We start from the raw sequence: 144,179 nt of genomic DNA on the forward strand, positions 1-144,179 counted from the left end.
AGTTTGGGATCAAGGTGCTAGAATGGCTGGGTTCTGATGAGGGCCCTCTTGTGGATTTCAGACTGATAACTTTCCCTTTATTATCAAGGATAGGCAGAAACACAGTGAGATAGCTCTCCTCTGGCCTCTTCTTAGAAGGGCACTAATCCCATTCAGGAGGGCTCCACTGTCATGATCTCATCACCCCCCAAAGGCCCCACCTCCTATGGCCATCATATTGGGGATTACATTTTAACATCTGGATTTTTGGGTGGGAGAAAACATTTGGTCCACAACACATACTGACGAGCATCTAAAACACGTGCACCATGTAAAGAATAAAAATAGGCCAAGTGCAGTGGCTCACACCTGTAATCGCAACACTTTGGAAGTCCAGGGTAGATACATCACTTGAGCCTAGGAGTTCAAGACCAGCCTGGGTAACATGGCCAGACCCTGTCTCCACAGAAAATAAAAATAGAAAATTAGCTGGACGTGGTGAGGCACACCTGTCATCCCAGCTACTTGGGAGGCTGAGGCAGGAGGATCACTTCTGCTCAGGAGGCCGAGGCTGCAGTGAGCCATAATCATACCACTGCACTCCAGTCTGGGCAACAGAGTGAAACGCTATCTCAAAAATGAATAAATAAATAAATAGTAAGTACCCATGCAACTACCACGCAGGCTAAGAGAAAACACTGTCAGTGCCTTCCTTAAAAGACCCCTGTGTGACTCTCCACAATCACATCTGACCCAGGGATAACCCCTATGCCAACTTTTATGATCATCATTTCCTTGTTTTTTCTTTATAGATTCCCACCCATGTTTATACCCCTAAGCAATAAATTTAATTTGGGTCGCTTTTAATTTGTATATAAATGGACTTATTGTGACTCATTTCTCTGCTCTAAAATATTCTGTCATATGAATTAATGGCTTTTGATAAACATTACGGTAGTTTTAGTTTTCCAACAATTTTTTTTTTTTTTTTCAGAAAAAATGCTGCAGTGAGCACCCTTAAATGTGTCACCTGGTTCCCACATGCAAGGGATCCTCTAGACCAAAGGTAAGCAAATTTTTTCTATAAGGAGCCAGATAGTAACTATTTTGGGATCTATGCACCAGTCATTCTCCCAACTGTTCAACTCTACCATTGGAGCCCAAAAGCAGTCATAGACTATAGTAAACAAATGAGCTGGACTACGTTTCGCTGAAACTTTACTTAACAAAACAAAACAAAAACAAGTGGTGGGCTACATTTGGGCTGCAGTCCACAGTGTGCCAACTCCTGCTCCAGTTGATTTGCTTAGGAGTGGAACTTCCAGGGCCACCCCACTGCACAAGCCCATGGCAGGCCCAAGTGGGGTCGTGCACGTGAACGTTCAACTTCGCTGGGCAATGCCAAGCTCTTCCCTGGAACGGTTTCAAAAGTTTGCATTCCCTCCAGCAGTGTAGATGTGTCCCCATCACTCACATCCTTAGCAGTACTTAGTGTCATGCATTTTTACCAAACACAAAGATGTGCAAAAGTTTTGCTTTGCGTGCATAGTTGTCTTGAGTTCCTATGTTTTTGACAGCTGTACTACCGCTCTGTAAATTGAAGATGAGTCAGTTCCCTTCGGGAACTTAAGTAGTGACAGAACCACGTGTTTCTGTATCCCCTCTTACCCCTTTTCCCAAAAATCATGCTAAACATCATTGAGGCAGTTATTTTGGTAAGTCAAACCATGCCTTAAGTTTTCCAAAAACCTTCCAATGAATGAAAGATGGGTAACCAAGACTGGTGGTTAAGGCTGAGGCCATTTTTTTTTTAAATGGAGACCGCTGACCATATAAAAATTCTGAAAAAAATGAAAGTCACCCTAGCAGTGATGAAAGCAAAGTGAGTGGTTATCTCACTGGTTTCTAGGGAATCCCTGGGTCTCTGTAAAACAGGCCTGGTGATGAGGAGGCAGGAAGTTAGGGGCAGGATGTGCCAAATACAGAGAAATCCTGGTTTCCACTCCTACCTCAACCACAGCTACTGGTGTGTGTGTGGAGGGGGCAATCTGTTTATAAATGTGGCCACTATTTCATATTTTATTTGAAGACCTTTACAAACTCTTCTAAATTCTAAACTTCACTGTTTAATATTAATCCATTTACTGAGGGCCAATACAAGAAAAGAAACTGGCTGGGCGTGGTGACTCACGCCTGCAATCCCAGCCACTCTGGAGGCTGAAGTGAGAGGATTGCTTAAGCCCAGGGGTTGAGGCTGCAGCAAGCTATGACGGTGCCACTGCATGCCAGCCTGGGTGACAGAGAGAGACCATGTGTCCTTAACAAAAAAAAAAAAAAGAAAAAAGGAAGAAAGAAAGAAAACAAAATGTCCTCCACGGAGGATATGCAAGTACAGCTAGTGGGTAAGAGCTGGGTGCCGGAGTCAGACAGCCTGGGTTCGAATCCTGGCTCTATCATCTGCTAGCTGGGGGAACTTGAGCTAATGCTGAACTTTGAACCTCAGCTACCTTGTGTGCAAAATGGGAGTAATGATTGAACCTCCTTCACTAGCTTAGTCTAAATGTTAACTGAGATAAACCATGGAAAAAGCTTGCTACATTTCAGGCATATAAGTATCCCATAAATGCTGGCTATTGCTATCTTAGCAGCTTTTAAAAGATGCAATGAGGAATAAAGTGGAGTGTCTCTAATAAAAATCTACAATAAACTCTTGTGGCTCAGAAATACTTAAAGTGGCAGACTTGGCTCAGCCAAGAATTTTCTCTCTTTGCACTAGCTGTCAGGAGGCTGGAGTTCTGTAGCCAGAGGGTTGAGTGTACGTATCAGGGAAGGGGAATACAAATGCAAGCCAGAAAATCTGCACATATTACATACAATCATCAAAACAGATGCAGCCAAAAACTATAGGAACAGAAGAGGTACATCAGGTAATTTTAATAAGGATATTGTTATTTTTATCGATTTTGTGTTATTGTGGTATTTATCAGCTTTTTAATATTTGTGTTTGCTGTGGTTTCTTTCTCATTCCAAATATGTTTTCACTTTTGCATTTCTAATTTTGCACCCGTAATTCCATATTATTTTTCCTTTTCATTTTTTTGAGACAGAGTCTCACCCTGTTACCCAGGCTATAGTGCAGTGGCACCATCTCGGCTCACTGCAACCCCCGCCTCCTGGGTTCAAGCAATTCTCCTGCCTCAGCCTCCCGAGTAGTTGGGATTACAGGCATGCACCACCACGCCTGGCTAATTTTTTGTATTTTAGTAGAGATAGGGTTTCACCATGTTGCCCGGGCTGGTCTCAAACTCCTGAGCTCAGGCAATCCACCTGCCTCGGCCTTGCAAAGTGCTGGGATTACAGGTGTGAGTCACTGCGCCCAGCCCTTATTATTTTTCTTAAAGAGGCCCCTCTTGGGTCTACCCCTGCAAGAGATGGAAAAGTGAGGATGGTGGCCTTAGTACTCCAAAACTTGCCCAGGGATCCATCAGCAGGGAAAGGTTTAAGCAGAGTCACAGAGGGTAGTGCCCAGATCAGCAGCATCAGTCCCACCTGGGAACTTGCCAGAAATGCAGATTGTCAGGCCCTACCTCAGGAACTCAGAGCTCCCAAGTCAAAAACTCTGGGCTGGAGCCCAGCAATCTGTGCTTTTACAAACATTCCAAGTGAACTGAGGCACTCTAAAGTCAGGGAACCACAGGATTTAAGGGAACTAATCTCTAGATCCTCGATACCCCTAAAATAGACTGACGTGAGTCCTGACCTGGGACCAAACCGCCCTGTCAATTCTCACTCCCAATCCCCTCTTCCACTTTAACAAAGAGGGCATCCCTCTCACAAACCCAGGACCTCACCACTCTGGGCGCACACCCCTAAGTGTGTAAAAATCTCTGGGACACCAAAGGGTTGACATGAAATCTTTTCCATGTAACAATCTTTCCTCTTCCCTTCTCCACCTTTGGCAAACAGGGCATGGCTCTGAAGGGTGAATTCCCACGGGAACACAGGAGACCAAGGCTGTAGTACCTCGTCCCATTCACGTGGCAAACTATGAAAGCTTCCTGCTGCTTCTCCCCATGTTGGAGTTCAGAAATGAGACGGATAGCACAGGACACATAGTTACAACACACGTATTAAGAGTGAGAAATGAAGCCAGACTTTTCTCTTCAACAAATAATGTTGATAGGGTTGATTGGAAAACAAGGACAGACTTAGCCAAGTAAGTTATACGATGGATACATTCTCTAAATTGAATGAGCTAGAGCTCCAGCTCTAAGGTTTTGATGCCAATATAGTTAAAGGAGTGACAAGATAAAGGCACTTTAAAAAACTGTATTCTCAGAGATGTGCTGAAGTTAATACTACAGTAGACCCTTGTGCGGCATGGGTTTCAACTGTGTGGGCCCACTTCATACACAGATTTTTTCAATAACTACATTGGAAAATTTGGCAGAGATTTTTGATAATTTGAAAAAGACAAATCACTTAGGCTAGAAATATTGAAAACATTTAAGAAGAAGATATGTCATAAATGCAGAAAATACATGTAGCTACTAGTCTATTTTATCATTTATTACCATAAAACACATGCAAATTTGTTATAAAAAAGTTATAATGTATTAAAACTTACATGAACACGCTGTATGTAATTAAATGTAAAGATGCAATATTAAACCATAACTGCATAAATTAACTGTAGCACACGCTGAACTACCGTAATAATTTTATAGCCACCTCCTGTTGCTAATATGGTGAGTTCAAGTGTTGCATATATCTGCTTAAAATACTGGTAGGCCAGGCGTGGTGGCTCACACCTGTAATTCCAGCGATTTTGGAAGCCAAGGCAGGAGGATCACTTAAGCCCAGGAGGCAGAGGTTACCACGAACCAAGATGGCACCACTGTACTCCAGCCTTGGGGATAGTGGGAGACCCTGGCTAAACACACACATGCACACACACACACACACACACACACAGTGTGATCCCTTCCACCTCTGCCACCTATGAGACAGCAAGACCAACCCCTCCTCTTCCTCCCTCCCCATCCTCCACGTGAAGATGAGGATGAAGACCTTTATGATGATCCATTTCCACTTATGAATAGTACATATTCTTTCTCTTCCTTATGATTTTTAAAGTAATACTTTCTTTTCTCTAGCTTACTTTATCATATAAATATAATATACAACATATATGGCATACAAAATATGTACTAGCTGACTGTTTTATTATTGGTAAGGCTTCCGGTCAACAATAGGCTTTTAGTGATCAAGTCAAAAGTTAACACGAATTTTCCACTGAGCAGGGGTTGGCATCCCTAATTGTTGCTCAAGGGTCAACTGTATTTTTAAACTTCCCAGCACTTTCTGAGTGTTTCAGGTTACGTGAGTCCCTCTAAATAAAACAATAGGTACAATGAATAATCATTTGATATGTTTTGGAGGGCCTTTCTGGAGTATGTTCCAGAAACTGCAAAAATGAATGACTCTAATAGCTGAATAACTACCTTTTTGCAAGTCAGTGTTTTCCAAGTCTGCTTACAACAAAATTGAAAGAGAGCCTAATTTATCAGCAAATAATTCTTAAAAATAAGTTCTTATGATAAAGTATTATGTAAATTTTGACATTATTCAGACATACAATTAAGATATTTATGTCTATAGATATCCATATGTAATATGGATAATAAAAACTCTATTTCTGTGCACTTATTTGTGTGAATACATTACATCCATAAAATAAAAAATAAGGGCCAGGCGCAGTGGCTTACGCCGGTAATCCCAGTAGTTTGGAGGGCTGAGGCAGGAGGATTGCTTGAGCCCAGGAGTTTGAGACCAGCCTGGGCAACATGGCAAGCCCCTACAAAAAAAATACAAATACAAAAAATAGCCCCTATCCCTACAAAAAAATACAAAAATTAGCCGGGCATGGTGGTGCGCACCTGTAGTCCCAGCTACTTGGGAGGCTGAGGCAGAAGGATTGCTTGAGCCCAGGAGTTCAAGGCTGCAGTGAGCTATGATTGCTCCATTGCACTCTAGCCTGGGCAACAAAGGAAGAGCCTGTCTCAAAAAAAAAAAAAAAAAAAAAAAAAAAAAAAAAAAAATCATACTGAAACCTATCTCATTCCGACAGTAAGCAGTATTCATCACAGCCATACAATTCAATTAAAGAGGTGGAACAACAACAACAAAAAAACCCTGTCATTTAACAAAAGGAAACTTTTCTAATAAATTTTCATTTTGTTAATAACTATCAAAATATATGTGTTGTTTATATAACTAATTGTAATGTTAGCTCAATTTTAAAGACTTTTTTAATACTTAGAAACTTAACACAGAAAATTGTTAAGGATTTTATAGAACTGAAGTATATTAAATCAGCATAAAATTCTGTGGGGAGAAAGAAATGTAAATACTAATTCAAGCAGAAAAAGAAACAATCTAAAATTCCCAATAAATAAATTGGAATATATTCTTTAATAGATGATGGTGGGTAACAAATTACAATGGTTTATAGATTTCAATGGATATATTTAAAAGGTTTAAAGTTTTATTTTAAAATATCAGTATTAACCCCCCAAAATCAGTTTAGGGTGGTCCAGATGGGTTTTCTAACGATGGCAACTGGCTCTCTTTCCTTTCTGGTGCCTTATAAAGCAGGCATTAAGTTTTTCAAATGATCAGGTCATTTTCTTTCTTTTTTTTTTTTTTTTAATTATTATTATACTTTAAGTTCTAGGGTACATGTGCACAACGTGCAGGTTTGTTACATATGTATACTTGTGCCATGTTGCTGTGCTGCACCCATCAACTCGTCATTTACATCAGGTATAACTCCCAATGCAATCCCTCCCCCCTCCCCCCTCCCCATGATAGGCCCCGGTGTGTGATGTTCCCCTTCCTGAGTCCAAGTGATCTCATTGTTCAGTTCCCACCTATGAGTGAGAACATGCGGTGGTTGGTTTTCTGTTCTTGTGATAGTTTGCTAAGAATGATGGTTTCCAGCTGCATCCATGTCCCTACAAAGGACACAAACTCATCCTTTTTTATGGCTGCATAGTATTTCATGGTGTATATGTGCCACATTTTCTTAATCCAGTCTGTCAGTGATGGACATTTGGGTTGATTCCAAGTCTTTGCTATTGTGAATAGTGCCGCAATAAACATACGTGTGCATGTGTCTTTATAGCAGCATGATTTATAATCCTTTGGCCATCAGAGAAATGCAAATCAAAACCACAATGAGATACCATCTCACACCAGTTAGAATGGCGATCATTAAGAAGTCAGGAAACAACAGGTGCTGGAAAGGATGTGGAGAAATAGGATCAGGTCATTTTCTTCGAGAATTTGACCAGCCCATCATTGAAGGGCACCCAGCCGTGGAGCAGAGCTTCTTCAAAGCACCCCACGATGAGAGACTCTACCTTGGAAAGGTGGATGTTTGAGAACCAAGCTCTTTAAAGAGGAGCTCTCTGTGGTATGGGGCAGTGTAGGTCCCCAAAAGTAGCCTTTTTTCCACTCCCCGACACAGGCAGAGAGAATATCCTGAATTGTGGAGAAGGGGCATTCACAGTGTGCCTTCTGAGGTCTTCATTGCTTGCAGCTGCAGAGAGCCCAGTGCTGGGCTCCTGGGAAGCCAGAAGCAGGTGGGCAGCCCAGTCCCAGCCTCTTCCCTCCAGCCCTGGGGAGGGGCTACTTGGGTCTCCGACCAAAGGTTGAGCTACTCCCTCTGGGAACAGACAGCGACATCCCTTCTCTTCATATGGAGGCTAGAACCAAACCATTCACAATGGCACCATGAAAATAAGTAATTCAAAATTCAAGCTGTTGGAACTTTTAAATATTTCGAGCCTGAAGAAAATGTGATTATGGGACCCGAGTTCAGGCAGCCATAACCTTTATTTTTCTGACTCTAGATTAGCCTTCTTCCTTACCTCCATTGTTTTGTGAAAAGTGACTAAAGGGCACCAGGGAGGACCCCTTCCCTCTTCACTGTTGATCTTCACTATAGATTAACTTCCCTCTTACCTTTCTCAAACAAAGCCTTCATGACTATCACACTGCCTTAATGTTAGGAATGGAAGGAATGTTAAATGGACTCTTAAATTGGAAAGGAAATCAAAACAGGCTGTACAGAAAAGAAACCAAACTGTAACAAATTAAACTGTTGTCACTCGTAAACCATCCTTGTGTGGAATATGTTTTAATCCTACCAGATAACTTTGTCTTCTACCTATGTAAGCAAGACCTTAACTTCTAACTTGGGAGCGCTGACCCCATTTTTCTAGAGTCTGTGTTCCCTGGACGGTTATTCCCAGCTTTGGGCTCTAATAGACTCTTAATCGTATATCTAATATACTTCATCATATTTTCTGAATTTCGTTATTTAAGGTTGCCAGCACCTAAAAGAGAGCCTGAGGCTGTTGCTTCCAGTTGGTTCAGCTGTGACGGGAAGCAAGATTGTTTACTTTCCAGTGTCCTCCGCTGGAGAAATGGAGTCACAGACTTCACTGCTCAGGACTTGGGTGAGGTCTGAACGTAACAGGCTTTTAAACCATACACACATGCCCATGAGTGCACATACACACACAGCCAGAGCGGGGAGGGACTATTCATTCTATAGGCCAGTGACTAGCAGACTGTGCCAGACACTTAAGCACAAAGACCGGGTGTACTGGGGCACAGGTACCACCACACCCAACCACTCTGCACCTCCTGGTCTGGGTTTCTGAGTTAGGGAGACATTAGCATACTTCCTTGATTAAACTTTAAGAAGGAAAAAAAAAAAAAAAAAAACCGTTAAGGGACAAAGAGATATAACCTGTAAACATTTTAGCAGCTGCCACCTCACACGCTGACAAATGTGGCTTCCAATTCCCTTTGCCATCACGGGAACCCTAGGAGTTTATGTGCGATCATCTCTGATTTTAAAAGCGAGGAAACTGGGTGAAGGTGAGTGCCTTGACTCAAGCCACACAACCAGGACAAAGCCAGACCAGCCCAGCCTCCCCATAGCCAGTCCATGTTCTTACTCTTCCTCCAGCATTCCTGTTTAAGTCCTAGGTCTGATCCTGGATGTCAAATCCAACTGGATCATAATTATAGGAAACACGTTAAATGCCTTACACATATTAATCCACCCAGTCCTCACAACTATCCTATGAGTATGGGCTATTATTATCAAACCATTTACTAGATAGGAAAACTGAGGCCAGCAAGTCTGTAATTTGCCCAAGGCACACAACTAAGTTAGGGGTAGAGGTGGGATTGTACCCAGCACAGTGTGGCCCAGAGTCCCCATACTCCACCTGACACTGACTGCACCGTTCACACAGGACTTCTTGCTCCACAGATGGCAAGGGCCTGGTGCTCGCACTACTGAGGCAGCCTGGAGCGGGAAGGCAGGAAGGCAAGAGCCCTGTGGCTCTTGATCTGGTCCCTTGGCCCACTGGGCTTGCTTGGTCTTGTCAAGATCACAAACCCACGAGACTTCACAAACACAACCCCACCACCCCTCACAATAGTAGAGCTCAATATGAGCAAGGTGCTTCCAGCCTTGAGTGTCTCTCCTTTGCCCTGTCATGCTTTGTGGCCTTTAAAAAGGCCCATCAGGCCTGGTGGCTCACGCCTATAACCCCAGCACTTTGGGAGGCCAAGACAGGAGGATCACCTGAGGTGAGGAGTTTGAGACCAGCCTGGCCAACATGGTCTCTACTAAAAATACAAAAATAAGCCTGGCGTCATGACATGTGCCTGTAGTCCCAGCTACTCAAGGAAGCTGAGGCAGGAGAATCAGTTGAACCCCAGGAGGCAGAGGTTGCCGTGAGCCAAGATCGCGCCACTGCACTCCAGCCTGGGTGACAGAGTGAAACTCCATCTCAAAAAAAAAAGCCCATCAGAATTGACTGTGACCAAAGCTGGGACACAGATGTCACAGAGCAGGAGCAGGTCTCTTCCTCAAGATCCCACCATGGTCTCTGGTGGCAACACAGGGATGGAGGCCAGCCCTCCAGAACCCTCCACCCACATGCTTCCTACACAGGCCGTGAAGTGCCACTGCTCTCAGAGGTGAGGAGAAATGAAGCACCTTGCTTACGATAACACAGAGAACTGGTTTTAGATCCCAGATATACTCAGCTAATTGGCAGTAAGAATAGACAATGACTCAGTGGCCAAGAGAAAAGAGGCTAATGCAGAGGGGAAGGCCAGGGCTGGGACAAAGGTCATGAAAAGCAGTTGTGACCCGCATGGGAAGGGCATTTAATGGAAGAGTGTGACATACAAAAATGTAGTGGAATTCCATCGGGGGAGGTATTACTTAGGGCTTAGCTATAAAAAGCAAGGTTTTATTCATCTAGATGGGCAGTTCCTTTACAGATTTTTCTCCCGTTTGTCTTGCATGTAATGTGTCTACATGAGAATGTAAAAGAGAAACAAGATGACAGCTCAAAAAAAGAAATCTTTTAATAAAAATTACTCATAAAAATCCCAATAAATTTTAAAGAGCAAGATATTCCTTATTACATTTATAAAAGAACATTTGGTCCTTTTACAAAAAGATCCCTTTTAATTTAAATACACTTCTTATTTACAGATTAAACATAAAATATCATCTAAGTTGCAAAGCATATTGCACATTACAGAGAGAGAAGCATTTGTGTATTTCAGTAAGTTTTCCCCGAGTTTCCAACTCTATACTTTTTTTGTAAAAAGATTTACCTTTCTTATGCAAAATAAATAAAAATGCAGCTTGTGTTCTGCTATTTAAAACTAAAACAAAATAACCTTTAAAAATACTATTCCTCTGCCTTGAAGAAAGAAGGAAGAGGGTATAGAATCAGGGATTTCCACAGGTACTTGACATTTTTACCAGATTCACGTCCAGATTCAAGCGGGAGCCTAACTCCGACCCCTGCGAAACCTGGGACACACGGCCCAACCCGCCCCACCTCCTCGCTTTCCCAAGGTGTCCCTGCCCTGCAGGGAAGAGGCACTAGAATAGGAGCTGGATGCTGAGAATGGACAGGAAAGCTCAGAAGTTTCTTCTAAAGTTCCTGCTCAGCCACCCTGTGGCTAAGGTAATCACTCAGCCCTACCTTTACACCAGCACTAAATTTGAAAAAAGATTTTTGTTTTTGTCAACAGACAAAAAAGAAATTTTTCAAAGAGAAAGGCCTCTGGTGCCCTCCAAAAGCAGAAAGGAATGTCTCATGGTGAGTCTACACAATCCAAAGAGGAATTACAGGTGGCAATCATTCAGTAAACCGAACTAAGAAATCATTAAGAGGGATATCTTCCTTTGGTGGGGAGAAGAGGGAAGAGGAGGAGGAAACAAGGCCCTCAGATTGCACAACTGCGCTGACCAAACCAGATGCTTCCTACAGACGCTCCTCTAATAGTCATGTGCACAGATAACATCCTGGTGCATTTTTCTTTAAATACGTAGAAAATTATTTAAGTGTCATGTGCACAGTCCATGATCTAAAACAAGAAAAGCCCTGAGGATTCAGTTACAATGAATAAGTTCTGGCACAAGAGCTGCAGAAAAAAAATTTTTTTAAATGAACGGAAGATTTGAATACAGAAGCTGGTTTTTCACAATGGCCAGTGCAAATGGAGAGCTAGCAAACCCTTCCTTGCCAACTGTTCTTCCAGAAGGGATTCCTCGGTCACATCAACTAAAGTAGCTAAGCCTCCCCTATAATGATTTGAAAGTTTGTTGTGAGAGAATTACGCTTCATCAAGCCAACTATAAGGCAGTTTTCTACAACAGTTCTGCAAAATGCTTCCACCACACTGAGCAAAGCTGACACTAGACACTAGCTACACGTGGTAACAGGAAGATGGGCCAGGCTCAGAGCTGCCACAAAGGATGAAGTCCACTCAGATTTGAGGCATTCCTGGGGCAAAGCACTAAGCAAAGCAACTTCTCTGGTAATCTCCTCCTCATCCATTCTCTACCCAGTATTTCAGAACATAGAACAGAAGAAACTGCAAAAGCCCGGCAGGATATATCACAGTTGTTAACATTCTGACTTTCAAAAAGAAAACAAGTAACCTTTGAAACTGGCTCAAAGAACCTTCTGGCATCCGGCCGCACAAACCACTGACTACATAGCATCAAACTTCAGACTGGGTAGTCTGGAAGCTCAACAACCAGGATGAATATGTACTAACTCACTCACCCTCAGTCTCACCTACTGGTATTAATTCCAGTACCCAAAAGTCAAGAGGGTTTGGGACTTAACATAAAACACGTTTCCTGACAGCCTGTGGCCCCCGAGAAGCACCTGCAGCACTCTGTACTCTGAAAGCATGAGATCCCTATTCCCTATTCCAGGAGCATGAGGAGGAAGCAACATCCGGGCTTGCTCGAGTGACAGGCAAAATGCCTCATTAAGATAACACTGGAGTGCTTACCCACCACTGCCACCATAGAAGCCAGAGTGGGAGAGGAGGGAAGCGCCAAGAGAAATCACAGGCACGAAGAACTCACCTCCTTCTCTGAGATGCTCTATATTCCCAAATGGGTCACTAACAGTCCTACCTCTGTTTGCCCAGAGACACAGGTACAAGTATGCTCGTGTATGTGCGTGCATGCATGCGTGCGTGTGTTTAACATTTTTAATGAGTCAGTGAAAACATTTAAAATATATATACTATTCTCAAAGTTTTCCATTCAGTAGATGGGACATTGTTGATAAACAGAATAATGCTTCTGAAATGAAAAAAGGTAAAATAGAAGCATTTTATTTTTTCTATTTTAAAACAATTGATGTAATAAATGTTTAAAAGATAGAGATGGCACGTTTATTACTGAAAATCCTCTTTTCAAAAATCTCAAAGAACTGAACTATATATTTTTAAAACCATAACGCTTAAAAATTTTAAGAAGGAATAAGATTTCTCCCTTTTGACTAAAAATGCAACATAGACAGTGTTTATTTCTAGCTTTGAAAAGATGCACATGAAATCCTTAGAGGTGGGCAAACAGTGACAGGTGAGAACCGTAGTATGTGAGGCTGGAAGTTTTAGGGATTTCCTACCCTTTTTAATAGAATGTGTTTCCACCCATGACGCTTCATGGAAGCCAGACTAAGAGTCAACCCTGCTGCACTGTGTAAGAGTAGCAGGTGTGTATCAGTGTGGGATCAAAGAGAGATGTTCTGGCTAAGAAAATAAAACAAAAAAAGAAGGCATTTTAGCACAACTTCCTCTGTCTACATGCTTACTTTTACAGGTTGAAAGGCAAAGACTGGCCAAGCAATTTCCATCCCCCTTTCACCATGGTCTCACCATGTGGCTAAACAGGCCTCCAGAAACCGTATCAGTAGCTGTGACATCCAGTGGCCCTAACCAAAACCAATATAAGGCACTAATCTAAAGCCTGTATTACACAGAGAAATGGCTCAAGGATGCTAGAAAGTCATGTGATCATTTCTTTCTCCCTGATTTAGCTAATTGGCACTAGACATAGGAAACAAAAACAAAACAGAACTTTAACCCAAATATGGTCAGAACTGAGAATCCTTGCTTAGGAAATATGAGAAAGATGGAAGCTCAGACAACCTTAGGTATTGTTCTCTTCCTAAAAAGCACCTGATTCTGGAACTATGGGATTTCCTCAGGTAAGTTCATACTCAAAATGCAAAATACCATCCAAAAGATCTGTCAGTTAACCTCTTAGACCATAACATAATAACTTAAGAGACTCTGTTAAGAATTCTGGCTAAGACCATTATTCTTAAGCAAATAATTTGTAACACTGTAAAGATTACTTGAGGCATACATGAAAAACTGGATGATTTTTTCTCCCATGTGATCCAAAATCATGGTTGGATATCAGGGGAAGAGTCCAATTATCCAATAACAGAAAGGATGACATTTTCAATGCAATTAAGTAGGGATACCAAATGAACCACAGACCCTTTTGCAGAAATTTCATTCTCAATCCTCTAATAAAGAAGTAGCTAGCCAGGTACAGAGGTGCTCACCTGTAATCCCAGCTACTCGGGAGGTTGAGGCAGAAGGATCACTTGAGCCCAGGTAACCCTGTCTCAAAAAAATATCAAGACCCTGTCTCAAAAAAATAAAAGTAATAAAAAAAAATTTTTTAAGACATAGCAATACTCCAGTATAGCAGGTGCCAGCAAAGTAAAGAGACTTAGGTTCTAAAGTATAAAGCTATGAACATCAATCCAAAGAATGCCCAATCTATTGTGCTCATAACATCAACATGTCATAAAAGGCCAATTTCCATGTACCTTCTCACTTCAAATTATATCCTTAATAGGGCATTTTATTGAACAAGAGAGAAACACTGAAGTGTGCAAGGATTAACCAGATGTGGTGAGGTGCTGCACAGAAATTCCTACACCATCACGGACAGCGAGACTTCTGTCCCCTTCCATTTCAGACTGGACTTTGGCATGGTCTGGGTTCGGTTGTTAAGGTCTGGTTCAAGATGAGGCCTCACAGAGAGCAGATCAAATCAAGCCAACCATCTGGTCAATCTGTCGCATGTAGATGCTCTTTAAGGGCAGGGAGTACCTCCTCTCATCAGGTACACGATTGCACTAGAAAGACAAAAACGAGGGAATATTAAAAACTCATACGTTGATCTCTCAGAAAATGTGACTGGATGACTTAATCCAGGGTTTCTCAGTCTGGGAACTACTGACGTTTGGAAGTAGGTAACTGTTGTGGAAGCCGCCTGTACACTGTAGGACGGTCAGCAGCACCCCTTGCCTCTCCCAGTAGGTGCCAGTGGCAACTCCTATGCCTCAGTTGTGAAAATCAAAAACGTCTCCAGACACTGTTCCAATGTCCCTTGAGCAGCAAAATCACCCTCAGGTGAAGACCACTGACATAATTTAATAGCCTCACTCACTTTATAGATAAAGAAATGGCAGATCCGGGGAGGCTAAAAGGCATCACAGCAACTACTTAGTGGCCAGGACTGAAAGCCACATCCCTGGGGTCCTTAGGACACCCAGAATTTCAGAAAACATTTCTGCTATTTGAAAACAATGTGTTTTTCTGAGCTATGTTTTTCTCATTCACAACTAAACTCTAAATGCTTAAGACTACTATTTTTTTTTTTAATTAAAGACCTCCGCACCACATTTTTTCCTCAAAGGAGATGCACATCTTGAGAACTAACCAACTGTGATATCCCTGGAAGCAGTTGTCTAAATACATCCATTATCTGCTTCATCTCCAAAGAAACATTTTCCCCATGCCCTGTAGTTGAACTAACTACACCCTGCTCCTCATCCCCGGCAAGATTAAGACTGGCAGGTCCTTCCATTGGTCCCGACTGCCCCCCAAGCCCACATCTCTGTGCTTTTGCAGGTGCTACAGCTTCTGCCTGAACATCCTTTCTGGGATACCCCTTCTCATCCTTCAAGGATCTCTAGCAAGTAACCTCCTCAGGGAATCCCACCTTGATTTTCTCTGGAGATTAGTCCCTGCCCTCTGTGTTTCAACAGCACTACGGACAAACACCTAGGATGGAACTGGATTCCCCACTAGGCCATGCCCCTATCCAGAACTGGGAGTCCTTCTGAGGGCCTGAATCCCTGGTGCCTGGAATCATGGGATCAGATCTATTAGCGAGTGTGGCAGGTCAGAGATGTCTCCTTCCTAAAAGAGAAGACACTGCCTGGGTCCAAATCCTGGCTCCACTGTGGGATCTGAACCTCTCTGTGCCTCCCTTTCTTCATCTGTAAAATGGAGACGTTAAAAGTACCCGCCCCTCACAGGGCTGTTGGAGAAGTAAACAGGTTAACGTACGTCAGCGTTTAGAGTGGTGCAAAGGTTAACCCTGGTACGTATTTGCAAGTGCTGGCTGTTATTAACTTTCCCCTCACTCTCCTTCCCCTTCCTCCCGATTATGCTTTGTCCACTCAATCAGCGCTCCATGACTGATGGAAATGGGGGCAGAGGTGGTTATCTACACTCTGGCCTATCGATTTACTTCACAGACTGATGGCGAAGACCTTTACTGGGGCATTAATGGAAAAGCACTGAAGCACAGTCTGCAATGAGAGGGTGCCCCAATGCCAAGGCAACCCATCTGCAGGGAGGCTGCTGAACTCCTGACCACTGAGGCCCTGGGGGATAACGAGATTTGAAATTTCGACTGATCTACATTTCCCTATCCTCACTTCCAAACCATCCTATTTGATTCAAATCAATATAACTACCTGATACTTTCACTAGGGATGCAAGGACTTCCATTTTCAAATTTTTTCTGCTGCTTCTCAGGACAATCTAGGCATGTGGAGTAAAGCCCTACTTCAAATGAATGTGGGTGTTTGCTGCACTTCGAAGAGCATCTTCATTAGGACCATCGTGACTATCACTGCTTTTTTCTCTTCTGCTGCTGGTAGATGATTTTGCTGAATGTCTTCCATCTGCCCCTCCAGGTCCACTGATGGATTATATCAACAGGCTCCCTCGGCCTCCAGCTTCTGCCCCAGGCAGCCAAGAAGATGCTCCAGCAGGCAACTGGGGGAGCAGGGAGGGGTCACATGTTGACTCTTCCGGCTCCCTCCAGGCAAGGCCACAAAAGTCAGATCTGAGTGGTGGCTCCTGCTGAGTGGCTGCTCCTCCCACAAGACTCCCCTCTTCCAGGAACCTGTGGCCACTCTCTCCACTGGCACCTGTAGCCAGCAGTGATGATGCCACCGCTGCTCCTGTGGTTTCCCTACACTCTGACAACATCTATGTAAATGGCGTCTTTAGGAGGTGTTTTCTTTTTTTTTTTTGAGACGGAGTCTCGCTCTGTCGCCCAAGCTGGACTGCAGTGGCCGGATCTCAGCTCACTGCAAGCTCCGCCTCCCGGGTTTACGCCATTCTTCTGCCTCAGCCTCCCGAGTAGCTGGGACTACAGGCGCTCGCCACCTTGCCCGGCTAGATTTTTTTGTATTTTCTAGTAGAGACGGGGTTTCACCGTGTTAGCCAGGATGGTCTCGATCTCCTGACCTCATGATCCGCCCGTCTCGGCCTCCCAAAGTGCTGGGATTACAGGCTTGAGCCACCGCGCCCGGCCAGGAGGTGTTTTCAAATCTCCCAATCTGCGTACACCATCAATTTTCCATCAGGAAGTCTGAACAACTAAGGAACTCATAGTATTTTCTCTTCCTATATACGCAAATCACCCCTGGAAAAAGCAACTCACGTTGGAGCTGGAGTTGATGACTTTTAACTCGTGAGGTTTAGGCCTGTGCACAGACTTTCCCCCTTGGTCCTGCCCTCCCTCTTCAGAGAAGAATTCCTTCCATGGCAATTCCCGAAGATGCTCATCCACAGATACAATGTGTCCCTCTGTTGTGAACATGTATCTGGTTCCAGACTTGTGTACTGGATTGTCTTCATCAAACAGCTAGAGGGAAGGGAAAAAAAGATACAACCAATAATTGTAGCACACTTGGAACTGAATCATGGGGGAGTGTCCCAGCTACTCAGGGAGTAGAATTTGCTTGGACCTCATGCTTCTCAGTGACAACTGGGTGAAAAGGAATTGACTGACAACTGTGGTGCCCAACCCAGGCTGCAAGGCAGAATCACCTGCTTCATCTAAACTCAGATACCTAGACCTGCCTCTTCCCTACACATATCCCGCCCCGACACAGAGACTCAGAAATTCCAAGGCTAAGGCCCAAGCACAGGTAGTCTATAAAAGTTTGCTGGATGATTGCCATGTGCTACCTAAGAGTTCTCCTGCTGGAATTCTAGAACTACACCCAGCCTCACAGACACCTAGTCCCTGAACTGTAAATGCTGGCAGGGAGGAACCAAGTTTTATCCATCACCATATCGCCTGGGCCTAGCACAGAGCCCAACACATCTGCCAACATTCAGTTCATTTCTTGCACAAGGGTTGGGCTCTGAAGACGCAATGGCCACAAGGCACAGTCCTTTCCCACAATGGTGCATGTGACATGGAACAAAAGAGCATCTAGAAAGAACATCTAACCCAATATGGGATGCAACAGTGCAGGAGAAGGCAAGTGTTCTGTGAATGTTGAATGAATGAATACCTAGAAATTCTTTGAAACTGTATGGGTCACCTAAACTATTTCAAGATGAGGAAAAATGAGATTCAGTGCAGCTTGTCAATGTTTACACAGTAACAAGAGAAGAACAGGGCAGACCACAGGTTTTCCTCTCCCTAGACTCTAGGTTCTTTCACCTAGCACACCCTACAGGGTCACCTTCCTTTTACTCTAAAACTTGCCCTGTTAACGTCCTTCTGACACTACTGGCTGCTGGATGGAAATACGCAGCTAGGCTCTGACCAGCCTGATTTAGCAGACCTGAGCCACCTGCATGGACAGCAAGAACCACTGCACACACAGGAATCGACAGCAGGACAGCTGTCTTCCCACTAGACAGACCACATGCGCTGCTGGTGGACATACCTCTGAAGTCATCTGTGAAAAGACACCAGACACAGAAGAGTATCATCTTAATGGATTAGACCAGCAGCTCCAAAATCTGGCTCACGTGAAACCACTGAAGGCACTTGTCAAAATGACAGATTTCTGAGAACACTTGTTCTAAAGATTCTGACTCAATATGGCTGTAATCTTAGCAAGGGCCCCAGGGTGATCTGGACCCAGCTAGCCCCAGGCCTAGGAACCACGGAACAAGATAAATACAATTTATCACAGCTGCTTCTATCTCTGACCCTCTGCCCAAGTTCTCAGTTGCCATCCTATCTTCTAACCTGGAAATCCTGCCCTCGTTTCTATGTGGCCATACTGAGGAAAGTGGCAGGAGGGCACGAGAGCGACTGTATGCAGGAGGAAGAGCGGTGAGGTGGAAAGATCACCAGACAGGGAGTCAGGACCACAGTTCACATTTCAGCTCTGCCACAGCCACCCCCATACTACGGACAAGTCGCCTGACCTCTGTGTAGGCTGTAGTTCTTGTGAGGGAAATAATGAACATATGAACATTAGGTAATACCAAAGGTTTCATCCAGGTCCAGAAATTCTCTCTCTACACACACACACACACACACACACACACACACACACACACACACAAAATATCAAGTGCCTGAGGATGTGTATATGGACAGAGACAAGGCTGAGCTGCAGGTCTTGGCCAAGATCAGACACATCAAGAAAAGTGAGAAGCCATTATGAACGCAGCTCTCTTCCTCAGAGGCATCTTCCCCCTACCACCACACTAACGCTGGTTCTGTATCAATCATTACCAGCATTTCCCACCTAGCACACCCTACAGGGTCACCTTCCTTTTACTCTAAAACTCACCCTGTTAACGTCATAAGTTTGTAATCATAAGTTCAATTCTTGGTTTACTTGACAAATGACTTTTCAACAAGGTTGGAAACCATGAAAGAAGATAGTAATATCCTTTGGTTCTGACAGCATTTGCATCCTGGGAATGCACAATGTCCAGCATGTAGCTGTGCCCAGTAAGCATCTGTCAGATAGAAGACTATGTGAATGCTCGCTCTAAGCAATACTAAATATTCCTGGGTTCATCTTGCAACACACATACCAGATACAAGTATTTACAGGTCTCACTGAGAAAGAAGCTCTCCATCCGGTCTTCTGTGGACTTGTCAATGACGTGATGCAGCGTGGCGTACCCACACCTACAAAACAATCGTCAGGTCAGTCCTGCCTCTCTTCCTTCCCACCTGCTGATTCACTTAAGAAGCAGAAACATTCTCTTATCAGAATAATCAACCAGTCATCCAGCACCATATGAAACTATGTTTACACTGTAGGGCTCTCCTTTTTTATAGTCTGGATTGTTTGCAAATTTACTTAGCAAGTGCTTTTGGCTGCTAAATTATCAGGTGAGTTACAGGGTGTGGGGGTGGTGGCAGGGGGCTGGCCAGAAGCGTAACACGGCACCAAGAAAATGATTGGCAACAAATTTAAAAGGACTAATTTAAATGTCTAGTCCTAATACTTGTAGAATTGACTTATTATTGAGAATTGACTTATTATTTAAGATAGCACTTTAAAAAAAAAAAATATGATATAGCGGGTTAAAAAAAAAAGCATGTCACAAAATTGAAACACAGTATGTTTCTTATATATACATATATACACACATCATATATAAAAATATATTTAAAAGATTATAAGTACATACATTTCAATACTGACTACAGTTTTCTCTGTATGTGGAGATTACAGTGATAATATTCTACTGCTTTATATTTTCTGTACTCCCTAAACATTTTAGTGTATGTGTTATTGTATAACTAGAGGAAAGAAGTTAGAATGAACACCCATAATCTGCTAGAACCTCACGGAAAAAAAAGGGCAGGTCTCACTACAATGGAAAGGTTCTACTACACCAAAAGGTAAGCAATTTCCCTGTAAATGTAACATTAATGACCTGGTTCTATAAATTAAAATGCAAACTAGGATAGTTCCCCAAGACAATTTGAAATAAAAGTGGCTAACAGAAAAAGGAAGGAACTTAGAAAACTGACTTGACTTTTGTGTACTTTTCCAGACTCTGCAGAATATCCATTCCTACATGGAGGTAGAAGGGATTCTTGGTTGCCTAGAGAGAACACGAGAGAATGTGATCCAGCATGGGCTTGGAAGACATGCCATCGACAAACATCACGGTGACTGCGGGGTGACTGCGGGGTTTCCCCATGGAGACGAGTCGCCAGCCAAAGGAAGAAACAGGGCCCAGGTCATTTACCTTGCAGGGTCACAACGGTTAGAGGACTAAGGTATTCCATCAGTTCACATCAAAGTGTACCTGTGACTTGTTTAACTTTAGCCAGGGGTAAGACCATCTGTTCCAGGGTAGAACAATACTCTACTTTGGTTCCCATCATGATTAGAAATAAAACAATGCCCACCCTGACAGCACCATATCTGAGAACAAATCCAATTTCTATCTTGCCTCTGAACTCTCCAGAAACTTAAGACACAGGCACAGGAAACAGGACCTTGCCACCATTCCAGTTATGGCACCATGAGGAAAGGCTGATGGGAACAAGACTTTCCAAAGTGTAAAAGGAGGCCGCCACTCTCTCCTCTCTAGTCACCCTGAGAAATCAGTCCTCAGTTGCCTACTCTTCTCACACATGCTCTTAGATGGTTTTACTAGAGAAAAAAACTTCTCTGGGAAGATAAGCCTTTATCCAACAAACAGTTTAAAAGGTGGGGATCTTTAATTCATGCCTAGCACCAGATTGAAGCAACAAAGAAAACAACAAAGTTAGCAGTCTCCAGATTAAAAGTGCACAGGGTGTGGCTTCAGAGGGTAAAGCTGTAGAGTGCAAGACATCTCTGTCAATGTGAAGGAGAAGCTGAAAACACGAAAGAAGCAGTGAAAGAAACAAAGAAGAGTAAGCTCACAGGCTACAGGACTAAGTTTAAGAGGAGAAATCAGCCAGTAATTGGCACACCATCCCCCATGTACAGCCTTGCTCTACTGGGCTCAGAAAGGCCAAACAGGTTTCTACCATCTTTTTCCTTTTTTGAGAGGTTATCTAAAACTCAGGAGGTCCCTTTTTAGGCATGAGGACTACTACCAGTTTCATAGGATTTCTTTCCCCTTTTTTCATCTGAAGCAAATGGCAAGGATTCGGTATAAAAAAAATTGTTGAATAAATAAATTCAAACCTTAGTGTTAGCCCCACTACCAGAGTTTCTAAAACTCAGGCTCTGCTTGCTAGGGCTGGTCCATGGTGGGCATCTGTTACAGGCCTACTGAATTTCACCAAGGCCAGTTTCTCGGTGAGTTAACCACTTGTGCTGCTGTGCATGTGAATGAAGGAGAACTCTCTGCGTGTACATATGTATGGCACGCACAGAAGTATAAATATCTGGCTTCAACTGTCAGGAAGAAGACATTTCACAGTTAAAGTCACATTCCCTCTGCCACTGAAGTAATTTCACAAAGGATGAACACTAGTTTATATACATATATAAACAAAAACAGGCATCCAGATGAATCCCAGATGATTTCCTTTACAACCAAGAAAATGAATTTTCTTTTTATCTGAATAGTTGTCACACAGACCAGGGCTCCACAGTACACTGGTGCAGAATTGTATCCTAAAAACGGGTCTTCTGGTCAAATACATTTGGAAAACACCTTAGTACAAAATCTTCCTCATGAATATTTAAGGATGTGAGATATAAGTCCTACGGTAAAAACACGATTCAGCTTTGTAGAATATGAGGTTAAAAACATATTTCACTGCAAATGCCTTCTCTGTCCTGTGAAGTCACGAATAACACTGAATACTAACAAGACTACAGATAGGGGGTAACTCGATCAGAGTCACTATGAAACAACATAACCCTAAATCATTCAGCAAATGTTCATTAACAACGAACTGCTGGGGTCAGGGGAGGCAGTGAAAGAGAGAAAAAAAAAACAAAACTCTAGTACCTGGTAGAGGAGATATGTGGATTCCACTAACTCTGGTCTCAGTGGGTAGAAGAGAACATCAGGGGCCTGCAGCTGCCAGTTATATCTCTCAGGAAGGGCACCATATCGTTTCCATATGGCATAGTAGAAGGCATGAAGGCAGATAGCATCTTCCACATCTCCTATCAGCACCTAAGGAGAGGACACAGGTCATCAGGCTGAGATACCATTCCTAGAGTGACAAGACATGCCACAAAGGGCCTGCCTGGGCTCTCCTCTACCCCCGAGTTCCTACTTGACCTACACATATGGTTAAAGACAAAACCAACCCAAAAGTGACAACCCAGACAAATAAATGCCCTCCCTATCTGGTCACTAATGCCAAATTGATGTGAACTGCAAACAGAAAAACAGATTACGTGTACTAATGAACAAGGAATAAACAACTGAGCGATAATTATCCAAAACTCACACACAGCCCAGCGCAGTGCCTCATGCCAGTAATCCCAGCAATTTGGGAGGCTGAGGCGGGCAGATCACCTAAGGCCTGGAGTTCGAGACCAGCCTGCACAACATGGTAAAACCCCATCTCTACTAAAACTACAAAAAACTAGTCGGGTGTGGTGGCGGGTGCCTGTAATCCCAGCTACTCTGGAGGCTGAGGCAGGAGAATCTCTTGAACCCGGGAGGCGGAGGTTGCAGTGAGCCGAGATTGTGCCACTGCACTCCAGCTTGGGCAACAGAGCAAGACTTCATCTCAAAACAAAAACAAAAATCATACACAGTCACTTCTCAAGCATGGTTTTGCAACTGTGTGGAATGGCTCTGTTCAATATTCTGGAGACTAATTTCACAAACAGAGAGATGAAGACATATAGTGTTAGTGACCTCCCAAATCCAAAGGAGACAGAGAATGCTCAGGGTATTAGAAAAGAAAGAAAGGAAGGGAGAAGCCCTTTCCGGTGATTGGTTATTCTTAGGAAATCTGACTGCAAAATACCTGCAGTCCAGGGAAAAAGGCCTGCAGAGAGTCAATCCAGGTGTTCATCAGCTGCCCACTGAACATGTTCACGTTGACATAGAGTGGGGGGTCTCCTTCTCCTTCATTGCAGGCTTCCCGCCTACAAACCCAAGCAGCACATTCACTGGTGAAAAGAAAGCTCACTGACAGATCTCTACCTCTCCAGCAGCCGCTGGTAGTTTCATTTAAATGGAATTAACATTAATTTTTTCTCCTAACTCATTCCTTAAACCTTTGGAAACAGACTGCCTTTAACTATCTACATTAGACTCTAGCAGAAGATAATATTTACCACAGGATCAAAGTTCCTAATGCAGCCATTATAATATGTCAGGATTTCACAGTATTCTGCAGAAAGCACTTTGAGCTTTGTGTTTAAGAGCCCTGCCACATAAGATAATTCAGTATATAGCATGGGCCTATGCTGGATTTCACCTGAGCAGAAAAACTTGGTTTTGGTACAAAGAGTCTCTTCTCTAGTGATGCCCTATAGCATGGGCCTGGAGAAATGCATCAGAGCAAGACCCTTGGGGATTACTGCTCAATTTAGTTTGTGGCTTTGAGAAGCAAAAATAAATAAATTCCACCCAAAAGGCCCCTTACTTAAACACAGCACATACAAGTGGTTCCTACAACAGCAATGTAGAAATGGACCCAAGAAAATCCTACCAAGCTGGAAGCTCAGTAGCTATCACTTGCACTAAAACTGGACACTTAACATAGAAATACATACAAAGAAAGATCTGGGGGCCAGGTGTGGTGGTTCACACCTGTAATCCCAGCACTTTGGGAGGCTGAGGCAGGCAGATCACGAGGTCATGAGTTTGAGACCAGCCTGACCAACATGGTGAAATCCCATCTCTACTAAAAATACAAAAATCAGCAAGGCATGGTGGCACGTGCCTATAGTCCCAGCTACCCAGGAGGCTGAGGCAGAAGAATCGCTTGAACCTAGGAGGCAGAGGTTGCAGTAAGCCAAGATCGTACCACTGCACTCCAGCCTGCGTGAGAGCAAGACTCTGACTCAAAAACAAAAAAAGACAGACCTGGGATAAGAGAGTGACACTAGGTAGAAGCCATTGTAGCTTCAAATGGCTCTCTCTCTCCTGTCATCCTGGATGCATAACAAAAAATAGTGAATAACATTGTTTTAAACAAACTCGGAGAGAAAAAAAAATGTGGTAATTGTCCTTTCTATCACCAAGTATAAAGACCAATCCTCACAATTCTTTGGAAAGTAATAGAACCAAAACATTGTCCTGCAAATAACTGTCCTGCATTGCAGATCTATCTGCAATTAAAGCCACAGTTAAACACTGGGATGTGTCAGCCCCTGTAGTAGCAACAAGTCTCTAAGACAGCCCCCGAGAACCTCTATTCCTGTGAGTCACACCCTTGCACAGCCCCCTCCCACACTGTATGTATCAGGGTTGATCTGGGTGACTAACGGTCTGGCAGAAGTATTGGTATATCATTCCCAGATTAGTCATGAAAGCACTGTGGCTGCCATTTTAGCTTCTTTCTCTCTTTTTCTCTCAATCACTCATTCTGGGGGAAGCCAGTGGCCATGAGCTACCTACAAAGAGGCCCCTTGGCAAAGAACTGAGCCCTCCAGCCAACAGTCAATGAGGAACTGAAGCCTGCCAGCAACCAAAGTGAGCCTGGAAGGGATCTCCCAGCACCATCAGGTCTTGGCATGGCTGTGGCCCTGGCCACCAGCTTGACAACAACCTCAGGAGAGATCCTGGGCCAGAGTGACTGCCTCAGCTGCTCCTGGATTACTGTCCCTAAGAAACTTCATGAGATGATGCTTGTTGTTTTAAGCCACTAGGTTCTGGGGTACTATGCTATGCAGCGACAGAAAGCTAACACAGCTCTTTGCCCCCAGATGACTGACAAACCAGGAGAGGTGGTAAGGTGAGGGCAGAGATAAAAGACCCTGTGATTGTATGTTAAAAAAATACAAACACTTCAGAATGCATTCTATTTGCTTTACAAGGCAACAGAGGAGGTGTTAGGGAGACATACCCTCTTCTTAAGTAGTTCTGAATACTCTGATATGCAGCATTAAACATTTCTAGGTCTTCTTTTTCACCAAAGAGAATGTAAGATTTCAAGAGGTATTCATAGAAGGAGTCCAGCCCGGCACCCAGGCCACTCTGCTTTCCAACCCAATGGCCAGTCTGAATGTTCACGACATTGCCTGCAAAAATAAACAAGGCACTTGAGGTCCCAACTGTCTCATCAGGGAGGACATGGATGGGGACACGCCTCCTACTCCAACCACACTGCTCCTCAGCACCTTTATCCTTGGCATACAGGAGGAGTGGCTGCTTGGACCTAACATTTTTGTCAGTCTTATCACTAAGTTAGCCCAGACATCTTTCTAAATATATAGCGTTTACTGACACAAACATGGGGATAAACATTTAATGCAAAATAAAAATAGGTTTGTCATTTTGCTTTTCCAGACTGATGATGCATTTCAAAACTCAAGAGTTTTTCACAGACTTTTTAACCCAGTACTGCCATTCCTGGGAATTTATCCAAAAAAAGATGATTTTAAAAAGAAAAAGTAGCCAGGCATGATGGTTTACACTTATAATCCCAGCACTCTGGGAGGTCGAGGCAGGTGGATCGCTTGAGTTCAGGAGTTCGAGACCAGTCTGGGCAACATGGTGAAACTCTGTCTCTACCAAAAATACAAAAAATTAGCTGGGTGCAATGGGGGGTGCCTGTAGTGCCAGCTACTCAGGAGGCTGAGATGGGGGGTTCACTTGAGCCTAAGAGGCAGAGGTTGCAGTGAGCAGAGATGGTGCCACTGCCATCCAGCCTGGGTGACAGAGGGAGACCCTGTCTCAAAAGGCAAAAAAAAAAGAAAAGGGAAAGGATAAATTTTTTTTAATAATAAAAACAACAACAAAAGTGGTAATTATGAAAGCAAGGCACCAACTTGGAAACAAATGATCTGCCATATTCAGACAGAATCAAAATATTTGTTTATATTATAATGAAAAATATACAAAAGTTACACATGCCAGGCTGAAAGGGTCTATGGAAACCTAAAAAAGTTGACAATCTGAAGCGACACTGGTCAACTATTGGTGATAGGTTGACAATTTGAGTGACTTCTTTATTTCTATTGCTATTGTTAAATACAACAAATGTATACATAAATTTCAGAACTTAAGACAGTTATATGAGTTAAAATAATACCCAGGCCGGGCACAGTGGCTTACACCTGTAATTCCAGTACTTTGTGAAGCCAAGGTGGGAGAAATCGCTTGAGCTCAGGAGTTTGAGACTACTCAGGCAACATAGTGAGACCCTATCTCTACATAAAACACACAAAATTAGCTGGGCATGGTGACACACACCAGTCATCTCAGCTACTTGGGAGGCTGAGGCAGGAGGATCACTGAACCCGGCAGGTGGAGGCCGCAGTGAGCCAAGATCGCACCAGTGAACTCCAGCCTGGGTGACACAGTGAGACCCTATCTCAAAATAAATAAATAAAATAACACCTTGAGTTTGTAAAACACTGATAATTAGTGAAGATAAATGATGCATACATAGGGGTTATTATTCATCATACTTTCTCTCTACTATACTCTGAAATTTTCCATAATAATTTTTAAGTAACATCTTGATCAAACATTCTCAAGGGAAAAAAACCCACCTCATACAGGTTTAATCTGGAGTTTCAGTCTACTACCACAGACCCAGATTTTTTAAAAGGAAAAAGCTGCTCCATCAGTAACTCTAAATTCCTTTATTTAGAACCTTATATTGAAGCAATAAAATCTGCCTCAGAGGCAGTTCTTTTTATGGCATTTCCATTAACAATAATTTTCAAGTGGAATATACCAGGGGATCCAAATCAGAAGGAAGCCCTCAAACACAAAAACTTTATTCTTTTCCATCAGACCATGTAGCCCCTCTGCAAACGGTCACATAAAGAAATTAGATACAGCTGACACAATTCTTTCTGAGTTGTCAGATGAGTTAAAGAGTGAAAAAGGGGCAGAGCCCAGAGAATATGAAAGGCAAGGGGACCAAGCAGTGTGCAGTCCCAATGGCAAGTAAAGGTGCCACACCTAGTAATCCCGTATCATTGCTCCGGAGGTTCCAAAGGGCTTTCACTGCTCGCCTGGCCACCCACTCAAATGTGGAGTCCCCCAGCAGTCGACTCAGAATCCCGAATTCCACCAGGAGGGAACCGGCTCCTGCTGTGCATGTCTCATTATTGGTGTCAGGAGGAACTCCTGTCTTTAGATTCACCTGGGGATGGGAAGAGACAAAGACTGTGACAAAACTCAAGGAATCCGCAGGGCTGAAAAGCCAGGTCTCAGAGACTATACTCAGCTAATAAAGCAAGCTTACCACGGCGAGTCAGCCCTCTGCCTTCCAAGATACATCTGAGGTGAATATGGGAATTAAATGTAAAAGACACAAACAAGAAAGTAAGAACAGCAGAGCCTTGCTTTATTAATAAGGGCCAGTCTTCAGGGAATGGCTATAACACTTCACTAAACCTTCTCTTTCCGGCGGTTTTCTTCATGGTAACACAAGCACCAGGCTTTAGAGTTAGAGATAAAGCAAACTACAGAGTTTCTTCTAAATTTTAAATAAGCCACTATGAACTCACTCCTGCTCAGCACCTAAACAAACCTCAAACCGGGAGAGAAAGGAGGCACTACCAGAATATGACAGCCAGTTTCATCATGAAGGCTCTGTCCTCTGGCAGTTCTCAGCCAGTTACCTAAAAGGCTAACTCAATTACCAGAGGAGTTCTGGGCTTGGCAAATCAGATGTCACAAATATATAATCTAATTCCAGATCCTGGCATTTAAATCAGCAGCTAACTTGCTGGTCTGTGCAGCCCTTATTTGACAGATCCACGTGAAGCAATGAAAAGCTCACTCACTGAGCTCCCACAATACCCACGTGAGGATCTCTGGGAAAATAGACCCAAATCAGAGATGAAGACAAACGCCCTACACTGCTTTGTGGCAGAGAATACAAATCACACATGTAAATGAACTTAAGAATACTGAACTTCACAGAACATCAACTCTTTAAGGGGAAGGACTAAGTCAGATACATCACTGTCTGCCTTTCATACAGTGGATGCTCAGTAAATGCTGAATGAATTTTAAAATATTTACATCATATTTAAGGCCAAATTCTTCTAAGGACACTGCTTTTCTCATCTACCTCCATCCCATTCCTTCTCCCAAATAAATTAATAAACAAAAAATTTTAATTCAGGAAGACAGTGAATTGTCAAACACAAAGGGTCAAACCAGTCTACCCACCCGAGGATACGGGATCCCTGTCTTGGTGTTTTCAAAAGCAGGGAGGAGCCGCACCGCCAGGTCATGGGCCATGTATAACAACTCATTATCATAGTCCTTAATTGTCATGTCACCAAAGGGCTGCTTGGAGTCAGTTATTATTCTGTGAGCAGAAAGGAGGCTTCCCAGGACCCTAATGACAGGAAGAACAAAAAGATAATACAATCATGTTGCTTGTAAATGCACATAATCCAATTCAGAAAGATAGAAGTATGTTCACATCCACAGACTCAGAACTGCCTGACATCAGAGAGACCTGACTTAATGGCCTCTTGAATTCCTTTCTAGCTCTAATAATACACGATTGATTTTTGTTAACCATATTACTAAAAGAGAGAAAGGGAATCATTTATCCGAGACTACCAAAAACAATACTATTTAAAATATTAACAATTTTGGTAATCTAAATCTTAGGGCATTAAGAAAAGGGAGTTGGCTAGGTGTGGTGGCTCACGCCTGTAGTCCCGGCACTTTGCCAAGGGAGATGCATCTCTTGAGGCCAGGAGTTCAAGAGTAGCCTGGGCAACAAAGCAAGACCCTATTTCTATTAAAAATAAAAAAAACTTAGCCAGGTGTAGTGGCACACACCAGTAGTCCCAGCTACTTGGGAGGCTGAGGCAGAACGATCTCATGAACCTAGAAGTTGAAGGCTGCTATGATCATACCACTACACTTTAGCCTGGTAACAAAGCAGGACCCTGTCTCTTTAAAAAAAAAAAAAAAAAAAAGAGTATACTAATTGTTCTCAGAATAAATATTACTTATTAGTATTATTACTCTTGATTTATTTCACTTGGGGAAAACACTCATAAAAAAACAGAAGCTGGGCATGGTGACATTTGCCTGTAGTCCCAGCTACTTGGGAGGCTGAGGTTAGAGGATCGCTTAAGCTCAGGAGTTCAAAGCTGCAGTGAGTCGTGACAGCACCACTGCACTCCAGCCTGGGCAACAGGGCAAGACCCTGCTCTAAAATGAAAAAAAAAAAAAATGTAATTTAATTCAATTAAAAAAAAACCAGAAAGGTAAGACAACAAATACTAAGTAATTTTTGTTGTTGTGGCTGCCAAGCAGCTTCCCTAACACCCTAACATCTGGTAAAGAGGCAAGGTGAAGAGGAGGAGGAAAAAATGACCTACTAGGAGGCAGCAGGCTACCAGCTTATACCTAAGTCCTTGTAGACCCATGAAGTCCCATTCTAAAGATCTGAAGTAGACTGTGACGTATGTCAGAACAAAGGTTTTCACAAATTTAATTTTAAATAAGTATTACATCTGTGAACTGGAATGTTATGCAGTTAATACAATTTTCAAAAAATGTAAACAGGAAAATAAGCACAATATATCAAAGAAAGCAATATACAATATACTAGGTATAGAGCATGATCCCAATCCATTAAACAAAGAGAGAGAGAAAAAGAGAGAGAGAGAAATAGAAGTGAGAAATATACCTAACAAGGAAATATACTAAAATGCTAAGCAGTGATTTTCTGTGGGTGGTAAGATGGGAAACTCTCATCTCCTTCAGAAATATGTAGGGGTTGTCCTAGGACACGGTGAAAGGAGGAAATGAAATCAGACTATAAAGGGAAACCATGCAATTCTGTACTAGACAGACACCTATTTTACACCCCCGTTAAAACATAAATGTGCCCAGACATGGTGGCTCACGCCTGTTATCCCAGCACTTTGGGAGGCCAAGGCAGACGGATCACTTGAGGTCAGGAGTTTGAGACCGGCCTGCTCAACATGGTGAAATCTAGTCTCTACTAAAAATACAAAACTTAGGTGTGGTGTGTGCCTGTAATCTCAGCTACTCGGGCGGCTAAGACACAAGAATACCTTGAACCTGGGAGGTGGAGATTGCAGTGAGCCAAGATTGCACCACTGCCCTCCAGCCTAGGCAGCAGACTCCCATTTCAAAAAAAAAAAACAAAACAAAACAAAATATAAATGTGTCTTTCCCTTCAGTCCGGGATGTGATTACTTTCAAATAATTGTTCCAGTTTTGGTAAATATGATATGAACATGAAAAATGCACACTGCACCCATAAAGCCCATATGGACTCCCTGCCTGGATCTTGGGGTGAAAAGAGCCTCACAGGTGTTTTTCTCTTTAAACACATAAAAAGAAGTCTCCAATTCATTTTATGAATATTCATTATTTTACCTTATTGTGGCCTCAAAGACTTGGACAGTGGAATCTTTGTCAAATGAAACTGTGTTGATCACTAACTTGACTGCTTTCTGGAACTCAGATGAATTTCCCATTACCTTTAAAAACAGGAACACAGGTTATTACAGCAACTTGAAATGAAACTGAGGCTGTATCATCACAGCAGCCTAGTCATGTCACCTAAACGTCTGTATGTGGTTTTGCTACCATAGAAGAAGAAACACAAGAGATAGAAAAGCAGTTATTTCTTAGAATATATTACCAGCACATGGCAGGCCCATTTCCTCCAACTCAAGAGCCCTATCTCCAAAGGACAAAACTGAAAATAATTCCTTGTAAAATCATTGGCACTCCTCATCTTCCCAACTCCACTCTCCAGCAAACTTCACTATGATCTTATTGAACATGCCAGGCACTGTGGTTTCTAAAACTTCTGGCAGGTACACAAATAAATCAGAAAACTGAAGAAACAAAAATATGTCTTTGTCTCTGCTCCTGAAATAAATCAGCGGCTTGAGTGCTTGGCTCCCAGGAGACCAAAACATCTGGAAAATTGAACGAACTTGTTTGTTATCCAGATGTCTAAACACTTTGAGAAACAGGGTAATATCTTTTGGAGCACAGGATAAAACCAGTGACTGATTTAAAGGAAACAAAATATATGAATACTCAGCTCTATGTCCTTTTTAAAAAGTGATTTAGAATTATGATTCTTATTTTGGGTGTGTAGACACGATGTCGCACTAAGCTACTCTCTCCTATATGAAGCACAGTTGGGCATCAAACTTTCTAGATTAACCTGAATCAAAATTATTTCATTCCACTCAAAATTTTATGAAATCCTGACACTATAATGACATCATAAAGACATACTGTGAAAGAAAAATAAATTGCTAGGACCTCAAAATCACTAAGCCAAAGGGAAAAGTCAAGCTGGGAACTGCATCAGGCAAACCTGACTCCCATTTTATTCCTAAATAAGATAGCTACATAGATTAAAAAAAAAAAAAAAAAAAAAAAAAAAAAAAGCTATATATATATCCCTTACAATTTATCTAGAAGGAAATTCTTTGTGGGCCTCAAGATCTTCACTCTAAAACAATTCTGCTGAATTTCACCCTGGCAATGTAAATTGACAGTTTATCTTCACAGGTAAGAACAAAGGACAGAACTCAGTCATCCCTCTGCTCACCTGAAAAAAATGCATATCTGATTGCTTCCTCTGCCCTACTGTTTATGTAAAACTGCAGATTCACTAAGCCAGGCAAAGGCATAAGTGACTATTCCTCTACCTTTGTCACAGGTAAATTCTGTATTCAGTGAAAGGCTAATCAGAGAATCAAAAGAAATGCAACCAGCTGGACACCGTGGCTCAGGTCTGTAAGCCCAGTACTCAGGGAGGCCAAGGCAAGTGGATCACTTGAGGTCAAGAGTTCAAAACCAGCCTGGCCAACATGGCAAAACCTCATCTCTACTAAAAATACAAAAAATTAGCCAGGTGTGGTGGCACACGCTTGTAATCCCAGCTACTCAGGAGGCTGAGGCACAAGAACTGCTTGAACCCCTGGGAAGGCGGAGGGTGCAGTGAGCGAGATCTCACCACTGCACTCCAGCCTGGGCAATAGAGCAAGCCTCTGTCTCAAAAAAAAGAAAAATTTATGAAAATGTAACCATTTGTCTTTTATCTGCCCATGACTTAGCAGTGCCCACTCACCCCACCTCGAGAACTTCAAGTTGTCCCACTTTTCTGGACTGAACCAATGTATATCTTACACATACTGACTGATGTCTCATGTCTCCCTAAAATGTATAAAACCAAGCTGTGCTCAACTACCGTGGGTGATGTCATCAGGACCTCCTGAGGTTGTGTCATGGGTGTGTCCTTAACCTTGGCAAAATAAACTTTCTAAATTAACTGAGACACTACTTCTTTCTTCATCAGACATTACTACTTTCAAGTATGTATTACTGTATATTATTATATATTATATAATAACAAATACTATTTCCTAATATTTATTGGTCTGCTACATTTTTTCCACCTCATCGTTATTTTGCTGTAACCTACAGAGTAAGTACAGACATTTCTAGCTTTCAGTTCTTTCTCTTTAGAAGATGATGCAATAATGCTGCAAGTTGCATCCAATGGTCAGGGGACTGCTATCTTCACAATGTTTCCCTAGCACATCTGTTAAAGCCTGTTTAAATGTTAGCAAAAGAAAAGGAAAACCTCAACAGAAGTAACACCTGAAAAATAAGCCTGAAGCACTAAAGGCCGGATATTCTACAATGAAAACCACAGAGATGGGTCTGTTTCCTTACAGACATTTACCAGCAACAATATCTGGTGAAGCTGCAGGTGCTGACATGAGCTCAAATCAAGTGAGGATGGTGAAGGAAGTCAACAACTCTTATTGTAGTTTACCATTATGGTCAGATAGCTACAGAACCCTGAGTAACTAGGGTCTGAACTCACTCACTCATGTTTGAAAAGGCTGAATGGGACAGAGGAGCTAAATGGGTTTGTTTATTTGACTGTAGGACTTCTCAGAGTCTTTAAAATGCTGATGGGCACTGTGGCTCTCTAACAGTGGGACCAGACATACAGAATTTCTCAAGTCCATTTGGAAACAGAACTCTTCTTTCAGGGAGTAAATATCTTTAGAATCTGTGTTGGGAAATGCTTCATTAGTTAGAATTCATTTTTTGAACAAACATTTGCACTGCTACTATGCACCAGACACCATTAAGTGTGGGGGAGACTATGGTGAACAACAGAATAGTAGGCATGGTAGGGGGATAAAAAAACAAAATGGGGCAAAAAAAAAAAAAGCCAGCAACTCAGGAGGCTGAGGCAGGCAAAACACTTGAACCCAGGAGGTGAAGGCTGCAGTGAGCCAAGATCACACCACTGCACTCCAGCCTGGCAACACAGCAAGACTCTGTCGCAAAAAAAAAAAAAAAAAAAAAAAAAAAAAAGAAGACGACGACAAAGCTCTCAGGGAGAAGGAGTAAGCTTTCATGAGTCTTAGGACGTTTCCTTTAAGCAACACTTGTAGGCTGAGTCAGCCTCAGGTATCATCAACAAATTAGCTCTAAGGTCGAACATACTTGTCTGGGCACATTTTGATCAGTGATGGTAAATGACCGAAACACAGCAGCAATAACTTCAGAAGGAGATATTGGGAAACTAAGTTGCTTTGCAAGTTAAATTATACTAAATCAGTACCCCAGATTTCCTATTAGACCAAGGGCCTAGTCCTATTTCTACTACTTAATTATAAAATGAGGATGTAGAATGATCTCTCAAGCTCTTTCCAAGTTCTGGTAATTCTACTACTAGCAAGATACTAGAAAATCATAATGCAAACTTGGCTAGCACATTACTCAATTCGTGTGTGTGTGTGTGTGTCTCCAGAGATGCAGTCTCACTCTGTTGCCCAGGCTGGAGTGCAGTGGCACAATCTCAGCTCACTGCAACCTCTGCCTCCTGGGTTCAAGCATTTCTCCTGCCTCAGCCTCCTGAAGAGCTGGGATTACAGGCACCCGCCACCACGCGCAGCTAATTTTTGTACTTTTAGTAGGGAAGGGGTTTCACCATTTTGGTCAGGCTGGTCTCAAACTCCTGACCTGAGGTGATCCTCCCACCTCAACCGCCCTAAGTGCTGGGATTACAGGCATGAGCCACTGTGCTGGGCCCCAATTCTAACTCCTAAGAGACAGCTTTAGACTCTTCTATGGAATGTTAAAAGAAACAGGAATAAATTATTAAGTACAAGATTTGGGCTAGACTGCAATAAGAAATTTCTCATGGTAAAGACTTGCTGGACAATGAAGGAAAGCAAAGAGGTTGTAAAATCACCTTTACTAAGAAGGTTTTAAAACAACACTATGCTGGAATACAGTCCCCTGGAAACTGCTTTAATGGCAAAAGGTGAAGCAGATGAAGCACACAGACATGGCACCACACACCAAGTGCCACACTGCTTTCAAGGTGCTTCTTCATATCTGCTCAGAGGTCTCCAGTTCTCCAGAGTCAATGAGCAAACCACAGGATAAGGAGGTAATGTCAGCACCCACGTTGGCAGCTCAGGCATGGAGTGTCCACAAAACAGGAAGTAGCAAATAAAAGAGAAGGGTTTCTAGGGAGCCCCACATAAGGACTGGCACTATGACTCCAACTTGCTCTTGGGGGAGCCAGTAGCTAGATGATATTTCAGGGTACCTGCCGACCCTGAGATCTTCTCTCTTTTACTCCTGGAATAGCAACTACTGTAATTATCAATATTAATGAGCTTCTCTATGGGTTCTTTTAGGGAATAAGATAGAAACTGGTTTAAAAAAAAATAGGTTCCCTAAAATCAATCATACATTTCTTCTCCTTTTTTCAATGGAATCACATTTCCCCTCATGTAACCTTCAACACATTTCTTGCCCTCCCCATTAAGGTCATTAAAATAAATAACAGTTATCAAAGCTAATGATACATTTTGAATTATCAGGCTCCCTGGAATTCCCATTGCTGAAGGGAACTAGGGATAATCCACTCTAAAACATCTTATCTTAATTAACTTTTTTTAAAAAGGTGAACACTTACTGCAAGTGTATCCAATGCATCAACAAGAGTCAATGAGTAGTTCCCTAGTACATCATTGATGTTCAGATTTGAACTGAAAAAGAAAATTAAAATTAAACAAAAAGACGTTATTTCAAAAGAGAAGACAATAAAACTAAACACCCATCAGAAACTATAATTGCCAGCGACTCTTATTTATTCAGGAACTAATTATGGGTGAATTAATACGGCAAAGGTCTTTCTACTCCAAAAGCAACACTTTCTATAGTGTCCATAAGTAGAATCGAGTTACAGAACTGCGGAGACACACTCGTACCAGAGTGGAAAGAATGTTCATGGGAAGTCAGGAGGTGAGTTATCTCCTCTCTGAGATTCAGGTTTATCACCATATACAATCTCTTTGGTCCTGTCCAACTTTCAAAAGCTCTCTTTTCATAATCATTAGGAACTAAAGGAGAGCCCTTGTCATACGACTCACCTGTAACACTTTAATAAAGACATTCGACACCACAGTCTATTACACACAAAGTAAATACGTTCATTGACAGTGTCAATATTACTCATCTGCCCTATGGTTGGGGGGTATAAATTAACTTCTTTACACCATTTCTTCATTAATAACTCATCCAAAGGGTCTTCATTATTTCCATTAATTCTGAGATATCATTTAACATGAACCAAAGCAGGAATTGAGGCCTTTCTCCCTTCTTAACTGGAGCTACAGAAACGTTTCTGCCACACAGCTCTCACCCCCATAATCTACAGCAATTTTCCATTCTGAAACAACCTTAAGAAACCAACTTCAGGATGACAACAAAGGTGAAGCTCCTCAGGTGCTGTATTTCCTTATAACATTAAAAAAAAAAAAAAAGTCAACAACAACAAAAAAACTAATACATCTGGGAGAACAGGGATGAAGAACTAGTAAAATAAAGGACAGTTTGAGAAATTCTGGGGACTTCATTTATTTATTTGTCCATTCCCAAAAACCCAGAAAATAAGTGCAGAAGCTTGGAAAAAATGATAGTAAGAGAAGACATAAGACAACCGTTTAAAGATTTTATTAGCAACCAAAGCAAAAAAGCTCCAGTTTTCTTTCCAGCAAGATTCATTGATATCTGCAGTCTTCCATCATATCCCAGAGTACTTTATCTGCTCCTTGGATCACCCTAATGGGTCCTTATCTCACTTTCCAGTGAGAGAAGCTTCTGGTGTACAGCACCTCTGTGTTGTGATGGCTTGCTGTGCTCTCTGAAAGGCCTATACCTCAGCTGCGGGGAAATGGGGCTTATGTGAAAGAGGCATAACAGCTCCAACGTCTGATTTTATTTGAACCCTCCAGTTGCCTTGTTTTATGCTGTTATGCCACCTAATCTAAAGCAAAGAATTTATAGTAAAATTTTAGATACTTTTTTTTGAAACAAGATATATATGGGGGCTATAGTCTAGGAACTAGGGTTATCTCATTTCCTACAAGCTGGAAAGTCAGAAAACTGCTTGGCTGGAAAATTGCACCTGTTTCTTCTATTTGTTGATTCTCTGGAAATAAACTTATGCAATAGCAAAAGGTCCCCTCAAAGCGAGAGCTGTGGATTCAAATACGCCTCTCAAGGGCAAGTGACAGCCAAAAAAGATACAAAAAGTGCAAGGGTTGCAGGAGGGGCTCAAAGGAGACAGGGAGATCCTCATGCCCAATTCTGCCAACTCAAGAATGTTCTGCTGCGTGTAAATATTTCACTATGTTGCTCTGCTGCTTAGAAACAGAGTGGGCTTTAATAGCCCGCCTCATCAGAAAGTAGCTCCCTCATCATGCAGCATCCAAGCTAGATGGTAATCAGGAGAACCACATGTAACTCCCCTCTCCTGACTCACACCCAGATCTGTGGCATGTGTCACTCTCTCCACTTGCACAGGCCCATGGAAGGAAGGTACTCACTGTGAGCACTGAACTCCTTTCCATGTTTTATCGTGCTTTGCCTTCTAATCTGTAACTAAAATAGACCCAGTTTTAAAATATTTCTTTTACAATTCCCAGTCACTAAAAATTGAGTTGCAACAGTAAAAAAAAAAAAAAAAAAAAATTATTTGCAGTAACTGTGGGGTTCCTTCTCTCCACTGAGTAGTCAGACAAATCCTCTCCAAGATCTGGGGTATTCATTAGAACGCTTTTAATTCTTTCTTACCAAATAATTGCTACATCCTCTTTCAAAATGTGCCAAAATAAGAGGGAAGTGGAAGTGAGGATGAAAGAAAAAAAAATAAACACCATAAAACTCTCCTAGCCTAACAGCACGGAATTATTATGACTCCATTTATGCCAGCCCACTATGCAGGTAAGACTCTGGATTTGTTCTTCGTAGATATTCTTGTCAATGTCCAACCTAAGCTGATATCTTTAAGTGCATCAAGCCAAGAACTCAATACCTTTCCCTGTAACCAGCTGGCTGAACCGCACAACTAAACGCTCCACTTACTTCACCAGGTACAAATGTTCATGGCATTCACCCCACTGTAAATTTTTAAAGTTCACCTCAAAACAGAAAAGATGGAGAAAACCATGGCCTTTGACAAAAAATTTCTGATTATGTTAGCTAACAAAATCAAACATATGTGTTTTTAAAAATTCCCACATATACTTAGCCTGTAACAGCTGTTCAGAAATCTACCTGGTGTGGTGTAGGCACAGAAATAACATAAGAAAGAGTCCCTGCGTTCAAGGGATTGATAATCGGGAGAGACAAGACAAAGGGAAATGAAGGTGAATGCACAACAGTACTCAATTCTCAAACAAGGTTAAAATGTGGAATCGCAGCTCAAAGGAAAGGAATCAAAAGGAGAACTGAGTAAATAAAGGAGAATCATCTTCAGTTAGATGGCGTCACGGAAACAAGACGAGCCTGACTCTGAAAGAGGGCAGGATTTTCCAAAGAAAGAGGAATGCAGAGGAGGCCATCTTAAGCTAGGAGTACCTAAGCATTTGAGGGGCCAATATTTGTTTGGCTTAATTTGAGATTTGCTTTGTTGTTTTAATAGCAATACAGTTGAGAAGAAACTGAGAATGGTCACATGCCCAAAAGCCAGAACTATAGTTTACCATTCACAGGATTACAAAAATATAATGTCCACATTTACTCAAAGAAACTTTAAGTTTGGATCCTCCGACCCAAATTGAGGATGTGAGAAGAACTGACTTTGTATAGCTTTCTGTAGACAGAAAGATTTGCTCTTTTTAGAGTGTTCAGGTTTTATTTACTTCATGTTAACCCCTTACCTGACACCTCCCCAAGAACAAGTCACATGTACTTGAGGCAAGAAAGCTTGGAGCACACATGACTACAGAGAAAAGGTAAGAGTGTTTAGCACCGATATTTTCTATGTGTACTTTTTACATAATACTCTAATGGCAAATTCACTCTTGTTAAATGAATCATTAGAATACATTTGATTTTTTTAAAATCTGGAAGATTTTTGGCTGGGCTTGGTGGCTGACACCTATAATCTCAGCACTTTGGGAGGCCAAGGTGGGAAGACTGCTTGAGGCCAGGCGTTCGAGACCATCCTGGGCAACAAAGTGGGACCCCATTTCTACAGAAAAATTTTTTTAAAAAATTAGCCAAGCATGGTGGGGCACAGCTGTAGTCCCAGCTACTCAGGAGGCTGAGGCAGAAGGACTGCTTGAGCCCAGGAGTTCAAGGGTGCAGTGAGCTATGATTGTGCCACTGCACTTCAGCTTGGGTGACAGAACAAGACCCTGTCAATTAAACAAACAAACAAAAAATATGAAAGATTTTTATCATAGATTATTTAGTTTGGGGATGTGAAGTACCCTCCTGTTTCAAAGCGGGCATGACAATATTCTGGTTCTAAACTTTCCTCAAGGCCTAGTATTCGATAGCATAACAGGAGGACTACGGTCAATAATCGTACATTTTAAAATAACTAAAAGAGTATAATTGGATTGTTTCTAACACAAAGGAAAAATGCTTGAGGGGTTGGATACCCAATTTTCCATGATGTGATTATTACGAATTGCATGCCTGTGCCAAAATCTCTCATGTACCCTATAAATATATACACCTATGTATCCACAAAAATTAAAAATAAAATTTTTTTAAATATTAAAACAAAAATAGCAAAGCCTGAGAGGAGTTAAAGGAAGGAGAGTACAAAAAATTAACTTTTCCATTCTCTGTAAGAGGCAAGTGTGAGGAGTCTGCGCAAGGTTTCTATGGCCTCCTCAAAGACAACAAAGGTTTACCAACCAACAGGTCTACCCAGCTCAGGGCACAACCCTTCCCTAATGCCATCCACACCTCCTCAATACTTCTAACACCCTCTTTACAATAACACATCTGTCTCAAAGCAACCTGACCTTAACTTACACATAACCAAACCAATGCATAACCAAACCAAAACACTCATCAGCAGCCTTTCATTCTGAAATAAAAGCCAACGGCACACATGATACCATGAAGACCAGCAAGTTAAATCAACCACCACCTCACTTGCTGGGAAGGGACTCTTAAGGTTCTCCAGAAGCACTCTTAAGGTTCATTAAGAAAAACATTAAAATGTCATCAACTCACTCTCCAAGCCATCATATTCTCAAATGAAAGTGTTATCACAATTCCCCGTTAAACTGTTTTCAACTTGACTCCACCCGATAAAAGGTAATCTGAGAAACAGTCTGTGAGCAAGAATAAAGGTACTTATTGAAAGTGCTCTCTCCCTTCTTGTAATACCAAAAGCACTAGTGGAAAACCACAAATTAAGATCCAAAATATGTACACATACTATGATTGCCTATGTACAACATGGGTAGACATATGGGCAGGAACTAGTGGCAAAGATAAATTTAAAATAACTGGTGGAATTTTATGATGTTTTTCAAAATTTAATGATGTTGATTTAAAAAGAAAAAACATTAAAGCATGATGTAGGCTGAAAAAAAAAACACAAAACCGCAATTTAGTGAAGTTTATTCCCCACCCCAAAAAAAACTGAGAAAGAAAATACATTTATAGGTATAAAGTCCCCTCTAGTTAAGTGAGCCAAATCACTCATTGCTTAAAATCTGGAAAGGTCATGGCCGGGCACGGTGGCTCAGGCTTGTAATTCCCGCAATTTGGGAGACCCAGGCGGGTGGATCACGAGGTCAGGAGGTCGAGACCATCCTGGCTAATACGGCGAAATCCCGTCTCTACTAAAAATACAAAAAATTAGCCGGGGCATGGTGGCACGGGCCTGTAGTCCCAGCTACTCGGGAGGCTGAGGTAGGAGAATCACTTTAACCCGGGAGGCGGAGGTTGCTGTGAGCGGAGATCACGCTACTGCACTCCTGCCTGGGCGACAGAGCGAGACTCCGTCTCAAAAAACAAAAAATCTGGAAAGACCAAATACTTTTTTTTCAAAATTTAATATTTTTTCTCAAAAAAAATTGAGATAGAATATACATTTATACATATAAACGCTATGGTTAAGCAAGAAAAACTCATCAGTTTCCTAGAATTATGAAAAGGCTCAGTCCTTTGCCTGGGATGTCCCCTTGCTTCGGTAGAAATCATGCTCTCAAACTGCAATTTAAAACATAAATGTGTAGATAACCACATCATTTTAAAAACCCAAGTCCGTTTAGTCTATTGGCTTCCTTATCAGAACCTAAGGACTGGACTCCACTGCTTTCCTCCAGGTGAAGGAAAACGCTTGCCCCAGACGGTGCCAAGACACTGAGCAAACCAACTCCTCCACTCCCATCCAGGGGAGGGGAGTCACCTATTTGGACTAACAGGGTCTATGGCAATGCACACTCCTTCCCTACAGGTAAGAGGTCCTTAGCTGGGTGTACTGCCCTCTTGGACTTTGATGTCAACAGCGGTGAACCTTGGAGCTCAGCCTTTGCAAACAAGGCTGGTGGACAGGGAGGGCTGGCTGACCTTCCCTGACAACCACGCCACCAGAGTGGGGGGGATTTATAGGACAGATCGCACAGGGTAATGACGTTGACAATTCAGCATCCAATAAATTTCACCTCAAGTATCTGGACCCCAAATGTGGGCCACATAGCTTCCCTCCCCACCACCTATCCTCAGCGTAAGCAGCAGCCCCTGTGAAGGAGAGACTGTAACCCCGTTCTGCCTCAAACTCAATGGACGGCTTTGGAGAAGTCAACTCTTGGCTTTTTACACAGAAAGGACGTGGGTGTGGCAATCTGATGGAGGTGGGGGTACGGGGTAAAGACTTGTTCTGAAGCTGCGTTTACACGGGGAGCATGGAGATTTCATCTAGAGTTTATGTTCAACCGGAGGAGGGGCTCGAGATGGAAGTGGAAAGCCCTCCAAGCCAGCCCTTGGCACTGCCACTGTCCCTTCTGGTCCTGGACCTCAGTTTCCTCATGTGTAAGACACTGAGCTGGACAGCAGTTCTGAAGTTTGGAGATTGCGGGAGAATCAGGAGAGGAAGGCCACCGGCCCACCCCGCACCCTCAAGCTCGGGTGTCTTCACAGGGACTCAGGCGGGACACGGCGCGGGGACGCTGCCCGGGACCCTAACGGCCCTGGCGCCCTCGGGGGCCCCGGAGGACAGACGACTGCACCCTGGAGCGGAGGGCGGAAGGAAGCGCTTGGGCGCGCGGCCCCGGGTGGCGGGGGCTACTCACGGGTCCCCGCGGTCGGGCCCACGGCCGCGGCAGTGGATGGGGTTGAGCTCGTCCTGAGGGAAGGCGTGCGCCATGTAGTTGTCATAGCCAAAGACGAACATCCCCCGTGCCAGGTCGCGCATCTGGGCGCGCAGCTGCGGAGGGAAGGCGCCGCTGTAGCGCTTCTCGTACTCGTCCGGGCCGTGGTCCCGGCCTCCCAGCACGTAGCCCCAGTGGGCTGGGCCGCACACACCCGGCTCAGGACGCCGCGGAACCTTGCGCGGGCTCTGCGTCGCCCCGGTCCCCGGCGGCTGCAGCCACGACGGTCCGGATAGCCCCCCAGGCCGGCCCACGGGCCCGGAGGCGGGCGACGCGGGGCCGTCGGGGTTCCTCAGACGCTGGAAGCCGAAGCTGAGCGGAAAGCGCTGATAGAAGCCCATGCTGGGCCCCAGCCCGAAGACGAGCCACAATACTCCATGGAGGCCAAGCCGGAGGAGCACCAGCCCCAGGACAAGCGCTCGCCATTGCATGGTCGCGCGGGCGCGGCGGGCATTATTTTAAAGCGCGGGGGCCTCCCCGCCGACCACCGCACCCCGCGCTCGCCTCGTAGCCCGGCTCACTTCCCCTTTAAGGAACTCCCCCGTGACGCACCAGGAACTAGCCCATTGTCCCCAACCCCCAGGCTCTCCGGCGGGCCGGCCAGGCCCAGCATTCGCCCGCCCGGTGGCCCGGGATTGGCCCGGCCAGGGCCCGGCCTCGCGGGGCGCGGCCCAGGACTCCCACCCACGCCGTAGGCCGCCGGGACGTCCGCGACGCCCCGAGGCCCCGCCCCTCACCCAGGCCCCGCCCCGTCCCTCCAAGCCCCGCCCCCCTGGGCGGTCGGTAGCCCGACGGGCTGGCGTGGCGAGCAGGAGCCTCGCCGGCCCAGGCGAGGGAACTTCCAGCCAATGGGAGAGCGGCACGGCAGCGCCCGCCGGACGCTAGACACAGACGTGGCCCTAGGCCGCCTGGCCTTGGGTAGATCGGGTCTCTCTCTGGGCAGAGCGTTTGTCTGGCAGAGCTGGGACCGGAAAAAACCACTCTAGGTCTAGGTTAGGAGTGATGACAGTTAAAAGATACATACTGAAAAGAAGGAAAGGATCATTTCTGTATAAAAGGAACTATTTTTGCATATCGAGGGCAGAAGTTTTATAACTTAGGTGTCTGTTTATGGAGGGGGTGGGATTACTACCTTTTAGCTCAAGGAGTGCACAAAACAGTTAACTGCAGGCCACATAAAGATCATAAATCTTTTGATTTAAACACCCAATTTTTAAGAATCGCTCATGATGCTTGTAAAACGCATATCCCCAGATCCCTCCCTAGACCTATCCAACAACTCCAGTGGTCTCGGGAATGTGCGTGTAAGTACTTTTGGGCAGTTCTTAGAAACCGGCAGTTTCAGGAAATACTAAATTATGTTATATTGCTTTAGTCTCGGCAATAGGATTTTTTTTTAAAAGGGGGGTGCGGGTTGGGGGTGGGAATCAAGGCTCCCACCACCACCAAATTATTAACCAGATATATCTAAACATGTCTTCTCTTGTCCCTCCCATCCCACCATCTCTCCTGTGCACCCGCAATTAACGACCTAACCTTTGAGGTGTGGGGTAGACTCCCAGTTAAATCACTTTACCCTTCTATATCTACTTCCTATAATTAAGAAGGTTGCAAATGTTAGCTCTAAAGGGCTATGGCTTTCACATAAAGATTCAACGGTTTAGACGTTTTATTTATTTTGCTTGCTGCACTTGGAGTTGGCTGTAAGGTTTGCTCTAAGTTTAGACCCTATGCCTGTTTCATCAGGGTTTCTGAAAAGCTTGGGAAGCAAGACCTGACCAGACCCCCAAATCAGATATTGGCTGAGTGGCCGACCAAGGGAGTGCATAAGAAGGTAAGTTGTCATGTGGCACTCTCAGCACATTTTCAGGGTAGAGGACTTTTTGAAATACAGAGCAGGTGTAAGGGGAACTAAGAAAACACTTGATTACAGCACATGGTAGCTGGCACATAGGAAGGTCCTTACTATTGGCTGAGCCTTGTTCTTTCCCAACATTGAGACATTGAGAGCAGCCCAAGCAGCAAAAAGATTACGAAGACAACTTGAGTCAGGATCTTAAGACTACATAGCTTCTGCTTTTTCCCCTCAGTAAAGGATGCCTGGGGACTGTGCTGGCAGCCCAGCTCCAGCCCTTGATCCTGAACTTATGCCTTCCCGGAACTTGCAAACTGAATGTGAATATTCAGTTGCGTGTTGTATGTTTCCTTCCAGGGCTACTTTATTGCAAATTTTAACTTAAACTTAATCTGGTTAACTGCAGGCCACATTGAGGGCAGCTCCTGTCTTGATGTTAGAGAAAAACTCTTATAAAAATAAATATTTTAATAACCAGAGAAAACCATCCAACTCCTGAAAGATGCTTTTCATGGTAAACCTGATGGTTTTCAAAACACTTTGACATGTGTGCTCATTTAATCTTCATAGAAAACATTCTAAGGCTTATTCCACAAGCCATAACGGAAGAAATCAGGTTGGGGGCTCAATTCTCAGAGCCTGTTGACTCTAGGCAGAAAGAGAGTTACTACACTTTAGGGCAATTTGCACTTCAAATAGCTGGCCCTTGAGCAGACAGGTCCCTCAGCTCTTTCCAAGCCATCCAAAGGCAACACATCCAAAGGCAACAGTTTTGACATTAGCGCCCTGCAAGGCATAGCCTAGGCATTAGGATCTAGGTTCAGAAAGTGTTTCCTTCTGGAATGAAACTGAAATGAAAGAAATGGGTTATTTTGTGCTAGTCCTTTCGATTAGGACTCCCCTTAAGGTAAATACAGCTGATATTGGGACAACACCCATACCTAATCAGAAAACTCCACCTTAAAAATCAACTCTTTAAGATACAGTTTGATTTGTGACAGGTTTTCCAGTAATCTCACAAGAGCATCAGGGACTGATAAGGAGGCACTTTTCCCTTTACTCTGGGGAATGCTAAAGAGATGACAACTAAGAACTCACATTCAGAAGTCAGGTGTTCAAATAGTAGCTCTGCCCTAAGAGTGACCTTGGGAAGTTACTTTTTTGGACTTGTTTCCTCATCCATAAAATGGGTGAGTGATGAGGACAATGTTTATCACAGTTGTGAATTACATCGTGTGTGTGTGTGTGTGTGTGTGTATAGTACTTACACCGTGCTATATAGTGAGCCCTATTGTTAATACTTTTCAACTCTGAACCTTTTAAAACTAGCACCTGACTGGGCACGGTGGCTCACGCCTGTAATCACAGAACTTTGGGAGGCCAAGTTAGGCAGATCACTTAAGGTCAGGAGTTTGAGACCAGCCTTGCTACAATGATGAAACCCCATCTCTACTAAAAATACAACAATTAGCCAGGTGTAGTAGTGGGCGCCTGTAATCCCAGATACTCAGGAGGCTGAGGCACGAGAATCACTTGAACCCAGGAGGCAGAGGCTGCAGTGAGCTCAGATAGCGCCACCACACTCCATCCTGGACAACAGAGTAAGACTGCATCTCAAAAAAAAAAAAAAAAAAGACATTTCAAAAGCAGGGGTTTTGCAAAGCTGATGGCCTAAAAAAAAAAAAGTGTATTATTATAGTTCAAACTTATTTGATGGGCAGAAATCCAAGTTTGTCAACATGCTCCGTGAACAAAATACAGGGTACTCCAGAGGCTGAGGCAGGAAGATCCCTTGAGCCAGTAGCTTGAAGTTGCCTTTGCTATGATCATGGCTGTAAATAGCCAATGCAATTAATTACCTGGGTAAACAGTGAGACTTCATCTCTTTTTAAAAAGGCATAGGGGACAGGGATTGGTAAAAACAAAAACTAGTACTTCTCCTGTGAAGGGCTATTTGGCAATTCCTAGTGTCAGAAAAAATTACAGCAAATTTACTTACAGATCTAACTGGCGTTTATTCATAACTTATGAATGGGCCAGCCTCCATTCTACAAAATAGAATGAAAGCTCCCAATGACAAACAGCAGAATAGTGGGTTTTGTGAGAGTAAGGAAACAAAACAATGAAAAATAACTGATTGGTTAACATTGGGTTACTTTTTTTTAAGGGTTTAAGCAGAAGGGACTTCCTTATTATTCCGATTCAGACAGAGTGGGATTTTCTGTTTTCAGGAAAAACTGATTTCTGTAAAGTTTCCATTTTACTGTGTGGCATTTAATATATGTAACTACTTTGATCTGCTAGAACCTAGTGCAGAAACTCAATTCACAAAAAACGACCCCCCATAATTTTTGTTTAACATTAGCACAAGTCGCCGGGCGCAGTGGCTCACACCTGTAATCCCAGCACTTTGGGAGGCCGAGCCGGGTGGATCACTTGAGGTCAGAGTTCAAGACCAGCCTGGCCAACATGGTGAAACCCCATCTCTCCTAAAAATACAAAAATCAGCTTGGCATGGTGGCTAGTGCCTGTAGTCCCAGCTACTTGGGAGGCTGAGGCAGGAGAATTGCTTGAACCCAGGAGGCGGAGGTTGCAGTGAGTCGAGATCGTGCCACTGAACTCCAGTCTGATGACACAGCGAGACTATCTCAAAAAAGAAAAAAATATACTGAGATTCCCTTCTAGCAATTCTAATACCAAACCACTGAAACAAATGTATCAACTATACATCAAAAATATTCATCATGCACATGCCCATACCATGCTCTAGCCTTTAGGTTACTGATGCTTCCAGAGAATGTCGGAATTCTATAAATCCTTAACCCTTCTTTGAATGAGAGGGCTAGCGCTTTCATAAATTAGCTAATAATGTAACAAATAACAGCAATTTGAATTTTTCTTACAGAATAAAATATACAAATGGAAGAGTTATCTAATTCATGTATTAGGTAGCAGTAGGTAGAAATGGTGAATTCTCTTAAGCCACAGAAACAAGATAGCACATTGTGTGATACACATTGTACAACACTGAGGGTAGGCCACAGTTGTAGATAAGAATTGGTTAAGGGAGATGCTATAATTAGCAAGTGGTTAATGTTCTACTTCCCATGTCCAAAAAGGGACACAATGGTTTTGTTGGTCCTCCAGCCCCTTTCCTTTGAAGAGTAGTTGTTTCTAACCATTCCAAGTTTCTCCAAAGCTCTAGATAAATTCTAGCAGAACTTAGCTGGCCGGGCATGGTGGCTCACGCCTGTAATCCCAGCACTCTGGGAGGCTGAGGCAGGCGGATCACAAGGTCAGGAGATCAAGACCATCCTGGCTAACATGGTGAAACCCCATCTCTACTAAAAATACAAAAAATTAGCCTGGCGTGGTGACGGGCGCCTGTAGTCCCAGCTACTCGGGAGGCTGAGGCAGGAGAATGGCATGAACCCAGGAGGCAGAGGTTGCAGTGAGCCGAGATTGTGCCACTGCACTCCAGCCTGGGCAACAGAGCGAGACTTCGTCTCAAAAAAACGAAAAACAAAAAAACCTAGCAACACAGCAGTTATAAAGGGTTAAACCTTAGCTCTAAACCACTTACCCTCAAATTTGTAGTAAGTACATAGTTTTCCAGAATGCATACCAAATATTTTCTGCAGTCTGGGGCAAATGTTCTAAAATTTGTAAATGCCCTTCAAAATATAAGCTATATATTTACAGAATTTCCTTTAAACAAAATAAATTTACTGTATCATTCTGTAAAATGTCTGCAATCTCCAGCTCTTGTGCTAAAATTTAAAGTTATAACATGTAAATATTTCTGTATTTTTGGATTACCTTCCATTGAAGGAACATGTAATATTAACATATTCACTAGGACAAATGGGTGTTTTTGTATCTCTTCTCTTTTTAGCCACCAAGCAAATCTCTAGGCTGCTAGAATCAGCCCATCAGTGGCAGAAGTTATGGTTAGAAATCCTCTCCTCTTCATTTTATAAATGGGAAAACTTAAGGAGCCACTAGGGAGTTCTGCAACTCACCAGTCACACAATCAGTTAATGGCCAAGAACCCATTCTCCCAAATGCCAACCCAGTACTCTCCACAGAATTAAGCTGTATTAGCATCGCAAGCTAAAAACTCTTTCCCTACATCCCTACTGTAAGCCCCAGTAAAATGAGGCTAAATTATCCACCCACCTCCCCAGCCCCGATTCCTATTGGGAAATCTGCATTACCTAAATGCCAGATGTCTTGGGATTTCAAAATAGAATTATCTTATTGAAAAGAGGCTGGTTAACAGAATGGAATAATAAATGACTACTGCTGTGGCTTAGATTTTTGATGACAATGACCTGCTTTGGTTTCCCTAAGAACACCCAAGAGGAGCAATGACAAAAGTACACATTTTTATTAATAGCTGAATTTTAAACAGCGAATGTGTGGAGGTTATTTACTAACCAACAGGAAACACCTGCAGCAGGCTGCATACTTGTAGAGCAGCAAACTTAAGGGAAGTCTGTACGGCTTTACTGTCTTCCTTTTCAAGTCTCTTCACTGCTATGCACATAGTTGAGGGCATAACCTTAAAAGTTTGTAACGTAACGAAAACATTTTAAACATCAAACATTGTGCTTTCCCTACTGTGGCACATTTTTAGAGTAAAGCATTTGGCCAACTGGATGTTACAGCACAATGCCTGCTACATTATGTTTAAGCTTCCACTCCAGTTCTGAACCCACCTGACCCCTGAACAGCTGGAATTACCAAATCAACAGGATATCAGTGTAACTCAATCTTACGTGGAGAGAATAGACAAAGCAATTAGTTCCTCAAACACCCAATTTACTTGACAGAATCAAAGACCAACTTTAGAAGTTTAGAAGTTTTTTAAAGCAGACACACATTTAGAATTAAGCTAAATGTGTACCCTCAGTGTTCCCCCATCCTCATCCCCAATTCTCACACACCCCTCCTTTGGTAGGAGAATGGTGAGAAGTGGATGAAACTTGATGCTTGACTACATGGCTCCACTAATTTAGTTAAACAAAAAAAACAACAAAACAAAACATAAACGTGGGTAGGGAAAGAAATGCTAAATCATACATCCAATTAGCCACTAAGGGTTGGCTATACAGAATTATAGTACGGATATGAAGAAAATGCTAATTGAACTTTTCTAAACAAATAAACATATACAAAATTATTTCTCCAATAGCTTTGATAAGTATTGACTTATTTTATGGGCAGATGATACCAAACTAGCAAAAAGCTTTATGCTAAAAATGTGCCTTTGTGGGAAAACCAGCATGTTTGGTACTTAAAATATTTTCATTCTGAACTGAAGTCAGTAAATAGGCATGTCTTGTAACTTCATTTGCTTAGCAGGGTCTTGGTTTGATTTTTTAAAACTGGATCATAAAATGTTTTACTAGCGCTTGCCACTTAAAAGTCCTAAATTTGGTGTGTATTGTAACCGTTGACAAGTAGTAGCATTTCCCCCACCCCCAAAAAATCACAATATCAATTCTGTGGATATTTTAAAAGTTTATTTCTATTTTAACTAGCCCACAGACCCAGTTCTTTGAGGGCTGAGCTGATTTCTGACAAATGGTCTATAGACCCTCCTCTTGGAAACTTACTTTCTATCACCTTCCAAAAAAGTCTGCACCTTCCATCATGATGCACATTTTAAGTTAAAATTGCCAATACAACCCTTAAAATGCAAGTTTATTGAATAAAGCTGAGAAGAGCAGTAAACAGACAAAAAATGCATCCACCTAAATAAAAAAATTCACATATTTACATAGTTCAGTAACTGTTAAAAGTTTTCACATGCAGAAGTTAATGCACAGGAAAATGTTGGTAATAGCGTCTGGATGTCTTGAAATGCTTAAAGCAATGTATAGACACACAAACACATTAAGGTTTAGCTATAGGTCAATTAATAAACCTATGCAGTCCCCACAAAGTCACACATTCTAGTTCCAATTCCTCCTTTTAGGCACAAGCAAGTTGCCACATTCTTTGTAATGGTTCAGACTGACCATGAATGGTGTTGAACAACAGTAGCAAGTTTAAATATCCCTTCATTTACAGAACCATCCATCTCACCAGGGAAGTTTGCAACATGCTTCAAAGGATAAGAAGAGAAATTTAAAAGCCCAGATTCTACTCATAAAAATATGAATGGAGAAAAGCAAGTAGTGTCTGTGCAACACAGTGCAGTATATTGTACAGAATATATTTAAGGCCATGGCAGTCTATAAATTAAAACTGGTATTCATTAAAAGAACGTACTGTTGACTACACTCTGAGTGCTCAACACATTTGGAAATGCAGTCTACATAAGTGCTGCTTAACAAAAGAAACAAAATCACACACAGTGTGAGGCAACACATAAGCAGGTGTACCATAGAGTTTTATCTACTACAGTGGTCTATATGAATAATAATTTACAAATGAACCAGTATTAATATGTCCCTTTATGTATACGGAAGTTGCTAAACTACAAAACATATCCATTTGAAGTTTTTAGACATCTCTGTATCATAGAAGCAAACAAACAGCATCAGTTCCTCAGTTCTCTGTGTGACTGATTATTAAACAACCTGCAGACGCCGAGCATGATTACATTAGATAGAGCAGGCAGGTCTAGAGTTGTCACAATAATCAAGATGTCTAATGGCACCAGTCAAAAGAGTGCCAAACCTTACATCGATAAGAGAGAAAAATAAAAAGTTTTTATTTGTTTATAAGTATCTGTTGTGCTGAAAGTCAACTTTATGACTGGATATAAAAAGTCAGGAGTTAGAGTGTCATGCAGCAGCACTGATTTAATGACTGGAGATAGAACAAACAGATGTTTGAACAAAGTCTGACATTCTTAACAGGTTTTATTATATTGGGTGGAATGCTCTAAATTCATGAAAGCTTTTGGAAAATCTTCAATTCTCAATCCCTTAAAAAAGTATCCTGAACCGGGAAGAAAAAACAAGCGACAGAAATAATGATCTGGACAGATACAAAACAGGATGCTTTAGTTCCTCCCATATCCCAACTGCCATCTGGTGATAAAGAGTTCTCAGAAAGTAGAATATCTTTAATATTCATCAGGTAGAATCTCACCAGTGTAAAGAACCAACATTGATCTGGTGCCTCCGCTCACTCTCTGCAGACCATTTTGGATTCCTAGGATGTAATTATACATTTCACATGCATTTGTGAGATAAAATAAACATTATGTTTATATATATCCCACATAAGTCATTCACGCTTAAAGGTTTTCTAAATACTGTGTGTGGCACTAGAAACTTCATGCTGTATCAAGTCAGTGTCAGTACTAAGCTACTGGACTCTATAATGAAATATTATAGATAGACATTTACTGAAAACCAATATAAAAATCTGGCCCAGAAAGACCAGAATGGAAATATGCAATTTTCTTGATTTAAGATGGTCAAAAGTGTATGGGGGTTTGTTTTGTTTTGTTTTGTTTTGTTTTAAAAAGCTCTACACATGGTTTAAGACAGGTATGTGTAAGAAGCCTTTTTGTGTGTGCTGACTTTATCATGACAACTCTAGCTGATTCTTTATGAAGGATTAGGGATACTCATCTTCAGCAGTGCACATGAGAAATAAACTCTGAAAAAGGCAATTTCTTGGGTTTAGGAAGGACCGTATTCTGGGAATTACTTCAGAGGAACGGACAATAATTCTAGGATTATAGCCAAGAAAGACTGGAAGACTTCAGGAGATGCTTCAGCTTCTTCTAGATTTTGAATGCTGAATAAGCCACTGAAGTGTGATATCTAAAGATAGAGGGGAAAAGCGAAGACATTAAAGTTAAAAAACTAAACATCAAACAAGACAATATTTAAAATGCTGCTAATTCAAGGCACATACTATGCCTGACCTCTTCTGCTTTTCTGCCATCTGTATTCCCATACTCCATTACCTGAACTTAAAGAGAATACGAGGAATTATCAGAGACTGAAGGGTCTTCTGATTTAAAAATTAAGTTGTGTATAGGATGGCTGGTGCCATCTTTTATGCGTTGCCCATACGATTGCAAATTGCCAGGAAGGCAAAAAAAAAAAAAAAAAAAAAAAAAAAAAAGGAAGAACCCCTGTCTGGCCTCAAGGAGCTTTTAAGTATAATACACAGAAAAGATGCAGTAATTATTGGGGCTTGGGGGCCACCCCACAAAATTCCAGGTTAAAAAAAAAAAAACGGCACAATTTTAAAAGGCATGAAACATTGTGGAGCTCTGGATGGATTCTGAGTGATACAACGTGACTAAAGCAGAGGGATGGGAGAGAAGGCTGTCACTGCCAAGGCTAGTGCAGGATTCACATCATGCCCTTTCAACATCTGGGGCTGGATAATTCTTGTCCTCACTTCTTCAAAAGGGTACATGAGAGTCTATTAGAAGCACCACTCAATTCTCCAAGCCTGAAAGATGAGAGTAAATTCACTACCAGTTTCCCAGCTAATATCCATTAACGAAACAACACAGGGCTGAGCTATGAACAAACGTGACCTGTTCACCACTATGGAAACAATGATTTCACTCAACTACTGAAGAAGCACCTCTGCACCTTAAAATGGGGACAACAGTGCACAATAAGAGCAAAGTCACACTCATTGGAACTGAATGGGAGAAAGGTAAATCTGAAGTGAAATAACCAAATTTAAATATTTAAGAAATTCACGGCTGGGCACGGTGGCTCACACCTGTAATCCCAGCACTTTGGGAGGCCAAGGTGGGTGGATCACCTGAGGTCAGCAGTTCAAGACCAGCCTGGCCAACATGGTGAAACCTCGTCTCTACTAAAAATACAAAAATTAGCCGAGCATGGTGGCGGGTGCCTGTAATCCAAGCTACTCGGGAGGCTGAGGCAGGAGAATCACTTGAACCCAGGAGGCGGAGGCTGCAGTGAGCCAAGATCGTACCATTGCACTCCAGCTGGGTCACAAGAGTGAAACTCCATCTCAAAAAAAAAAAAAAAAACAAAAAACAGAAATTCACTAAAGAACTATACAAAGCCTCTGTGGATACTGATAGAAGTTCATATCCTAAAGACAAATGGATCTTTATGAATAGGGAAAAAGACAAAAGAAATAAGATAATCAGATGAACCGATTTATAAAATACTTATTTCGAATCTTACTAGACTGGATCTTATTAGACTGGATCGGTTTCCTTGGGCTTGATAACATTTTAAGTGAGTCAGGAGTTCTAAAATTACTACTGAGCTATTTAGCAAACTACTAAGATCAGCCTCAAATAGCGAAAGAAGTCCTCACAGCTCTACTGCACTTCCATACATGAGCCCATATATTTTTTTTTTCAGGAAAGTATCCAACTAGTTTGTAACAATGGAAAAACAGAAAACATATAGGGAGTAATGGATTTACAAAACAGCACAATGGACTAAAAATTACGGTTAGTGTGACAGGATTTCTCAACCTTGCCACTACTGACATTTTATGTTGGATAATTCTTTGCTGTGGACGCTATAGTATGTTTACCTACATCTCTGGTCTCTACCCACTACAAGCCAGCATCACCCTCCTAGTTATGACAACCAAAAATGTCTCCAGATATTGTCAAAAGTATCCTGGGGGAAAAGCTCCCCATTGAGAACCACTGACGTAGAAATAAATGCTCTCATGGAGCACATCTTAAATTTTAAAAAGGGTTTTCCCCGCCACTTAGAGAAAAAACTTTTAAAAGTAACCACAAGTGCTTGACAAGTCTGTTCTCAAATAAACGCTCCCAATGTAACAAGTGAATTATTCTGTCCATTTATAAAGGAAAATTTGTGTATATCAGCTGTTACTAGGGCTGAGACCACCCTGGATGGTCTTTAAAGGAAGCCCAAAATCAGTCAGAACAACTATCCACACTTTAAGCTGAATAAAGCATGTTTGTGGCTGGGCATGGTGGCTCATGCCTGTAATCCAGGCACTCTGGGAGGCCAAGGCAGGTGCATCACGTGAGGTCAGGAGTTCAAGACTAGCCTGGTCAACATGGTGAAACCCTGTGTCTACTAAAAATACAAAAATTAGCCAGGTGTGGTAGTGGGCACCTGTAATCCCAGCTACTCAGGAGGCTGAGGCACAAGAATCACTTGAACCCAGGAAGTGGAGGTTGCTGTCAGCTAAAATCTTGCCACTACACTCCGGCCACAGCAACAGAGTGAGACTACATCTTAAAAAAAATAAAAAAAAAATAAAGCCATGTTTGCAGGAGGGGTGGAAGGTGAGTTAGGGAAGGACAGACTGGAATACAAAAGCTAAGGAAAAAATATCGGCATAAACTTTGTAAATATACTATTTTGGTACTATTTATTACATTTTATTCCAATACATTCATGTATCAAATCATCTCACACCAAATTAGTTAAGAAACTGAAGTTGAGCCATAAATACCTATTCTGTAAGGATACTATGCTAGAATGTTTAGTGTCCCCCTAAAAAGTCATGTCCATCCAAAACCTCGGAATGTGACTTTTACTAGAAATAGGGTCTCTGCAAGTTATTAGTTAAGATAATGTCATACTGAATTAAGGTAGGCCGTAATCCAGTGACTTCTGTCCTTAGGAAAAGATAATACACTGACACAGAGACAACTACAGGGGAGAAGCATGAATGTGAGGCAGAGGCTGGAGTGGTACATCTACAAGTGAAGGAATGCAAGGATTGCTAGCAACCACCACAAGTTAGAGAGAGGCAAGGGGGGATCTTCTACAGTTTTCAGAGAGAACACGACCCTGCTGACAACTTGATTTTGGACTTCCAGCCTCCAGAATTTTGAATGACTTAAGTTTCTGCTGTTCCAAGCCATCTCGTTTGTGGTACTTTGTTATGGCAGTTCTAAGAAATTAATATGGGCACTGAGTAAATGAAAGGTATTTTGGGCTTATAATTCCAATAGAGTGCTAACATACTGCAGTAATATACTGGTTCAATAACTGAAAAATTGTTGTAGTGGCTGTAAACTGATTTTTGTAAAGTCTTATTCCATAAATGCCATTTTGTTATAAAGCACAGCTGGATACTAGCTCTGCAAAAATTAATACAATAAATTGGTATCACATAATCTTAGCCTCAAGACTTTATTGCATTTTCTTCTTTAAATAGCACAAAGAAGATTCAGGATGTTATACATTAAGTCCTCACTTAACATCATTGACAGGTTCTTGGAAACTGCCACTTTAAGTGAAACAGTGTATAACAAAACTATTTTTTTTTCTCATTAACATTGTAACACTGAACAAAATGAGGGCCTACTGTATGTCATTTCACTTAAAAGTACAATTTCCTCTTTTTAAAAAATGTTTTGCTGTTCAACAGTTTGACAACATATAGGCCGGGCTCACACCTGTAATCCCAACACTTTGGGAGGCTGAGGCAGGTGGATCATTTGAGGTCAGGAGTTCAAGACCAGCCTGGGCAACATGGTGAAACCCTGCTGCTATTGAAAAATACAAAAATTAGCTGGGCGTGGTGGTGCACGTCTGTACTCCCAGCTACTCAGGAGGCTGAGGCACAAGAATCACTTGAACCCGGGAGGCAGAGGTTGCAGTAAGCCGAGATCACACCACTGTACTCCAGCCTGGGTGAAGGAGTGAGACTGTCTCAAAAAATATATATATATAAAATATATGTTATATATAGTATATTTTATATATAAATATATATAACATAGTACATATATTATATATTATATATTACATATATTTTATATATATTTATATGAGAGAGACAGAGAGATAAAACTGCAATTTCCAAGAAGCCATCAATAATGTAAAGTGAAGATTCACTATATTTGTTGTCAAAAGGTACAACATCTATTCTTTTTTCTCAAGCAAAAGCAACAGTATTCTGTTAAGTCACTTAATGAGAAATCGAGATAATAACCTGTAAGAAGCATAGACATTCCTTCCAATTATACCCATTTCTTCCAAAATTACCAGTCATTTCTTACCTATATTATCCTTTTCTTTGCAAGAAATTGAATAGCAGCAAATTTCTCTATCCTGAATAGCAGACAGATTCCTATGAGAAGAGGAGGATAAGTTTGTGCTTAGAACAGCTGTCATACTTATCACTTTGTTCAATTTTACTCATTAGTTTTATTACTATACTGAAGAAATCATTGTAGCAATCCTAAAATGTTAGGATTCACTTCTCTGATAGGCTAAAATTTATCTATCTAAAAAATATGGCTATGATCATTAGGAATAACATAACAAGTGGGCAAAATATGGTAATTTAGAAGCAAATTATTAAAATAGCATATTCAAGACATACATTTTTTCAATTAGCTGTTTCTCATCCAAGGCATTAGGAAGATCTCTCTTGTTTCCAAGCACTAGCACCTTTAAAAAGAAAAGATATTAAGAGCACACTTTTATGTAAGAAAAAGTCACAGAAGTTTATCATCTTGATATGTGAAGACATAAAATGAAGATGTTAACACATTCCACAATATTAAGGCATTTTGTGGTGGCCTATCTCATTCATTTCATTGCTCATACTGGTATTCGCTTAACTCCTACAATGTAAGTGCCCTTAACTTAGTATGTGGCTGCCAACTTCTATTTAAAATATTCTGAGTCTATGCTATGCATTCTGCTATTCTTTTTATTATTATTATTATTTTGAGACGGAGTCTCGCTCTGTCATCCAGGCCAGAGTGCAGTGGCATGATCTCGGCTCACTACAAGCTCCACCCACCAGGTTCATGTCATTCTCCTGCCTCAGCCTCCCGAGTAGCTGAGACTATAGGCACCCACCACGCCTGGCTAATTTTTTGTGGTACAGACGGGGTTTCACCGTTGTTAGCCAGGATGGTCTCGATCTCCTGACCTCATGATCCACCCATCTCGGCCTCCCAAAGTGCTGGGATTAAAAGTGTGAGCCACCGCGCCCAGCCACATTCTGCTATTCTTAATACAGGTTTAGTATGCCTTATCCAAAATACCTGGGAAGTGTTTCGAATTTTGGAAATTTTTTTGGATTTGTATTATATACTTACTGGTTGAGCATTCCTAATCCAAATGTAAATTCCTAAATGTATTCTAGAGACTGGCCTCTTCTCAGTTTCCCACTTCCTCCCACCCAAAGGCCTTTGCCTGGAACTCTCTTCTCCTCCAACTGTCATATACCTCACATTCGTATGTATCCCTCAGATCACAGCTCAAGCATTACTTCCTCGTGAATCCCTCCTTCTTCCTGCAAACTAGATCAAATCTCCCCTCTAAATTACAACTCTCATAGCCCCTTGCACCTTTCTTCCTAGCACTTAAAGCTGCATTATTCAACTGTTTTCAGAGTATCTACCTTTCCCACTAAACCATAAGGTCCATGACATCAGGGAGAATGTTTCTATTGATTTCTGTTCATCACTCTATCTCTGGGCCTAAGCACTGCTCCTGCTGCACAGTAGTTTAGTAGATATCTGGTTACGAGATTCATATTTACCACAATGCCCAGTATATGGCAGATACACGGTAAACAAGTCTTCCAGATTTTAAAAAAGAAGATGTTACTGATTTCAAACATAATTAATATCATTGTATAATTACCATAATTAATATCATTATATAATTACAATGTAAAATAACAAGTATTCCGTACTTACTGGAATTCCTTGTAACTGTGGTTTATCTAGAAGATTATGTAGCTCATTTCGGGAAGCTTCTATCTTTTCACGATCTGCAGCATCTATCATGTAACTTAAAAAAATGAAGTGATCTCAACATACCTTCTCCATATGACTTGATGACAACAACTAGTATTACTGATTTTTAATGTTCGTAAGATTTACATTATTGAAATTGTTAACCAAAATAAACTATGTCCTAAAGAAAGGCTCAGCACTCTTTAATACTTTTTAACTAGACTGTTTTTAGAGACTAATACATGACAGTAAAACATGTATACCCCTTAGCTCTTAGCTCCATAAACAAAAAACATAAAGATCTTATTCTATGATTAATTTTTTTAAATCCCATGTTAATGGACTTGCACTAGGATATTAGCTAAGAAAGACTTTCATTTTCAAGATAAAAATTGAGCCTCCAGAAATACTAAAATAAACTTTCTTCTTTGATGCCTAAATTGATTTAAAAGCAAACAAACAAACAAAAAAACCACTTACACAATAGCATTGACTCCTCTGCAATACCGCTCCCACATGCTTCGAAATCGGGGTTGTCCTCCTATGTCCCAGATCTTTAAACCAAAACAAGGCAATTCTTAATAAAGATATGTTAAATAAATGATTGAAAGAAGAAGTAACAGAAAATGAAAAAGATCAGGAAGATACACTTATTTCTACAACGTTAGAGGCAAAGTGCTCCTGAAAAACTTGACTTCAAACAAGCTCTTAATATGGGAATTCTTGGGGCCACTTCTAAACTTGAAGTCCATATTTAATACATTTACAATACATCTAAAATTTTGCTTGAGCAAAGATTTGGTTTATGTGCAACAGTTTGCCTGTTAACTAATATACTTCTATTACTGAAAACATGTCTTTACAACAATTTAAAAGTTACAGGACCATGCACCATCCAGATTTGAATGCCAAGACAGAAAACAGAAATTCAGAATCTATTAAAGCTTAATTGTCTGATTTGTTCTACATTAATGCCTAACCTTTTAAAATTATCCTGTAAATAAGTAGCCAACATTTCCACATAGGTGTTTTTCTTATATAAAATTATTTTGGTTGGGTGTGGTGGCTCACGCCTGTAATTCCAGCACTTTGGGAGGCCAAGGCAGGTGGATCACTTGAGGTCAGGGTTCGAGACCAGCCCACCCAACATGGTGAAACCTCATCTCTACTAAAAATACAAAAAATTAGCCAGGTGTGGTGGCAGGTGCCTGTAATCCCAGCTACTCGGCGGCTGAGGCAAGAGAACCACTTAAACCCAGGAAGTGAAGATTGCAGTGAGCTGAAATCACACCATTGTACTCCAGCCTGGGCAACAAGAGTGAAACTCCATCTCAAAAAAATAACAATTATTTTATCCATATGAAAACCACCATCCATAATCATTTTATTATTGTGTCTACTCCATAGGGCATCACACTAGACACTGGGCTACATCAAAGTCTCAAATCATGGCATTTATCTTCAAGAGGTTTCCAATTTAACTACAGAACTGGTAACGAGCATAAAGAAACATGCACATGACTAAATCTGGAACTTCATTAGATGAGCCACAGAGAAAGTGAACAGCTTCTGTGAACCACAATAATTGGGCAAAATGGACATTAAGCCTCCAGGCCATAGATTTTATTTTTGAAAAACAAAATAGATTAAAAATCTATTCTTGGCCAGGCATGGTGGCTCACGACTGTAATCCCAGCACTTTGGAGAGGCTGTGGCAGGCAGACCATTTGAGGTTAGGAGTTGAGACGAGCCTAATAGACATGGTAAAACCCTGTCTCTACTAAAAATACAAAAAATTAGCTGGGTGTGGTGGCACAAGTCTGTAATCTTAGCTATTCTGCAGGCTGAGGCAGGAGAATCACTTGAACCCGGGAGGCAGAGGTTGCAGTGAGTGAAGATTGTACCACTGCACTCCAGCCTGGGTGAAAGAGCAAAACTCTGCTTCAAAAAAACAACAACAACAACAACAACAACAACAACAACTATTCTTTTGAAACATGCACATTCATTACTGAAAAACTGCAAATTTTCAGTAAAAACACAGAAATTAAACAGAATAATTTCTAGGTGTCTATGCTAACAATTTAAATTGCATATGGCAAGAAATAACATACCTTTATTGTGACGTTACCTTTAGTTACCTTCCTCATGTTGAAGCCCACTGTGGGTATCATATCTTCACTGAATTGACCTGACTGAACAAAATAAAACATATGAAGTTAGACTAATCAACATTTATAATGACACTGCATAAACTTCTAATATCAACATTGCATTTGTACCCATTTTAGTAAATATTTTTTTACCATTGGTAACAATCCACTTTAAGAATATGTTCCTTATGGCCGTAATTCTTGAAGAGATGCATTATTTTTGTCCCAACAAAGATAAATTCTCCCATCTAAAAAAGATATTTTTGAAACTAATGTAATTTTTCACATATTTCCTTATGCTAAAAAATTTTTTATATTACACATATGAAAATTTATAAATGTGTTCACCTGATGTACATTTTCACACACAAAGTAGATGAAATCAGATATCAAACTTTCAGCATTTAAATTATTCTGACAATAACTATTAAAATTCATTGCTAAATAGCATTTCCAAGTCGGTCTTTTAATAAGGCTTATAATATATTTTGCCATACAGAAGTTTTTCCTTTTATGTAATCAATTTTGTTCTCTTTTTGGTTTCTAATCTCAATGTCATAAGATCAAAATTAAATTCTTCTAATACTATGTGATTTTTTCCAATTTAAAACATGTATCCAACTGGAGTATGACGATACACAGTACTAAAGGAAAGTCTCTTTTTCCATATAGATAACCAACAATCATCCCACCACTAATTAAAAAATCTGTCTTTGGCTGGGCGTGGCTCATGCCTGTACCTCCAGCACTTTGGGAGGCCAAGGTGGGTGGATCACCTGAGGTCAGAAGTTCAAGACTGGCCTGGCCAACATGGTGAAACCCGTCTCTACTAAAATACAAAAATCAGCCAGGCATGATGGCAGGTGCATGTAATCCCAGCTACTCGGGAGGCTGAGGCAGGAGAATCGCCTGAACCCAGGAGGCAGAGGTTGTAGTAAGCTGAGATCACACCAGTGCACTCCAGCCTGGGTGACAGTATGACATTCCAGCTTAAAAAAAAAAAAAAAAAAAAAAAAAAGGTCTGTCCTTTACCAACTAATTAAAAATTATATATCAGGCCGGGTGTGATGGCGCACACCTGTAATCCCAGTACTTTGGGGGACCAAGGCAGGTGATCACTTGAGGTCAGGAGTTCAAGGCCAGCCTGGCCAACATGCTGAAACCTTGCCTCTACCAAAAATGCAAAAAAAATTAGCCAGGTGTAGTGACATGCACCTGTAATCCCAGCTACTTGGGAGGCTGTGGCAGGAGAATCACTTGAACCTGAGAGGTAGATGTTGCAGTGAGCCGAGATTGTGCCACTGCCAGCCTGGGCAACAGAGTGAGACTCTATCTCCAAATAAATAGATAATAAGTGATATGTCAAACACCATAGACAGACAGTTCTGTATCTGGGTCCTCAATTCTTTTCCATTACTCTGTTTATTCCTGAATAAACACTGGATTTATTACTATAATTTATACTAGGTATTATTCTATATAGCTGATTAAAAATTTGAGATATTTTGGTATTATCTTTATTCATCACCCACATTCCAAATAAACTTCAGAGATTAATAATTTTGTTAAAATACTGACTGGAAGTACACTAAATATATTAATTTGAGAAAAATCACACTTAACTCAATATGTAACTACTATCAGGTCTTTTCATTCAGGCACATATTTGACCAGTTAGTCATCCCAATCTTTTATATTCTTCAGTAAAGTATCACAATTCTCTTATGCCTTACCATATTCTTGCCATATTCTCTATTTTGACTGCTCTTGTGAAGTACATCTTAATGAGTCACAATTAATACTGATTTTATGCATTTATATTTTAGTTACGTTAGCAAATTTCTCAGTTTATTTCTCAGTTGAGTTTACTATTAAATTTTAGGCTAACAACCCAGGATTAACAAACACCTCAACAACGGACTGGTTAAACAAACAGGACTATTTTCATGGCCTTAACACCAGGCAATTGTTTGCTGTGGCCTCATGCTAGCCACATACACATGTATTCCAAAATTGTCTTAAGTCTTGAGCATAATGAATTCCAACTGTACAAACAACTTCCTCTATAGAACTCGAATTCTGCCTCTTTTAACCGTTCAGTGCAGTTTTATTAATATCAGAAAAAATGTTAACACAACTGTAATCACTAATTTCACTTATATAAGACATTATAATTCTCTGGACTTTCATGTATGTGATTATACGTGAAAATCTAGTCATTATATCAAAACTCGTTGTACCAAAACTAAGCCATGATAAAAGATAAACGGCCAATAAAGTCATGAAAAGATGTTCAACTCACTAATCATTAGGGAAATGCAAATCAAACCCACAAAGAGATACCACGTAACATCCAGTAGGATGGCTACTATTAAGAAAAAAAAAAAAAACACAGAAAGTAAGCACTGGAAAGAATGCAGAGAAATAGGAACTCTTGTATACTGCTGGCAAGAAGATAAAATGGTACAGCTAATATGAAAAATGGTACAGCAGTTCCTCAAAACCTAAAAATAGAATTATCATATGATCCAGCAATTCAACTTCTGAATATACACTCAAAAGAAATGAAGACATTTTGCTAAGTGAAATGAGCCAGAAGTCTCTCTCTCTCTCTCTCTCTCTCACACACACACACACAGACACACACACTGTATTTCACTTTATGAGGTACCTAAAATACTCAAGTTCATAAAGACAGAAGATACTCATTTGCTTAATGGGTATCGAATTTCAGTTTGAAAAGATAAAAAATTTCTAGAAGTAGACAGTGGGATGGTTACACAATGTGAATGTACTTAACACTACTGAATTGCACACTTGAAAATGATTAAGATGATACATTGTGCTTTGCATATTTTACCAAAATTTTTTAAAAACTAGTCATGATATAGGGAAGGACAATTATCATTACCATTTTATAGAACAGGTAGTAGAGTCCCAAGGTCACATGGCTAAATCATGATTATATTTTTCTTAAATATTTTCATTGTAATTATATTTATTGTGATAGGCTTTAATCTCTGAGGAGAGATCTACGTGAGATAATGCTCATTTATTTCACATCTTTAGGTGTTTTACTTAATGAAAATGCAGGAAATAGTAGCTAAACTTTTTAGGTACCAAACTTTATAATTAGCTTGCATAGAAAGCTTTCTAAAAGGCAATACACACCTGGCTAACTTCCCACAAACAATCTATAGAACATGATTTCATGTGTTCTCAATGTTTCAGGGTCATTTTATCTATTGCAAAACAAGAAAACTAAATTAGACAACACTCAAGGGCCCTCCCTATTGGAAGTAAAATTTTATGATTATGAACATCAACTACAGCACCCCTTTGTAATGAAACAATGTAGGGGCTGCCGTTACACTGGAGTACCCCTGAGCTTTCTCAGGGGTTCATTTATCTCTTTTCTTTACCTCGGCCGACGCTAACAACTTTCCTGTAATTCAGCTGCTACTGCTAACATGCAAAAACTGAAAATCAGCTAATCAAGTCCTTGTTGACCCCAAAAAATCTTGAGTACAGCAAGATATTCAATAACTATTTGTTGAACAAAGTAAGAGTTATTAGGGCCGGGCATAGTGGCTCAAGCTTCTAATTCCAGCACTTTGGGAGGCTGAGACAGGCAGGTTGCTGCGGCCCAGGAGTTCAAGACTAGCCTGGGTGACATGGCAAAACCTTCTCTCTACAAAAAAACACAAAAATTAGCTGGGCATGGTTATATGTACCTGTAGTCCCAGCTACTAGGGAAGCTGAGGTGGGAGGATTGCTTGAGCCTGGGAGGTGGAGGTTGAGATCTTAAGAACAATATGACTTTAAGCCAAGATTGTGCCACTGTACTATGGCCTAGACAACAGAGTGAGAGCATGTCTCAAAAAAACAAACAAAAAACCATAGGCCATGAAGGAGGAAAATGATGGAACTCTTCTGCCAATAAAGTGCTTAACTTTGATGAATGAATTTTGTGCAATAATTACTTTATGAACCTGGAAATATTTTCTACTTCTTTCCTAGTGTCCAATCTTAATCATCACTTTTCGAAGCTTGCGTTGAACAACTATAACCACTCAGTTGGCAGTTGGGCAATAAATACCTGAGAATTTATGTCTGAGCTGTCAAGAAGCTGCTTAATTAAGACTATAGGTTTGGGAAACAGATGTTTAGAAAATACTACTTAGTGGTGTATCATTCTATTTATTTTAACAAATTTAACAAACACATAATACTAAGCACTTAATACTCATCAGCATAGTTTACTCCTTATGACAACCCAGTGAAATGAGTAGCATTATCTTCATATCTCAGATGAGAAAAACAAGGCAATGTCAGATTAAGTCACTTGCCTAAAGTCATATTGTTCTTAAGATCTGGATAGTTATGAGTTAATCTGACTTGGGGGGAAGAGTAGAGAAATAAAAATAGTAGTCCCTCCTTATCCTTGGGGGATACATTCCAAGAACCCCAGTGGATGCCTGACATCACAGATAGAACCTAACCCTATGTACACTATGTTTTTTCCAATACATACATACCTATGATAAAGCTTAATTTATAAATTAGGCACAGTACTCTTCTGCTTTGGAGTCATTATTATTTCAGAGGTTGATCATATGTACTGAAACTGGAAAGCAAAACCACGGATAAGAGGGACCAGTGCATGCTTTCATGCCTGCCTTCTTAAATGCCATGATCACACGTGGCACTCGCTGTGATTTTGTGATGGTAGATGGAGCTGTCACTGTCACAATGCTTACCCTCCTATAAGACAAACTTGCAAGGTAGTGTACCTGGAATTTGGTTGAACAAAATGAATCTGAAGCAAAATAAGATGGTGAAAAGAAGACTATTCTCAAAGTCAGGGCATCTTATTACCAATTATGCTACTTACTAACCAGATGCAAGTCATGTGACGTTGGGATTCAGCTTCCTTATCTAGAAAAAGGACATTGGAAGAGTATCTCCAAAGTCACTTCCAGACCTAACATTTATGGTTTTATGTTCTATTCATAGGCCGTTCATTTAAAATACAGGTTAGCAAGGAGATGAATGTTACAACAGCAGAAAAATGTGGCTCTTCCCAAATTCATTAGCATACCAAAGGCTAAAGCAGACCTTGTCCCAGAAAGTTCTATCAGTGCCAACTCCACTTTGCAGCACTCACCTAAATTTTCTACTAGAGATCTCAGAAATGAGACAAATGGAAAATGGTGAAAAACGTACAGAGAGCAACCAAAATTAACAGCAGGAAGACTGAAGACATGAGGTGGTGAACCTCTAATAGTGAAAAGACACTTTACTAAAGATACCTTAAGACAGCGGGCGTAGTGTCTCACGCCTGTAATCCCAGCACTTTGGGAGGCCAAGGCAGGTGGACTGCCTGAGCTCAGGAGTTCAAGACCAGCCTGGGCAACGTGGTGAAACCTCACCTGTACTAAAATATAAAAAGTTAGCTGAGCATGATGGAGCATGCCTGTAGTCCCAGCTACTCTGGAAGCTGAGGCAATCGCTTGAACCCAGGAGGGGGAGGTTGCAGCGAGCTGAGATCGCACCACTGCACTCCAGCCTGGGCCACAGAGCATTACCAAAAAAAAAAACAAAAGATACCAGCCAGGCGTGGTAGCTCACGCCTGTAATCCCAGCACTTTGGGAGGCCAAGGCGGGTGGATCATGAGGTCAAGAGATCAAGACCATTTGGGCCAACATGGTGAAACCCTGTCTGTACAAAAAAATACAGAAATTAGCTGGGCGTGGTGGCGCGTGCCTGTAGTCCCAGCTACTCGGGAGGCTGAGGCAGGAGAATTGCTTGAATACAGGAAGTGGAGGTTGCAGTGAGCCGAGATGACGCCACTGCACTCCAGCTTGGTGACAGAGTGAGACTCCGTCTCAAAAAAAAAAAAAAGGATACCTTAAGACAATAGAAATGGGTGAGGGGTGGATGCAACCATTCTTTGTAAACAGGTTAATATACCAGAGATGTACTGTGCACTGACTGCTTGTAAACAGTGATATCTGACACTGGAAAGAACACAGTGAAATCCTCTTCATATGTTTTAATGCTTTCAAAGTAGAGTAGTACTAAATGGATTAGGTTAGATTTTACAATTGCTCTTTTAAATGAAGACATGCAGAAAGCAAGCTGTTAACAACAACATGGGAAATGAAGTTTCTCTTTGCTTGACCTGTCCATCTATAGCAGCGGTTCAATCCAATACAATAAACTTAAAAAGACAAATAGAAAAACACCTACTTTAACAAACATCTCACAGTTTTTTTTCTCTAAGAATCATTTTTTTAAGGGTGTGGTTATCAAGCCACTTTATGAAGACAGAATGAAATATGGAACATGACAAAGCCTCATAATTTTTTTCTTTTGGTACAGTACAGAAGAAGCTACTATTCACATGCTAAGCAGAGTGGTCTTTTCTTTTTAAAACAAAACACACCAGGACTCAATTGTTTAATTCCAAAATTCACACACTGGGCAAGCGAGAGGATATGACCAACTAAATACCCCAATTAGTCGTTTTTCCTTCTAAGAACTTTTAATTCATACATGAAGTCACTATAATTACCAATACTCATTTTTCAAATTATTATGCTTTCTATATTTCTGTAGTAAGTAGAATTTTGTATTTCAATTTAGTAAGAAAAAGACTTACAACCAATTTTTCTTTCTTTTTTTTTTTTTTTTTGGCTGGGAAAACACTTAAAAGGAAGTTAATAAGATATTCATCTAGAGGGAAATTTTGATGAAGAGCAAGAAGTTTCACAGTCTGAAAGTATATCCCCCACAAACTGATCATTAGTTGCAAGATGGGAAAAACTAGTAATTATACAATGGAGAAATCAGGCAACACTTTGTGTGATCACAATTAACATCTCAATGCTCAGATTAACATCATGTGCCTATAGACACGATACCATTAGAAGGACACAATATCCCCTATGTAGTATTTCAGCTGAGTATATATAACAGAATCTAATCATCAGACAAACCCAAAAAGAGGAACACTCTATTTAAAAGAAGGGTCACGTGTGAATTTTTCAAAAATGTCAATGCCAGAAAAAGAAAAGCTGTAGAAATGTTTCAGATTAATAGAGGCTAAAGAAACATGACAATTAAAAGCGGTACATGATCCTAGACTGCATCCAAAAGGTACATGATCCTAGTTGGATCCTGTACTGAAGGACAAAAATGGCTACAAATGATATTATTATTGGGTCAACTGACAAAAATGGAATAGATAAAATCTATGAAGTATCAACTTTTAAATGTACTAAAGTTGGTAACTTAACTATACTCATGTAAAAGAATATCCCTAATCTTACAAACTACATACTTAGAGAACAAGAGTCTCACCCTCCAATGTTTAAAAAAATTGAAGGCTGTAAGGTGATAATCAGAAAGCAAATGAAGTAAAATGTTAACCACAGTTTGATTCTGGAAAGGGGTATGAGTGCTGTTTGCAATGCATTTATTTCTGCAACTTTTCTATAAATTTTAAATGGTTTCCAAATAAAACAAATTTTAAATAGAAATAATCAAATACTACCTTACTCTTTATTGTATCAAGTGCATCTGGAAATAGAAGATAAATTAGTCATGCCGCTACCACCTATTACTTACTACAATAATAAATAATAGTAAAATTCATGAACAGAATCAATCATAAAGAATTCTCACAATTAGTTCAGGAAAAAGTAGAAGAGTTATAACTAAAGTTAACCCTTGAACTACATAGGTTTGAAGTGCATATAGGTCCACTTACACATGGATTTTTTCCAACCACATGCAGATCAAAAATACAGTATTCATGGATTCAAACACCTAATATATGGGGGATGTGGAGCAACTTTTCATATGTGCAGGGCCGACTGCAGGACTTGAATACATACAGATTTTGGTAAACAGAGGGGGTCCTAGAACCAACCCCTCTCATATACTGAGGGACAAAGTATAATCATATTCTGTTTTTTATCTTCCTCTTCTTTACAGTAGTTATTGCAAACACATACATCATATTCAAACATGAGATTCCCTTTACAGCACTCTCTTTTTTTCCTCCCAAGACGGAGTTTTGCTCCTGTCACCCAGGCTGGAGTGCAATGGCACAATCTCAGCTCACTGCAACCTCTGCCTCCTGGGTTCAAGCAATTCTCCTGCCTCAGCCTCCCGAGTTGCTGGGATTACACGCGCGTGCCACCATGCCCAACTAATTTTGTATTTTTAGTACAGACGGGGTTTTGCCCTGTTGGCCAGGCTGGTCTCGAACTCCTGACCTCAGGTAATCCACCCACCTCGGCCTCCCAAAATGCTGGGGTTACCGGCATGAGCCATGGCACCCAGCAGCACTGTCTTTTTAAGGTGCTAGAAAACATGTTTATAATCATTCACTACAGTAACATTTCAAGAATCATATATACAATGTTCATTTTCTCCCAATTTCAGAACACTGTGGACAATCTTTCCTTAAATAATTTCCCAAAGATCAATAATTTGATTTGTTTTATATGCAAATTTGGATTTACTTCCAACCACAGACATAACTCCTTCTCAAAGGATTTTAGTTAAAAAGTACAGGTTAAAAGATTCAGCGATACTAATACAGAAGCAGAAAACCAAAAACTGCATGTTCTTAACTTGTAACCGGGAGCTGATCAGGTGTGGTGGCTCAAACCTGTAATCACAGCACTTTCTGAGGCTGAGGCGGGTGGATCACCTGAGGTCAGGAGTTCGAGACCAGTCTGGCCAACATGGCGAAACCCTGTCTCTACTAAAAATCAAAAATTAGCTGGGTGTGGTGGCACACACCTGTAGTCCCAGCTACTTCGGAGGCTGAGGCAGGAGAATCACTTCAACCAGGGAGACGGAGGTTGCAGGTGAGCTGCTATCATGCCACTGCACTCCACCCTGGGCAACACAGCATGACTCCGTCTCAAAAAAAAAAAAAAAAAAAAAAAAAAAACAGGAAAAAAGTGAGCGCTAAACACTGAGTACACACAGACATAACGATAGGCCCAACATGGGAGACTCTGAAAAGTGGGGAGAGGGCAAGGACTGAAAAACTATCTATTGGGTACTATGCTTACTATTTGGGTGACAAGATCAGTAGAAGCCCAAACCTCAGCATCACACAATATACCCATGGAACAGACCTGCCCCTGTTCCTCTGAATCTACAATAAATATAAAAGATTCATTTGAGCAGTTAAGTTTTATTACTAAAGAATAAAGTTTCTCAAAACTTCAATGGGTTTATTTTTGTTTGTTTCTAAAGAAAGTGCTCTTCTGTAATCATCACAGTGAATTAAGAAGTAGCATGCAAAAATTTTAAACTCATACTTCAAAATTCCTTAGGGATATAATTAATTAAGGCTTCCTTTACCTGATGGCCCAAATTCTCCCCATGGGCCAACATCCCAGATAAACCAAACTCAGAAATTATTTCTCTGAAGCAAATCAAATAAAACCTTCTGCAAAGTCATAACATTCCAAGATTATCATTTCAAAACTGACAATGTACAACAATACAGACTCAAACAAATCTTCTAACTCTTCCAAAAACACTAGCCAGAAAGATAAAGGCAACCTTAGATTCCTGCTAAGAACAGGCACCCTGTGTAGACTGTGGCCTGGATGCCAACGTTTCATCTAGTTTACTAATCCAAATGGACTCCAACCTGCGTTCATTGAGTGACATTCTTTTTAATCTGTGGCATCTGTATAGATGAAGAAGTGGCTATAGCTTTCATACTATGCATTTATGAACTCTGGCTCTCCTCGTTCTAAGGTAGGCAGGCCAATTGTAAAAGACTGCTACACAAATGATCCAGTCCAGTAGCAGCCTATTCACACAGCTACGTTCTGTGTACCTTGACAGCACACAGATAACAAATCTATGCTATACTGATTTATAAACACCTATTGCTGTTCACTTTTTCCTGTGGTCTTATAAAAACTCTTAAAGCTACTTTGTCTCTGCCTCTATGTACTCACTTAGTCATCAGTCAGTAATTCAACAATAAAAAGAAGAGAAACTAGGAAACGAATATACAAATATCACCTAATAAATATATGCCATGCAAAACAGAGGAAACTGTATGAGGTGACTGAGTATCCAAGAAGGCCTTTCTTGAAGTAGTGACATTTTAAGCCCCTAAATGTCTAGGGGCTTAAAAGGACTAACTTAAATTAACACATAACAATAGGAATGTTTCTGTAGAGTGCCTACCCACTTTGTTACTTGAAAACGAGTTAAGAAATCTAAATTTCAGTCCTATCTATGTCACTTTTGATTATATTAGATACAGAGAACTCTAAACCCTCTTAATCAGAATGCAAAGGTATTGTCTCCTTTCTCCCTACTGCCACTTCTCCTAAGTGCCTATATTAGCTCAAACCTCAAGTGTTTACTGCTGGCTTTGCTTCTTTGCTTCTTTCCTGCTCCCGAACAGCTGGCCTTTAGATGAGGCCTTTGCCTCACCTATAAGGCAAACAGACCCACTCAAACCCTTAAGATGAAATATTTAACTCTTAACTGCTATACTGTTTTTTGCAAACCACGCAAACATTGCCTCTCTGATGTCAGTGGGGCTCTTGATACGCTTTGGACTGAGGACCACACCTGAAGGCAAGACTCCAAGTTTCAGTGTTAATATTGCTGGGTTTTTGTTTTGTCTTTTTTTGACGTTGTTGAGTTTATGGTAATTTGGCAAGCAATCAGATTTGCCTTAGGGGACAGGGGCTGAATTATTTTTTCAAGATAACTAGTGGTAAAGGCCAGTGCAGTGCCTCAAGCCTGTAACCCCAGCACTTTGGGAGGCCAAAGTGGGTGGATCGCTTGAAACTAGTCCGGGCAACAAAGCAAGACCCCGTCTCTACAAAAAATACAAAACTTTGCCAGGTGTGGTGGGGTGTGCCTGCAGTCCCAGCTACTTGGAAGGCTGAAGTGGGAGGATGGTTTGAGCCTGGAAGGCAGAGGTTGGAGTGTGCTGAGATGGTGCCACTGCACTCTACAGATACCGGGGACAAAGCCAGATCCTGTTCCAAAAAAAACACAAAAAACAAAAAACTAATGGCAAGTTTTATTTATCCTGTCAGGATACATAACATCCCAAATAGTAGCAACACGGAATTTTTTTTTTTTTTTTTTTTTGGTTACCTCTGTGCCATAGAATGATTTTATGTAACAATTAAAATTATTAATAACATACACTAAAGTCATATCAGAATTACAGCAGTTTCCCATAATTTTGGAACATATACCAATAACACATTTATACAAATACACCTGAGCAACATGGATTTTTAAATAGTTCTTTTTGAATGGGAACAACGAAACTTAGTGAAAAACTCATTACATTTTCTTCAGCATTATGCTATGAAAATCGAATATAGCGGACAAAAATTCTCTAGAAAATGTTTTAATTGTTTTTATTACAGGGGATCAACTGGTCATATCACATCTAGATAACTTTCTATAAAGCATAATGGCATAGGAACTCTCCAACCACTAACTACATGCTGTCGTTCCAATTCTAACTCACTTGAAACAACTAACTCTACTGCCTGCAATAATAGAAAGGGAGCTACTATGCAGCAACTTTCTTTACAAAAACAACTCTTGAGGATTAAAATGTTCTCCAAACCACAATTTTATTTAGGAGCCTGAAAACTCATTCTTGCTAACCTCTATTCCCGAAAAATAGTCATTTTAAAAGGTCTCTAAAGATTATTTCATATGATCACTATACCTTTAACAGCATTCTAATAATGGTGCCACTAAATTTATATCCAAAAAACTGCTGAATAGAAATTCAACTTGCTTGTCTGTGATTAGTTTGCTAGTGAGTATCCATTGTCAACCACCCAGCAGTTCCACTCAAATATTCAGAAACATTGATGAGCCAACAGCAAAATAAAAATAGACACTAAAAGAAATCTTAGTGCTAGAGAGCTCAAGCAAATAACATTATTTTTCAACTTGTGAAGTCACTAAAGTTATCTGGATATATTTCCCGTGAAAATCAAAGGTCCACCATAATCCTTAATAAACACCTGCATCTTTTTATAAAAAGATTACCGTTTGCATGCAGGCTGTGTAGGGTTCTAAAGTAGGAAGCACGAGTGTTGAGGTTATTAGTATACCAGTCACATTTTCAGGCCTTGATACTATTGTACTGGTTGGTCTCTAAACATTTGCACTACTTTTTGAATGTTTGCATTTCTAACATAAAAACTTTTTAAAATTTAGAAAATAACTTTATTTAGAAGTTCCTTTTCTTCTTTCTGGGGAAAACTGTATATTTGGGGAACTAAAACGAGAAAAAGACTTGTCACTATATGCCCTTCTATGGGTACAAATGCTGCTTGTTCAAAAAAAAAAAATTGTAAAACAGTTTATATTTCTAGGTTTCTTAATGGAGATTTCTAGATTTCTAACTTAGTAAGATATGCATGTAACAAAAGTCCTTCAGTCTTTTCTCCTTTTTTTTTTTTTTTTTTTTTTTTTTTTGAGACAGAGTTTTGCTCTTCTTGCCCAGGCTGGAGTACGATGGCATGATCTCAGCTCACCCCAAACTCCGCCTCCCAGGTTCAAGCGATTCTCCTGCCTCAATCTCCCAAGTAGCTGGGATTACAGGCATGCATCACCACACCGGGCTAATTTTTTATTTTTAGTAGAGATGGGGTTTCTCCATATTGCTCAGGCTTGTCTCGAACTTCCGACCTCAGGTGATCCACCCGCCTCAGCCTCCCAAAGTGCTGGGATTACAGGTGTGATCCCAGCCTGTAATCCCACCGCACCTAGCATTTTTTTTTTTTTTTGGAGACAGAGTCACTCTGTCACCCAGGCTGGAGTACACTAATGTGATCATGGCTCACTGTATCCTCAACCGCCTGTGTTCGGGTGATCCTCCCTCCTCACTCTCCCATGTAACTGGGACTACAGGCACACACCACCACACCTGGCTCAAATTTTGTATTTTTGGTACAAAATACAAAATTCAAAAATGAGCCAGGCGTGGTGGTGCATGCCTCCAGGCAGGGTTTCGCCATGTTGCCCAAGCTGGTCTCGAATTTCTGCGCTCAAATGATCTTCCAGCCTTGGCCTCCCAAAGTGCTGGGCTTACAGGCATAAGACACCACGCCTTGCTGTCCTTCAGTTTTAGAAAAACAAATCCCTTACGGAGGAAGACTTCAGCATATACTACAAATTTATAAGCCATAAACAACAGAATGAATTTCATATTCATTAAAATTTTTAAAGCCTAATCTTTATCAAGACCTATTAAAGTAAGACAGAACCCAAGGACTAAAATTTTAAATGTCATTTATAAAGCCTACTAAAATAGTAATGCTAAAATAGTAATCACATAGCTGATAAATAACTATTTCAGTATAACATAAAGAGTTTCAGTGGCTCTAGAATTACCCTAAGAGACTCTGTTCATTTTTTCAGGTAATAAATGTTAAAACACAATGATACACACGCAGTGTTATTCTGGTGGTTATAATTGGGACTCTGGTAACAGTCACATTAGGTAACAACTCTGACATTACCTCTTGCCTACCGATGTGCCCTTCTTACACATTCCTTAACTTTGTAATGCCTTTCTTTGCCCAAATATAAAATGGAGACAACCATAGTCTCTACCTCACAGAGCTATTTACAAGTAAAATGAATTAAAACACATACAGCATTTTGAACAATGCTTGGTACAGGAAAAGCATTCAATGTTTGCTACCATCATGCAGGGTCCATGAGACGTGACATTACCTATTCCTTCCACGGAAAACCATTACCTGCTCCTTCCACTGAATACAACTAAAACCCTGGACAGAATGCATGCCCCAGGCTGGGCATGGTGGCTCACACCTGCAATCCCAGCACTTTGGGAGGCCGAGGTGGGAAGATTACCTGAGGTCGTAAGTTTGAGACCAGCTCTGGCCAACATAGTGAAACCCCATCTCTACTAAAAATATAGAAATGAGCCAGGGGTGGTGGCGAAGTGGTAAGCACCTGTGATCCTAGCTATTTAGGAGGCTGAGGCAGGAGAATCATTTGAACCCGGGAGGCAGAGGTTGCAGTGAGCTGAGATTGCTCCACTGCACTCCAGCCTGGGCGACGGAGCAAGATTCCATCTCAAAATACATTTAAAAAAAAAAGCTATATGAGGACTCTGAAAAGTAAATGGTAGCAGACAGATTTGAGAATGGAACTAGAACTTGAAGCACAATCAATCTGGTGCTCTTTCCTACTTTTGTCTGTTTTCTCCCAATCTTCCAGTCTGGATACAAAGGCAGCCCAATTGCTAGAAATGTGTACCAGTCATGAAGAGATAAAAGCTCCAAGAGGAGACTTCTCTTTCTGGTGTAAGGTGTGTGTGTGTATATGGGGGGCAAGAAGGTTGGGAGTGTGAGGAATACAGTACAGTGAGAGAAATCCGTTATTTCCACCCTCTCTCTTGCCATTGCACCCAGACAAAACCAAGCCCGGAAGCTGTGGCACACCTAAAGCAGCTATGGACCAGCTGTACCCACGAAGAAGAAAATCCTCTCTGACCAGAAAACTATGGTCTAAATAAAGTGCTTTGGGGAGCGGAGGGAGTAGAGTGCTATGGAGAAAGAACTTGTGTTGCTTTGGGTTTTTTGTTTTGTTTTGTTTTGTGATTTCCTTCTCCTACCTCGTGGCCCCTGATACAAATTCAACTGAGGGAAAGGCATGAGCCTCAAGCTTTCCAGGCAGAGGACCAGGAAGTGGAGATGGGAGAGAAAGACAGTATCAAGGACACTCAGAAGGGAAGGAACTAGAGTAACACATCTGACAAAAGTTGTGTATGAACTCCTGGGCTCATCCCCAAGCTGTGACATATGGATCTCATCCCAAACAGTACATCAAAGGCTTTGAGAACTAAACTATAAGGTAGACCGTCACCCAAGTTCCTGGTTGACCCCTGGGTAGCACATAGACAGAAATGACCCAAATAGCACCAGCAAGGCTTTGAAAACTAACATCATATTAGAACCAAAGCCCATAGAAGGTGGGTTGGATCTTGTGGCCTAAACTGAGTTAACTGCCTGCTGTAACAAAACAAAATAACAAATCAATACTCTCCACAGGATTTAAACAAAATCTAGAGTCTCGCAATACTCAAAGTATACAAAACAACTGAAAAATGAAGAAGAATAAAAGAAGAATACAAAAGTATCCAAAGTAACTGAACATATGAAGAATCATGGCTGGGCACAGTAGCTGGCTCATGCCTGTAATCCTAGCATTTTGGGAGGCTGGGGGCGGGGAGGGGGGACAGGGATCACTTGAGGTCAGGATTTCAAGACCAGCTGGCCAAATTGGTGAAACCCCATCTCCATTAAAAACACAAAAATTAGCTGGGCATGGTGGTGAATGCTTGAATTCCTATTTGAGGCCAGGCAGTGGTGGCTCAGGCCTATAATAACAGCACTTTGGGAGGCCAAGGTGGGTGGATCACTTGAGGTCAGGAGTTGGAGACCAGCACGGCCAACACGGCAAAACCCCATCTCTACTGAAAATACAAAAATTCACTGGGCATGGTGGCGTGTGCCTGTAATCCCACCTACTTGGAGGATGAGGTAAGAGAATCGCTTGAACTTGGGAGGCAGAGGTTGCAGTCAGACGAGATCGTGCCACTGCACTCCAACCTGGGTGACAGAGTGAGATGCCATCTCAACAAAAACCAAACAAACAAACAAACAATGAAAAAAAAAAAGGCAGTAAACTCTGGGGAAGGGGGAAGAGTCTGATTTCCAGGGTTACCACATTATTAGATTCAAATTTCCAGTTTTCAACAAAAAAAATCACAAAGCGTAAAAGAGACAGGGAAGTATGGTCCATTCAAAGGAAAAAATATTAACCAACAGAAACTGACTCTGAAGAAGACCAGTAAACAATTATCTTAGGCCAAGTGCAGTGGCTGACACCTATAATCCCAGCACTTTGGGAGGCCGAGGCAGGCAGATCACTTGAGGTCAGAAGTTTGAGACCAGCCTGGCTAACATAGTGAAAACCCCATCTCTAACAAAAATACAAAAATTAGATGGACATGGTGGTGTGCACCTGTAGTCTCAGCTACTCGGGGTGCTGAGGCTCAAGAATCGCTTGAACCTAGGAGGCAGAGGTTACAGTGAGCTGACATCGCGCCACTGCACTCCAGCCTAGGTGACAGAGCAAGACCCTGTCTCAAAAACAAGAACAAAACACACACACAAAGAAAACAATTATCAACAAAACAACAAAAACAGAGAAAAATGCAAGAAAACTATGTACAAACAAAATAGAAATACCAATAAAGGAGTAGAAAACTGAAAAAGAAGCCAAAGAGAAAGTGTTTAAAGAGTACAATAACTCAAATGAAAAATTCACTAGAGGAACATAAAGGCTGATTTGACCAGGTGGGGGTGGGGGGCATGGGAAATCAACAGACGTGAGGATAGGACAAATGGAATTATTCAGTCTGAGTCAGAGAAAGGGAAAAAAAATGAAGAAAAGTGAAGAAAGCCCAAGGGACCTATGGGATACCATCAAGAAAGCCAACATGCATACTGTGGAAATCCTAAAAGAAGACAGATAATAGGAGGCAGAGACATAATTTGAAGAAATAATGATCCAAAACTTCCCAAATTTGGTGAAAGACATGAACATAAACATCCAAGAAGCTCATCAAACTCCAAGTAGGATGAACTTGAAGAGATCTATACCAAGACAAATTATAAACAAGCTACTAAAAGATAAAGACAGATATAATCTTGAAAGCAACAAGACAGAGGCAACTCATCAAATATAAATAATCAAGAGTAGTAGCAGATTTCTTATCAGGAACTTCAGAATTCAGAAGGCAATGAGCTAATATATTCAAAGTGCTAAATGAAAAAGCCAAAACTGTTAACCAAGAATCCTATTTTCAGCTAAAATGTCCTTCAAAAGTTGGAGAAAAATTAAGATATTCCCAGATAAAAGCTGAGGAAATTACTACCAGACCTGATCTGTAAGATACGATAAGGGGAATTCTGCAAGTTGAAATGAAAGGATAGTAACTTGGGCTAAGCACAGTAGCCCATGCCTGTAATCCCAGCACTTTGGGAGGCTGAAGTGGGTGGATCACTTGAGGTCAGGAGTTTGAGACCAGCCTGGCCAACATGGTGAAAACACGCGTCTACTTAAACACACACACACACACACACACACACACAAATCCACTGGGCATGGTGGCATGTCCCTGTAATCCCAGCTACTCAGAAGGCTGGGACAGGAGAATCACATGAATCACATGAATCCGGGAGGCAGAGAGCCAAGACTGCGCCACTGCACTCCAGCCTGGGAAAAACAGCAAGACTAATCACAGACAGAATGTAGAACAGTGGTTGCTAGGATGGTGCTGGGGTGAGTGAGGAGTTACTGTTTAATGGGTACAGAGTTTCAGTTCTACAAGATAAAAAGAGTTCCTGGAGACGGATAGCAGTAATAGTTGCATTCAATGTGAAGGTACTTAACATCACTGAACACTTAAAAATGTTGAAGACACAACCTGGCCAACATAGTGAAACCCCATCTCTACCAAAAAAACACAAAAATTAGCTGGGCATGGTAGCGGCTGCCTATAGTCCCAGCTACTCGGGAGGCTGAGGCACGAGAATCACTTGAACCTGGAAGGCAGAGGTTGCATTGAGCCAAGACTGCACCACTGCACTCCAGCCCGGGCAATACAGTGAGACCCTGTCTCAAAAAAAAAAAAAAGTTATTTTACCACAATAAAATTAAAAAAAAAAAAAAAAATGAACAAAACTGTGAAATGAATAGGATCTGTGGGACAATATAAAAAGGACTAACAATCATGTCAAAGTCCTGGAATAAGAGAGTAACTCAGGAATAAATACTTGAAAAAAATGACTGAAATTTTCCAAAATTTCCAAAGACAAAATTACAGTCAAGAAGAACAACAAACACTAAGCAGAGTAAGCAGAAAGAAATCCATATCCAGATATATCACAATTAAACTGCTGTAACCAAAGACAAGAAAATATCTTGAAAGCAGCCAAAGAAAAATGATGCATGACATTAGAGAATAACAATTTAAATGACTACAACTTTCCCATCAGAAACAATCAAAGCCTCCTCTGAAGTGCTGGAGAAAAAAAAAAAAAAGACTACCAGTCTGAAATTCTATATTCAGCAAAAATATCTTTTAGGAATTAAGGTCATAAAGACATTCTCAGATGAAGGAAAACTAGAAGATTCTGTAGCCAGCAGATGTGCTCCACAAGAAATGTTAAAGGAAGTTCTCCAGGCATAAGAGAAACTACCAGAGGGAAAGCTGGGACTTTAAAAATAAAGAGAAATCAAAAGAAATGGTAAATACCTGGGTAAATATAATAAACTCTTCCCCCCTTAAATACTTCAAAATGTTTGATGGCTGAAAGGAAAAAAATTTTTTTCAAAGAAAAGGTAAAATTCCACATTGGTGTGGTTTTCAATTTATGTAGGTGTACGTATTAGTACATTTTCGCACTGCTGATAAAAACATATCCAAGACTGGGTAATTTACAAAAGAAAGAGGTTTAATGGACTTAACAGTTCCACATGGCTAGGGAAGCCTCACAATCATGGTGGAAGGCAAGCAGGAGCAAGTCACATCATATATGGATGGGAGCAGGCAAAGAGAGAGCTTCTGTAGAGAAACTCCCATTTTTAAAACCATCAGATACTATCAGGAGAACAGCATGGGAAAGATCCGCCCCATAATTTAATCACCTCCCACCGGGTTCCTCCCATGACACATGGATCAAAAAATTAGCCCCCATGTTCCCTCTCAAAGAAGAAGAAAAAGAACCTAATAAAAAGCCCTCACCCAGTGAAAGGCCCTGGGACCCCCTATCATGCACGCCCCCTCCATACATCTCACAAAATAGTGGACAGCAAGATCAAGGGACAGCAGGAGGGTTAGAGGAAGACAGACCTGGAGACCACAGGAGCGCCAAACCAACTCCTCCTTTAAATCCTTATCCAAATTTAAGAAAATAATTAGAACAGTGTCAGAGGGATACTGAGAACTTCCCTATCCCTTCCACACAGCAGGAATCTAGCAATGTTCCCTCTTAGGGAAGTTCCCATGGGACTGGGAGACATTGACTTTGTAAATGCTCCTCTTACAAGTACTGAAGTTAGGAATTTCAAGAAGGAAATGAAATCACTCCAACAAGATCCCCTCAGTTTAGTAGACCAGCTGGACCAATTCGTAGGACCCAGCTTTTATACCTGGGCTGAAATGATGTCTATCATGAATAGCCTATTCACAGGAGAAGAAAGGGGAATGATTAGGAGAGTGGCCATGACCATCTGGGAGAGGCAATATCCTCCTGGGCAAGAAGTCTTGCCAGCTGAACAAAAATTTCCAAATGTGGATCCCAAATGGGATAATAATAATCCCAGGGACCAAGCCCAAATGCAGGACCTCAGAGAATAATTAAAGGGATCAGAGAGTCCACTCCTAGGACACAAAATGTCTCAAAGGCACTCGAGATTCAACAAGAAAAAGAGAAAACTCCCTCCACATTCCTGCAGAGGCTCAAAAATCACATGAGAAAATTAGATCTGGAGAACCCGGCAGGGCAAGGCCTTTTGAAGGTTAACTTTGTAACATAGAGCTGGCCTGACATTACAAAAAAATTAGACAAGATTGATGGATAGAATAAAAAACTGATTAAGGAATTATTCAGGGAAGCTCAGAAGGTCTTTGTAAGGACAGAGGAAAAGAAGCAGAAACAAAAAGCAAAAATCATGGTTTCCACTGTGGAAGAGGTAGTCAGAAAAACATTAAATCAAAATACCCCTCGAAGGAGAGAAGGGAATGATACGTTCTGACACAGAGAAAGAAGGGAAATGCAGGAAAAAATTCCTAAGACTATGAGTGGATGTTACAAGTGTAGAAAGCCAGGGCATTTTAAGAGAGAATGTCCTGAATAGAAAAAAAACCACAACAGCAAAGACTTGGCACCAATCCAAATGTCCATCAATGATAGACTGGATTAAGGAAATGTGGCATATATACACCATGGAATACTATGCAGCCATAAAAAAGGATGAGTTCATGTCCTTTGTAGGGACGTGGATGAAGCTGGAAACCATCATTTTGAGCAAACTATCGCAAGGACAGAAAACTAAACACCGTGTGTTCTCACTCATAGGTGGGAACTGAACAATGACAGCACCTGGACACAGGGTGGGGAACATCGGGGCCTGTCGTGGGGTTGGGGGAGGCATAGCATTAGGAGATATACCTAATGTAAATGACGAGTTAATGCTGACACCAACATGGCACATATATACCTATGTAACAAACCTGCATGTTGTGCACATGTACCCTAGAACTTAAAGTATAAATTAAAAAAAAAAGAAGAAGAAAAGGTAATCCCCCTCATGACCATTAATGAAGACTAGTGGGGTCAGGGGTTCCTTCTGAGTAGGTCCCACTAGGAACCCTTGATAAATTTGAAGGTGGGACCTGAGGAAAAAGAAGGGACATTTTTGGTTGATACTAGGGTGGCCTGCTCCTCCCTAATTCACCAACCAAGGGGTACAGAACTAAGGAAAAATTGACAGTATCAGGGATTAAAGGGTAGAGATCTCAGGTTCTAGCATTCAAGAAAATGTTAATTAGATTGGGACCAGAACAAATTGAGGGGTCACTCTTATATGTTCCCAAAGCAGGAACTAATCTCCTGGGTGGAGACCTGATTGTGAGATTGGGTTTAGAATTAGGAATACAGGCAGGACAAATAAAAGTAATAATGGGCCTCCTAACAGAGGAGGAAGAAAGACAAAATAATCCCCATGTGTCAGTTAGAAAAAGGCAACAGGGGAGGCTTAAAAATCACACCCTTACAGACTGAACTAAAACAACCAGGAGAAGTAGTTTGCAGAAAACAATATCCCATTTCTACTGAAGAGAGAAAAAGGCTCCAACCAGTAATAGAGGGATTAATTAAAGATGGACTATTAGAACCCTGCATGTCACCATACAATATTTCAATTCTCCCAATCAAAAAGCCTCTTGGGTCGTACAGATTGGTGCAAAATCTAAGGACTATAAATCAAATTGTCCAGACCTGCCACCCTGTGGTACCTACACCCTCCTTCGTAAGATGCCCTATGAACAAAAGTGGTTCAGTGTGGTGGATCTAAAAGATGCATTCTGGGCATGTCCCCTAGACCTTAGGAGTAGGGACCTCTTTGCCTTTGAACAGGAAAACCCTGTAACTGGGAGAAAACAACAATACCACTGTACTGTGCTGCAAGAAGGCTTCAAGGAAGCCCCAAACTTATTTGGTCAAGTCTTAGAAAAAGTCCTGGAGGAATTCCAACCTTTCAGGGGAACCCAGTTGTTACAATATGTTCATGATCTTTTAATTTCTGGGGAGAGGAGGGCCAAGGTATCAGAAATCACTATAATAATTTCCTAGGAGACAGGGGATTACAAGTCTCTAAAAACAAATTGCATTCTGTAGAAAAAGAAATTAAATATTTAGGACACCTGATTAGTGAAGGAAAGAGCAGAATAAACCCAGAGAGAATATCAGGAATAGAGGGTCTACCTTTTCCTAAGACAGAGAGAACTCTGAAAATTTTTAGGTTTAACTGGCTACTGTAGGTTATGGATTAACTCATAGGCTCAAAAGACAAAGATTCTGTATCTGAAACTACTAGAGGAGGAACCTGATTCCTTGCAATGGTCCCCAGAAGAAATTCAGGCAGTGAAAGAGCTAAAGCAGGCCCTCATTACAGCCCTGGCCCTAGTCCTCCCATCTTTAGAGAAATCATTCCATCTGTTTGTAACAGTAGACCAGGGCATGCCCCTAGCGGTGCTCACTCAAACCTGGGGAGGGAAGAGGCAACATGTTGCTTTTGTCTCCAAGCTTCTTGATCCTGTCTCTCTTGGGGGTGGCCCAAATGTGTGCAAGCAGTAGCTGCCACAGCCCTGCTGGTTGAGGAGAGTCGAAAGCTATCCTTTGGTGGGGCCCTAATAGTAAGCCAGGTCAGGAATATATTAAATCAAAAAGATGGCTACTGGATTCTCGGATTCTAAAATATGAAGCCATACTACTAGAAAAAAAAGATTTGGTCATAACAACAAATACTTGCCTGAATCCAGCCAGTTTCTTGTACAAAGGAGAGGAGAACAAAGAGTCATCAGATCATAACTGCTTAGATATTACTGAATATCAAACCAAAGCTAAATCTGCCCTTAGCAAAGCTCCACAACATGATGGGACAAGGCTGTTTGTGGATGGGTCTTCCCGAGTGATAGATGGCAAGAGACATAATGGTTATGCTGTCACTGATAGAAATAAACACTCCTTATCTGAGAAAGGTAGATTACCTAATGGTTGGCCCAAACCTGTGAATTATATGCTTTTAACCAGGCTCTAAAGCTCCTTGAAGGCCAAGAAAGTACTATATTTACTAATTCTAAATATGCCTATGAGGTGGTACACACTTTTGGAAAAATCTGGACAGTGCAGGGCCTAATAAATAGTAGGGGGAAAGAATTGGCACATGCGGAACTGGTCAAACAGGTTTTAGAAAGCCTCCGGCTTCCAGCAGAGGTTGCCACAGTTCACATAAATGGTCATCAGAAAGGTAACACCATAGAAGCCGTAGGAAACAGGCTTGAAGATAAAGCTGCTATGCAAGCCTCCCTGAAGGAAGAAATTAGACTATTTAGCCTGATCCCAGACATCCCTAAGGTAGTATTAAGGCCCCAATTTACCAGAGAGGAGAAGGAAGAATTAGGATAGGGGTCACACAAACTGAAAATGGGAAATGGGTACTTCCTGATGGGAGAGAAATAAGTAAACCCCTGATGAGAGAACTAATGTCTATATTACACAAAGGGAGTCATTGGGGACCCCAGGCTCTGTTTAATACAATACATAAGAATGATGAGTGTATAGGGAGTTATACTTTCGATAAACAAGTACATGGAAGCTGTGTAACTTGTCAAAGGATACACAAAAAGGTGATTAGTAAACAGGCTACAGGAGGAAGACCTCCCAGACTAAGACCATTTCAAAGCATTCAAGTAAATTTCACAGAAATGCCCAAAGTAGGAAAACTAAAAGTATTTACTGGTGATCATAGATCACCTTTCTGGCTAGGTCCTGGAAGTCTCTCCACTCCCAACAGCCACTGCCGGGAATGTAGTCACAATAAAATTAGAACAGAATGTACCTAGATTTGGCCTAGTGGAAAATATTAATTCAGACAATGGGAACCACTTTACCTCAAGGGTGTTAAGGGGAATTATGGAAGGTTTACAAATTAGATGGGATTATCACACTCCTTGGTATCCCCCTTCCTCTGGAAAGGTAGAAAAAATGAATCAAACTCTCAAAAAGCATTATCACCAAACTAATATTAGAAACCAAAATGCCTTGAACGAAATGTCTCCCAACAGCACTCCTCAGAATTAGGACAGCCCCAAGAAAAGACTTGGGACTATCCCCCTACAAGTTATTATATGGGCTCCCATATTTGGGCAGAGCTACAGATCTTCCTACTTTGGAAACCAAGGATCAATTCTTAAGAAATTACATACTGGTCATATCCTCTACCCTGTCATCCCTTAGGTTAAAAGGACTTCTGACTCAAACTCTGCCTCTTGAGTTCACAGTTCACCACTTCCACCCTGGTGACTTGGTGCTGATTAAGACTTGGAAAGAAGACAAGCTCCACCCAAGCGGAGAAGGTCCCTATGAAGAAGTGCTCTTAACCACTGAGATGGCCGTGCGAACAGCTGAACAGGGGTGGACCCACTGTACTCAAGTCAAAGGACTGGTAAAAGAGACCTCGGAAGGGAGGGAAAAAGACCAGTGGAAAGTGCACAGGTCACCGGAGGAACCCTTAAAGTTAACTCTGAGAAAAATCTAAAAAGAAAACATGGGCTGGCCCCATTTCTGGAAATGAATATAGCTGAGATGGCCTACCACACAAAGAGCAGAAGGTCAAAATGGAAACTGGCAGGGGATTCCTCCCTACCCAATCAGGTTTGTAATCTATGTAACCAAGATGGTAGCACCACAGATTATAAGATTTGATGCCTGCCAGGTCTCACCTTGTGGGAATTTTGAAAATCAGAGCTCTCTCTTGCAGGTGAATAAATATCTTTGCCCTGAACCAGATACAGATTACAGTAGGGCGTTACCACGCCCCAGCTGGGATGATGTATGGTGAACCACACAATTCAGGGTTGGACAGTAAACACGGGGTAGGTAACTCCAAGCTGAAGACACTTAAAGAATAAACTACATCTGTCCAACGGTCCCTTGCCAAATGACTGCCAAAATTTAGAATGCAATCCTATACTCATCATCATTAGCAATCCAGCCGTTCTAGGCCAAGAACCAAAAGTAGCGTCTCAGGTATATACGTTAGGGGCAGACATCACAGGGAAAGACCCCGTAGGGTGATTAGTTCTCAAACTAATCAAAAACTCAATCTCCCATTTGCCTGGAACTACTCCAACTCCAGACCCTAATAAACACTTTAGTCTGCCAAATAATAACCCTAAAAGGGTAAAAATAAATTGAAGTAAAGGATTTAAGGCAAACTTTAGAAATTGAGACAGGGTACAGGAATGTAAATGCCTGGGTCAGACATATCAAACTTTCGGTACAAGCCCTCAACAAGAGTGACTGCTATGCGTGTGCTGCGGGAGGACCTCAGGCACAGGTGGTTCCATTTCCCCTAGGATGAGATACCAATCCTGAAGAAATGGATTACATGCTGGCTCCATACCAGGACAAGGATGCATGGGAAAATAAGGTTTGTAAGAGTCTGTCACTGCTCTGTCCCACGTTGCAGAGGCCAGATCCCAAAGCAATCCCCTCATTCTCTCCAGGGAATATGAACCACTCCTCTTGCCTCTCTAGATAGGGGGCAGAGTTCAATAAGCCCATGGGAAAACTCTCAATTTGTACCCACATCCTAAATATCACTGGTAAGTCAGGCAATGGCAATCACTCAGCTCTCCATATACCCCAGGCTAACCTCTGGTGGTATTGTGGGAAAAGGAACCTCCACAACTTGTTACCATCCAACTGGACCGGGACTTGTGCTGTAGTCCAAGTGGCCATTCCCTTCTCCCTGGCATTCCATAAGACACCCGAAAACACACATGGCCACTGACAGCAGAGAGATATGACAAACTCTCTTAATCCCAATATATGTGTTGACTCAATAGGAGTCACTGGGGGGTGCCGAATAAATTTAAGGCCCAAAACCAAATAGTTGCTGGGTTTCAGTCAGCACTCTTCTGTGGTCAACTATTAATAACAATGTGAACTGAATTAACTACATCTATTATAATCAATAGAGATTCATCAATTATACTCAGGATGCCCTCAAAGGGGTGGCTAGCCAGTTAGACGCCACCAGCCGAATGGCCTGGATAAACAGGCTTGCACTGGACATAATACCAGAAAAAGGGGGTGTATGTGTTACGCTGGGTGGGAAACGTTATACTTTCATTCCCAACAATACTGCCCCAGATGGGACCATCACAAAAGCTTTACAAGGACTGACAACTCTAGCCAATGAACAGGCAGAAAATGCTGGAATGAATAACCCATTTACGGGTTGGCTAAAAGGTTGGTTTGGAAAACGGAAAGGCATGGTGGCTTCAGTCCTTACATCTCGCATAATTGTAGCAGGAGTTTTAGCAGTGGGATGTAGTATTATCTTGTGTGTAAGGGGACTAGCACAGAGATTAATTAAAACAGCTATTAATAAGCAAATGCCAGTAAGTTACCAGCAAAATAACCTGCTACTATTAGAAACCAAAATAAACTCACTCTCATATAAGGAAGAAAGTAAACGACTTCTAAAGCAATTTGAGGACCAAAATGGTTTAAATGAAAATGAGACCAAAGGAAGTAAATAGAAAAGGAAGGAAAAGAAAGAAATTTGCGAGAAAACATTTTAAGTGGTCCATTTTCAAGGCATAATAAATCTAAGTACTGTAAGTCAGCCTGTGGATGTAACAAACCACACAGCTCATGCACCTAGAAGGTTATGATAAGCGAACAGAATGTAGGGGAGGGGTCAGCCCCTAAAACGGGAGAAAGTTTCATTATTGGGAAATCGAAACTGAAGTGGGGAAAGGGACCAGGGTATAACCTTATAAGGGGGATAATAAAACTTTAGGCAATGTCCAGGAAGACTGTAACCCCACAGTACTCAACCAGTGAGGAACAGGGGGAGGGACTTGCGTGCTAGGAAATAAATTAAATGTTGTAACTGTCCCCAGTGTGACCGCCTACCAAACACCAGATCTTGCAAGACCGCCATCAAAAGTCTCGCTTCCGCTGTTCTTCATGTCTCCGAGTCCAGTCTTTGGGTTTGGATGGGTAAATGTGTGTTTCTCACAGGCATGAACCAACATCCCACCAGAATGTTATTGGTGGTAACCCGTCACGGTTTCTTTGAGCCCCAGGAACCATTATTATAGCCTAGAATTTTCAGATTACAACAAATCACAGCTCCACACATACGGCTGCACACATAGGTCCCTCAGGGCATATTTTCCCTATGGACTGTACCCCCAGTTCAGTTTTAAGCAATCTGGAAACCTGCTCCAACATTCACTAGAGAATTAAAGACTAATGTGTTGAAATTTTGCCAAAAAAAAAAAAAAAAAAAAAAAAAAAACAAGAAGGTGTATTAGTCTATTCTCATGCTGCTAATAAAGACATACCCGAGACTGGTAATTTATAAAGGAAAGAGGTTTAATTGACTCACAGTTCCACAGGGCTGGGGAGGCCTCACAATCATGGCACAAGATGAAGAAAGAGTAAAGGGGCTTCTTAATGGTGATGGGCCAGAGAGAAATGAGAGCCAAGCGAAAGGGGTTTCCCCTTACCACGAAACCATCAGATCTTGTGAGACTTATTCACTACCTCAAAAACAGTATGGGGAAAATTATCCCCATGATTCAGCTCTCTCCCACCGGGCCCCTCCCACAACATGTGGGAATTATGGGAGCTATAATTCAAGATGAGATTTGGGTGAGGACACAGCCAAACCTTATCACAAGGCTTTGTTCCCTATGAACCAACAGGAGAGCATTATTTTTAAACACTGCCACACATGCTCCCCAAAGTGAGGAACAAAAACGAATCACATCCTGTGTAGTGAGAAGCTATCCTGACCACTGCTAGCTCTGAAAGAATATAACAGAAAGACCTAGGAGCCCTGCAAGCCTTGCACTGCATACCACCCTAATTTCTTTCAGACAGGACACCCTGCAGGAATTGAACTGAATCATTGAGAATTCCCAGATCCAATATCATCCATTAACTGCTTCTGCTTCCCGTTCAGCTCCATTTCTCTAAGGGAAATTACATAGAGTTCTTCTGGGTCATGAAGAAATACAGCTGATGACAACCACTCTACAATATTCTGGATCTGCATCATTCTACTTCCAGGGAAATAAACTTCACTGCTTACTGAAACTGCAGCGTCCATCAGTGGCCATTTAGGTCTGCAACTAAACAAATGTCAAAGATGTTACTGAGAAATTACCCAGAAACACTTGTCTGCAAGGCTCCTAATGACAATCAGATCCTTTGGATTAAGAGTAAAAAAACTTATAAATGTGACCAAGGATTATAGCGTATAATGCCAGGTGACAACATCTCCATAACCCCTTATCAGCTCTTTTCTACCTGGAAGATAAACGAAGCCCCTAAAATTCTATTCCACAGGTATATCATAAGATAAATAGGTAATCCTCCCTTTAAAGACTATCTTTAAAGACTGCTAGCCAAAGCATAGCAGAGGCAAGAAAATGTTTACACACACTGTTTTGCCTGTTAGACTCTGGAGGAAGCAAACCATGGCACCTGTCATTGGATACATTAAAGCCAAGATTTTACCTTCTTAGTCCTTTAGTGCCTACTTTTAACATTCTGCCTCACAATTTTGCAACTTCACCTCCCGAACTAATAGTATCATATGGATTGTCTTGTGTTCCCCTCCACTGTAAAAAATTCAGTAACACTTTACTTTTTAAAATATTATTAATAATACCCTAAAATCATTTTAAACTACAGTGTATGGAATCTTTTAGCTGTTTGCTTATTTATCAGTAGAGACATCTCTGCTTCCACCCTTCTCAGGTGATCCTGGCAGTACAGTGGAGTGGCTGCCGAGAATGCCATGGGCTGAATACATTCCTTCAATGGCTCTTCCACACTGCAGCTCTCTGTGGGTATTACTGAAGAAACAGTAAGCACTGTAAAGCCATTCCATTAGCCCAGTCAGTGCTTTCGACATTGTTTCACAGTGAAACTCAACTCTTAAAATGATGGACAGTCATAAAATACTGAGTCACTGTGCACTTCTCAGGTTCCAAACTGCAGTGCCTTCTAGATAGTAAACTCATTATTTATTCAGCAGCTGCCTAAAATTCCACTTACTATCATCAGGGTGGGGAGTTTGGCAGGTGCAGTAAGCGCAGTAAGAAGCTGGAGTGACAAGAATGTTTTTCAATCACATGTGATGACTGCATCAATAATACGTCCTTATTATTTGCTAGGCTATATGTAATTGGCTTACACTATTTAAAAATAATAATGATAATGGCTCAACATTACTCATTTTACTCTGGCCTCGTATTACAGAAAAGAAAACTTGACGTCAAGGCCACAAGGTCACATACACACAGCTAACTAGTGGCAAAACTGGAATTTGAACCTAAGTTTAAACTTAAAAGCCCTAAAAGTGATTTTCCACTTTAGTGTAATGCCTCAGGCATTTGGCAGTTATTTGCTGGCAAAAGAATGAGAGTCATTAAGCTTGAAGCCAATGTTAGACTGCTGAACAACAAAATACAAACTCCATGATAAATTGAGAGGTTGTAAACAGATGCTCTGCTAGTCTTCTACTCCAGTAAAAAAAAAAAAAAAAAAAAAAACTTAGAGCAATCACCATCTCTTCCACCAAGCCAAAACTATTAACTACAACCAAACTTATCAGCAGAAGAAAAACCCAAATAAACCAGCAAAATTTTCACCAAGTGCCCCTAACATCCTAGCACATCTAGGATGGGTTATGGCAAAACAACAACAACAACAAACTGTCATTTTAGTTTCTCTCTCAGAATGACACAAAACCTTCAAGAATTAGAAACCATTAAAAAATCACAAAAATAAGCAAAGAAAGGAGATTTAAAATGAAGAAGAATCAGAATCAGAAACCAGGCTAGGCACAGTGGTTCATGCCTGTAATCCCAGCACTTTGAGAGGTTGAGGTGGGAGGATCACTTGAGGCCAGGAGTTTGAACCAGCCTGAGCAACATAGTGACATCCTGTCACCACAAAAAATAAAAAGTTTTTAAAAATTAAAAAAAGGGCTGGGCATGGTGGCTCACGCCTGTAATTCCAGCCCTTTGTGAGAGGCCAAGGCGGGTGGATCATTTGAGATCAGGAGTTGGAGACCAGCCTGACCGACATGGTGAAAACCTGTCTCTACTAAAAATATAAAAATTACCCAGGTATGGTGGTGCATGCCTGTAGTCCCAGCTAGTTGGGAAGTTGAGGCAGGAGAATTGCTTGAACCCAAGAAGCAGAGGTTGCAGTGCGCCAAGATCGCACCACTGCACTCCAGCCTGGGTGACAGAGTGAGAGTCTATCTCAAAAAAAAAAAAAAAAAAAGAGAGAGAGAATTAAAAACTGGTCCCTTGTGCCCAGTATACTTCTACTCTGAAACTCAGGAACCTTTCATTACCTTCTGAAATTGAACTCCTACTCAGTGCTCACCTGAAAGGTGAGGGGGTTCCACTTCATCTAGCATCCAGTAGAGCACATGATCCCGCCCTAACCCCCGAACATCACATCAACCTACCACCTACCACCTACCACCATCACATCAACCTAGTACACCTAAGGAGTACTCATTCTATGCTAGTCACTGTGCCGACTGTCTTACTTCACCCTGAGCTCATGAGGAAACTGAAGCTTTGAGGAGGTCATAGAATCCTGGCATACCCAGAATTTAAATTTAGGCCTGCCTGATCCCACATACTTAAACATTACCCTATACTACTTTACTCTATTTAAGTCAACAATGACAGAGTAGTAGGCACACTGCTTCATTTAAAGGCCATAAATACTGAAAGGGAGGTTGTAGTCTGAAGGTAGAGACCAATGAACAGATTATTTGCACAAATAAATATAATTGTGATCAAGTGCTGTAAGAAGAGTTAGGGCAAAGTTATACGGACCTGGGACCTGAACGATGAGTAAGACAGTGCCATCTAGGGGGAAAGGAGTAGCAATGGACAGGTATCATAGGCAAAGAAAATCAATTGGTATCTTGAGCATCTCGTTCTCCAACATTACCACAGTCTAATATTTACTTCAAAGGCCTACTTCCTCTATCCTTCTGCCCACAGTCATTCTGCTGTAATTTTCACTAGCTAATTTAAATCCTGTTTCCAAACCCTGCCAGAAAAAATACTACAATTTATAAATATTCCTAGGAAAGAAAACATAGGGTAGTACTAAACAGCCAGTACAGCAGACTTAAAACATCTGGCACAAAGAGCCAAAGAAAGCAAAAAAAAATGCACATGGAACACCACAAAGTCATGCCCAATTTCCAAACTAATTTCAGTTACAGGAGGCAGAAGAATTAGATTTATCAGGAGTCAAAGCAAGATCCTAAAGGATTTGTAAAAATGGAACCCAGATTCCTCATAACTCATCTATTTTATGGAATAGGACACTTCAGGCTGAATTGGAAATGAATTTCAGACCCAAATGACAATTAACTGTGTCACTTAATCTTTATCTTATATAAATCAATAAATATCTACTTAAAACAAGGGGGTCAAAAGAATAATATAATGCCTTAAGTGAAAACATTGTATAAAATAATCAAGTTCACTTGAACCCAGGAGGCAGAGGTCGCAGTGAGCCAAGATCATGCCACTGCACTCCAGTCTGTGCAACAGAACAAGACCCCATCTCAAAAATATATATAATAATAATAATAATAGGCCAGATGTGATGGCTCACGCCTGTAATCCCAGCACTTTGGGAGGCCAAGGCGGGTGAATTGCCTGAGCTCAGGAGTTCGAGACAAGCCTGGGCAACACGGTGAAACCCTGTCTCTACTAAACTACAAAAAAATTAGCCACGCAGGGCAGCATGTGCCTGTAATCCCAGCTAATCCACAGGCTGAGACAGGAGAATCGCCTGAACCTGGGAGGCAGAGGATGCAGTGAGCCAAGATCGCGCCACTGCACTCCAGCCTGGGCAACAAAGCAAGACCCCGTCTCAAAATAATAATAATAATAGGCCAGGCACAGTGGCTCATGCCTGTAATCCTAGCACTTTGGGAGGCCAAGGTGGGCGGATCACAAGGTCAGGAGTTTGAGACCAGCCTGGACAATATGGTGAAACTTCATCTCTACTAAAAATACAAAAATTAGCTGAGCTTGGTGGCGTGCACCTGTAATTTCAGCTACTTGGGAGGCTGAGGCAGGAGAATCATTTGAACCTGGGAGGTGGAGGCTGCAGTGAGCTGAGACTGCACCACTGCACTCCGGCCTGGGTGATACAATGAAACCTCGTCTCGAAAAAAATAATAATAATAGTAATAATTAAGTGAGCCAGGCACAGTGGCTCATGCCTGCAATCTCAGCACTTAGGGAGGCTAAGGCAGAGAATTACTTGAACCCAGAAGGCAGAGGCTGCAGTGAGCCAAGACTGCAGCACTGCACTCCAGTCTGGGCAACAGAGTGAGACTGTCCCAAAAAAAAAAAAAAAAAAAAAGATCAGGTGTGTTTCATTAATTAAATGAAATAATTTTTACTGAATGCTCTTTGTATTGGAAATGGGAGGAAACGATGATTACATAAAATAGGATGTCTAGGAACTAACTCTATGTTAACTAGCCTAAAGAACAACATAGTAGGCCAGGCGCGGTGGCTCATAGCTGTAATCCCAACACTTTGGGAGGCTGAGGTGGGCAGATCACCTGAGGTCAAGAGTTCGAGACCAGCTGGCCAACATAGCAAAACCCCGTCTCTACCAAAAATACAAAGGTTAGTCAGGTGTGGTGGTGCGTGCCAGCAGTCCCAGCTACTCTGGGAGGTGAAGGCACGAGATCACATGAACCTGGGAGGCAGAAGTGGAGGCTGCAGTGAGCTGAGATGGCGCCACTGCACTCTTGCCTGGGAGACAGAGCGAGACTCCATCTCAACAGAAAGAATGACATAGTGAAGGTGGAACAGCCATTTCCTAACTTGTTTTATGGTAATGTCCACGTGTTCCAAAATGAACTGCTATCTGTGAGCGATATAAATCCATTATTAGACTGCTCTGAGTCTCTAAGCAGGTATCAAAGAACCTAACTGGGCTATGAGGGCCAAGGATCACACTTTGTCTTTTCAACCACACAGTAAAACAATCAGTAATGTAACCTGAGTAGAAGAAAAATGATACTCTAACACTATCTACATGTTTACCTGGCACCAAAGAAAAATCCCAACTTAAATCTCAAGAAATCAAATATCCTTTGGGTTTAAAGCACACAAATTACACCTAGAAATTTTCTCTTCAGTGGAAAGTCACTTTACAAACCTAAGCCAGGCACTTTCCAGAAATAGAAAAATTACTCTTTGAATTAGATAGCAAAGGTTTCCCAGCCTGCAAATGAATCTGAGCCACTCTGAATATACAGCCTTCATCCCAGCTATTAAAGACCTCTTCTGGGCAGCCTGCATTCTGGCCACAGATTAATGTACATGAGTACCACAAATAAATCAAGATAGCCCAACAGCAATTCTGAGGAGTGGAGAACATTCTGCCTAGTCCTTGTGTCCAAAACATTGGCAAAATGAGTAATCAGCAGGGTACGGGTAAGTGACAGCAATCAGTAGAAATAAAAGATCCCACAACTCACTTTTTTGAAGAGAAACTAGGAATGGATCTCAACTACTTCCCGTATCTCTTACTACTCCTGAAGACAAAATTAGGAGTTGGATGAAATATTAATTCTCAGTTTTTGTACCACTGAACTTAAATACAGCATTCATAGCCTGTCATTTCCAACCAGCAATCCCTTTATATCATAATTATGTAATACTTTTTTTTCCAGGGGGGTGGAGGGTGGTATGCAGCTCAGGGGAGACCTGGTCTCACTCTGTCACCCAGGCTGGAATGCAGTGGCACTATCATGGTTCACTGCAGCCTCCTGGACTCAAGCCATCCCCTTACTATCTCAGCCTCCCCAGTAGCTAGGACCACAGGCACGCAGCAGCACATCCGGCTAATTTTTTTTATTTTTTTATTTTTTGTAGAGACCAGAGTTTCACTATGTTGCCCAAGAGGGCCTTGAATTCCTGGGCTCAAACGATCACACCCTTCTCAGCCTCCCAAAGTGCTGGGGTTACTGACATGAGCCACCATGCCCAGCCTATAATACAATTTATACTCAAATAATCCCTTTTTCTTCTAAACCCATTCTTTCTTCTCCACCCTATAAGTGCTATTTGCTGATGGCACAACCATATTCCCCATCATTCAATCAAATCCTTAAAAGGGTCTTTGCAAATTCCCCTTTGTCCTGTACATCTGACTTAATTGCTAATTTATACTCATCCTACTTCCATAATAATGTGTGCCTTTCCCCTCCTCCCCAGCTGCCTCCCTCAATGTCTCTCAACCAGACCTCTGTAATAACCTTGTAACCAATTTCCTTGTGGATGGTCTCTATTGCTGCTAAATTAATCCTTTGGAAACACAGGTCTTATCTCATTCCTCTGAATAAAAACTTTCAGTGGCTCTCCATGCCTAATGTCATACTCAGTCAAGGCCCTGTGGGAGCTGACTGAATCTACTTTTCCAGTCTTTGTTTCTTTTTCCTTCACTAAGGTTACGCCTAATCCAACAAAAAAAATGTATTTCCCTCAGCTGTGCCTTTGCTTTTCCCACTGTTCCTGCTTGAATGTCTTTTTTTCCCCACATGATACCGGAAATTCCAAAAGGGCAAGAACATTGTCTGCTTTGCTCCCCATTATATTCATGCTGCCCAAAACACTGCTTGACATATCTGTTGAATAAATGAAATTCCTCTACTCTTACAACCCAGCTCAAAAGCCACTCCTGCCACTGTCCAATCAAAACTTAGCAAACAGCCTTACTAAAGAAAACTCCTCCAATGTCTTAATGGGGTGGGGTCAGGGGAGAATTCCAAAAGCATTTTGTATCAATCTTAAGGCACTTAATATTCCTATCCTATACATGGCACATACCCTACCACAAATGACCATGTCTAGTACATTTATAAGTTAGCTATCACAATGCCTTGCACACAGTTTAAGCATGCATAGAGTAGATACACTTCGCTATTATTATTCATTCATTCATTCATTCATTCAGTATCTAAAGAGCCTGTCATGTGGCAGGGACTGTTCTTAGCACTGGCGTACAGCATTGTAAAATATGATAAAGCCTTGCCTCTGTGAAAAGGGACAAAGAATATTAGAAACGAGAGAACAAGATAATTTCTGATGGTTAAAAATAATGAGAGGGGCCGGGTGCAGTGGCTCATACCTGTAATCCCAGCACTTTGGGAGGCCGAGGTGGGTGGATCACCTGAGGTCAGCAGGAGTTCAAGACCAGTGTGGCCAACATGGTGAAACCCCCCGCATCTGTACTAAAAATACAAAAATTATCTAGGCATGGTGGCACGTGCCTGTAGTCCCAGCTACTCAGGAGGCTGAGGCAGAAGAATCGCTTGAACTTGGGAGGCAGAGGTTGCAGTGAGCCGAGTTCGCGCCATTGCACTCCAGCCTGGGTGACAGAGTGAGACTCTGTCTCCAAAAAAAAAAAAAAAAAAATTTTTTTTTAATTTTTTTTTTTTGAAATAAGATAGAAATAAGAAAGCCCAAAGCTAGAAACGAAATACCTAAATTATGAAGGTGAGAAATGTAGGTTTCCTTTCTTTTCCTAGATTTTCCTCTGATAAGAACTATTTACAAATGATGAAGCCCATGTATTGGCATTAAAACATTCTCTGGACAAAATGAGCTTTCAAGAAAACAGTGGCCAGGCACGGAGGCTCACACCTGTAATCCCAGCACGTTGGGAGGCTGAGGCGGGCGGATCACAGGAGTTTGAGACCAGCCTGGCCCACATGGTAAAACCTCATCTCTACTAAAAATACAAAAATTAGCTGGGCGTAGTGGCGGGTACCTGTAGTCCTAGCTACTCAGGAGGCTGAGGCAGGAGAATCACTTGAACCCCCGTGCCACTGCATTCCCAGTGTGGATGACAGAGTGAGAGACTCTGTCTCAAAAAAAAAAAAAAAAAGAGTGAAGAAAAGGCAGGCAACGTATCTAATCTAGATTTTAAGCAACCTCATTCTTAACATTATGCTACATTTTGCATACTGAAGTAAGAATATAGGTTCATAGGCTGGATATGGTGGCTCATGCCTGGGCTGAGGCAGGCAGATCACTTGAGGTCAGAAGTTTGAGACTCGCCTGGCCAACACAGCGAAACCCCATCTCTACTAAAAAATACAAAAAATTAGCCAGGCGTGGTGGCGCACACCTGTAATCCCAGCTACTGGGGAGAGGCTGAGGCAGGAGAATCACCTGAACCCAGAAGGCAGAAGTTACAGTCAGCTGAGATCACACCACTGCCCTTCAGCCTGGGCAACAGAGCAAGATTCCATCCCCTCACCTGCCCACCCCCCACAAAAAAAAAAAAAAAAAAAAAAACACAAGCAAGCAGCATCCCACTATAATAGGTCCAAGATTAGGTAAGGATTATATTGAAACATATCAGGGTTATGGAATATGCAATCTACCAATACTTTTAAAACAAAACAGTAGCATGATAACTAAAGGGGATAAGCTATATTTATATTTACATGGCTTCCCTGGGAAGGTCAACAAAAAAGAACTATGGTCTCAGGGGCAAGCATGGTGGCTCCTGCCTGTAATCTCAGCACTTTGGGAGGCTGAGGCAGGAGAATCTCTTGAGCTCAGGAGTTCCGAGACCAGCCTGGGCAACATAGTGAGATCCAGTCTCTACTAAAAAACAAAAAATAGGGCCAGGTGTGGTGGCTCACGCCTGTAATCCCAGCACTTTGCGAGGCTGAGGCAGGTGGCTCACGAGGTCAGGAGATCGAGACCATTCTGGCTAACATGGTGAAACCCCGTCTCCACTAAAAATACAAAAAATTAGCCGGGCGTGTTGGCAGGCGCCTGTAGTCCCAGCTACTCGGGAGGCTGAGGCAGGAGAATTGCTTGAACCTGGGAGGTGGAGGCTGCAGTGAGCCAAGATCACACCACTGCACTCCAGCCTGGGTGACAGAGCAAGAGTCTGTCTCAAAAAAAAAAAATAATAATAATAATAATAATACTATGGGAGGCTGAGGCAGGCAGATCACCTGAGGTCAGGAGTTCAAGGCCAGCCTTGCCAACATGGTGAAACCCTGTCTCTACTAAAAATACAAAAAATAGCTGGGTGTGGTGGCACGTGCCTGTAGTCCCAGCTACTTGGGAGGCTGAGGCAGGAGAATCACTTGAACCCAGGAGGCAGAGGTCACAGTGAGCCAAGATCATGCCACTATACTACAGCCCAGGCGACAGAGCAAGACTCCGTCTGAAAAAAAAAAAGAGAGAGAGAGAGAGAGAAACAATGTGGAAAATGTGGCCTCACTATGTTGCCCAGGCTGGTCTTAAACTCCTGGCCTCAAGTAATCCTCCTGCCTCTGACTCCCTAAATGCTGAGATTACAGACATGAGCCACCACACCCAGCAGAAAAAATCTTTTTTAAAAAAATTAGCCAGGCAGAGTGACATACGCCTGTGGTCCCTACTACTTGGGAGGCTAAGGTGGGAGGACCTCTTGAGCCAGAGCCCAGCAGGTGGAGGCTGCAATAAGCCATGATCATGCCACTACACTCCAGCATGGGCAACAGAGGAAGAACTTGTCTCAGAAAGAATTATGTTCTCTATAGTTATCAGTCTTGGCAGTTGCTGAAATATAAAAAGGAACTTCTTAAAATGCATTAAACACAAACAGAGCAGTAGCTAATAGGATAATTTTTAAATACTGCTTTACTTCATCAACAAAACTATGTATGTCCTAAAAAATACCAGAGGACAAAGTGCTTAACCAAAGTCCAACTTTATACATGAAACCTGTTCAGAATTAGCTGGGTGAGGTGGCAAAAGCCTGTAATCCCAGCTACTCGGGAAGCTGAGGCAGGAGAATCGCTTGAACCCAGGAGGTGGAGGTTGCAGTGTGCCAAGACCGTGCCACTGCACTTCAGCCTGGGCAACAAGAGCGAGACTCTGTCTAAAAAAAAAAACAAAAAAAAACAAAAAAAAAAAACCAAACAAACAAAAAAAAAAAAAAACAAAAAAAAACCAAAAACTGTTTAGACCTTCTCAGTGGGAGTACACACTTTCTGGAAAGCAATTTGGCCATATGACATAATATGCATTTTTGACCCAAAAACACCAACTCTGGAATGCATCCTCAGGAAATGCAGATCAAATTGAGTACAACAGGAAAACATAAGAAATCGCTCAAATGTCCAATGAGGGAATTACCAAATAGGGTATATCCACAAGACATACCACAATGGAATAAACTATGAAGACATGAAAAATGTTTTAGATAGAAAAATGCATACACTGTAACAATTAAACCAGAATATAAAACATTATAAGTAATATTATCCCAGAACTTTTAAAAAGACATCTGGATAGACATATTAAAAAGATAAAAACAAAATGCTTTTAATGTTCATAGTAGTTAATCTTGGATGGTAGAAATAAGTGGCTTCTTCTACTTTATACTATTCTTTTCTTATCTCCACTAATGAGCCTGTATTGTTTTGGTAACACAAAATTTTCAGAAAAAATTTTTTTTATAATATTTGAGTAACTTTTTTATAGGTTCATTGTATTTTGTATCCATGTTCAGTAACCATCTACTTACTATATCTTTGAAAAACTTAAAAAATCCATTAACTTATGAAATATCTAAGACAGTCATTTAGAATGCATTATTGCACTCTAACAGCTTCTTAATGAGAACATTTGTCTTTCAAGATTCTTGGTCTGCAAGGAAAAACAAATAACTGGAGAGGGGATGAAGGGTAGAGTACTTTATGGAAGGTAGAGATGTCCCTTTGTAACACACCTCATTTTCCACAACTTGGAATCTATACTTGAAAACCACCTTATTGGAAGACTAGCTTCTCCAGTAAGTTTCAGATGTGTAAAACATCTAGACTTGAACCACAGCCCATTTTCTTTAAAAATGGTTTTTGCCATTCTTACCTCCCAAGAAATTAAATAATAAGCAATACAATCAAATACAAAATTATTTCTGCTTTTGGTTTTTTTTCTTTTTTTGAGACGGATTTTCACTCTGTGGCCCAGGCTGGAGTGCAGTCGCCCAAATTAGGCTCAATGCAACCTCCGCCTCCCAGGTTCAAGCGATTCTCTTGCCTCAGTCTCCTGAGTAATGCCAAGCTAATTTTTGCATTTTTAGTAGAGACGGGGTTTCACCATGTTGGTCAGGCAGGTCTCAAACTCCTGACCTCATGATCTGCCCATCTCGGCCTCCTAAAGTGCTGGGATTACAGGCATGAGTCACTGCGCCCAGCCCTCTGCTTTTTAAAGATATTAAAGGTACTTCAACAACTCAATAATGTCTGCGAGCCAGTTATTTAAATATCCAAACATAATATTCCACTCTTACTTTCCACAGATTATCATTCCTTCTCCTAATTCATGTTCATAGATAAATATACAGTCTTCAAATGTTAGTCAATATGCTTAAGATGCCTGGATTTAAAACTCTCTCTGGCCGGGCGCGGTGGCTCAAGCCTGTAATCCCAGCACTTTGGGAGGCCGAGGCGGGTGGATCACGAGGTCAGGAGATCGAGACCATCCTGGCTAACATGGTGAAACCCTGTCTCTACTAAAAATACAAAAAACTAGCCGGGCGAGGTGGCGGGCGCCTGTAGTCCCAGCTACTCGGAGGCTGAGGCAGGAGAATGGCGTAAACCCGGGAGGCGGAGCTTGCAGTGAGCCGAGATCGCGCCACTGCACTCCAGCCTGGGTGACACAGCGAGACTCTGTCTCAAAAAAAAAAAAAAAAAAAAACTCTCTCTACTTTCTAGAGTGACACATAGTGCTCATTACGTCTGTATTTCTGACTCTATAAAGCAAACATTTTATATACAATACAAAAAGTGCAGCTGATTTTTTAAATTAAATACAAAAAAGATGTTTAATGGATTAAGATCTCCCAATTCACAGTTCTATGGTTCTAACCTCAGCTGGATCTAAAGAGGTGGGAAAAGTAGAAAGTACACTGGTCCCGGATTCTAATTCTATCCCTGCTACTAATTAGCTTTGTTGCCTTAGGAATTCCACTTAACCTCACTGGATCTGCTAGCCACATCTAAAAACTGAAGGTTAAATTAGACTACTTAATTAAGGTTTCTACAAACTCTTTTAAAAACGATTCTAGGTTCATATTTCCACAGTCTTCCCAAATATCTTCTTTTCCTAATTCTCAGCAGTAATAAACTTTTCCTTGGATTAACCTCAGATATTAACAACGCGCAAATGTGTAAACAAACTTTTATACTTCCATTTAAAAAATACGCAATGTCCATAAGATTTATCCCGTATTATTTTGGTAAATCCTATTTTTTTAATAACTATAACATGTCTAAGAGCCCCAGTTAAAAATAACGATTACTCAACATACATTACACATGTAGGCACATGACTTATTGTGCAATAACTGCCAGAACAGTTAGCAATGGAAAATACTTCATTCCCTGACACTAATCAGAAAATTAAAAACTAGGGTGTTACTTTTTTATAACGTCCAAAACAAAAGAGAATACTACATATATCCAGTGTCTCTACATAAAATTGGATTAAATGAGGTATCATTTCAGTTTTAAAATCCTAAGGAAAAGCATTTTAAGTCTGAGCATTCTGTAACTAAACAGCATTATCTTTTGGACTTAAACCAAACCCTACATATAATAGTAATTCAGCTTCATGAACCTTTTGAGTAAGTTAAATGACATCTATTAAATCTTCCTTAATGTTTAAGGCACATGTAGTGACCTTTTAATTTGTTTACAAAATGTTGATTTTTACAAAAAGAAAACTGGCTTCAGCTGAAGCTTTTCATACCTGAGAAATTGCTTCTTAAATTTGAATGAATAAATGGTCAACTTTCTAGAGTGACATGTAGTACTCAATACCTCTGTATTTCTGATTCTATAAAGCAAACATTTTACATACAATACAAAAGGTGCAGCTGATTTCTTAAAAGGCTAAGCTTACTATTTTGGACACATTGTTTCTACCTAAGAATCTGTAAAATCATCTTTAATCACTAACTTGGATTTTAATCACTACATCCTCAATATATTCTATAAGAATCAGGGGTTAGGTTAGAGCCTTGAGGTTAAAAAGTATGAAATTTATTGAGGTCCTCTTTTCAGCATCTTAAAAGCATCAGTGAATTACAGCTCAGATTTTTTTTTTCTTTTTTAAATTAGTATTACTTTTAATTGACAAATCATAACTGTATACATTTATGGAATACAAGATGTTCTGATACATGTTTACCATGTGTAATGACTAAATCAAGCTAATTAACACATCCATCACCTTATCTTTGTGACTTTCTTTTTCTTCACTGAAGCTACCCACACCATTACAGTTTTTAAAAGGATAGTCTAATGATAACAGTGGGCCAGGCACAGTAGCTCACACCTGTAATCCCAGCACTTTGGGAGACCAAGGCAGGCACATTACTTGAGACCAGGAGTTCAAGAACAGCCTGCTCAACATGGTGAAACCCCATCTCTACTAAAAATACAAAAATTAGCTGGGTGTGGTGGCAGACACCTGTAGTCCCAGCTACTCGGTAGGCTGAGGCACAAGAATAGCCTGAACCCAGGAGGCAGAGGCTGCAGTTAGCCAAGATCACGCCACTGCACTCCAGCCTGGGCAACAGAGCAGGACTCCATCTCAAAAAAAAAGAGATAATAGTGGAGCCACTGGTTCACTTTGACTTCAACAGCTTTGCATTAGTTTTGTTGTCGTTAAGCATAATAATCTAATGGGGGGGCGGGGGAACACATGATGCGATCACTTTCCACAATCCATAAATCCACTACTGCAGCCCACATCTGGATAGTGATTCAAAGTAGAAAATGATACTACCTGAGTCCCTTCTCAGTATTTTTCAAGCCATTGTTCCTGCATTCAATGGGTACACCTAATTACAAATAATAACAACAGTTACCATTTACCTATCCCCTTCTGTGGGCCAATATGAGTGCTAGCTACTTAACATTTTTCATGTCATTTAATCCCTAGAGTAACTCTGTAAGAAATATATCATTACCTCCATTTAATAGATGGGAAAGTAAGGACTCAAAGAGGATATAAGGCTGCTAAGTGGCAGAGCCAGATTTCAAATCCAGGGTTGTCTGACTTCAAAGGTCATGCTCATTAAGCTACACTGTCTACTGAAAACAGAAGCATGAAAATCAGCAAGAAGTTTCTCAAAGATTTGCTCAACTTTTCAGACTTCCCATGCATAGCGACCTAACTGCAACAAATACAACTGGCTGTATTAATACACCTATCTACATGATACATTAATTCAATGTTGTCAAAGGAACAAGATTTACAAGATGACTCCAATTCTCAGCTCAAGGGGATATGAGAAAATTTAGTTAACTGAGCTCAACTTCACTCAAGCTTACGCCTCATCTTTTCCACATTATATAAAAGTTCTAGCAGGATGTGATGTTTCAAGCCTATAATCCCAGTACGCTGGAAGGCCAAGGCAGGAAGACTGCTTGAGGCCAGGAGTTCAAGACCAGCCCTGGCAACACAGCAAGAGCCCATCTCTATAAAAAAAAATTTTTAAATAAATAAATAAATAAATAGCCAGCCACGGTAGTGGCACATGCCTGTAGTCCCAGCTACTTGGGAGGCTGAGGCAGGGAGGATCACATGAGCCCAGGAGTTGGAGGCTGCAGTGAGCTACGACTGCACCACTGTACTCCAGTCTGGGTGAAGATCCTGTCTTCAAAAAAAAAGAAAAGAAAAAAATTCTAATATAAATATGTAACCTGAAGTTCATTTTTCCTCATTAATTTTAGTGATATTAGGCCAGGAACAGTGGCTCATGCCTGTAATCCCAGCACTTTTGGAGGCCAAGGCAGGAGGCTCGATTGAGCCCAGGAGTTACAAGGCTGGCCTGGGCAACATAGGAAGATCTTGTCTCTACCAGAAAAAAAAAAAAAAAAATTAGTGGTATTAAATACACATTCCACTCTTCTATTCCCGTGGAAGCTCAAAAAATCATAATATTACAATAGGCGGCCAGGCACGGTGGCTCACGCCTGTAATCCCAGCAATTTAAGAGTCCAAGTCGGGCGGATCACATGAGGTCAGGAGTTTGAGACCAGCCTGAGCAACACAGCAAAACCCGTCTCTACTAAAAGTAATTAGCTGGCCGTGGTGGAGGACGTCTGTAATCCCAGCTACTCAGGAGGTAGAGGCAGGAAAATGCTTGAACGTGGGAGGTGGAGGTTGCAGTGAGCTGAGATCTCGCCACTGCACTCCAGCCTGGGGGACAATGCGAAACTCTGTCTCAAAAAAAAAAAAAAAGTAATAATAATAATATTAGAAAAGGAGCCGAACAACAAGCAGGTAAAGCTTCCTTATACACACCATTCTTCAAAGGACGTTGGGGTTTCTGCTAATCTCTTTTTCTCCAAGACTTACTCACTCCTGTTGCTTTATTACTGCAAGGACTAAGAATCACAAGTTACCTATTTTCTCAAACATGAAAGCTGTGTTTGAATTATTCTTGTGTAACCTAACCAGTCGGACAGCTAGTCTTCAGGATTTCAACAGTCATTGAAAAGGTGGAAGAACTGCTGCCATCTCTCTTCAGAACCGTTCTAAAACTCCCCTGGCGTGTACAAGCCACTACCAGCTAAAACTGAGTCACAGCAACTCTTGGGCTCTAAATAAAGATCAAGGAGAAATCTTTCACTCCTATTTCTTTCCCAACCAACCAAACAAGCAAAACGAAATAATCATCTTTCTACTCAATCACTGATGAACACCACATTCTATGTAAGTCCTCCGTGCAATTTTCCTTCCACCCATTCCCTGCGCCTGCTAAGCTGTGTACCTGCCCAGTACCTTCTTTTCTCTTCAAGTGAAAAACACCATTGAAAGACCAACCCCTTTTTCGCAGGGTAGTTAACTTTATGCTGACTGCAGATCCATCTTATCTACTCTCTTAAAACAATTAACTTTTGGCTTCATAAATACTATGTATTGTGGGCTAGCTGGAGCTCAGCAATCAGCTTGGTCTCCGCGCCTGGGTGACGGGTGAAAACAAGTAACTGAATTAGATGGGGCGAGCTGCCCACAAAATTCAGGAAGGCGCCCACACTGGTCTCCTGCTTTCACAATGGGGCTATTGGTCCAAAGTGGCAACTTAAGAGAGGATCTTCATGCTTACGCTTTCTCATAGGGCTGACGGATTTGCCAAATCCCACCCTTTGGGAAAGTGACAGACTGGACTTAACTCTTTGGCTGCCCCTACTGGGCAAACTCAATGGAAACCCCAATCCCCCAGTGCTTTAAAAAATGTGACAAGCCCAATTTAACTCTTTCCGAGCCCCCGCGGCATTGAGGACACAGCCCTTGGAAAATGTCTACATAGACTTAACCCTTTCGCTGCCGATCTCAGTGCTACTCCCCGCGCCGCCAACACGCGGGAAATTCCAAATTCTGATCCTCGGGAGGTGACAGGCCCAGCTTCGCACGCCCCCCCGCCATCAGTCCCATCGCGCCGAGGGCCTTCTAGACTCAGGCCTTCTAGAGGCGCCGGGCCGGACTCCGGGCTGCGGAGCCCCGGGCGAGAGAGTGGGCGGGCACTCACCGCGATGACATTGACGAAGGTGGTCTTGCCCGAGTACTGCAGCCCCACGAGCGTTAGCTCCATCTCCTCCTTCCAGAAGAGCGAACGGAACCAGTCCAGCAGGCGGGAGATGAGCGCCAGCATGATGGCGGCCGGGATCGAGGACGGACGAGAGGACGGACGAGCAGCGGCGTCGACGACTTCCACACGAGCGGGCCTCCGCCCAGACCCCCCAACGGCTCCTCGGTGCCCCGGCGCGACACGGGCGCACACCGGCGGGCAGCAGCGGCCAGAGCCAGGAAGCTAAGCAGGTCATATGACTCGCCCTACCCCCCACGCCCGTCCCGGCGCCGCCGTCTGCACCCACGGCAAGAGCGGCGCGGCCCGTCTGACCAGGCCCCCCGCCGCTTGCAGCGCCACCTGGTGGGCATGCCCCGCAGCACAGCGTACCCGCGGGCCCCCTTGAGGCTTTCTCTCCATTTATTCACTGTTGGTTCTTTCGTCATTCATCCACTTATTCATTCGTTAATTCATTCATTCATTTTTTTTCTATAATCGTTCATCAGCAATCTACTCTGCAGGAAGACTTCAAGACTCTGGAAGAGTTAGCGTGGAATAAAACTTCCTGTCCTACATTTCTGGTAGTAGCAAAAATAGTGTTAACTTAAAAATCACACAGTTTATAAATTTAGAAAGGAGAGCTTTATTTCTTAAGAAGGGGATTATAACCTGTAGGCAGGAAGTGCAGCCTCAGGCTAAAAAAAAAAAAAATAAGCACTTTGAGAGAGGGAAGGGTGCAACAAGAATTTGTATTGAAGGGTTGGCCAACTAAACATATTTCACTTATGGAAGGAGCTATTAATATATATGAAGGTGGTGGTCTTGACACATACATAGTGAACAAATCTGTATGGTTCATATGACCTTGTTCATTTAAGGGTGGCGACTTAATATTTAAATGTATTATAATCAGGCAGGGTGTGGTAGCTCATGCCTGTAATCCCAACACTTTGGGAGGCCAAGGCGGGCAGATCACCTGAGGTCAGGAGTTTGAGACCAGCCTGACCAACATGGTGAAGCCCCATCTCTACTAAAAATACAAAATTAGCCGAACGTGATGGTATGCACCTGTAGTCTCAGCTGCTTGGGAAGCTGAGGTGGGAGAATTGTGTGAACCCAGAAGGCGAAGGTTGCAGTGAGCCGAGATCATGCCACTGCACTTCAGCCTGGGTGATAGAGTGAGACCCTGTCTCAAAAAAAAAAAATTAATAAATAAAGTAAATGTATTATAATCAGGTCCTCCAAACAGAAAGTGAATCAGGGACCAGAAAGGCATTCAACTGCTTGGCCTCTGTAAAACCAGCCAGAACTGAGCTGGGCATGGTGGCTCACAGCCTATAATCCCAACACTTTGGGAGGCTGAGGCGGGTGGATCACGAGGTCAGGAATTTGAGACCAGCCTGGCCAACATGGTGAAACCCCGTCTCTACTAAAGATACAAAAAATTAGCCCAGACCAGGTGCAGTGGCTCATGCCTGTAATCCCAACACATTGGGAGGCCAAGGCAGGCAGGTCACCTCAGGTCCGGAGTTCAAGACCAGCCTGACCAACATGGTGAAACCCCGTCTCTACTAAAAATACAAAAATTAGCCAGACATGGTGGCATGCGCCTGTAGCGCCTGTAATCCCAGCTATGCCGGAGACTGAGGCAGGAGAATTGCTTGAATCCGGGAGGCGGAGGTTGCAGTGAGTGAGATCATGCCCCCGCACGCCATCCTAGGTGACAGAGCAAGACTCCATCTCAAAAAAAACAAAACAAAACAAAAAGCCAGCCAGAACCAATGCATGGATGCATAGTAAGCTGTCTCCTAACAGGAGAAAGTTACAGAAGTCAGTTTCTTGTCTAATCAAAGCCACAGTTAGGCTTGTGGAACAGATCAGTTAGCCTGCATCTGGAAGAGAGTTGTAACTTCCAGGCCAGTGCTGTGTTTATTTCCAGGCCAGTGCTGGTTTAGCTGGTAGAGAAAAAGAAAAACCTTGCAGTTAGTCATTTAACCCTTGCCTAGTACGGCCTTAGGTCCTGTTTATAATTTGCTATCTAATTGTCACAGAGTCCGTTCTGTCAGTCTTATGATCTCTATTTTAACGTTAATGTTGGTCATTTGTTGTTTCTAAACCACATAAAGGAGGAGGTATAACCAGGTGTGACTGACTTCCCATCTTGTCGAGGGAAGGAACTCAGTTTCTAAGATTTTCCTAAGATCTCTTTGTCCAGGAAGGGTCTGTGTAGTCACTTGAGGGAGCTCAGTTTTTTTGTTTATTTGATTTCGAGACAGAGTTAAGCACAGTTGCCCAGGTTGGAGTGCAATGGCAGATCATAGCTCATTGCAGCCTTGAATTCTTAGGCTCAAGTGATCCTCCTGCTTCAGTCTCTCAAAGTGTTGGGATTACAGGCGTGAACCACCATGCCCACACCCAGTCCAGGAATTTTTTTTTTTCTTTCTTTCTTTTGAGATGAGTCTCCCTCTGTTGCCAGGCTGGAGTGCAGTGGCGCAATCTCAGCTCACTGCAACCTCAGGCTCCTGGGTTCAAGCAATTCTCCTCCCTCAGCCTCCCGAGTAGCTGGGACTACAGGCGCGCCACCAAGCCAGGCTAATTTTTGTATTTTTAGTAGAGATGGGGTTTCACCATGTTGGCCAGGATGGTCTCAATCTCTTGACCTCATGATCCACCCACCTTAGCCTCCCAAAGTACTGGGATTACAGGCGTGACCCACCAGGCCCAGCCCAGGATTTTATTTTTAGTTTACAATGGGAAGCAATGAGTGTCTATCAATAGGGAATTGATTAACCAGGATGTGTCCCCAGAAAGGAATACTATGCAGCTGTAGAAAATATATATATATATAAGAAGAAGAAAGTTATCTGTAAACTGATAAGGAATGGTGATCAGGAAATATTTTCAAGAGACAAAAAAATCAAGGTTCATGGCTGGGCACAGTGGCTCACACCTGTAGTCCTAGCACTTTGGGAGGGCAGATCACTTGAGGCTGGGAATTTGAGGCCAGCCTGGCCAACATGGCAAAACCCCATCTCTACTAAAATTACAAAAATTAGCCAAGCGTGGTGGTGCATGCCTATAATCCTAGCTATTCATGAGGCTGAGGCAGGAGAATCCCTTGAACCCAGGAGGCAGAGGTTGCAACGGGCTGAGATTGCACCACTGCATTCCAGCCAGTCCAGATTAAGACTGTCTCAAGGCCAGACGCAGTGGCTCATGCCTGTAATCCCAGCACTTTGGGAGGCCAAGGCGGGTGGATCACAAGGTCAGGAGATCGAGACCATCCTGGCTAACACAGTGAAAACCCATCTCTACTAAACACACAAAAAATTAGCTGGGCATGGTGTCGGAAGCCTGTAGTCCCAGTTACTGGGGAGGCTGAGGCAGGAGAATATTGTGAACCTGAGAGGCGGAGCTTGTAGCGAGCTGAGATTGCGCCACTGCACTCCAGCCTGGGCGACAGAGCCACACTCCCTCTCCAAAAAAAAAAATAGACTGTTTAAAAAAAAACAAAAAAAGTCAGGGTTCAGACTTTGTACATAATGATATTTGGAATGTAAGATGAGAAAATAATAACGCATATGATTATACATATATAAGCATATGTGTATGGTATCTGCATAAAGACATACTGGGAAACTAATAAAAATGATTTCCTATGGGGGTAGGAAAAACTGGATGTCTGGTGGCAGAAATGGAAATGAGACTTGTCCAGATAACTTTTATACCACTTTGATTTTTCTCTTTTTCTTTTATGTATTTATTTGTCCTATTTTATTTTATTTTTATTTGTTTTTGGAGACAGAGTCTCATTCTGTTGCCCAGATTGGAGTGCAGTGGCACAATCTCAGCTCACTGCAACCTCCACCTCCCGGGTTCAAGCAATTCTCTTGCCTCAGCCTCTTAAGTAGCTGGGATTACAGGCATGTGCCATCACGTCTAGCTAATTTTTTTGTATTTTTAGTAGAGACGGGGTTTCACCATGTTGGCCAGTCTGGTCTCCAACTCCTGACCTCAAGTGATCCGCCCACCTGGGCCTCCCAAAGTGCTGGGAATACAGGCGTTAGCCACTGTGCCTGGCCTATTTTAGTTATTCTATAACATGCCCCTAGAGGCAAACTTTGACTTTTCAAACATGTTAATGGGTCGTCTGTTCAAAATACAATTTACTTTTTGTTTTTTTGAGATAGAATCTTGCTCTGTTGCCCAGGCTGGAGTGCAGTGGTGCGATCTCAGCTCACTGCAACCTCTGCCTCCCAGGTTCAAGCGATTCTCCTCCCTCAGTCCACTGAGTTGGAAGTATAGGCACATGCCGCCACACCCAGCTAATTTTTGTATTTTTAATAGAGATGGGGTTTCACCATGTTGGCCAGGCTGGTCTCGAACTCCTGGCCTCAAGTGATCAGCCTGCCTTGGCCTCCCAAAGTGCTGGGATTACAGGCATGAGCCACCATGCCTGGCCACAATATAATTTACTTTAACATATATTTAAGACTTTAAAATGAAAAAAAAAATTTCTTCCCTCATGGAGCCTACAATCCAGTGGGGGAGACATATACTAGAATAAACAAATTAAGAAATGAGGCCTGGCGGCTCATTCCTATAATCCTGGCCCTTTGGGAGGCTGAGGCAGGGAGATCACCTGAACCCAGGAGTTCAAGACCAGCTTGGACAAGATAATGAGACCCTGTCTCTACAAAAAAACTGAAAAACTTAGCCAGGTGTGGTGCGCATGCCTGTAGTCCCAGCTTCTTGGGAAGCTGAGGCAGGAGGATCGCCTGAGCCGAGGAATCAGAGGCTTCAGTGAGCCATGACTGTGCTCCAGCCTGAGTAACAAAGTAAGGCCCTGTCTCAAAAAAATAAAACAAACAAATAAATCTGAGACATAATAGCATGTAGTAAAGGAAGCCGAACAAGAGAAGGAACAGGAGAGGACTGTTCTACTTCGGATCAGGTGGCCCTGGGTGGAAAGACTTAGAGGAAGTGAGAAAGAGATCCGGGCAGACATCTGGTGGAAGCACATTCCAGGCAGAAGGAACAGCAAAGATCCGGTTTGGGAGGAGTGCAGAATGCTCTGGGCAGAGAAAGACAGTCGGCGTGGCTGGCACAGATTAGTGAAGCGGGGTGTTGGAACAGATGTGGATGGAGAAGGAGGAAGGGAGCAGATTGAAAGTTGGCATGGTAGGCCTACCTTGGATTTTACTCTCAGTGTGATGGGAAGCCAGGAGACTGATCCAACTGATATTTTTAGTTCGTTTTTCTGTGTCTATTGATTATTTAGAAAGAAAAAAGAAGCAACAGCAGCTCACTATGGCACAACTGTGGCAAACTGACTGTAAGGGGGTTTTAGGGGTTGAATTGTGTCCCCTCCCTCCTTAAAAAAAAGACATATTGAAGGCTGGATGTGGTGGCTCCTGCCTGTAATCCTCGCAGGATTTGGGAGACCGAGGTGGGAGATTGCTTGCACTCAAGACTTCAAGACCAGCCAGAGCAGCAAAGTGAGACGTTGTCTCTAATTAAAAAATAGAAAGGGAAGGGAAGGGGAAAGGGAAGAGGAAAGGGAGGGTGAGGAGGAGGGGGAGGGAGAAGGGAAAGATGGGCACGTGGTGGCTCATGCCTATGATCCCAGCACTTTGGGAGGCCAAGACAAGTGGATCACCAGAGGTCAGGAGAGAGAGGGCGAGGGCAAGGGCGGGCGGGCGGGAGGGAGGGAGGAAGGAGGGAGGGAGGGAGGGAGGAAGGAGGGAGGGAGGGAGGGAGGGAGGAAGGAAGGAAGGAAGGAAGGAAGGAAGGAAGGAAGGAAAAGAGAGAAAGGTAGGAGGGGAGGGGAGGGGTGGGAAGAGGAGGGGAGATATTGAAATCCTAACTCCCAGTATTTCAGCATGTGACCTTGTTTGAAACAGGGTCACTATAGATGTAATTAATTAAGATGAGATCATCTTATACTGAAATAGGGTGGTTCCTCCATCCACTATGATTGGCATCCTTTTAAGAAGAGGAGAAGAAATACCGACACATGAGAGAGAATACCATGGACGACCAAGGCAGAGATTGAGTTGTTACAGCTGCAAGTCAGAGAACACTGAGGATTGCCAGCAAACCACCAGAAGCCAGAAGAGGGGAGGAAGGATTTTCCCCCAGAGCTTCAGAAAGAGCATGGCTCTGGGGCACTGTGATTTTAGACTGCTAACCCGCAGAACTGTGAGACAATAAGTTTCTGTGGTTTTAAGGCACCCAATTAGTGGTACTTCATTACAGCAGCCCTAGCAAACAAATACAAAAGAGTAAAGAGGTTTTTGGATTTTTTTTTTTTTCTTCTTCTTCTTCTTTTGTGACAGGGTCTTGCTTTGTCACCCTGTGCTGGAGTTCAGAGGCATTATCATGGCTCACTGCAGCCTTGACCTCCTGGGCCCGTGTCATCCTCCCCTCTCAGCCTCCTGAGTAGCTGGGGCCACAGGTGTGCACCACCATACCCAGCTAATTTCTTAATTTTGTGTACGGAGAGGGTCTTGCTATGTTGTCCAGGCTTCTATTTCTTTATGAATTTTTTTTTTTAGACAAAGTCTCACTCTGTCACCCAGGCTGGAGTGCAGTGACATGATCTCAGCTCACTGTAACTCCTGCCTCCAGGGTTCAAGCAATTCTTATGCCTCAGCCTCCTGAGTACCTGGGATTACAGGCACCCACCACCACGCCCAGCTAATTTTTGTATTTTTAGTAGAGACGGGGTTTCACCATATTGGCCAGGCTCGTCTTGAACTCCTGACCTCGTGACCTGCCCACCTTGGCCTCCCAAAGTGCTGGGATTATAGGCGTGAGCCACCACGCCTGGCCCTTATTTATTTATGATTTTTTTTTAAGACGGGGTCTATATTAGGCTATATTGCCTAAACTGCACTAAAACTCCTGGACTTAAGGGATTATCCTACCTAAGCCTCCCAAGTTACTGGGACCTACCACCGTGCCCAGGGAGAGTTTCTCTTATTTACAAAAATGAGAACATGTAAGCATTACTCAATAGCTCCCTTTACTCACTCAACGTACAGTTAAATACATTTTATTAAAAATAAAGGCAGGCCAGGCACGGTGGCTCATGCCTGTATTCCCAGCACTTTGGAAGGTGGAGGTGAGCGGATCACCTGAGGTCAGGAGTTCGAGATTAGCCTGGACAACATGGAGAAACCCCATCTCTACTAAAAGTACAAAAATTAGCTGGGCGTGGGGGCCAGTGCACGTAATTCCAGCTACTCGGGAGGCTGAGGCAGGAAAATCACTTGAACCCAGGAGGCGGAGGTTGCAGTAAGCCAAGACCACTGCCATTGCACTCCAGCTTGGGCAACAAGAGCAAAGCTCTGTCTCAAAAAATAATAATAATAATAATAAATAAAAATAGGCTGGGTGCAATGGCTCTCACTTGTAATCCCAGCACTTTGGGAGGCCGAGGCAGGCAGATCACCTGAGGTCAGGAGTTGGAGACCAGTCTGACCAACATGGCGAAACCCCGTCTCTACTAAAAATACAAAAATTAGCAGGGTGTGGTGCTGGCGCCTGTAATCCCAGCTACTCAGGAGGCTGAGGCAGGAGAATTGTTTGACCCCGGGAGGTGAAAGTTGCAGTGAGCTGAGATCATGCCACTGAATTCCAGCCTGAGTGACAGAGCGAGACTTTGTCTCAAAAATTTAAATTAATTAATTTAATTAATTAAAAAATAAAATAACAAATAAAAATAAAGGCAGCCAGGAGCAGTGGCTCATGCCTGTAATCCCAGCACTTTGAGAGGCCAAGGTGGGAGGATTGCTTAAGCCAGGGGTTCAAGACCAGCCTGGGCAACATAGGGAGACCAGTCTCTAAAATAAATAAGTATATACAGGCAATAAATACTAAAAACTCATCATTTCCTAATTATTTTGCTGTAGCTTGCTATTATCTGTGTTCCTGTAGCTATTTATGGGTAGTGCATCTGTATAATGGAAACGTCATGTAATGGAGAGCTACTGAACATCTCAACTCTGTGTTCACTGATGTCACCCTGGTAGCTTGAAATTGGCCATAGTGGAAATATTTACACCACAGAAACTGGCAAACACTTCAAATCAGTATTTCCTGTCCCCTAGAGAGTTGATTGTTAGACATTTACCACCCCATCACTGATAATACCTAACCTACTGTTAGAATGGTGAGTAAATAAACTAAAATTATAATTCCAGCCATGCCAGCACTTTTTTTAAAAAATTACATTAAATAAAGCAAGAAAAAGCAGGATGATAGAGTTATCCTGAATATATATGGTCTACATAGTTAAAATGACTGATTTTTATACCAGCTTTTCTTTTCTTTCTTTCTTCTTCTTTTTTTTTTTTTTTTTTTTTTTGAGACAGAGTCTTGCTCTTGTCTCCCAACTATAGTTCAAAAGCTCACTACAACCTCTGCCTCCTTGGTTCAAGCAATTCTCATGCCTCAGCCTCCAAAGTAGCTGGGACTACAGGCACGTGCCACCATGTCTGGCTAATTTTTTGTATTTTTAGTAGAGACCGGGTTTTGCTATGTTGGCCTAGGCTGGTCTTGAACTCCTGGCCTCAAGTAATCTGCCTGCCTCAGCCTCCCAAAGTGCTGGGATTACAGTCATGAGCCCCCGCACCCAGCTTTATACCAGCTTTTCTACCTAGCAGCTGTATGAACTGTGCAAGTTGCTTAACCTCTCTGTGCCTCCATTTACTATAAAGGAGAAAACATTGTTATCTGCCTCATAGGATTATTGTGAAGAGTAAATGAAGGAGTTCACATCAAGCTCTTAAAACGTAGCCTAGCATAGCCCAGGCTTGGTGACTCATGCCTGTAATCTCAGCACTTTTGGAGGCCCAGGTGGGTGGATCACTTTAGGTCAGCAGTTCGAGACCAGCCTGGCCAACATGGTGAAACCTCATCTCTACTAAAAACACAAAAATTAGTAGCCGGGCATGGTGGCACATGCCTGTAGTCCTAGCTACCTCAGGAGATTGAGGCAGGAGAATCATTTGAACCTGGGAGGTTGAGGTTGCAGTGAGCCAACATTGCAACACTGCCCTACAGCCTGGATGACAGAGTGAGATGCCATCTTTTTTTTTTTTTTTTTTTTTTTGAGGGTTAGTCTCACTCTATCATCCAGGCTGGAGTGCAGTGGCATGATCTCAACTCATTGCAACCTCAACCTCCCGGGTTCAAGCGATTCTCCTGCCTCAGCCTCCCGAGTAGCTGGGATTACTGGTGCTCATCCCCATGTCCGGCTAATTTTTATGTTTTTAGTAGAGACAGGGTTTTGCCATGTTGACCAGGCTGGTCTCGAACTCCTGACCTCAAATAATCCACCCTCCTCAGCCTCCCAAAGTGCTGAGATTACAGGCGTGAGCCACTGTGCCCAGCCAAGACTCCATCTAAAAAAACAAACAACAACAAAAAAAACCAGCCTAGCACAGTATTAACATTCTCTAAATACTAGTCATTATTTCTGGAACATAGTGAGTTAGGATATATGATCAACAATTCAGGGGCTTAGTTTCTCATCTGTAAAATACGGGTAGGGTTACCACCCTTATCAGATGTTTTAACTGAGGAAGTATTTTCTGCTGAAGTCACTGGAGTAGTGTACAAAGTCATGTGGGTGGCTATTCCCTTTGAACTTTGTCTAGATTTCAGTTACAGGAATGGGAACTGAGGATCACGTGCTGAGACACATGGACCCATTCATGCATCCTTTATAAGGTCAGGAATCCCAGAGCCCTGGGAATGTGGATGGGGAAGGACAAGGGCGAGAGATAAGATAGACTCATGTATTTGCTTTGTGGCTGTTGTGTAAGAAAGGTAGAATTTTATGGCATCACACCTAGATGAATCCCTCAATACCATTCTAGTTTTATTTATCGAAAAGCTGAGGACAGAGAAGGGATATATTACAGTTAGAGATGTGAGTTTAAGTCATAATCTTCATTTATTGACTGATTGATTTTGCGACAGAGACTCACTCTGTCATCCAGGCTGGAGTGCAGTGGCATGATCTTGGCTCGCTGCAACCTCCACCTCCACGTTCAAGCAATTCTCCTGCCTCTGTCTCCCAAGTAGCTGGGATTGTAGGCGTGCACCACCATGCCTGGCTAATTGTTGTGTTTTTTGTAGAGACAGGGTTTCACCATGTTGCCCAAGCTGATCTTGAACTCCTGACCTCCAGGTGATCAGCACACCTCAGCCTCCCAAAGTGCTGGTATTACAGGCATAAACCACCATGCCTGATCTATAAAGGCTATTTATTTATTTTTTTTATTTTTTGAGACAGAGTCTTTCTCTGTCACCCAGGTTGAAGTACAGTGGCACAATCTCGGCTCACTGCAGCCTCTATCTTCTGGGTTCAAGCGATTCTCCTGCTTTAGCCTCCTGAATAGCTGGGATTATTTGTACATGCCACAACACCAAGCTAATTTTTGTATTTTTGGTAGAAATGGAGTTTCAACATGTAGGCCAGGCTGATCTTGAACTCCTGACCTCAGGTAATCCACCTACCTCAGCCTCCCAAAGTGCTAGAATTACAGGCATGAGCCACCATGCACAGCCTGTAAAGGTTATAATAAAGAGAGAATTCTCATCTCTATCATGCAGGAATCCCTTCCTCTTATCTCATTTCAGTCAGGTTGCTATGCAATTGGAAAGTTTTAGAGATAAAAGGTTCTTAGATTTTATCTTATCCAAACCCTTCAGTTCATAAATAAACTGAAGCCCGGAGAAAGGAAGTGACTTGCTGAAAGTCACACAGCCGTTTAGTTTTCAAAGCCAAGAATTTTTTTGAGACAAAGTCTTGCCCTGTCGCCCAGGCTGGAGTGGACCCCCCTGCAGTGGTTCGATCTTGGCTCACTGCAAACTCTGCGTCGTGAGCTCAAATGATTCTCCTGCCTCAGCCTCCTGAGTAGCTGGGATTACAGGCGCGTGCCACCATGCCTGGCCAAGTTTTGTTTTGTTAGTAGAGACAGGGTTTCACCATGTTGGCCAGGCTGGTCTTGAATTCCTGACTTCAGGTGATCCGCCCACCTTAGTCTCCGAAAGTGCTGAGATTACAGGCGTGAATCATTGCACCCAACCTAAGAACTCTTTAATTCAAGACATGGCTTTTCTTCCAGCAGCATGGTTTTTTTATTTCCTGCACAGGACTCTTCGCACCACCCTACTTTGCACTAAGTATCTGTTTTCCACCTAGGGAATTCTCATATGATTGGTTATTCTTAGAATGGGGGTGACTAGCTCAATTTTTAAATAATGAAGAGGCGGAGTCTGGTGGCTCATGCCTGTAATCCCAGCACTTTGGGAGGCTGAGGCATGAGAATCACTTGAACCCGGGAGGTGGAGGTTGCAGTGAGCTGAGATCACACCACTGCACTCCAGCCTGGGTGACTGAGTGAGACTCTGTCTCAAAATAGAAAGAAAAGAAAAGAAAAGAAAAGAAAAGAAAAGAAAAGAAAAGAAGAAAAGAGAGGAGAGGAGAGGAGAGGAAAAGAAAGAAGGAAAGAAAGAGAGAAAGATGTTCCTTCTAAAGAGAATGTCCTAATTGAGTCTTGCTTCCCTTTTCCTGAAGGCCAAAACTCTTCCTTTAAAAAGATGGAACTGACATTCTGCAAATTTTGAGGAGCACCTGTAGTGACAGCCATGGCTAATGAAAAACTCTGGCTCTTTAACTGACTTGGCCCAATGCAGAAATGGCCTGTGGATAAGGCGCAGGTGCTGTCACTTTCAGATGCTACTAGTTGATAATCAGGTCCGTGGGATCTATGCAATGTGTCACACTCATTTCATTCTTTGGAGTCAAAACAGTGATCACCTTAGACAAATACAAAGGTAATCAAACAAATGCCTGAGAGATGAGATTTCAGGTTCCCCATGCTGGCTCACTCATTTAAAATGATTTTAGTAATTTAAGTAGAAATGGTTACTGTCCTTAAGAAGATTATGACTTAGCTGGGTGCGGTGGCTCACGCCTATAATCCCAGCACTTTGGGAGGCTGAGGTGGGCGGATCACGAGGTCAGGAGATTGAGACCATCTTGGCTAACATGGTGAAACCCTGTCTCTACTAAAAACACAAAAAATTAGCGGGGCGTGGTGGCACGTGCCTGTAATCCCAGCTACTTGGGAGGCTGAGGCAGGAGAATCCCTTGAATCTGGGAGGCGGAAGTTGCGGTGAGCCAAGATTGTGCCACTGCACTCCAGCCTGGGCAACAGAGTAAGACTCCGTCTCAAAAAAATAAAATAAAATAAAATAGCCTTTGTATTTTTTAGAGAAGTTTCAGATTTACAGAAAATTGAGCAGATAGTACAGACGGTTCCAATGTACTCTTCCTCTCACCCCCACAGCTTCCCAACTTACATTTGTCTTAACTGAGGAACCAATATTTCTACCTTATTATTAACTAAAGTCTATAGTTTACAATGGGGTTCAGCCTCAGCATTGTATATTCTATGGGTTCGGACAAATGTATAACGTTATGTATCAACAATTACAGTGTCATGAAGAACCATTTCATCTAAAAATTCCCTGTGTTCCACCTACTCATCTCTGTTATTTTTAATTTAATTTAATTTTCTTAATGACGAGGTGGGTGAATCGCTTGAGGGCAGGAGTTCAAAATCAGACAGGGTCTTGCTGTGTCACCCAGGCTGGAGTGCAGTGGCACGACCACAGCTCACAGCAGCCTTGACTTCCCAGGCTCAAGCATTCCTCCCACCTCAGCTTCCTGAGTAGCTGGGACTGCAGGCGTGTGCCATGACACCCAGATCCTTTTTTGTAGAGATAAGGTCTCACTATGTTGCCTAGGCTGGTCTTTTTTTTTTTTTTTTTTTTTTTTTTTGAGACGGAGTCTTGGTCTGTCACCCAGGCTGGAGTGCAGTGGTCGGATCTCAGCTCACTGCAAGCTCCTCCTCTCGGGTTCACGCCATTCTCCTGCCTCAGCCTCCCGAGTAGCTGGGACTACAGGCGCCCGCCACTTCGCCCGGCTAGTTTTTTTTGTATTTTTTAGTAGAGACGGGGTTTCACCGTGTTAGCCAGGATGGTCTCGATCTCCTGACCTCGTGATCCGCCCGTCCCAGCCTCCCAAAGTGCTGGGATTACAGGCTTGAGCCACCGCGCCCGGCCGCCCAGGCTGGTCTTAAACTCCTGGGCTCAAATGATCCTCCCGCCTCAGTTTCTCAAAGTACTGGGATTATAGGGTGAAGCACTGTGCCTGGCTGCACCCACACATCTCTGAGATAATGCTCTTTCAATTTTGATAGTCTATGGTTTTGAATATTTATAGGAAACAAAGGCACATCAAGTGGCATAAACACTAAGACAAGGGTCATCATTGTAACTAGAAACACCTACGTGACTATTTAGCAGAGGAGAAAGGTTTCTGTGTTATTTTGGTGGAGTGCTCTGACTGATGTGGACCTGAAGCTGTTCTGAATTTTTCATTTAAATGACTCCATTGGCTAGGCGCAGTGGCTCACACCTGTAATCCCAGCACTTTGGGAGGGCAAGGTGGGTGGATTGCTTGAGGACAGGAGTTCAAAATCAGCCTGGCCAACACGGTGAAACCCCGTCTCCACGGAAAACACAAAAATCAGTCGAGCATGTTGGCGCATGCCTATAATCCCAGCTACTCGGGAGGCGGAGCAGGAGAATCGCCTGAACCCTGCAGGGGGCAGAGTTTGCAGTGAACCGAGATTGGGGAACTGCACTCCAGTCTGGATGACAGAGGGATACTCCATCTCAAAAAAAAAAAAAAAAAAAAATGATACCATCAATCTCTCTCTAGTTAGTTGGATCTGCATTCCTGTCAAGTGCACTGGTAAGGATCCTGTCTAAAAGAGATCTAAGTAATCAAAACACAAACAAGTCTATCTATGAAAGAAACAAAGTTAGGAAAGTGAAAGAAAATACAGAGAACGATAGAAAAAGGGAACACAGAGGTACAGGATAGAAACTTTTTTTTCAAGTGGGCAGCTTCATGGTTGCTTGGTGGATCTGATTATTGGTCAGTTGTGTAGGGTTGGTTTGTTTGTTTGCTTGTTTGTTTGTTTTGAGACAGGGTCTCGCTTTGTCACCCAAGCTGGAGTGCAGTGTTGGCTGTCTGCAACCTCCACCTCCCAGGTTCAAGAGATCTCCCACCTCAGCCTCCCAAGTAGCTGGGACTACAGGCGAGAGCCACCATATCTACTAAAACATACATACGAAAATTAGTACATACATGCTGATTTGTTTATTTTTTGTAGAGACGGACGGTCTCACTATGTTGCCCAGGCTTGTCTCGAACTCCTGGGCTCAAGCAATCCTCCCACCTCACCCTCCCACACTACTGGGATTACAGGTATGAGCCGCTGCATCCACTGTCAGTGGTGTAGTTTGATGGGTAAAAGCATGCATGCATTTTGACATCAAGCAGGTGTGCGTTTGCATCTCAATTCTCCCACTTCTGACCTTTGATATATTGCTTCACCTCCCTGAGCCTAAAATGGGAATACCAATATCTACCTCTTGGGGTTACCAGGAGAGTCAAATGCAGCAACATAACAAAATCTCCCAGCACAGTGCTCTGCCCATAGAAGGGGCTGTTTAAATGATGCTGTTCTTTCCCCTCGCATCTGAGATTCCAATGCCTAATGCATAAGCTTCCTTTCTGTGTTCCCTTGACAGGCGTGCTACCCAGAAAACGACCTACGTAATCCGCTCCTTCTGAGAGTTTACAGTCTACAACAACAGGCCCTGGGAATCCACCCTGGGCCCTTCTCACCCAAAGTTAAGGAGTGCCTCGTGTGCGTCCTGCGATTAAAATATCAAGGTCAGGTTTTCTCGACCTGACACTGTTGGCATTTGGGGCGGGACAATTGTGTGTTGCTGGGAGCCATCCTGTGCACTACAGGATGCTGAGCAATATCCCTGGCTTGTATCCACTAGGTACTGGTAGCACCCCATCCCACTCCTAGATGGGACAAATAAAAATATACCCAGATATTGCTAGATACCTCCAGGAGGGGGAGAGGGGATGGTGGGGTGGGGCAAAATAACCACCAGTTGAAAACCGCTAGATTAGACAATAATTTTTTTTTTTTTTTATCTTTTTATATTTTCCCCTGCAATGTCCTTTAAACCCTCTCTGTGGCAATGGTGTACCAAAGAGGTAGGGAGTGGTGGGAGCAGCATCCCCGGCAGAGAGGAATGTGTTATCACTGACAGGGTTCAATACTGCCAGCATAGTGGTGATAAAAAGTAGATCTGGAGGCTGGGCACAGTGGCTCATGCCAGTAATCCCAGAATATTGGGAGGCTGAGGCAGGAGGATAGCTTGAGGTCAGGAGTTTAAGACCAGCCCGGTCAACATGGTGAAACCCCATCTCTACTAAAAATACAAAAATTAAGGCCGGGCATGCTGGCTCACACCCGTAATCCTAGCACTTTGGGAGGCCGAGGTGGGTGGATCACGAGGTCAGGAGTTTGAGACCAGCCTGGTATAGTGAAACTTCGTCTCTACTAAAAATACAAAAATTGGCCAGGTTTGGTGGCAGGTGCCTGTAGTCTCAGCTACTCGGGAGGCTGAAGCAGGAGAATCAGTTGAACCGGGGAGGTGGAGCTTGCAGTGAGCCGAGATTGCACCACTTCACTCCAGCCTGGGTGACAGAGCAATGTTAAGAAAACACTGACAAACAGAGCCAGTAAAGACCATGAAGAGAGGGTTCTTATTCTTGTATGCCTGATAATAAAAGAGACTCTACAAAAACTACAACCTCACACAAGGCCATGTCAACCTGACACAAAAAATACTCCTGCAAGGACATCTGCCCAGTAACTACCTGTCCAGCCTCAGACTGGCATCACCCTTGTTATTGATCTTTGTAGCCAAGGATGGTTCTTTCAAAACAATTATGTAATCCTCTTCATTTCTTTCCTTTAAAAACCTTTTTCTTCCTTTACTTCTCTAAATACACACACAGTTTACTTTGGCATGTATATTTCCATCCCGATGCTCTATTCCCAAATGCCTTTTTCCTTTGGAGAGCCCCTCTCTGTTAGGTTGGCAGCATTCGGGTAGGAAGCAAAAGGAGTCTTCATTCATATACACAGTAGCTTCAGATCTATTCGATCTTGTCTCCATGTAGGTTCTAGAGATGGGAAAAAATGACATTGGTTATCAATACTACCGTGGCCATATTTGTTACCACAACGTCTAAGCTTCTGTGCATGACCATGCACTCAAGACTTCAGAAGTGTCTATTTTTTAAGAGATTTCTGTGTATAGAGGCAATTGTAAAATATTTACTGAAGAATCAAGCTCACTTTTAGGCTTAAGACCAGGTTCTTTGTAAAAATATTGCCTGATAGCAAAAAAATATGTTTTAAATGTGGCTGTTCTGATCCATTTTTAGAAGATATTTACAGAGTGAATATTAAATTTTTTGTGAATTTAATGCAAGACAGCTTCTAGTTTTCACCTCCCAAATACTTGATTTACAGTTTTGGCTCCTTCACATTTTTCATTTTTGCCTTCTTTCTTTCTCTTTCTTTCTTTCTTTTTTTTTTTTGAGATGGAATCTTGTTCTGTCACCCAGGCTGGAGTGCAGTGGCACCATCTCAGCTCACTGCAACCTCGGCCTCCCAGGCTCAAGTGATTCTCCTCCCTCAGCCTCCCAAGTAGCTGGGATTACAGGCACGTGCCACCATGCCCAGTTAATTTTTGTATTTTTAGTAGATACGGGGTTTTGCTATGTTGGCCAGACTGGTCTCCAACTCTTAACCTCAAGTGATCCGCCTGCCTCAGCCTCCCAAAGTGCTGAAATTACAGGCGTGAGCCACCACACCTGGTTTTCATTTTTGCCTCTTTAATGTCAAGATTGGTTATTTTATCTTCAAAACAGATTTTTTTTTTTTTTTTTGAGATTGAGTTTTGTTCTTGTCACCCAGGCTAGAGTGTGATGGCGCTATCTCGGCTCACCGCAACCTCCGCCTCCCCAGTTCAAGTGATTCTTCTGCCTCAGCCTCCCGAGTAGCTGGGATTACAGGTGCATGTCACCATGCCTGGTTTTTATTTTATTTTATTTTATTTTATTTTATTTTATTTTATTTTATTTTATTTTATTTTATTTTATTTTTAGTAGAGATGGGGTATCGCCATGTTGGCCAGGCTGGTCTCAAACTCCTGACCTCAGATGATCCACCTCCCTTGGCCTCTGAAGTGCTGGAATTACAGGCATGAGCCACTGCACCTGGCCAAAACAGATGATTTTTTAAAATTATAAAATGTATTCAACATATGCAGAAATACAAAGCAGCATTTTGAAATTATTTGAGGTCAACAAAATTCTACTCCTTGAATGCAGTTTAGCTAAATGAATTGGGTGCTCTTGTTGAATGAAAATAGATGACGGGAAATGCCTACCATTTGACTTTATGAGGATAAGCAAGAGTTACTCACGATGCTTGAACTTGGGGGTAAATGCTATTGATAATCCATCACTGCCCTGGCACATATCAATTACTACATAAAAGGTCACATGCAATGCTAAATCCAAAGCCTTGGAGCAAAAAAGTGTTTAGTTCCCAAGAGAACAGTGATCGCTTAAAAACGTAAAATATCTAGGTATAAAAGTATTAAATGAGTACCGTGAAAACAATACATTGAGGACTTGCAGTAATACCTGGAAGTTCCTTCTGATGTACATATAAACAAAATTGTGGAAGCTTTTCATTTTACCTGTTTTATGGCATTATAGATTTCATGAACGAAATGGAAATTGAATCTCTATTCCACATCTCATCCTTTATCTCTAGATGAGACAAAATCAATACCTTTCTTTTTTTTTTTTTTTTTTTTTTTTTTTTTTGAGACAGAGTCTCTGTCACCCAGGATGCAGTGGAGTGGCATGATCTCAGCTCACTGCAACCTCCACCTCCCAGGTTCAAACAATTCTCCTGCCTCAGCCTCCTCAGTAGGTGGGATTACAGACATTCACCACCACACCCAGCTAATTTTTGTGTTTTTAGTAGAGAGGGGATTTCACTATGTTGGTCAGGCTGGTCTCCAACTCCTGGCCTCAAGTGATCTGCCCACCTCGGCCTCCCAAAGTGCTGGGATTACAGGCATGAGCCACCATGCCTGGCCTCAATTCTTTCTTTCTTTTTTTTCTTTCTTTTTGAGGCAGAGTTTCTCTCTTGTTGCCCAGGCTGGAGTGCAATGGAGCGATCCCAGCTCACTGCAACCTCCGCCTCCTAGGTTCAAGTGATTCTCCTACCTTAGCCTCCCGAGTAACTGAGATTACAGGCACAAGCCACCACACCCGGCTAATTTTGTATTTTTTTAGTAAGGATGGGCTTTCACCATGTTGGTCAGGCTGTTCTTGAACTCTTGACCTCAAGTGATCCACCTGCCTTGGCCTCCCAAGGTGCTGGGATTACAGGCATAAGCCACTGCGCCCTGCCTCAATTCTTATTTTTTAGGCAGAGTTTTAGTGTCCATATTTGTTAAGCCACATACAAGGAAATCACGTCTTAACTAATTTTGGATGTTTCCTGTCTTCATCTTGTACATGAAACTCCAGCAGATGTACTATTGGCATTCATCATATTGTCAAACCCTTCACACATTCTTCAAGCCAATCAAATTTATGGTTTTTGTTGTTGTTGTTTTGAGATGGAGTCTCACTCTGTTCCCCAGGCTGGAATGCAGTGATACCATCTCGGCTCACTGCAACCTCCGCCCCCTCGGTTCAAGTGATTATCCTGTCTCAGCCTCCCAAGTAGCTGGGATTACAGGCATGTGCCACTGTGTCCTGCTAATTTTTGTATTTTAAGTAGAGACAGGGTTTCGCCAAGTTGGCTAGGCTGGTCTTGAACTCCTGACCTCAGGTGATCTGCCTGCCTTGGCCTCCCAAAGTGTTAGGATTACAGGTGTGAGTCACCACTCCTGGTCTCTTAACAGTTTTTATGTCAATAAAATAAGGTGTGGGATTAGTAGATTCGACGAAAACTTGTTTTTTCTTTGTCATGTTGGACTTCTAGATGCCATTTAAAATGGATTTAGAAGATGGGACATATAGATGTTTCTTGGCCTGAGTCTCCTAACATTAGAGGTGGGCGAGATAAAGCAAGACTAGGAGGAGACTGGCTGCTGACTCCAAGGCACTGCCAACCACCTTGGTGGTGGCGTTAGCTGGATTTGTGGCCACTGAAGTATTCCGGGAGGAGTTATTTGAAGATGTTTTAACAGTTGTATGATTTGAATGAATCTTTGTGTGTAGGAGCAGTGCCAGAAGCAGTAGTCCCAGCCCGAGCCTGTCCACCATTACTCTGCCGATACCCCCTCCTTCAGTGTGGTGGCTTGTCTCACTGGATGCTGGGTGTGTGTACAACTACTGACTCCTAACAGATGTCCACCTGGTCACTCTTAGGTAACAAAACATCCTGCTGTCACTTTAAATCACTACACACATTTCAGGTTCAGTAACAAATGGTCTTGTCTTCTGAAATTAAAATGCAGGCCGGACGCGGTAGGTCACGCCTGTAATCCCAGCGCTTTGGGAGGCTGAGGTGGGCGGATCACCTGAGGTCAGGAGTTTGAGACCAGCCTGGCCAACATGGTGAAAACTGGTGTCTACTAAAAACACAAAAATCCAGGCATGCCGGCAGGGGCCTGTAGTCCCAGCTACTCGGGAGGCTGAGGTAGAAGAATCGCTTGAACCCAGGAGGTGGAGGTTGCAGTGAGCCAAGATTGTGCCACTGCACTCCAGCCTGGGTGACAAGAGCGAAACTTCATCTAAAAAAAAAATAAATTAAAATGCAGCCATAAAAAAGGACACATCATATCCTTTGCAGCAACATGGATGCAGCTGGAGGCCATTATCCTAACCAAATTAGTGCAGGAACAGAAAACCAAACACCACGTGTTCTCACTTATAAGTGGGAGCTAAACTGGGTACTCATGGACATAAAGATGGGAACAATAGACACTGGGGACTACCAGAGCGGGAGGGAGGAAGGCAAGAGCTGAAAACCTAACTATTGAGTGCTATGCTCACCATTTGGGTGATGGAATCAATTGTAACCCAAATGTCAGCATCACGCATGTAGCCATGTAACAAACCTGCACATGTACCCCCTTGAATCTAAAATAAAAGTTGAAATCATTTTAAAAAAGACATTTAAAAGACCAAAAATTGCATTTCAGGTAAAATATTTCCCTTAGCCCCCAGCTGGAGCCAGCTGCAGATTGGACATTTGGGAAGGGACAAAGTGCAAGCTCGGCTGCTTCTGTTTCCTGATGTATTCATTCACTAGGGCTGCTGTCACAATGCACCACAATCTGGGCGGCTTAAGCAACAGAAATGTATTGTCTCACCATTGCAGAGGCTTGACATCCAAGATCAAGAGGGCAGCACCCTTGTTTTCTTCTGAGGGCTGCAAGGAAGCATCTGTTCCACGCCTCTTCCTTAGCTTGTGGAGTTTGCTGGCAGTCTTTGGCGTTCCTTGGTTTGTACATGCATCACCCAATCTCCGTCTTCATCTTCACCTGACATCCTCCCTGTGTGCATGTCTCTGTGTCTGAACTTCTCCTTTCTGACATCATATTAGGTTAGGGTGCACCCTAATGACTTCCTTGTCATTTGCTAAGACTCTATAAAGACCCTATAAAGACCTTATTTCAAATAAGGTTACAATCTGGGGTACTAGATATTAGGATTTCAACATATCATTTTGTGGGGATACGATTCAACCCATTACACCTGCCTAACCAGCTACTCCTAGCCTTCCATGTGGAGGATGAACATGTAATTTATCATCCAGAATGGGACTCTCTTGAGATTGAAAGGGGGTGCTATTAATAATTACCTCAGGACTGCAGATGTAAATCAGAAGTGTCCTGGGCAGGCCGGGTATGGTGGCTCACACCTGTAATCCCAGCAGTTTGGGAGGCTGAGGCAGATGGATCACTTGAGGTCAAGAGTTCAAGACCACTCTGGCCAACATGGTGAAACTCTGTCTCTACAAAAACACACACAAAAAAATTAGCCGGCTATGGTGGCGCACGCCTGTAGTTCCAGCTACTTGGGAGGCTGAGGCAGGAGAATCCCTTGGACCCAGGAAGTGGAGGTTGCAGTGAGCCAAGATCACACCACTGCACTCCAGCTTGGGTGACAGAGCGAGACTCCATCTCAAAAAAAAAAAGTGTCCTGGGCAAACTGGGGCATATGGTCACCCTGCCCATGAAGCATCAGATCTAGTGGAGGTAGGAAGTGGGGTGTAGGCTACGGAGTAGTTAGTGGGGCCAGGAAAGTGTTGAGTTGACCAACGCTGCCATGATAGATGCTGGTGCTTGCTGGGCTTGGCGGATGTTTATGGCTGGCTCTTTCTTTCGTGGGGCACTGGAAAGATCTCACCTGTTATTCACTGAATTCAGGCAAATATCCCGCTATTCCAGCTGGTGGCTTGAGAATTTCCTTTAGAACCCAGAGTATCTAGTTTATCTTATTTCTGCTGACTTCTCCTCACCCCACCAGAAGGTCTCCATGGACAAGATCTAAGGCAGCTCCACCTCAGTTCTCTTTGGCAGGCCATCCACATATTCCTGTTCCTGGGAACAGGAACTTTTGCCCCCACAAACCATGGGGACAGGATGACCCCGCTATGGCAATGTCTCTTTGTTCCTTAGTCGGAACAGTTAGCCAGCCCTGGTACTACACATTTTATTTTGTCTTTTTATTTTATTTTATTTTATTTTATTTTTTTTTTTTTGAGACGGAGTCTCGCTCTGTCTCCCAGGCTGGAGTGCAGTGGCCGGATCTCAGCTCACTGCAAGCTCCGCCTCCCGGGTTTACGCCATTCTCCTGCCTCAGCCTCCCGAGTAGCTGGGACTACAGGCGCCCGCCACCTCGCCCGGCTAATTTTTTGTATTTTTAGTAGAGACGGGGTTTCACCGTGTTCGCCAGGATGGTCTCGATCTCCTGACCTCGTGATCCGCCCATCTCAGCCTCCCAAAGTGCTGGGATTACAGGCTTGAGCCACCGCGCCCGGCTTTGTCTTTTTATTTTTTTAGAGACAGTTTAACTCAGCGGCATGATTGTAGCTCACTGTACAGCTACAGTGATTGGGCTCTTGGACTTGAGCAGTCCCTCCTGCCTCAGCCTCTAGAGTAGCTAGGACTACAGGCTGCGCCACCGTGCCTGGCTAATATTTTACTTTTAAAACTTTTTCTGTAGAGACAAGGCCTCACTGTATTGTGCAGGCTAGTCTCCAACTCCTGGCCTCAAGCGATTCTCCAGCCTCAGTCTCTCTAAGTGCTGGGATTGCAGTCACTGTGTTTGGCCTGCAACTTTTAGATTACTCAGACAAGAGTCCACTGTGTCCCCAGACCCTGTGAGTGATTCCTTTATAGCCCCTTTGTCTGGGTTTAAGATGACAGGCTGGCACCCCCCTATCCCCCACCCTCCTCACTGCTGGGGGGAAGGTGGGGAAAGGATCAACTCATCATCAACTCCTTCCAAATACTGTCTTTTCCTGTAATGTTCCTCTTTCAACCCTTTTCATACCCTCAGTGGGGGCGAAGGGCTCAGCATCTCAAAACCAACCCTTTTGCAAGCCCTGCATGAGGATCTCACACATCTTGCTGATATGTGACATCTGTCTCTGTGTTTCAGCCAAAAGCAGAACAAAATGCTTCCATTCCAACCCTGCCTTAATGTATCATTATTAACTAGAACGAGGCCCTCTGAAGGTGGGGATTGTCTTACTCAAGGCGGCATTCCCAGTGTCCCGAGACTGACCCCTGGCAGGAGGTCTGTAAATGTCTCCCAATGAATGGAGGAATGGCTGGTTTCCAGTCTTCTCAACGTTTGGACTCCTCTCCTTTGACAACGCTTCAGTTTGATTTTATGAAACCCCTAGAGCAATCTTTGATAATAAAGAGGCCTAGAAAAGCGAGCTGTAAGTGAACTCCAGCCCAGCTTCGGAGGGCACGCCTGTGACTCCCCTCACCCCCATCCCCCGCTGCCTAGGGAAGGTGGTAGGTCGGGCGGAGCTGAAGCGCGCCGCAGCCCGGGCTCCCCTTGGGCTTCGCGCCTGCGCGCCGCCTTTTGGTTCCAGCTGGTGGCCGCGGGGCGCACTGCAGGGGCTTCTGCTGGCAGGAGGACGCGGGAGCAGCGCTCTGACGCGCAGCGGGGTTGTCTGGGGATGTTCGCGGAGGTTTTCATCCGTTGCCAAGTCAAGTTCAAAGCCAGAGTGGAAGCTTTCAGGATAGACACAGTCATCCAAAATACCCTTGGCGTTGACAAGGCCGAGGCAGGCGGTCTGCTCTGCCGATGTGCTAGGGGAAAACGGATTCAGAGCGTCCAAATAAAACGCTGTTGATAACATCGGGTTCTTCACGCTGCTCTGGGGCCAAAAATAAGCTATGGAATACAGGCACTGGAATAGATCTTACAGATTTTTTTTTTTAACGCGTTCATTTTATTTTAATGGTTGCTTGTGGGAGAAAATAAAGGCATTTGGGGAAATAAATTTTGATAGGAGAGGGTGTTTTGTTTTGTTGAGATGGAGTTTCCCTCTCGCTCTTGTTGCCCAGGCTGGAGTGCAGTGGCGCCATCTTGGCTCACTGCAACCTCCGCCTCCTGGGTTCAAGCGATTCTCCTGCCTCAGCCTCCCAAGTAGCTGGGATTACAGTCATGCACCACCATCCTCGGCTAATTTTGTATTTTTAGTAGACATGGGGTTTCACTATGTTGGTCAGGCTGGTTTCGAACTCCTGACCACTCACCTCGGCCTCTCATGAGAGGGTTTTTATTTTTACTTTTAAAATTTTTAGTAGAGACAGGGTCTTACTATGTTGCCCAGGCTGGTCGTGAACTACTGGGCTCGAGCAATCCTCCTGCCTCAGCCTCCCAAAGTACTAGAATTACATGAATGAGCCACTATGCCCAGCCTCAAAAGGTATTTTGATTTTTATTTGTAAATACAGACAGGATCTTGCTATATTCCCCCGGCTGGTCTTGAACTCCTGGACTCAAGCAATCTTCCCACCTCAGCCTCCCAAAGTGCTGGGATTACAGGTGTGAATCACTGCCCCTGGCCTCAAGAGGTGTTTTTAAATAAAACGCCTTTTATAACATGTAATGGAAGTGGTGTCTGATTGTTGTAAATGCATGGAAGAGCCCAGATGTGTATAATGCAGACAATACCAATTGTCATCCCCTCCCTTACCTCTGGCATCACTCCCTAGAGGTAATCACTGTTGACAGTTTAATGAATTGCTCTTCATAAAAATAATGACAATAATAGCAAAAAAATGGATCAAGTACTCATTTTTGTATCAGGCATTTTTGTATTTTGTATCCTTTCTTTGTGGTAGATGCTTTTTTTTTTCCCGAGATGGAGCTTCACTCTGTCACCCAGGCTGGAGTGCAGTGGCACGATCTTGGCTTACTGCAACCTCCACATCCTGAGTTCAAGCGATTCTCCTGCCTCAGTCTTCTGAGTAGCTGGGACTATAGGTGCACACCACCACACCTAGCTACATTTTTGCATTTTTAAAGCAAAGATGGAGTTTCACCGTATTGGACAGGCTGGTCTCAAACTCCTGACATCGTGATCTGCCCACCTCGACCTCCCAAAGTGCTGGGATTACAGGTATGAGCCACCACTCCCGGCCTGTGGTGGATACTTTTAATACTCTTGCTCTACAGATGTAAAACCCAAGTCTTAGAGCAAGTGGTAACTTCCTGAGGTGATATTGCCTTTTATACATTTTTCTCATACATTTACAAAATTACATTATGTGAGTACATCTGTATGTGTTTATCTATACTTTGAATTAATGCGATTTTCTAAAATGAAGTTATCTATAATGTACTGTTGTGAAACTTGCCATTTTGCACTGAATATAATGTAGACACCTTTATGTAACAATTTATGATTGTGTTTCATTCCACTGAGCAAGATGATCTCTATAAACTTCAGTCTCCCTGTAGTTTCCCTGTTATTATCAACATGAAAGTTAATCTATGTATGTAAAGTTCCAGGCTGGCACATAGTAGGTGCTCAAGAAATTACGACTATTAACATTACAATTAGCATTTACTAGTTAAGGTGCAGGTGAATCACCATAGAAAGAGATGCTTTTTGTTTGTTTTAATTTAATGTGGTTGTCCTAATGCAACTAAAATCCACTTGTTTCAAACCACCTGCCAGCTCTCTCTGGATGTTTTACTTTGAGAGTTTGGTTACTGTGGGCTCAAAGAGAAAAGAGAAAAAATAGACAGCTGTGAACGGATGTTTAAGGAACTGTCTAAAGAGGTTCAGAAAAGCAAACAGAAAATGCAAAAACAAGTGAAATCCCGAGAAGAAATCTGACAACAGGAGATCAAGTCTGAAGGCCTTTGCCCTGTCTATATCTCTTGAGATCATTCCCTGGCTGTAGATGAGGTGTGCTCAGAGCCCATCATCTTAGTGAGCCTTTAATGAGAAGCTGTCTCACACAATTTTTTTTTTTTTTTTTTTTTTTTTTGAGACAGAGTTTCACTCTTGTTGCCCCGGCTAGAGTGCCATAGTACGATCTTGGCTCACTGCAACCTCTACCTCCTGGGTTCAAGCGATTCTCCTGCCTCAGCCTCCAGAGTAGCTGGGATTATAGGCATGCGTCACTACACCCGGCTAATTGAAACCACTAATTTTTAAGTTCCAACAGAGGTTTCCGTCATTACAAGAGGCAGGGATTCTGGATGCTTCTAAGTAGAAAATAAACTTGATTTTTTTTTTTTTTTTTTTTTTTTGAGACAAGGTCTTGCTCTGTTGCCCATGCTGGAGTACAGTGGTGCCATCTTGCCTCAGTGCAATTTCTGCCTCCTGGGCTCAAGCGAACCTCCTGCGACTGGGACTATAGGTGTGTGCCACCACAACCAGCTAATTATTTTTTTTGGTAGAGAAGGGGTTTTGCCATGTTCCCCAGGCTGGTCTCAAACTCCTGAGCTTAAGCAATCCACCACCTCAGTCTCCCAAAGTGTTGAGATTACAAGTCTGAGCCACCACACCTGGCCAGATTCAATATATCCTGTTAATTTCTTCTAGCCTCTGCTAAAATTAAACAACAAACTTGGAATCCTTTGAAATTGTAGTTTTGTTTAACTAACATTTATTGAGCACCTACTATGTGCCAGATAGTGTTGTAGACACTTGTGATATCAGAGAACAAAATGGAAAAAAATAAAAATAAAAATAAAAACCCTTGGTTTCTACCCTAGCGGTCTGAACTTCAAATGGCCAGGAAAACAACAGCTCCTGTTTTCAGCAACACAACCTTTCTGCGGCATACATAGTAATTTAATAAAAATAATAATTCCTTATGCTGATTTAACCAGTATGAATTGCCTCATGATCCCTGGGTTAGAAGAAATTTTATGTCTTTGTTTTTGAAATTGAATTAGAACCAGCTCACAGCCCTACATTTTAGGATTGGAAGGGAGTCTGTTGTTTGTCTCTCAGGACATTCTCCCTACCTTGGTATGTCAGGAATCCTGAGGGGACCTCAGCATCCAGGAAGGATGTCTGCTAGGCTTCCCCCAGGAAGGGTGCTGGTCCCCCGGTCCAGGGTTTACTAGGGCTCTAATGTTCCAAACTTCTGCTCAGTGTCATTGCCAGAAATTAGTCACCCACTTCCTACAGGTGTGATCCAAACTATTTAACCATCAGTATAGCACAGGCGCCAACCAATCAGAAGACAAGCCAGCCATAGTGCTGGTGTGGGGTGCTGGTACCTCCACTGTGCCTGGCATTAACCTTTCATCACTGGATCATAGGATATAGGGAGGAGGGAAACAAGTGAGTAGCCAGGATAGAGGGGCCACTTAGGAAAGGAAGGATTGAGGCAATGGTTATTGACCAATCATTACAAAAGTATTTAAGTGTGTTGACTACCCATATAGCCACACCTTTGTGTATGGGTAAATACTAGCCCTGCCACGGCTTGCCCATGAAGTGGGGCTGCTGGCTGTGGGAGTGGGCACTTGCTTGCCCAATTCCCTGCTCTAGACAGTAGGCCCTTCGAAGAAAGGGGGATCATGTCTATTCCTTTCCTTTCATGGCAAGCTGGACCCAAAGAGCTCTTCGCTATACTCCACCATCTTTTTTTAGAGACAGGGTCTCACTCTGCCACCCAGGCTGGAGTGCAGGTGCATAATCATACCTCCCTGCAGCCTTAAATTCCTGAGCTTAAGCCATCCTCCCCTGTCTCAGCCTCCTGAGTAGCTAGGACTACAAACAGGCGCTACCACATCAGGTTCATTTTTTAATTTTTAATTTTTTTTTCTTTTTTTTTTTGAGATAGAGTTTCACTCTGTCACCTAGGCTGGAGTGCAATGGCATGGTCTCAGCTCACTGCAACCTCCACCTCCCGGGTTCAAGCGATTCTCCTGCCTCAGCCTCCAGAGTAGCTGGGACTACAGACGCATGACACCACAGCCGACTAATTTTTGTATTTTTAGTAGAGACAGGGTTTCACTATGTTGGCCAGGCTGGTCTCAAACTCCTGACCTCATGATCTGCCCACCTCAGCCTCCCAAAGTGCTGGGATTAACCACTGCGCCCAGCTAATTTTTAATTTTGTTAGAGACAAAAATCTTGCTATATCGCGCAGGCTGGTCTTGAACTCCTGGCCCAAGTGATCTTCCTGCCTCAGTTTCCCAAAGTGCTGGGATTATAGGCATGAGCCACTGCACCCAGCCCACTCTATAATCTTTGAACCCAGCCTTCACAGACATCTCTACAGACATCCTCCCATGAGGCCAATCCCTCCTTAAAGGGACTGCCCCTGTGTGGGCTCAGTAGGAATCTGTCCCCTGATGGAATTGACAGCACTTGCCAGCATGTCCTTTAAGTTCTTGGATATAAAAGCCTGATCCCACTCTGGCCTTCTAGGTAATGGTGTAGACTCCACCCCTTCTAAGAATGGCTGTTCTAAAGTCCTTCAGGCACAGGGTATGCCTACGTCCTATACACACACAGTACACCCTTTGAAGAAAGTTACCTGTATTACAGTGGCTCTCAATCTTCAATGTGCACACAGGTCACCTGAGGGAACTATTAGAATGGAAAGTTTCGGGGATTCACCCTTAGAGATTCTAGTTAGTTAGGTATCCAGTGGGACACAGGTTTTAAACAAGAGGTCCCTTCAACAGGTGGATCTAATGCAGATGGTCAGAGGGAAATAAACAGCAGGTGATTATTAGCAGGAATTTCAGCTCTATTGGTAAGTCACTTTGTGTTTGCAAAGTAATGACAGATGTGTTGCCCTCTCAAAGCCCTAAGTCAATTACAAAACGTAACTTTGGTTGTTATATTTCACTCTATTACTCTGTTTTCCTTCAGTCATCCACAGCAAACATGGCCAGAGATTCCTTTTAAGATTGGCAATACCTCAAAGTTATCTCAAAGATATAATTAGAGGTAGCATGGTACATTTTCCCCAGTCGTGCGGTCCCATTGCCTCCTAGTCATTGTTTGATCTCTAGGAGTGACGGATTCAGAGTGAAAATGGCAGTTGGAAATGTTAACCTTTTAGTCCTTCTGTATGGCTAAAATTGTGAGCACATGGGGCAGATATCATCTTTATTTTTTGTTTGTCTAGAGGCACCCTCACCCCCTGCCCTTCAAGCGTCCCCTTGACGTTTTCTATGCATGCCCTTTTCCTCTGCTTTAGCTGTTGCAAACTTTGTCAGGGTTCAAATGACTGCAGCTCCCATGTGATAGTCCCTGAGATCACATGTAAAGGAATACCTATCCTAACCGTTAGAAGCCACTGAAGCGAATCTGGTGGCTGACTGTCTTCCTTATATGCCACCCTGACCTTTCTTGTTGGGCATGAAAGGCAGGACCAGAATGAGGCCACCTTACATGACTTTTTTTTTTTTTTTTTTTTGAGACAGACTCGACTTTGTTACCCAAGCTAGAGTGCAGTGGCACAATCTCGGCTCACAGCAACCTCCCCCTCCTGGGTTAGAGTACTTCTCATGCCTCAGCCTTCTGAGTAGCTGGGACTACAGGCATGTGCCACTATGTCCAGCTAATTATTATTATTATTATTTTTGGAGAAATGAGGTTTCCCAATGTTGGCCAGACCGGTCTCGACCACCTGGCCTCAAGTGATCCGCCCACCTCGGCCTCCCAAAGTGCAGGGATTACAGATGTAAGCCACCGTGCCCGGCTACATCACTCTCATTCTAAGGAATTCGTTTAAAAATGTGAAGCCCACAGAAAGTTAATAATAAAGACATTACTGTTAGCAAGGAACTTTCGTCTCTGTCACCCCCTTCCCCCTCATTTCCCATATATGACATAGACTTCCTGTTCCTATGAGGAAACTTCCTCTAAAGCAAGGTTCTCAACCCTGTGAGGGCACTGAGGTACATTTGGAAATATGTGGAGGCAATTTTGGTTCAGTGACAGGCCTACCATTCAGAGATGCTGAAGAGTTTACAATGCATACAACAGTCCAACCAAGACCTGTCCTGCCCACCATACTAACAGCAACCGTTAAACACCCCACTCGGCTGTCATTCCTGCCTCAGATCCTTTTCCTCCCAACCCCAGGGAAGGAGTAACTTCTCTAATTGGTGTCTTTGGGAGAAGGAATGAGCAGCGCAGCTTAGCCCCTACTGGGATGTGTTCTTCGGCATCTGGAAACCCAAAGAGAGGGTGAACTAGGGCCTGCTCTTTGCTGGGTGGTCAGCTGCCCAGGTAGGCTCTGCTCTGTTGGGAAGACCTGAAATCCATCTATACCAGACCCTGGTGGGAAAATCTATTAATGGCAGTGGAGTGTTACCAAGCCTTTTGGATCACAGTTCTGAAGTCATGTTTCCAGTCCCTTTTATCAGTGACAGAGATGACATTTTCATCTCCATTTGTTTGTCTCCCATATCTTATTGATCAATTGTTTTGAACTAGGAAGGGAATCAAGGAACGCTATTTAATTGGCTCCAACATGTAAAAAAATGTTTGAGAGTAAAGAGAAAATATCACTGTATGTAAATGTTAGTAGGCTCTAGATTTTCCAGTGATTTTAAGTTTTTAAAATATGTCACAACCACTTAGATTTATGTTATTCATATGGATTTCAGGACATCTAAATGCTATTTTTATTTTTTAAATTATGCCTAGTTTAACTACAAAACAGAATTAAGGCTGCTTTTAAAGAATGCATACAATTTCATCAGATTTTTTCTTACTTAAAAATATAATGGAGTAGGAAAATAAGGATCCAATAATAAGATAAAGCCAATAAAGTATTAGTACACTAAAATGCATGCTCTTCAGTCTTCCACATTTATTAAAAGTAGGTGGCGAGCTAAACACTAAACTTCCTGGTGGACAAAGGAAAATCGAAAACACAATTATTTTCAAGAGTAACTGGCCAGGTGCGGTGGCTCAGGCCTGTAATCCCAGTACTTTGGGAGGCCGAGGCGGGCGAATCATGAGGTTAGGAGTTCAAGACCAGCATGACCAACATGGTGAAACCCTGTCTCTACTAAAAATATAAAATTAGCCAGGCATGGTGGTAGGTGCCTGTAATCCCAGCTACTCAGGAGACTGAGGCAGGAGAATCACTGGAACCTGGGAGGTAGAGTTTGTAGTGAGCCATGATCATGCCACTGCACTCCAGCCTGGGTGACAGAACGAGACTCCATCTCAAAAAAAAAAAAAAAAAAGTAACTTTGCCCATTGAATATAAGATTAAAGTATATTTTAACTAATTATATATCAGTGTACCAGTCCTCAGGAGAAAGTCAAGGGGTATTGGCTAATGTCATGTATATAGCTCCAAAAACATCCCTAAAGAAAATGGAACAGCGAGTTAGCTTCAGCTCTTTCTTACTGGTTCCTTCAATGCAAGCCATGAGGATCATGCCAAATCATAATCTAATAGAAGGGCTCCTTCAGGGACCAAAGCAATCCAAGACAATTGCCCTCTGATGGTCTGGCTTGATGCCCAAACTTACAAGATCTAGATTGTTTTGCCTTTTACAAACATTTTTGAATAGCAGCTATTATTTCCTGTATATGATAAATGTTTAGATTCTATGCTGCCAATACCCCATCATCCATACTAACAAGGTAATGCAAAGACATAAATCATTCCGAATATTGGGCTTTAAAACATTATTAACAAACACTAGAAAATCTTCATGTTTTTGGCTTTGGATTGCACTGCTTACATTTTTTTTCAACAGAAGTAACTTACTTCCTCTATTATATTTTTCTTGGTAGTCTAAACCCCCAATGGATATGGAATAATTTCCACTGGAATAAGGCAATAAGTCATTATAACTTTTATTTATATTTAGTAAAAAGAAATTTTAAAAAGAAAAAAAATGAAAAATAATAAATAAAGCTTTTCCCTTGCTCAGTACCCAAATGACCATGTAGCATGTGTGGTATAGGAGGTACTCAGAGAGAGTTCCACAATGCTTAAGGATTGGAAAATGTACCCTTTTTGTTGTTGTTGTGGCTGCTGTTGTTCATCTGCTGTGTCAGACACTTCTTGAGCACCTCTTCAAAATTTTCTTGGCCCACTAAGTGTAGGGAGTCAGCTCCAGCCACTGCAGTGGGACCAGTATCATGCTGGCACTAATATGGGCCTCACTGTACATCTCACTCTTCTGCTCTGGGACTTGGGAATCCCCTTTGAGTAAGCAAGAAGAGCAGGAGTGTTTATGCCCATGAAGCCATTCTTGACCAATGGGACACAGGAGCTGATGGATAAATGCTTCTTTTTTGTCCTACAGACACATATTTCTGAAATGAACTCTGTGAGGCTCCCCAAAATATCCCAGTGAGATAGAGCACTAATCACCCTTAGCTGGGGTCATGGAGGGCAACTTGGGAACAGGTTCTTGTATGGGTTTTCCATCCTCTGTTTCACTCCCCTGACCTGCATTTTTATTCCTTGTGACCGTATTCCCAAATGAACTATCTGCAAAGAAGACTTTACACTGGCCTGCACTTTGGGTGGGGTAACCCAGCTAAGATATCTGCTTTGGTCATACTTTACTGTGTTCCCATGTATGTGGATTTACAGATTCTATCCTTCAATTTTAATAAAACTAACTTTCATGTAAAGAAAAATGAACCTCTGAAGATTCCCACAGCAAAGCTGCTGATTGAAGATAAACCAGGAATGTAAGCACAAGATGACGACAAGAAAATCACAAAGCTGATTCTTCTCTTACTCAAAGGATGAATTCCACACGAGCTACAGAGAAGAAGAAATAACTGGTGTAGCCTTAACAATAAATTAAAATAAGTTTTAAATATTTTTATCTTTATTTTATTCTTTTAAAATTCCATTTAAAAAACAAATTCCAGGTCGGGCGTGGTGTCTCAAGCCTGGTAATCCCAGTGCTTTGGGAGGCTGAGGTGGGAGGATCACTCGAGCCCAGGAGTTTGAGACCAGCCTGGGCAATGTGGCGAAGTCCTATCTCTGCAAAAAATACAAAAATTAGCCAGGCATGGCAGCCTGTACCTATAATCCCAGCTACTCGGGAGGCTGAGATGGGGGAATCACTTGAACCCAGGAGTTCAAGGCTGCAGGAAGCTGTGATCATGCCACTGCACTCCAGCCTGGGCAATAGAAACCCTATCTCAAAAAACAAACAAACAAACAAAAAGCAAAGAAAATGAATTCCATATATTTTTAAAGTTCACAATGAGTGAAGTAGTCCATATATAATTTCTAAATAAACAAATATGCATATATGAGGAGCATGCACTCAACATTTTTTACTGATAGCTTGGAGACCACTGGTCCAAATAAATTCAAGGCTGATCTGAGTGCAATGGTGTTTACAACTAATGAGTCACAATCAGTTACAGATATCTTTGTTCCTTCTCCATTCCCATTGCTCCACTTGACTAGCCTTAAAACATATATAAAAAGTAAATGAAATTTAAAAAAAAAATTTAATTCAAATGATCTTACCTTTGCAGTTTCCTTATCAGCTTTGATTGGGTATAATAGGAGGTGAGCAAAACTGAGTCATTCATAAAAGTTTCCCTCAATAATCCACACTGATGAACAGAGCAGATTCATTGATAGATAAACAATTTCTTTTATTTTGCATATCTGTAAAAAAATTTTTTTTGTACAGACATTGAGCTGTGATCACACCACAGCACTCCAGCTTGAGTAATAGAGCGAGACTCTGTCTCAATAAAACCTAAAAAGTGAATAATAAATAAATATAAAAATATTTGTCAGTGTACCTCTAAGAATGCCTTTAGTAAATAAAAGGTAAAATCATAAAGTTTTTGGAGGCAAATATAGAAGAATATCTTCAGGACTCAAGGGTAAGCAAGAGTTTCTAAGGTTCAGAAGGCAAAATCACAAAAGAAACATTTGATAAATTGAAATTTGTTTAAATTAAAAACTTCTGCTCATCAAAAGACAATTAAGAAAATGCACAGGTGGCCGGGCACAGTGGCTCTCGCCTATAATCCCAGCACTTTGGGAGGCCGAGGCAAGTGGATCACTTGAGACCAGGAGTTTAAGACCAGCCTAGCCAACATGGTGAAATCCTGTCTCTACAAAAAATACAAAAGTTAGCCAGGCGTGGTGGCACATGCCTGTGGTTCCAGCTACTGGTGAGGCTGAGGCACAAGAATCGCTTGAACTCAGGAGGTGGAGGTTGCAGTGAGCCAAGATTGGGCCATTGTACTCCAGCCTGGGCAACAGAGAGAGAGACTCTGTCTCAAAAAAAAAAGAAACAAAAGAAAAGAAAATTCACAGGCAAGCTACAGACTGGGAGAAAATATTTGCAAAACATACCCGTGACTAAGGACTTACATCTAGGATATACAAGTAATTCAATAATAAAGACAACTAATCCAATTTTAAGAGGGCAGAAGTAACATTTCACAAAAGATATAAAAATAGACAATAGGTCAGGCCTGGTGGCTCATGCCTGTAATCCCAGCACTATGGGAGGCCAAGGTGGGCGGGTCACTTGAGGTCAGCAGTTCAAGACCAGCCTGGCCAACATGGTGAAACTCCCATCTCTACTAAAAAAATAATAATAATAATTTTTTTAAAAATTAGCCAGGCATGGTGGTAGGTGCCTGTAGTCCCGGTTACTCAAGAGGCTAAGTCAGAAGAACTGCTTGAACCCAGGAGGCGGAGGTTGCAGTAAGCCGAGATGGTGCTGCTGCACTTCAGCCTGGGTGACAGAGGGAGATTTTGTCTCAAAAAAAAAAAAAAAAAAAGCAATAAACACGTAAAAACGATGAGTGATTTATTCATTCATTCTACAAGCATTCACTGAGTATTATACACCAGGAGTTGGGAGCAGTTTTTGTGTAGGAAGGGGAGGGTGCCTGCTGTTGAGCTGGACTGCAGGAGCTGGGGTAAGAGTTAGCAAAAAGAGGAGGGGCACACTGTCATACCCACAGATCCATTAAGTCTGATAGGGTCTTGGCTGGGTCTCTCTAAGAGTGCGGACCTGCGTCCCTCCCTCCCCTTTGGGAGGTGGCGAGAGATAGAAAGCCCCTCATCTCTCAGCCGGCCTGAGCAGGGACTGGTATGTCTTCTAAAGGGCGAAGTGACTTTGACCCTGGGTTGCCTCCAGCACAACCAAGCAGGTGGCTGGACAACTGGAGGATGAACAGAGAAGCCTATCCCCCACTGACCCGGAAACGGCCACCTTCAAAGTCCAAGACCACCGGTCCCAGGAAGACATGCTGACTTTGGTGGAATGCATGAAGAATAGCCTTCCAACCAATAACAGTTACAAGTTCAAAACCACCTAATCATATATGGGAACAAAGTAGCATTTAAAGATTTCTGGAGACATGACAAGTTCAATGGGTAGAAATTTCTTTTTTCTTCTTCTTCTCCTTCTTCTTCTTTTTGGCTTTGTTTTGTTTTCTAGACAGGATCTCATTCTGTCACCCAGGCTGGAGTGCACTGATATGATCATAGCTGATTGCAGCCTCAAACTCCTGGGCTCATGCAATCTTCCTGCCTCAGTTTCTGGAGTAGCTGGACCCACAGGTGTGAGTCATCACACAGGGCTAATTAAAACAAATTTTTTTTGTAGAAATGGGGTCAGAAATGGGTGTTGGCCAGGCTGGTCTCAAACTCGCAGCCTTAAGCATCCTCCCACCTTGGCCTTCCAAAGTACTGGGATTACAAGCATGAGCCTCTGTGCCTGGCCTAAATGGGTGAAAATGTATAACAAGGTGAGGAAGTTGTGCACTTTGACAGAATTGATCCTCAAGGCCAGAAACATGTTAAAAATCCTTAAAAAGTTTAAACTCAAAAAACTCAAACAACACCCAGACTTCCCAAAGAAGTCTCTAATCTCTTATTTCCACTTCTTTATGGAGAAGCAGGCCAAGTGTGCAAAAGTCCACCCTGAGATAAGTAACCTGGACTTCACCAAGATTCTGTTCAAGAAATAAAAGGAGTTTCCCGAGAAGATGAAAATGAAATACATGCAGGACTTTCCAAGACAGAAACAGAGTCTGAGTAAAACCTGGCCCATTTCAGGAAGGATCATCCCAACTTAATCGAGAATGCCAAGAAGCCAGACATCCCCAAGAAGCTCAACTCCCCGACCCAGCAGCTGTGGTACACCCATCAGAAGAAAGAGTTTAGTGTGTGTTTTTGGGTTATGTTCTAAGACAAGGTCTCATTCTGTCACCCAGCCTGGCCAACATGGTGAAACCCCCATCTCTACTAAAAAAAAAAAAAAAAAAAAAAAAAAATCAGCCAGCCATGGTGGTAGGTGCCTGTAGTCCCAGCTACTCGAGAGGCTATCACGGCTCACTGCAGCCTCAACCTCTCAGGCTCAAGTGGTCCTCCCACCTCAGCCTCCCTAGTAGCTGGGACTACAGGCACACACCACCATGCCCAGCCTATTTTTAAACATTTTGTGTAGAGACAGGATTTCACTATGTTGCTCAGGCTGGTCTTGAATCCTGGGCTCAAGCGATCCACCCACCTTGGCCCCCCAAAGTGCTGAGCTTACAGGCATGAGCCACTGTGCCCGGCCAAGAAGGCGTATCTTAAAGTGTGGCCAGATGCCCCTACAAGGAGGTGAAGGACTTTCTGGGGAAGTAGTGCTCTCAGCTCTCAGACAAAAAAAAAAAAAGACTGAAATGGATTCCTGAGGCTCCAGGAGCAGCGGAAACAGTACAAGGAGATCATGCAGACCTATATCCAGGAGCACCCTGAGCCGAACATCTCTGAGGAGGGCCCCATCAAGTCCACCCTCACCAAGGCTGAACACCAGCTCAAGGACAAATTTGATGGGCGACCCACCAAACCACCGCAGAACAGCTACTCACTGTACTGCGGAACTCATGGCCAACAGGAAGGACATGCTTAGCACGGAGCGCGCGATATGCGGTGGGGCCAGCAGTGGAAGCTGCTCTCCCAGAAGGAGAAGGGAGCCTATGTGCGACCAGAAAACAAAAGATTATGAGGTGGAGCTGCTGCGTTTTCTCAGGAGCCTGCCCCAGGAGGAGCAGCAGCAGGTCCGGTGGGAGGAGAGGGTGCTGAACATCAACAAGAAGCAAGCCGCCCACCCAGGCTCCAAGAAGCCAGCCCAGGAAGAGGGTAAGGAAGCCTCTGAGAAGCCCACGTGGCTTCTCGGTGGATGGAAATTGGCAGTCATCTCCCGGAGTCAGAAGAAATACTACAAAAGCTGGCCAATGAGCAGCAAAAGCGTGTAAGGTGCACCTGGACCCCTGGGTTAAGGGTCTCTGTCCCCCAGTGGGCCATGTTCATCTGCCCCCGGGAAAAGCGGCGGCAGCTGCAGGAGGAGCAGCCTAGGTTCTTGGAGAGCAAGCTGGCCTGCATGCTGGCCCGAAGGTGGAGTGACTCGTCTGAGAAGGGCAAGTACAAGGCCAGAGAGCAAGCCGGGCAGGGAGTGCCAGGAACTCAGCAAGCCGCCTGAGTCACCCAAGACAGCACAGGAGATCTGGCAACAGAGCATCATCAGCAACTACCTGGCCTGCTTCAAGAACGACCGGGTAAAGGCCTCGAAAGCCATGGAGGTGACCTGGAATCACAAGGAGGAGAACCTGATGTGAATTGAGAAGGCAGCCAAAGACCAAAAGCGATGAGAGAGCTGAGTGAGATGTGGGCACTTCTAGCTGCTACAGACTTTTCCAAGATGATGAAATTCCAGGGAGGAAGCAAGAAGCTTCGTGAACCGGTACCAGAAATTCTTCCAGGAACTGCTGTGCAACAGGGAGCTGAAACACCTGCCACAGATGGAGCGCACGGTGGATGGAAATTGGCAGCCCTCTCCCGGAGCCAGAAGGAGCACTACAAAAAGCTGGTCAATGAGCAGCAAAAGTGTACAAGGTGCACCTGGACACCTGGGTTAAGGGTCTCTGTCCCCAGGACCACACAGCCTAGAAAAAGCACATCTCCAATAAATGTAAGAGCGTGACCAAGCTGCGGACTCGAACTCCTCTGAGTCCAGACAAATGATCCTGCAGTCCAAGTCAGAGTCTTAGGAGGATGATAAAGAGGATGAGGGCCTTGAGGACAAGGATAGGGAAAACGTGTGAAACCTGGCCCATTTCAGGAAGGATCATTCCAACTTAATCAAGAATGTCAGGAAGTCAGACATCCCCAAGAAGCTCACCCCTCCCCGCAACCAGCAACTGTGGTACACTCATGAGAAGGTGTTTTGTGTATATGTGTTTTTTTTTGTTTTGAGACAGGGTTTCTGTCTGTCGCCCAGGCTGGAGTGCAGTGGTGCAATCATGGCTCACTGCAGCCTCAACTCCCAGGCTCAAGTGATCCTCCCACCTCAGCCTCCCGAGTAGCCGGGACTACAGGCACATGCCACCACGCCTGGCTATGAGAATGGGGACTCCTCTGAGGATGGCAGGAACTCCTCTGAGTCAAGCAGCAAGGATGGGGATGAGAATGAGGAGTATGATGAGGATGAAGATGAGTCCATGGGCAGCAGCTCCAGCTCCTCCTCTTCAGGAAACTCCTCAGACCCTGAATCCAGCTGAGGCTCAGCCCCACCCTGGGGCAGCCAGGGAGAGCCCAGGAGCTCCCCTCCCCAGCTGGCCACCTTTGTTTCTCCCCCATGTCTATCCCCTCCCCACTGGCCTCCCCGACTTTCTTTCTTCCTTTCTTTCCTTTTTAAACAAAATGGGGTTGGAGGCTGGAGGGGTCCAGGCCAGCACTCTGCAACCTTAGAGACATTAGCCCTGGGGCGTCCTCCAGGGAGTGCAACCATTAGACTGAGCCAGTCCCAGACCAGCTGGGCCCACCCCACCCACTTCTGCACTTGTGGTTCCAGCATGGACAACAGATGGGGGAATGGGGTTGGAGGTGAGTGTGTCCCAAAGAATTCAGTGAGCCCCTCCACACCTGCAGCCCAATGCAAGATGGGGTGGAAGCTTGGGGAGGACTCCTTTCTTCCCCAAGGAGCCTGCCACTGAGACCCCCAAATTAGAACCGGAAGCAGGGAACATGTGGGAAGAGGAAGGAGGTGTCTTTGAGAAAATAGACACTGTCCTGATGTCCCTCTCCCCTACTCCCTGGGGAACCACTCATGGGAGAGGGGGCAGAAGTGTTTTTTGTATAGGTGTATGTATATATTTTGTAAGCTCTGAGTCATCAACGAGACATTTCCTACCAAGTATATATACACACACACACACATATATACACACATACATACATATACATACTATACATATATATACACACACACACCAAGTGAATAAGACAACAACTGTGCTCCTAAGGGCCTCATTGTTTGGTGGGGAGTCAATTAAACAGACTCCTGAAGCACAGTGATGAGCGCTATTATAAACTGCTGTATAGCTTTTCATTTACACATACCTGCACATACATCTCTACTCACATATGCATGTACACATACTGTTTTTTTCTTTTTTTAATTTTATTTATTTATTCATTTATTTTTGAGACATAGTCTCACTCTGTTGCCCAGGCTGGAGTGCAGTGGCGCGATCTCAGCTTTCTGCAACCTCCGCCTCCTGGGTTCAAGCAATTCTCCTGCCCCAGCCTCCTGTGTAGCTGGGATTACAGGCGCACGCCACCACGCCTGGTTGATTTTTATATTTTTGGTAGAGATGGGGATTTCACCATGTTTGTCAGGCTGGTCTTGAACTCCTGACCTCGTGATCTGCCCGCCTTGGCCTCCCAAAGTGCTGGCATTACAGGCGTAAGCCACCGCTCTCAGTCTTATTTTATTTTATTTCTGAGACAGGGTCTCGCTCTGTCACCCAGGTGGGAGTGCAGTGGCACAATCACAGCTCACTGCAACTTCGACTTCCTGGGCTCAAGCAGTCCTCCCACCTCAGCTTCTCCAGTAGTTGGGACCACAGTCACACGCCACCACGTCAAGCTAACTTTTGTATTTTTTGGTAGGAATAGGGTTAGTTTCACCATGTTGCCAACAGGCTAGTCTCAAACTCCTGATCTCAAGCAGTGTATCCACCTTGGCCTCCCAAAATGTTGGGATTACAGGCATGAACCACCATGCCTGGCCTCTTGGCACTATTTTGACTGGGATGGAACTCAGGGGAAAATTATTTGGTGCTAGAATGTTCTAAATACTTGATTTGGGTGATTACATTATATTTGATATTTATGTTTATGGTATTAAATTAGACCTCAGTAAACATTTTTAAAAGATAAGTTGCACATGCTTCTGCTCTCATGAATATTATAAAGTCGTTAAAAGTACAGCATGTTAAAATTAACTACAATAGAAGGCGAAATACTTTCAAAGTGATAGACTTAAGAGAAAGTATGGCTAAGGAGATCTTGGAGGCGAAACCAGCTCCTCATCCAATACCTACGTGAACTTGGGCATTGCTTTGTTTCTGTAAGCCTCATTTCCCTGCTCTATAAAATGTGAGTCATGGTGCTTGCCTGCCAGGATTGTAGTGAGGATTAGATGGAATCCCTTATGGAAGGCACTTAGCGTAGTGCTTGGCACACAGCAGAGTTGAGCAAGTTTCAGCTCATATTATAATTATTCCTAAAAACCCTAACTCCATGGTGAGTATAAATCCTCACAGCCACAATAGTCCACAAGCCTCAAGTGAGGCTTTCTTCTT

The 144,179-nt window shown here is 42.5% G+C and overlaps 2 protein-coding genes and 1 pseudogene across 2 annotated transcripts; 1 reads left to right on the forward strand and 2 right to left on the reverse strand.

Annotated features, from left to right (window-relative positions):
- Positions 1 to 10,418: 10,418 nt before the first annotated feature.
- EDEM1 (ER degradation enhancing alpha-mannosidase like protein 1) lies at positions 10,419 to 42,908 on the reverse strand. The gene is made up of 12 exons (XM_007985076.3): positions 42,159 to 42,908; positions 35,525 to 35,597; positions 30,922 to 31,025; positions 28,717 to 28,888; positions 27,496 to 27,679; positions 25,427 to 25,601; positions 23,378 to 23,498; positions 22,399 to 22,569; positions 20,471 to 20,544; positions 19,519 to 19,615; positions 17,165 to 17,368; positions 10,419 to 14,555 (listed from the first exon to the last, which is right to left on the reverse strand). The coding sequence occupies exons 1-12, from the start codon at positions 42,665 to 42,667 to the stop codon at positions 14,466 to 14,468; spliced, it is 1,974 nt and encodes a 657-aa protein (XP_007983267.1). The 5' UTR covers positions 42,668 to 42,908; the 3' UTR covers positions 10,419 to 14,465.
- A 6,874-nt stretch (positions 42,909 to 49,782) lies between these two features.
- Positions 49,783 to 104,331, reverse strand: ARL8B (ARF like GTPase 8B). Its single transcript, XM_007985075.3, is given in 8 exon segments — positions 49,783 to 51,881; positions 56,066 to 56,136; positions 56,392 to 56,459; positions 57,725 to 57,818; positions 58,244 to 58,317; positions 59,878 to 59,958; positions 104,005 to 104,166; positions 104,168 to 104,331. Coding segments are annotated over 8 exon segments (732 nt in total). The 5' UTR covers positions 104,300 to 104,331; the 3' UTR covers positions 49,783 to 51,831.
- Positions 104,332 to 140,199: 35,868 nt separating this feature from the next.
- Positions 140,200 to 142,267, forward strand: LOC119625685 (nucleolar transcription factor 1-like; annotated as a pseudogene).
- Positions 142,268 to 144,179: the final 1,912 nt, after the last annotated feature.

Source organism: Chlorocebus sabaeus, chromosome 22, assembly GCF_047675955.1.
Source record: "Chlorocebus sabaeus isolate Y175 chromosome 22, mChlSab1.0.hap1, whole genome shotgun sequence".
NCBI lineage: Eukaryota > Metazoa > Chordata > Mammalia > Primates > Cercopithecidae > Chlorocebus > Chlorocebus sabaeus.

Bases quoted from the DNA above. Each gene is read 5' to 3' on its own strand.
- EDEM1 (XM_007985076.3), bottom strand. From the start codon at position 42,667: ATGCAATGGCGAGCGCTTGTCCTGGGGCTGGTGCTCCTCCGGCTTGGC. The intron at 31,026-35,524 runs GTAAGTGTTCAC...CTGTTTTTAAAG, and splicing joins ATGCATTGGATACACTTGCA to GTAATGGGAAATTCATCTGA. The intron at 28,889-30,921 runs GTAAAATAATGA...TCCTGTCATTAG, and splicing joins GTCTTTGAGGCCACAATAAG to GGTCCTGGGAAGCCTCCTTT.